This window comes from Dipodomys merriami, unplaced genomic scaffold, assembly GCF_024711535.1.
Source record: "Dipodomys merriami isolate MVZ:Mamm:240054 unplaced genomic scaffold, mDipMer1.0.p SCAF_10, whole genome shotgun sequence".
NCBI classification, from domain to species: domain Eukaryota; kingdom Metazoa; phylum Chordata; class Mammalia; order Rodentia; family Heteromyidae; genus Dipodomys; species Dipodomys merriami.
The window spans coordinates 11,876,816-11,987,946 of NW_027202271.1; the positions used below are offsets into that span (position 1 = coordinate 11,876,816).

General features: G+C 46.1%; 3 protein-coding genes across 6 annotated transcripts; all 3 read right to left on the bottom strand.

Annotated features, from left to right (window-relative positions):
- Window positions 1-9,861: 9,861 nt before the first annotated feature.
- On the bottom strand, window positions 9,862-39,053 carry Rpap3 (RNA polymerase II associated protein 3). Of its 2 annotated transcripts, XM_070039610.1 has the most exons (17): window positions 38,973-39,053; window positions 34,149-34,324; window positions 32,730-32,870; window positions 30,249-30,371; window positions 29,432-29,559; window positions 25,138-25,259; window positions 23,795-23,865; window positions 22,348-22,473; window positions 21,085-21,212; window positions 18,081-18,202; window positions 16,449-16,519; window positions 16,258-16,359; window positions 15,285-15,517; window positions 13,636-13,822; window positions 12,015-12,112; window positions 11,141-11,241; window positions 9,862-10,048 (listed from the first exon to the last, which is right to left on the bottom strand). In XM_070039610.1, exons 2-17 carry the CDS (start codon window positions 34,296-34,298, stop codon window positions 9,963-9,965), a joined length of 1,989 nt encoding a protein of 662 aa, XP_069895711.1. In that variant the 5' UTR covers window positions 34,299-34,324; window positions 38,973-39,053; the 3' UTR covers window positions 9,862-9,962. The 2 variants fall into 2 exon arrangements, with proteins under 2 accessions (XP_069895711.1, XP_069895721.1); XM_070039620.1 differs by lacking the exon at window positions 34,149-34,324 and having other exon boundaries at window positions 38,973-39,035.
- A 6,142-nt stretch (window positions 39,054-45,195) lies between these two features.
- Endou (endonuclease, poly(U) specific) lies at window positions 45,196-69,010 on the bottom strand. Of its 3 annotated transcripts, XM_070039757.1 has the most exons (12): window positions 66,630-69,010; window positions 65,633-65,797; window positions 63,318-63,460; window positions 58,669-58,791; window positions 56,809-56,868; window positions 56,276-56,413; window positions 55,667-55,838; window positions 54,911-55,110; window positions 49,597-49,710; window positions 48,817-48,923; window positions 47,798-47,940; window positions 45,196-46,348 (listed from the first exon to the last, which is right to left on the bottom strand). In XM_070039757.1, exons 1-12 carry the CDS (start codon window positions 66,728-66,730, stop codon window positions 46,228-46,230), a joined length of 1,587 nt encoding a protein of 528 aa, XP_069895858.1. In that variant the 5' UTR covers window positions 66,731-69,010; the 3' UTR covers window positions 45,196-46,227. The 3 variants fall into 3 exon arrangements, with proteins under 3 accessions (XP_069895858.1, XP_069895878.1, XP_069895868.1); XM_070039777.1 differs by lacking the exon at window positions 66,630-69,010 and adding an exon at window positions 61,053-61,196 and having other exon boundaries at window positions 63,318-65,725; XM_070039767.1 differs by lacking the exon at window positions 66,630-69,010 and adding an exon at window positions 59,674-61,196 and having other exon boundaries at window positions 63,318-65,725.
- An 83-nt stretch (window positions 69,011-69,093) lies between these two features.
- Window positions 69,094-97,994, bottom strand: Rapgef3 (Rap guanine nucleotide exchange factor 3). Its single transcript, XM_070039744.1, has 28 exons — window positions 97,677-97,994; window positions 96,977-97,189; window positions 89,473-89,526; window positions 89,281-89,387; window positions 87,762-87,883; window positions 87,425-87,593; window positions 86,872-86,956; window positions 86,300-86,360; window positions 86,126-86,202; window positions 85,821-85,967; window positions 84,957-85,069; window positions 84,541-84,629; window positions 84,178-84,256; window positions 83,824-83,983; window positions 83,648-83,730; window positions 82,137-82,176; window positions 79,230-79,311; window positions 78,812-78,958; window positions 76,813-76,910; window positions 76,253-76,378; window positions 75,986-76,167; window positions 75,681-75,771; window positions 75,513-75,563; window positions 73,337-73,424; window positions 72,686-72,750; window positions 71,803-71,857; window positions 71,606-71,677; window positions 69,094-69,501 (listed from the first exon to the last, which is right to left on the bottom strand). Exons 1-28 carry the CDS (start codon window positions 97,680-97,682, stop codon window positions 69,383-69,385), a joined length of 2,781 nt encoding a protein of 926 aa, XP_069895845.1. The 5' UTR covers window positions 97,683-97,994; the 3' UTR covers window positions 69,094-69,382.
- Window positions 97,995-111,131: the final 13,137 nt, after the last annotated feature.

A 111,131-nucleotide genomic window follows, 5' to 3' on the forward strand; every position in this document is an offset into this window, starting at 1 on the left:
GCTCCACACCACTATAGGTCAGGCCTTCGGATGGAAGTGCATTCCTCAGTTCCTCATGGGAAGCAAGACCATGCTAAAGAGTGTTACCAGCTGATCTAGAAGGTGCTTCTATCCCTCTAGGTGTTACGCAGAGAGCCCTTCCAGGAGGTCAAAGAGGTGACATTTTGTCCTCAAGGTACAAAGCATGACTTGGGGTAATTGTTCACCCCTTGTCCCCACTCTTCTCCGTTCACTTCCTACCTCCCATACCTCTGTGAGACATAGGTGTGGGGGCAGACAGATGGCATAGCTTCAAAAGCAGACCTGTTTCTTTGTGTGTGTGTGTGTGTGTGTGTGTGTGTGTGTGTGTGTGCGCACGCGCGCACGTGTGTGCGTGTGTGTGTGTGTGTGTGTGCTGGTACTGGGACTTGAACTCAGGGACCTGAACTTTCATTTGACTTTTTCTTTCGCTCAAGGCTGGTGCTCTACCACTTGAGTCACACCTCCACTTCTGGCTTTTTGCTGATTCAGTGGCAATAAGAATCTCTCTGATGTGGGGCTGGGAAGGTGGCTCAGTGGTAGAGCGCTTGCCTTGCATGCCTGAGGCCCTGGGTTCGATTCCTCAGCACCACATAAGCAAAAAGAAAAAAGCCGGAAGTGGCGCTGTGGCTCAAGTGGTAGAGCACTAGCTTTGAGCTGAAGAGCTGAGGGACAGCGTCCAAGCCCAGAGTTCAGGCCCCACAACTGGACCAAAAAAAAAAAAGAATCTCTCTGATGTGCCTGCCCAGGCTGGCTTGGAATCACAATTCTCAGATCTCGGCCTCCTGAGTAGCCAGGATTATAGACAAGAACCACTAGCGCCTAGCCCTGACCTGCTTTTGAATTTTAGGGTGACCCCAGTGGGGCTACTCAACCTCTACGGGCCTCAGTGAGTCAGACTCGCGCTGAGAAATGACAATGTATGAAGCCCCAGACCTTCCTCCTTCTATAGTTGGCATGTACTGGGCACCATTTCTCCTTCCCAGACTACTACTCCACCAGCACAAGCCCATGCCCTTGCCTTTCTGAGGGTGCTGGCCAGCACAGGAGACAGACACAGAGTAGGATGATGCTAACACCCAATAAGCACAATTTCATGTCTTTGGATGACATGGGTGTTGCACCAAGCAAGCCCCAGAGTGAAGAGTTCTTCATTCAAGGATGATCTCATGCCCTATTAGCATCCAAATACAGGAAGTACAAATGGGCTGAGCACAAGGCCACCATGCTGCCTTCCCTGTTTCTTGTCCTTATTGCTCATTCTAATGGAGAGGCTAAGCTAGGCTCCAGTAGCTCATGCCTGTAATCCTAGCTACTCAAGAGGCTGAGATCTGAGTATCGTGATTCAAAGCCAGCTCAGGCAGGAAAGTCTGTGAGACTCTTAGTTCCAATTAACCACTACAAAACTGGAAGCGGTGCTGTGGCTCAAGTGGTAGAGCACCCAGCCTTGAGCAAAAATGCTAAGGAAGAGTACCTGGGCCCTGTGTTCAAGCCTCAGTATTGACACGCACACATACAAGAAGGAAGGAGGAGGAGGAAGAAGAGGAGGAGGAGGAGGGGGAAGAGGCTAAGTAGGGAAAAACACATCAAGGCTGGAAGTGAGTGTATTAGCCACAGTGAACTTTAACTGACTCATGGAGACAAATCAGAGATTCATTTGCTCAGAAAATGAAGTCTATTCTGACGGTTCTGTGGCCCGAGCACCATCACACTGCTGTTAATAAATGCACGGAGGCAGGCTTCTCTCCAACCGGCTGCAACCCGAGTGTGTACGCACACGCTGCTCTGCTCTCGCCTTTGCTCTCCTCTCTGCAAAGCTCTTATCACCGCTTCTGCACCTGGAAACAGTCTATTCATCTTTGAAGGCCAAGCTCCAAAGTCATCAGTGTTAAAGCTTTCCAAAATCTTCATCCAGCTGTCCAGCCATCCAGCCACATCACAGTCAACCACGGCTGGTGCGTTCCGTTTTCGGAAGGAGGCTGGGCACAGTTTATCCACAGATTGCCTGACAGTTTCCACTACTGCCACAGGAAGTCATCAGCAGGAAGACAAGAGCCCTGCCTTAGTTATATTTGCGTGTGTGCATGCACACACGCATGTGCATGCACGCTGCTCCTGGGGCTTGAACTCAGGGCCTAAGCACTGTCCCTGGGCTTTTTTTGCTCAAGGCTAGCAATCTACCACTTGAGTCATAGCTCCACATCCAGCTTTTTTTTTTTTTAGTGGTTAATTGGAGATCAGAGTATCTCAGACTTTTTTCCTCCAGCTTGTTTCAAACCATGATCTTCAGATCAGCCCGAGTAGCTAGGATTACAGGTGAGAGCCACCAGCACCCAGACTACATTTATATTCTTATTTTTCTTTTTGGTAGTACTGGAGTTAGGACTCAGGGTATTGTGTTTGCTAGGATAGCACTCTACCACTTGAGCTATGTCTCCAGCCCTGCTTTGTGTTGGTCATTTTGGAGATCAAGTCTCATCAACTTTTCTGCCCAGGATGGCTTTGAACCCTGATCCTCTAGATCTCAGCCTTCTGAGTAGCTAGGATTACAGGTGTGAACCACACTCACATTGCCTACTCTTGGGGCCATGCACTGAATCTGGTGTACATGTATTCTCAGCAGTGATGGTGGAGTTGAATTCACCAACTTCTTGGAAGAACCACTGTTTTCCCCTTTATAAAAAAAAAAAGTGTCAGAGAGCAGGGCACTGTGGCTCACGCCTGTAATCCTAGCTACTCAGGAGGCTGAGATCTGAGGATCACGGGTTGAAGCCAGCCTGGGCAGGAAAGTCTGTGAGACTCTTATTTCCGACTAATCACCAGATAATCAGACGTGGCTCTGTGGCTCAAAGTGGTAGAGCACTAGCCTTGAGTGAAAAAGCTCAGGGACAGTGTCTAGGCCTTGAGTTCAAGCCCCATGATTGACCAAAAAAAAAGTGTCAAGGACATCCACAGAGAAAATCCATGTTCAGATTCAATGATACATCACATGTAAAATGTTATCTTATACACAATGTGTAACTAAATCACTAGTTGTGGATTAAACTCACCTATTTAGTAAATCAAAATCTTTCTCAGTGCAACAAAACAGGCAGTGATCTTGATCTATGAAGTTTCTGTCTCAGGGGGAGACTAGAGCTAAGAGCTAATAAACAAGCAATTATTCCAGAAAATAGTAGAGATGAAGAGTGAAGAAAATCAAAGTACTAAAGAAGGTTACTTAAGTAAGCGGAGTGGTGAGCAGGCTTCTCAGAGCAGGCATTGTGTACACAAATATTCAACCCACAGGACTGGCACTAACCTTGCAAAGATCTGAGCAAACAACATTCAAGCCTCCATAATATCAAGCGCAAAGGCCCTGACGCAGATATAAGATTGAAGTAATCAAGAGGGGAAAAAAATGAGGTTTGTGTGATGGAAGGGTTTTGACTTAAAGGAAGAGTGGAAGAGATGTGGTGACAAAGATAGAGTAGACATCATAAGGAGACCTAATAGGCTATGGGAAAGAACCCACATTTTATTCAAAGTGCAAAGAGTTCAAAGCTAGCCTAGGCAGAAAAGTCTATTAGTCAGAACAAAGCTTGGAGAGAAATGTGGCTCAAAGGGTAGAGTGCAACTAAACAAGTTAACTGAACATGAGTTCCTGAGTTCAAGGCCCAGTATTGCCAAAGTGGGAAGAAAAACAAGAGCCATGCGTCTAATCTTGGCTGCTCAGGAAGCTGAGCTCTGGGGCCTACAGGAGAGCTGGGATGAGAAGACCAAGCTAGGCAGACACTGTATCGTTGCTGGCCCAGACAAGCCCCTCCCCTCTCATGGAGTCAGTGGCATCTTAGTGGGCGCTTTGACCTCTAGCCCTCCCAGCAGTAAAAAACGCCTATTCCACTCCCAAACAGGTGGAATCAGAGGAGCACTAATGGAGAATCAAGACTCAGATCACTGCTCAGCAAGAATGAGATCACCCTTGCTACAGTGTCAGTGAGCAAAGAAAACCTCCCATCTCCACCCATCAGGGATGAGCAGCCTCCAGCCCTCTCCCTCTCCTCTTTGGATGTAGGGGTGGTGGACTTCTATCTCCTTCTGGCAAAAAGCAGGGAGAATGTCTGCTATATGCTGATCGTTTGATTGATTTAAAACAAAATAAGTTGATGAAGTTCAATTTATATGATGCCACGATGGTAATTCAGGTTCAGTTCTCACTGATTTGTTAATGTAGCAGGCCAATGAACACATCCCATCATGAAATCTCCTTTCCATACACTTGTGGAACAGTAAAAAATAGAAACAAAAAGCACAAGGCCCTCTCCTGGATCAAAGCTTATGATACATGTCTTTAAGACTATGGTTCCACAATAAGACCAGCTCTATGAAGAGCAATTGCAGCATGACAATGTGACTGTATGCTTTCCTCTTACACATGCTAAAGGCAATGTAATTAAAACTGATGTCGATCATTGTAGTGATAGATCATGAATTCAGCCCACCTGTGGCTGGGTAACCTGATCCGTTGTAATAGGATCTTCCAGACTTGGTCCAACATTCTTTGGCAGTTAACGTTGCCATGTGGGTATTAGTGAAAACATTGTTGTGTTTTGCTCTGGAAAATGTAGTGACAAATCAGGTGATTAAAAACAATATTATGTTGAGTGTCTGTTGCTCACAGCTGTAATCCTAGCTACTTAGGAAGCTGACATCTGAGGATCAAGGTTCAAAGCCAGCCTGGGTAGGAAAGTCTGTGAGACTATCTCCAATGAACCACCAAAAAGCTGAAAGTGTTAGATCAGTAGCCTTGAGTGGAAAAGCTAAGTAAGAGCTCAAGGTCCTGAGTTCAAGCCCCAGTACCAGCACACACATGTGCATGCCTGTGCTCTCTCTCTCCCTCTCTCTCTCTCTCTCTCTCTCTCTCACACACACACACACACACACACAGAGCAGATCTGCTATGCTAGTAACAGTCCTCTGAGTCAGTTTGACTCCTGGGTCCCTCTCTGAGTTTGGTATCTGCCTTTCCAGGCTTCAGCCTTGCTATTGGTGTTGGAGGGTAGCTGGAGGCAGAAGGGGGCTGTTTACAGCATCCTGTCTAGTTATTGTTGAACAACAACAGCCAGAGCTACAAATTGTGAGCACCTAAATTTGGCCTAACTCAGAAACCCCACCCTGGGAAGTCTGGAAGCTCAGCCTGATCTCCAGCAAAGCTCTAAGTCTGAGCGGGATGAGCAGGGCATGTATGTTTACCTTCTCTTCTCCATTTCCCTAGGTCAACCATCCTTTTCACGTCTAGATTTCTCTAAATCCCTCCTCAGCTATAGCTAAATAAGGCCTGTCTTTAGACCATAGAAGCCTTGTTTTGAAAGTATGGAGATGCTAAGGGCTTCATCAGATGATTTATCTCTGCTAACAACTAATAACAGTAAATTATAGAAGTGCACGTCCAATCTAAAAATGTTCGTGTAGGGGCTGGGGGTTTAACTCAGCGGAAGAGCGCCTGCCTGGTGAGCGCAAAGCCCTGAGTTCGGTCCTCAGCTCTGGAAAAAAAACAAAAAAAGCTATAAAAATGCTCGTGTCTCCAGGAGTCTAGGATGAGATTTGCAGGGATTCCAGCAAACAAGTAGGGAAATGTATTTGGCAAACAGGACCAGAGACGAGGATAGGATCCAGTCTATAATCACACGAAGCTTCCACCCTTGCCAGACTCTCTGGATAATAGTGTCCTGGATCTTGACTTGTAGGCCAAGGTTCAAATCAGGTCAGTGACAACTTTGGATGGAGAACAGTCTGCCACTTGTGATCTCTGCTTGTGGATGGACAGAATGGAGGATGAGCCCTTCCCTTTGGTTCTCAGTATGCGAATACCATTCAATGAGCAGTAAGGAACCACAAAGAATTGGAGGATGGTTAGCACATGATAAAGACTTGGTACAAAGAATAGAAAGGACAGGATTCGACATGCATTGCCTAAAATTGGGGAAATTGCCTAAAATTGGGGAAATCAAACTGATGAGCCCAAAATGATGACAATTTATTTGTACCGACTTGGTTTTCAGGCATGGCAAATGACTATTTTTTTTTGCCACAGTTCATGGTGTATTGAATTAATAATTATAGTTTTGCTCTGGTGTTAAAGAATTGTATGTTCAGCCAGGCGCTGGTGGCTCACGCCTGTAATCCTAGCTACTCAGGAGGCTGAGATCTGAGGATCGCAGTTCAAAGCCAGCCCGGGCAGGAGAGACCGTGAGACTCCTATCTCCAATAAACCACCAGAAAACCGGAAGTGGCGCTGTAGCTCAAGTGGTAGAGCGCTCGCCTTGAGCTGAAGAGCTGAGGGACAGCGCCCAGGCCCAGAGTTCAAGCCCCACGACCGACAAAAAAAAAAAAAAAAAAAAAGAATTGTATGTTCAATTATTGAGAATAAATTCCAACCTCTCTGTTTATCTGAAAGGGCCTCATGAAGTAAAAATCCAAACAAATTATAGATGTCGGAAGCTGAGAGGCAAGGCAGGTACCGTGAGCAGTCCACACTTAGGACAGGCCCAAGAATCCTGTGGAGACATTCTGCCATTGCCTTCTCACAGACCGGAAAGGAAGCAGGGCCCTTTGGCACATTGCTAACTTCACTTTTGTGACATCTCTTCTTCTTCCACTTATTTTTAAATCTAGGGCATACATACACAAGTCTTGGGGAGACAAGAAATGCTTCCCACACCATCTCCAATGCCCTAGAAAGACCTTGTGGCACTCCAGCCACCAGGCTGTCCTTCAGGTAGACTGACAGAAATCTTGGCCCAATCATGGCAAGGCACTGGCTTTGAAGTATGTTCCCCGACTAAACACTCAGCCACAATGGCTCGCCAATCTGACCACTGTGTGGTAGAATATAGAATTCCATGACTCCGGGCTGGGAAGTTGGCTCAGTGGTAGAGCGCTTGCCTTGCATGCATGAGGCCCTGGGTTCCATTCTTCAGCACCACATAAGCAAAAAGAAAAAAGCCGGAAGTGGCACTGTAGCTCAAGTGGTAGAGTGCTGGCCTTGAGCTGAAAGAGCTGAGGGACAGCGCCCAGGCCCAGAGTTCAGGCCCCATGACCGGACCCCCCCCCAAAAAAAAAGAATTCCATGACTCCTGTCAGAGCCCCCCCAAAACAGATACCTATATACTGACTACAGGATCCACGGTGGAGACCCCCGTGCCTGCCTGTTGCATGTTCCTGCAACAATTCTTCCTTTCTCTATGATCTCCTCTCACATTTCAATTCTGGACAACACAAAAATCAGACCTTCAAAAGATGGGTGCCCGTGGCATCACACCTATGATCCTATGCTCCTATACAGGAGGCTGAGATGTGAGGATCACAGTTCAAAGGCAGATGGGAAGTTAAGTCCATAAAATACATCTCCAATTAATGCCCCCTCAAAAAAAAAAAAAGCCCAAAGTAGAGCTGTGGCTTAAATGGTAGTTAACCTGAGCACACAAGTATCCAGGTCCCGAGTTCAAGCCCCAGAACCGCCCCCCCACACACAAATACACAATCAGTCCTTTACTTTTGCTGTATTTATTAGATGTGTTTAGGTAGGGAGCCAGTATCTTGCTAAAAAACTAAATTTCCCTTTCATTGTTAATCCTATCAGCATGCATGCTATTCTCTGAAGAACCAGAAGGTGGCAGTCATCCCAAGGAATTGCCAGTTGCCAGCCTGCCTTTTTCCAGCAGCTGTTAAGGTCGGTAAGGTCATGGAATAACCAATGTACCACAGAAGGAAGGGCACTAGTGTTTCAGTCAGACCAGCCTCTGCTTGGCCCCAGCTCCCAAGTTCCTATGTGTCTCTTTCTGAGTTCAAGCAAATCCACTGTTACAGTGTCTTCATATATAATAAGTTGCATAAAATGGGAGTTACTACTATAATTAGGTCTATGTTAGCTGCTAAAACCAATAGAGTTCTGCAAGAGAAACAGAAAAGTATAACCCTCTCCCTTTTCACACTTAATTGATGTTCAACCAACATTGGGGTGGGGAGAAGAGAGGAAGGAGCACTTTGGACACAATCCAGTGAAAGAGAATTAAAATATTATCTCTGTTGATGATGAAAAAGGTCTTTATTCTTCAGACAAGGGCTCTGAGCCAGATCTAAAAGGCTCTCCATCTGGATACTTCATTTTCATTCTATAGTGAATTCATCACTCTTTTATTTTGCAAATATTTAACTCCATTATCATGTGCTAATAAGCTCGGTGCTCTGGAAGTCATCTCTTTAAAACATATTTTCTAACCCCACTGATATGCAAACACATTCTAACTCTAGTTCCCACTTGCCTTATTCAGACTGCTCTCTCTCCCTTTCCTCCACCCCCCTTGTCCCCCCTTCTATTTATCTTATCTAAACAATGAACGTTTATCCTTCACAGTTCTTCACACTGAGAATGAAGACAAGATCAAGATGCAGGCAGATGTGTCAGGTGAGGATTCTCAGACTGGTTTATGGATAACTGTCTTTTCTTCAGGCAGAGAGCAAAAGGAGGGAAAGAGGAAGCTTTCTCTTCTCATAAGAGCACTAACTGCATCTTGAGGGCTTCATGCTCATGGCCTAGTGACCTCCCATTTCCAAATGTCATTCCCTTGGGCCTTTGGGTTTCAATGCACGGATTGGGAGAGGATACACACTCAAGTTCCTGCTTTCAGGAAACTGACCTCCTTGTCACTGCATAGAAAACCCTCCTACCACCACGCCTAACTCCCCACAGCCAACCTGCTACACACAGACCCCCAGCATGGCGTGGGCCCACACTCCTCCATTCCTGGCTGTGCTGTTCTCTCTGTCTAGACCATGCTTTGTCCTTGGTCACCTGGATTATTGTTTCTAATCCTTTGTGTCTGAGCTCTGACATCTCTTCCATCTTGGTGGTTTTAACTCTGCCTTCAGTTTAAGTCCCAGCAACTTCATTTGCATGTTATATATATACCCTTGCAGGAATACTTCCTTCTTTCTTGACCTGTTATTTTTGTAATCTGCTAAATGGGTACCTTTGCACTAAGGGTCATATAAGACAAAAGCATCTCCTTTAAATCCTGGCCACAGAGCTACTACTTCTTAGTTACTATTCCTGGTTCCAGGAACATTCCAAAGTAATTTTCATGTATCACCTTTTAATACTCACAACATGATGCTTTTAGAAAAGTAGACTTAGAGCCAAGTAATACTTTTAGAATCCTTAAACTTCTAACAACCAAGTAGTCTTGAACCTAGATGCTCCCAAGAAAAGGTGTGGTAAACATGCACAGGTCAGAGTCTTGTTCAAGCACCCTGACTCATCTACACTCAACATGATTTGCTTCCAAGGGATAGCTGGGTTGTAATGTGAAGTCCAATCAGCTCTAAGCATCATAAAACAGGACTTGGGCCATTAAAAAAGGCAGAGTCCTCCAAGGAACCTGGCTTGACCCCCAATTCTGAGTGAGGGAATTGTTTAAGCAAAAAGGAGAGGGGAAGGACCAGGAGAGGAGAAAGGAAAGGGAGAGAAGGCTAAGAATTTGACTCAGGTGGTAGAACACTTACTTCCAAAAAAAAGGGGGGGGGATAATCTCACTATCTACCTAATCCCCTCCACAGATAATTTTGTCCATACTGGAATGAAGCAGCTTTATTACAAAAATTCATGAAAATAGAAAATAATATTACATTTACAGGACACTGAAGACTTCCTAAATGTAACATTTAAAGTGATTTCTAAAACAAAATAGTGATCCTTATAAATATACTTAGTATTTTATTTTCAGAAAAATGTAGTTTACACCAAAACATTTCTCACTAGTTAGATCACAACTTTACACTCAATTAACTTATATCTAAATAGAGTTCTTTCCAACATGACTTAATTTTATTAAAGAGTAAAACACTTTATTTTCAGTAGAAAAAAATTTATATGTGAAAGTCAAAAAGTCTCAGAAAAAATGGAATCAACTGCCATATCTTTTCTTGAGTTCCTCAACAGAATTATCCTTCAATCCTGATTTGTCTATGTGATTGAATAATACATGTGCAACTGAAAAAGAAAAAAAATTCCATTTTAATTTCATATTTTAAAAAACTAAGCAAATGTAAAATAAAAGGAGCAATAAGAGCAATAATTACAATGATTTATAAATTATAATGTATATATTTGAAAGTCCAATCTAAAAAAAGGTGTATAACACCCAATGTTCTTCCCAGAATGCTTTTCTCTAGAAGCATAAATTTCCCTACGTCCTCAATGACATTAATAATGCAGACTAAACTAAACTCATTCTGTATTTTGCTAAAGATTATATCAAGCATACTTTCATTTACTTAATATTTTTATTTCAGTTAACTATTTTTTTTTTTTTGCCAGTCCTGGGGCTTGAACTCAGGGCCTGAGCACTCTATCTCTTGAGCCACAGTGCCACTTCTGGCCTTTTCTGTGTATGTGGTACTGAGGAATTGAACCCAGGACTTCATGCATGCCAGGCTAGCACTCTACCACTAAGCTACATTCCCAGTCCTTCAATTAACTAATTTTTAAACTTAGTTTTATTTTTAAACTTCATATTGCTACTGCCTCAGAATTTCTGGCACAGAGTATTCCCTGAATCTGAAATGCTCCTTCATCTAACTAATTTCCTGCACTTGGAGAATGCAGCTGAAATCAAACACACTCAAGAAAAGTGCCTCTCAGAATGGATGAGACATGTTCCTATACATGTGCACCTGTGAGAGGGACTCTCTTAACATGCTCCGGGACAAAGAACTCAATCACTACGCTACTTATTGCATTTCCAACATGCCATCCCAGGCCACAGAATTAGAATACGTGGGTTTAAGTCCTGCGTATGGCTTCCTAGCTATGTGACTGTGGTCAAATTCCTTCACTTCTTTGTGCCTCAACTTACTCCTCTGTAAAAGGAGAACCATAATAGTACCCACACTTGATAATTCTGCCAGAATTAAACACAACTTTAACTGTTCTCAATCTAACTATACTTCTTTGATTAAAATGTAGTTAATTTATATTTAATTGTATATTCTATGTATAGTAAATAATCAATAAATGTCTTTGGACATTCATTGACTAATAATATATAAGAAGAAATAGATTGGGAGATACTTTAAAACTTACTCTTTTTCTCAGGTTCTGACATAAACATCACTGCCATATCAAACCGTTTTAATTCAGAGAGCCTTTGTAAGATTTCAAAGATGAGTGATGGCTTTTCTTTCCTGGAATAAGGCAGATACAAAAACAAATTATGAGGTAAAAGTAGCTCATTTGGTTCTATTTACTAAGACAGCTATTCCTAAAGTCTTCACTTTTCCCCTGGATACTCTCTATATTCTTTTTGGGGCAGTTTTTTTTTTAAATTTTTTATTGTTATTATAAAGTTGATTTACAGAGGGGTTACAGTTACACAAGTCAGGTAACAAGTACATTTTGGGGGGACAATGTGCCCCCTTCCCTCATTCTCTCCTAGGCTTTCCCTCCTGTCCCCATCCACAAATTGTATAGTTTATTTTCAACATAGTGTCCAGTGAGTACCACTGCTGCATTTGTTCACCCTTTGTCTTTCCACTTATGTGTCCCCCTTATCCCTTTAACTAACTGGCATTTTGTGAGGGGCAGGACTTGTGCTTTCGAAGGCCCAACACAGCTGGACTCCATGGCCGAATGTCTATTCTAGATACTCAAATTAAGCAGTCCACCAAGTCAACTGGAGAGGTGAATAAGTCTTCCATGACAGCTTAGCAGTGCAACTAGTGCTGCCCTAACACTGGTCACCCACATCTTACTTTTCTCTACAGGAAAAAAAGAATAATCAAGAAGCTCCTTTTCTTCCTGCTTAAACTTTCCCCTTTTACTGTTTGTACTTGTCATCTCTTTAAAACTTCTACAACAGTAAAATTTACTAGAAAGCTAATTTTCTATGTATACCAGTATTAACATTTAAATCAAAAAACTCATTTTTCAAATACAAGAATAAAACAATTCAACTTACTCAATGTAAAAGTCATGTAGAATTTTAATGATTTGATTGAATACATCTGGATCTAGATTTTTCTGAAACAACTTGGGATACAAGGATGGTTCAATTTGCTTTGGAAAAAGACAGAAAATTAAGTTATGACACTATTCACATTTCACAAAACATAAGTACATTTTAGAAAAATATATTTCTTTCAATATAATGTTATAAAAGAATGTAACTTAAATGAATTGTAAGATCATCCCTCTGTTCTAGCTAGAAAGAAAACTCATGAACAGAAGAGACAGACACAGGAAACTTGAGAGAGCCCTCAATAACTGTTAACTAAAGATTTAAAAAAGTAGAATTACTTGAGATGATACATTTGAATTGTTTACAATTATAAGGGAGTGCTACTATCATTAAGCCTGAAAAGACTATTCTAAGTTTCATATGATTTGATTCTTTTTTTTTTTTTTTTGGGGGGGGGGGTCCGGTCGTGGGCCTGAACTCTGGGCCTGGGCGCTGTCCCTCAGCTCTTCAGCTCAAGGCGAGTGCTCTACCACTTGAGCCACAGCGCCACTTCTGGCTTTTTTTTTCTGCTTATGTGGTGCTGAGGAATCAAACCCAGGACCTCATGCATGCAAGGCAAGTGCTCTACCACTGAGCCACTTTCCCAGCCCTGATTTGTTTCTTTATCTTTTCTTTTCTTTTTTTTTTTATTAAAAATTTTTTTTGGTGTGAGAATACCATACAGAGGAGTTACAATTACATGGGCAAGATAACAAGTACATTTCTTTTTTTTTTTTTTTTTTGTCGGTCGTGAGGCTTGAACTCTGGGCCTGGGCGCTGTCCCTCAGCTCTTCAGCTCAAGGCGAGCGCTCTACCACTTGAGCTACAGCGCCACTTCCGGTTTTCTGGTGGTTTATTGGAGATAGGAGTCTCACAGTCTTTCCTGCCCGGGCTGGCTTTGAACCGCGATCCTCAGATCTCAGCCTCCTGAGTAGCTAGAATTACAGGCGTGAACCACCAGCGCCCGGCTAACAAGTACATTTCTTATCAAGCATTGTTGCCTCCTCTTTGTTTCCCCTTCTCATCCCTCCCCCACCAACCCCCCACCAAAGTTGTAAAGTTCGAATCGTTTAACTAGGGATACAGGTGGACCCATTGCAACAACGAGATATACAAGTCGTTATGTCGAAAAACAAACTTTACAACTTGTTTCTTCTTTTTTTGGGGGGAGGAGGGTCCAGTCATGGGGCCTGAACTCTGGGCCTGGGCGCTGTGTCAGCACTCTACCACTTGAGCCACAGCGCCACTTACAGCTTTTTTCTTTTTGCTTATGTGGTGCTGAGGAATCGAACACAGGGCCTCATGCATGCAAGGCAAGCGCTCTACCACTGAGCCACCTTCCCAGCAAGTAAAAGTTCATTCTCAAGAAAATAATTGCCTAAAGTATTGCAAGCATGTCTTGGCACACAGAAGATATCAATGTATTTTAGCTTCCTTTCCACATCTCAAAGCATGAAGGATTAAGCTTAAGCTACAATCAATCATATCATAAGAGCAAATACTAGTAAAACTATTATTATATAGTGGCCAAGAGAAACTGACATTTTATTTCCAAAAGAACTATTAGCTCCTTCTCTTTTACCTTTAAATACTGATACAACATTTCTGGGGAGCTTTTCAGTTGTCTGAAGTCAGATTCCAGCTGGAATGAGTTAGCAGGAACTGGAGGGAGAACAGCTGTAGGACACTGAGTGGGTGTTTGTTCCACCTTTATAGAAATCTTCTCATTGAAAGAATGACACACGTCCTGTTTCAAATTCACACGAGGCCTGAAATAGTTCAGAGACATCAACAAGTTAGAAACCACCATAAATGTCACAGTTCAATAAAGAAAACAGCAGGAAAGATTGTACATTCTAGCTTTACTAATAGTATGTGATCTATTTGATCTATTTGTATTCTAAAGCTAATAAGTTCTTTTTGACTAATATACACGTCGGGGCTGATTTTTACATTTTGGCTAAGGAATAACCATTGTCATTTGTTGCATGACTAGCATGGTCATGCTTTAGGCACATCAGCTCTACCTACTTCATGACAGAGTCACACTTGCAACTCAGCCTCTCAGAAACCTGAATTATCAGTTTCAAGATACATCAGGAAGGAAGAAATGCTTCCTCTTTACAAAACAACTTGCTTTTGAGCATTTTACCATAGTCCATATCATACCATCTTCAACAAAACTACTACTAGAGTACAAAGTTTTGTTTTCTTTGTCAATCCTGGGGCTTGAACTCAGGTGTCTGGGCAGTGTCCCTGAGCTCTTTAGCTCAAGGATAGCACTCTGCTGACTTTGAGCCACAGCACCACTTCTGGTTTTCTGGTGGTTAAATGGAGATAAGAGTCTCAGAGACTTTCCTGCCAGGGCTGGCTTTGAACCATGATCCTCCTCCTGAGTAAGTAGGATTACAGGTATAAGCCACCAGTGCATAGCTTAGAGCACAAAGTTTTAAACAAAAATTTTTTATAGGTTTGTTGAGTGGCACCTTAAGGCTATATATGATTACATATATCAATAACCAAAAACAAGCCTAATTAGTCTGTTTCTTCTATTTTTCATCACTAAGGAAACACACACAACTATTTTCTTTTTATTAAACACAATTTAAAGAGTGCTCAAGAGTCTTCAGTATTAGTGGACAGAATATAGAATGGATAGGGCTGGGAAGGTGGCTCAGTGGTAGAGCGCTTGCCTTGCATGCCTGAGGCCCTGGGTTCAATTCCTCAGCACCACATAAGCAAAAAGAAAAAAGCCGGAAAGTGGTGCTGTGGCTCATAGTGGTAGAGCGCTAGCCTTGAGCTGAAGAGCTGAGGGACAGCTCCCAGGCCCAGAGTTCAAGCCCCATGACTGACCAAAAAAATCAGAGTGGCTAAAACCAACAAGCTGAGCATCAGTGGCTCAAACCTATAACCCTAGCTACTCAAGAGGCTGAGATCTGAGGATCACAATTCAAAGCCAGCCTGGGCAGGAAATTCCATAAGACTCTTATCTGCAATTAACCAGCAAAAAGCCAGAACTAGAGCTGTGGCTCAAGTGGTAGAGCACTAGCCTTGAGCACAAAAGTTCAGGGACATCATTCAGGCCCTGAGTTCAAGCCCCAGGATAAGCATAAAAATAAACTAAGAAGACTATAAATGGTAAGTACAAATCAGAATTCTTCTCAGTAGTATAAATTTATAGTGGAATGTTGTCATTCTGGATAATGATGAACTAATAGTGCTTCTACTCACTGTGGGGCTGACATATCGCTGATTTCTTCTATCTTCAGTACTTTGGCCCTTGGGGTGTCACTGGTGGGCAAGCAGTCCTCAGGGCTTGAGCTCTTCTTACCCACGAAGCCTGAGGCTGCTCCTGCATTCGCTACATGGACAGGATGACTATCCATAGCTGTACTGCTCTCTTGTACATCAACAGTCTCGATCAAACTACCAGTTTCTTCAATAAGAACCTTCTTGAGTGGTCTCTAAAACAATTAAAATCAACAAATTAATGGTTTCCTATCTTAGGATCACAAGTTAAAAGACAGCCATATTCTTACAACTAATATCCCAATTGTAAGTAAATTCAATTTGGTGGCCAGATTAAGGAACAATACTGAGAATAGAAAGAACAAAAAGCTATGCACCTCTCCTAACCAGATCTAAGTGGAGTGAGAGGGATTTGCACACAGAAGTAACTACAAGGCACTACAAGCCAATAATAGTTTTAAGAGGTAAAAGCACAGAATATAATCCAGGTGCCAGGAGCTCACGTCTGTAGTCCTAGCTTGAGATCTGAGGATTGCCATTCAAAGCCAGCCCAAGCAGGATGTCTGTTAAGATTCTTATCTACACTTAACTACCAAAAAGGCCAGAAGTAGAGCTGTGGTTCAAGTGGTAGCTTTGAGCATGAAAATTCAGGGACAAGCACCCAGGCCCCGAATTCAAGTCCCAACATCAGCACACACACACATACACATACACACACACACACAAACACACACAAATACACAAACACACACACACACACACACACACACACACACACACACACACACACACAAAGAAAGAAGGAAAGAAGCACAGGAAAAATAAAAGAAAAAAGCAGCAGAGAATGTCCAGACTGCACAGGAAGGATGTGGCCTAGCCTGTGGGCAGGCAGCGGCCTGGCAGGGTAGGCACAGGGGGATGGTGGTACAGAGACAGCATGGAGGGCTTTACTTACAGTTGATCTAAGGTGAGGTGCTTTATCAATGGGTTTTATCACATTTTGCCTTTGTGTGGAATCGAGAAAGACATCATCCCAGTGTCCTTTTTCAATTAATTCCTTGAAAAAAAATTCTCAAGTTAATTATACAATCATTAATGTGTATATGTTTTGGAAACTAGGACATTTCAGAAAAAAAAATTCTTTACCTTTTTAAGTTTGGAAAGCTCAGTCACTGCTTGCTTATTTCCAGGTTCCAGAAGTAAAACCATTTCAAAATCTACCATGAGTTAAAAAAAATAGTAAGAAGAATAGTAAAACATTTCATGAAGTTCAAGACCTGAAACCCTTAACTACTAGGAATCCTATTTTTATTTCTAAATTTTTACTCAGGGAGGGCACTGGTGACTCATGCTTGCAATCCTAATTACTCAGGAGGCTGAGATCTGATATCACTGTTTGAAGCCAGCCCGAGTAAGGGAACTCTGTGAGACTCTTATCTCCAATAAATTTCCAAAAAAGCTGTAGCTTTTACACACACACACACACACACACACACACACACACACACACACACACACACACACACACACACACACACACACACACACACACACACACACACACACACACACACACACACACAGTTTACTCAGGACACTGAGATCCAGGTGAGCAGTACAGGAACAGAAGAGGCACAAAAATCTGATACATGTTACAACACAGATGGCCTAAAGGGCAAGTGGGTATTTAAAATAGTCAAATTCAAAGCCAAGTAGCGGGGAAGTGTCAAATGTGCAGAGTTTTAAAATAGGATGCTAACAATGCTTTGGAGATGGACAGTGATGATGATTGATTGTCCAACACTAAACTCTTCTAAACTCATACACTTATGCCTAAAATAGTACATATAACAACATATCTTTCCACAATTCAAAGTAAAACTACCACCAACAAACCCTCACTACGGCTAAAGTCAGGTTTAGAAAGAAAGATTCAAATGTGTATTTCACTAAAGAAGAAAGCCTAAAATCAATTGTACTAAATATTAGATTAAAAAGTCAGAAAAAAGGTGAGCATAATCCAAGTACATTATACAAATAGATGACAATATCATAATGAATCTTTCTACACCGTACAGTTAACATGTGCCAAAAAACACTATGGAGGGTTGGGGCTGGGACGGTGGCTCAGAGGTAGCTCGCTTGACTTGCATGCCATGAGGCCCTGGGTTTGATTCCTCAGCACCACATAAGCAAAAAGAAAAAAGCCGGAAGTGGTGCTGTGACTCAAGTGGTAGAGCGCTAGCCTTGAGCTGAAGAGCTGAGGGACAGCGCCCAGGCCCAGAGTTCAGTCCCCATGACCAGACCCCCCCCAAAAAAAACTATGGGGGGCATGGGGAAGGGACAGAATTAAAACGGAACGTAGAAAAATAAAGGGCAGAAGTAAATGAAACAGAAATCAAACAGTCCAGAACCTTACCAGTTCTCTGAAACAACTAGTGAAATGAAGCCCTCGGAGACAAGACAATAGAAAGTACAGAGACATCACTACAGCCCCCACGGTCCCCTGCTTCCTAGCTGCCAATTACCTCCCTTTGCCTTTCATTCTTGCCTTCTTGCTTTTCCTTCTCATCTGCAATTCAGATTTTCCACTAATTTCTACTGGCAATGAGCCAAAGTTCAAAATGATCAGGTATATCATGGGAGTGCAGTCCTTCCAACCCATCCATGTTAGTCTTTGGAAAGAAAGTTCTGTATCCCTGAACTGTGGGAGAGCTGCATACATGCATCTCTGCTTCCACATCTGGGCCACCAGAAGACACTATGACAAAGGGTTACCTTGTTTGGCCTCATTTATCTTTCCCAAAAATGTTCTCGCAGTTCCTCTTCTGGCGAAAGCTTTAGAATACGAGCCATCTAACGTAATAGCTTGTGTGCAGTCTCTTTCAGCTTCTTCATATCTATGGAACACGGCAAAATTACTGACTGAAAAAAAAACATAGCTGACAGAAAAACTCCATGCAAACTGAGCTGCTAATTTAAAACACATGTACATAACTCCAATTACAAACTCCCAAATCAGCAGTTCAGAGTGAAGAGTATTTTTTAACTTTTTCTTTCTCACTAAATCTTTAGACCATCTGCAGAGGAGGAAGATGATGAGGTAAAGCCAGGCAAAGGTCTGCTGGAGGATGGGATTCATGATGGTAAAACGTGAGGAGAGCAGATGAGAGGACCTCACTCACAGCAGCGCACGTCCCTGACCCTCCACGCGCAGCAGTCTACTGTCACTTCCTAGCAAAACTTCACTAACACTCAGTGTATACCCCATTTAAAGAAACATTACCCCCACAAAATTAAGAACTCCTTATGATCTGATGGTCTATCAACTGATAGACTGATGGCATAAATACTACTCAGCCGTGCATAGAGCAATGAATTAAGACTGAATGAGTGCTGTTCTATGATAACAAAGAGCTAAGAACAGCCAAGCATACACTCAAGGGTTTTGATACAGTCCTTGCCTTGTATGCATAGACTCTGGGTTTGATTACCAGCACTGCTGAATGAATCTATGACTAAGTAACAAGAACAACATAAAACCTTTAGAGTCTTCCATTAATTATACAACACTGGCGAGCCATGTACATTGGATCATGCCTTATCCTTTCCACTTAGAGAGATAAGATTATGGTTTAAGGCCAACTTGAGCACTGCTCACCCTCCCCCCCCAAAGTCAAGCCCTATCTGAAATAACATGAAGCAAGGCTTTGTAGTCTATACTTATGCTGTCATCTACACAAGAGGCATAAGTAGGAGGATGGATGGTCCACGGCTTAGGCAAAAAAATGTGAGACAGAGTAACTGAAGTAAAAAGGGATAGAGGTGTGGCTCAAGTGCTAGAGAGCTTTCCCAATAAGCATAAGGCCTTGAGTTCAAACCCCACTCAGTACTGCCCCCCAAAAAAGAACATTAATAAATTATTAATTTATTATGAGTGATAGTGATTTGACAGTTATGAGATATCCTTTACTTTAGGGATGAAATAACTTTGATTTGCTTTATTATACCAGCTCAGGGAGAGGAAAGACAAGTAAAATTAGATGAAGGATATCTAGATCTAGTGTACTACATTCATCAAAGTTTGAAAACTTACATAAGAATATTTAAAAGGGAAAAAAAAGGAATCTCCTGTGGTTACATTCTTTCTGATGCCTTAATGAATGGCATCCTACCCACAAGAGAGACTTCATATGAACAAAATCAGAATTTCTAAGAACTTAAATACCTCTGATTTCTTTAATTCACTTGCAGTAGGAGAGAAGACTGTTCTACCAACACATTTTCCATGTGCCCCACTCTCCTTCCTCGCTTTTCAGGATAGGCACTCCTTTGCAGAGCATGGAGTCAGAGGCTTGCCTGACTCTGGCTGTCTCTGTGCCCTGGGGAGCAGTCCTATGGACCCCAGCTTTCTACTCCCACCCATGTTTCTAGATCTACACTACCACACTTAACCCCATTTCTCACCTCACTACTATTTCTCTTCAGAGGACAATTCAGTCTCAGCTTTTTAAATCACTTATCCATGAACATACTGCCCCAGCTTGGCTCAGACTCTCTATAGTTCTGTATGCCCATATTCCATGTCCCTCGTAGCATTATCTTGAGTATTTTAAAGAGTGTTGGTCTCCTTTTCTGTGTCTTCCTCCAAACTCAAACTTCTTAAAAATAACTGCATGCTGATAAGAAATGTGTTTCTGTATTTTTCCAGTTCTGGGGCTTGAACTCAGGGCCTCTTGGTACTCAAGGCTAGTGCTCTACCACTTGAGCCACAGCACTACTTCCAGCTTTTTTTGAACAGTTTATTGGAAACAAGTCTCATGAACTTTTGTGCCCAGGCTGGTTTTGAACCTTAGTCCTCAGATCCAGCCTAAGTAGCTAGGATTACAGGTGTAAGCCACTAGCACCCAGCTATAAGAAATGTTTTTGTCTATAGTATGGACTTTGTATGGGGATTATTTAAGGTAAGGCAATTTTCAGAGGACCCCACTGTTTCCTGCAGAACAGCACTTGGGTGTTGACTGACCATCTGTGACCTGTGACTTCCCAGATGATAAGGGAAGACACAATTAGTTGCTGATTTTAAATTGCATTTTCTAATCTTGCTGTTATTGCTGTATTCACTCAAAATGTATCAACTTAACTATTCGATTATTTTTCTTGGGGAGTAGAGGCAGGAAGACATTGTTCAACAAGAAATGTGCTCATTACCTGACTTATAGAATTGAAACCCCTCTGTACATCACCTTTATAATCACAATTAAGAGGGGAAAAAAATAAAAATGGGAAAATGACAAAAGGGGCAGTATCAAGATGCATTGTATTTATAAACTGATGTGAATGGTACTCCATTGTACAACTATCTAAAATAATAAATGATAATTAAAAAATAACTGTATGCTGAGTGCTAGTGGCTCACACTTATAATGCTAGCTACTCATGTGGCTGGTAACTGAGAATCACAGTTCAAAGCTAGCCTGAGCAAAAATGTCCATGAGATTATTATCTCCAATTAACTCCCCAAAAGTCAGAAATGAAGTTGTGTGGCTCATGTAGTAGAGCACTAGCCTTGAGTATAAAAGCTCAGGAACAGCACCCAGGCCCTAGGACACGCACACACATGTGTGCACCCACACACACACACAAATAATTATCTTAAATCAATGATTCATTTAACTTTAATGTTCAAGAATAAATCAATTAAATTTTATTTTCTGGTTAATATGTCAATTTATAGTAAATTTTCATTTGCGAAGCATTAAAAAAAATAACCAATACTTACTTCTGAATCTTCAAATAGGCCATTGCTCTGTTAGCAGGAAGGAGAGCATTAGCGCCATCTGCTGCTATCCCTCGGGTGTAGCATTCAATGGCTCTCTCATATTTCCCCTCCTTGAAAAATGCATTTCCCTAGCATTGTGAAGACAAGTATGAAGAGTTAAAACATATACATTCAAATCTTAAGAAACAGATCAAAGACAAATATATCAGTAATTACAGTATAAACAGATGTTCATCTATGAGAGAGAAAAAGAGAGAGATGTTTGTATTATATGTTTGTTATTGAGTGGGTTTTCTGGTGTTCTTGAAACTAGATCTTGCTATGTAGACCAGGCTAATCTTACTAGACCCTCCTGCATTTACCTCCCAAGTGCTGAGAGTCTACAAGCATGCTCTACTACCACATACAGCCCACAGTATATTTTAATTGTTAAAAATCGAGTTAATAACATGGACTTTAGAATCTATAAGTTAGTTATTAAAGATATTCTTTTTCATTACTGGAAAGGTTTAAAATACATACTGTTATATTACTCTGCAACAATCATCATCATTCCATTATTTAAATATGCAAAGTTTAAATTTCAAAGCATATTTTTTTAGATGCCCAATGTTATGCTGTCTTTATGTTCATTAATAACTCATCAAAAGTGGACTGAGGTGTGGTTTGGGGGTAGAACACTCAATTTTTGTGAAAGAATAAAGTCCTCGAATAGTACAGCTCACTCTTCAGTAACATTAATATGCCTAAATATACAACAAATTATACTGTACGGAAATGTTATATTTATTTATTCATAATCATTCACATAATATATCCCAAGTCCCTCCTTAAGATTTAATAGGAGTCCTTTATGGGTCCATGAAATTAAATCTCACCTCATGATTTATAAAGGAACTTTAACCAAAATTGGTTTCATATGAATTAATAAGTATATCATGAGAATGAATTATATTTCTATTGGTTATAACTATTTTAAATACTGCTATACTACTTTAAATCTACATAGTTTCCCCAAATTTGAATGCTTCTATTACTGTATATAATTATAATTATTTTAAATAATTAATATATATTAAGTCATTAATTACTCAATGTTTGAATCAGTAGACAACACAGGGTTTAATGTATTCAATTTCTAGTTCCCACTCAAAAATTTCATTATAACATCAGAGGAGACAAAAACTCAACTAATATACCAGAAACTAAGAGTAAGGACTCTGCAAACCATGTTTATTTCAAGTCAGAATCCTTTTGGATTACCAGGTCTTTCTCTGAAATGGCCTGCTGCTTATTCTGCTGTTCTTCAATTTGTTTTTTCTCTCCTTCAGTTGATTTGATCAGTGTAGTATCTTCCTTTGGATGTGAGTTTTCTTTGGCTGTTAAAGCCTAGGACATAAAATATTCAGCTAAAATAAAACAAGCAATGCAAGATACATACATATTTTTCTTCAAAATGTATATTACTCAAACATATTAGAATTTCTGCCACATTCAAAGAACTGGAATAGTCTGTCTACTGATTGAAGTAAAATGCTATATATGTAGGTGAATGATGTGCTTCTGGTTTCAATTAAAATAAGAAACATCCAGTACAGGCAGTTGTTCATTAATGTATTTAATAAATACTTGCTGAATTTCTGTACAGGCCAGGCATTATTCTAGAAGCCTTGAATAGTTTAATTAAGATCATATCACAAATCTCTCAATTTAATATTCAGTCATTAACATAGGACAATATAATTACCATGAAGATAATTACCAATAGTTTTTAGGTGTGGTAAGTAATGGGAATTGTTAAAAGCAGATTAGCCAGGTGCCAATGGCTCACGCCTGCACTCCTAGCTATTCAGGAGGCTGAGATCTGAGAAGATCATAGTTCAAATCCAGCCAGGGCACAAAAGCCGGTGAGACTTTTATCTCCAATTAACTACAAAAAAAAAAAAAAAATCAGCTAGGCCAGGAACTGGTGGCTCACACCTAGCTACTCGGGAGGCTGAGAACTGAGAATCACAGTTCTGGAAGTGGCGGTGTGGCTCAAATGGTAGAGTGCTAGCCTTGAGCTGAAGAACTGAGGGACAGCGCCCAGGCCCAGAGTTCAGGCCTCACAACCAACAAAAAAAATTACATTACATTAAATTAAAAAATCGGCTAGTATTGAGCACAAAAGCTCAGGGACAGCACTCAGGCCAGTCCTATGACTAGCACCAAAAAAAGGGAAGATTTTCTCCCAATCATGGTCCCTTTTTTTTTTTCTCAATGTCTTAAAGATGGCAAAACAATTACAGCTTATAAAAAGTGAAAGGAATATACAAATGCTCAACATCATTGGGCAACTAATTTTATATTACAGAATAGTATTATTCCTAGTAAGAAACAGATTACAAAGTAGGAGCAATTTTAACAGTACAGAATTAAAATATACGCAAATAGCACAAAAAAACAAAAAAGTCAAATAAATAATGAAAAAGTCATCCTTTATTTGAGAAACGTGAAGAAGCAATAATTCTAAAGATCTCTGTCAACTCCTAAGTGATGATCATTTAAGTATTACTGCATTCCACTAGCTTTCAAATCATTTGGTAAAACTGTCTTGTACAAAGAAAATTAAAAAGATTCTACATCAAGAAACCTATAATTCAGAATCTATACAAAAGCTTTAATTTCATCAAATTTAGTCATATATGTACTTAAAGTAGCTGTAGTTTACCTGATTGATTTTCCTGAGTTCATTTGTAGCTTCAAAGTTATTTGGCTCCAACTCTAACACTTTTTCATAATCTAAGTATAAGAAAAGATAAAGAATTTTTTTAAAGGCTAGCATTTTTAAAACCTGCAAAAAAGTAATAATATGCAACATATAATCAACTATTCTAAAATGAAATGAAGGAATACCTAAGAAATATTAACATTAGAAACTGTACGTTATTCATTCTCACCCGGGACAGTCAAAATCCTACCAAAATTCTGTAATAAATGTCTTCCATCAACTCTAAGGGTATGTGCTATTATAGATGTTTATACCATTAAACCAAATCTATTTGAAGTTAGCTTTCTCCATATTTTGTCATTTGTACTACATAAATCCACAGCTCTTTTTCCTGCTTTTCAGTGGTCAATTGGAGATAAGTTTCATAGACTTTCTTGTCCAGTCTGACTTTGAACCATGTGCTCAGATCTTAGCTTCTTGAATAGCTCAGAGTACAGGCATGGGCCATTGGCCATAAATCCATTGTTATGTAGTAACAGAAGGCTTGTAATTTACAATAAATGAAAACATGCTAAGAACAGTACATAATTAGGCATGGTGGCATATGCTTGTATGTAATCCCAACTACTGGGAGGTAACAGTAGAATAACTATTACCTGAGACCAGCCATTGGTAAAAACCATGAGACCCTGTATGAAAAATAATTAAAGCAAAAGCAAAACAAAAAGGCTAACATGGCTCAAGTGTCAGAGCAACCACCAATGCAAGTGTAAGGCAGGAGTCCATACCTCAATATGATCAAGTGAAAAGCTTCACATGTACATCTACCTTATTTTTTTAAATTTTTTCTGAACTTCAAAAGGTTTTACAATGGGGTTACCATCTAACATGTCCACCAAAATGTCCAGTGCTTCCTGATCAGTCACCTCGCCCATCATTCTCTCCCATCCAGTCTGCTCCTTCCCGAGTCTCATTTCACATTTCCCACTTTATCACCTATGTACATGGAGTATTCTTGCCCCACCTTTTGCTTCACAACACCCAAAAAGGTGGCTGATGAAGCCATCTCTATATTACAGATGAGAGACTTAAAACTAGAGAATATGCCATCACAAGGTGTGATGGTATAGAATGGAATGAAAAGTCAAATCAAAGTCTGACTCACAGCAAATAATGCATTCTTCCCTAAAATAACATCTAAAGCTGCAAAAAAATGAGCCTTGTTCAAATACTTTATAGGAAGCTCTCTGAAAATAGTTTGTTGTATTTATTTAGTATTCTTTGTATACTATTAAACTACTAAAGAAATTTTTAGATACCAATGACCTGAAAAGTATTAATACCTTTTTTGGCATCTTCTAATTTTTGCAAAGCAAATCGAGCAGCACCTCGTCTGGCATAAGCTTTCGTATAACTTCTATTTAAAGCGATGGCCAAATTACAATCCGATTCTGCAACAGCAAATCTGCAATTAAAATGAATAAAAATCAATCAAAACTATAAAATGTGTTTCTAAAATTTCTAAAAGTGGCATTTGATTCCAAATGAACAGCATGTTTATGACTTCCCTTTGTTTAAATGAGCCTACTAAACTCAGTCTCTCACTGGCTGCCAGTGGTTCAGACCTGTAATCCTAGCTAGTCAGGAGGCTGAGATCTGAGGATCACAGTTTGAAGCCAGCCTGGACAGGAAAGTTGCGAGACTCTTATCTCCAATTAACTACCAAAAAAGCCAGAAGTGGAGCTATGGTTCAAGTGGTAGAGTGTTAACCTAAAGCAAAAAGCTCAGAGACAGGGCCAATGCCCTGAGTTCAAGCCTCAGGACTAGCACAAAAAACAATAATAATAAAATAAAATAAAAGCAGTCTTCCGGGAACATTCCCTTTAATGCAACAAGAAGGCCCAGAACCATTGCCTTCTCTGAGAGTCATACTAGAGGTCCTCCTTAGTGCACTGCCAAAAGACAGAAATATAAGGTTAAAAAAAAGTAGAAGCAAAATTGACATTATTTTCAGATCATATGATGAGATCATTATAGAAAACTCAAAACAATATACCAACAGTGCTAAAAAATAATGAATGTTTATCAAGGTGATTTCTTTCTTACAAACCAGCAAAATCAGCATTGATGATATGACAGTCACATAAGACAGCAACTCAGAAAATTGTAAGACTATCTACAAAGAACTTAAAGGACTTAAGTGAAGATAATTTCACATTCATTATCTCCAAACTTATCTATAAATCTAATGTGATTCTAATCAAAATCCCAATAGGATATTTCAAGAAATTTGAAGAGAAAGCGCTACAATGTATAATACTGAGCAAAAGTCCAAAAATACATTGGCCAGTCCTAAAGAATGAGGTAGAACGTGCCCTATAGGATTATCTAGGCTTGCAACTCTAATACCACAGTAAGCAGGAATCGTATGGACTGGATGGGAAGTGTAAGGAACAGAAATGATCCATGTACACTCAACATACAACAACTGCAATGTGACAGGGTCCTGGGGAACACAAGACTATCCCATCACCAGGGATGTAAAAGTCTGAATATGCATGTTGAACAACACGAAACTGGAACCCTACCTCCACTTATATAAAAAGGTTCCAATGTGAAAAGTGAAACTTGACTTTTTTTTTTTTTTTTTTGTCATTCATGGCGCCTGAATTCAGAGCCTGAGCTCTATCCCTGAGCTTTTTCACTCAGGGTTAATGCTCTACCACTTTGAGCCACAGCACCACTTCCAGTTTTCTGGTGGTTAATTGGAGATAACAGTCTCACGGACTTTCCTGCCTGGGCTGGCTTTGAACCATGATCCTCAGATCTCAGTCTCCTGAGTAGCTAGGATTATAGGCCTGAGCCATCGGCACCCGGCAAGAATGATTTTTTTTAAACAAACCAGGTTTAACTTTTAAGGGCTCATCTTCTAAAACTAACTAAATAAATAAACACACACACACACACACACACACACACACACACACACACACGCACACATTTTTGGGGGAGAGAGTCGGTCATGGGCCTGAACTCTGGACCTGGGCACTGTCCCTCAGCTCTTCAGCTCAAAGCTAGCGTTCTACCACTTGAGCCACAGCACCACTTCCGGCTTTTTCTGCTTATGTGGTGCTGAGATATTGAGAATTTTTGTTCAGGAACATTTATTCTGGTTTTTTTTTTTTTTTTTTTTTTTTTTGTTCCGGTCGTGGGCCTGAACTCTGGGCCTGGGCACTGTCCCTGAGGAACTCTTCAGCTCAAGGCTAGTGCTCTACCACTTGAGCCACAGCGCCACTTCTGGCTTTTTTTTCTGCTTATGTGGTGCTGAAGAATTGAACCCAGGGCCTCATGCATGCAAGGCAAGCACTCTACCACTGAGCCACCTTCCCAGCCCCATTTATTCTGTTTTATGGAAAGAAGTGTTACCTGATTCTAGAATTGAAAACAGAGCCAATACAAAAAAAAAAAAAAACAAAAAACTGCAAAACAAAAAACAACCAAGTCTCTGTTCTTTATAGAACTTCAAGATAAAAGAAAAGAGAAGATACAAATTGGCAGTAGGTAGTTTTCAGAGCTGTGTCAAAGTATCACTATTCAGAATAAAAGACTTTGTGTTTTATTGTTCTGAAGGCAGAAAGGGTTTGCTTTTTTGGTTTTTGGTTTTTGAAACAAAGTCTCATTATCAAGGCTGCCCTTGAACTCTTAATCCTCCTGCCTCAGCCTCCCAAGTGCTGTCCAGATCAGAATAAAAATCAAGGGAAAACCAGTCTAACAGAAAAGTAGACAAAATGCAAATTAGGCTTTTCACAGGAAAAAAAAGCGTTGAATAAACATATAAAAGGATGCTTAATCTCATCGAGTTGAAAAAAATATGAAGACACAATGAACTACCATTTTACATCCATTAGATCAAAAACAATTACAAAGCCAAATTAAACCTGTGTTAAGGTTACTAAAATAGGCCTTCTTAAACTATACAAAGTATACAACTACTTTTGTAACAATAAGTCATCTTTCTATAAAGCTGAACATGCTTTACCATCCAACAGTAAGAAAATGTGTGTGAAATGTTCATAGCATCAATGTTTACAATAAAAACCAAGGTGGGCACCAGCGGTTCATATCTACAATCCTAGCTACTCAGAAGGCTGATATCTGAGGACTATGATCAAAGCCTTTTGTAGTTTCTCTTTCTGTTCATCATGGAATCTCCAAGCCCATGCTTTTGCATGTGCTAATCAAACCTTCTTTGAGCCACCCTCCAACCTACTATGACACACTTAAAACACTCAAAATTATTGAGGGATACACACAAATTAAATCTTTTTTATCAAGAGAAAAGAAAAACGCAAATTCAAGATAGTAGTTAACAGAGTCAAATAGCAGTAATAACAAAATAATAGTAATACTCTAACTCTGAAGTTGGGAAGTGAATTTATTTCAAATTAATCTCTATAACTTACATATAAGGCACATATAACACAGATATCAAGGATTATATATGTAAATAATTCCCTAATTTTCAGTATATCATTTTGTTTCAGAGACCTCAAATGTTATTTAAATAAGACAAAATTCAGCAAGACAATTCATGGCTCCAAATCATTAAAACAATTATCTTCTTTCTTAATGTTTACTTTTAAAACATATGATAGGCCAGGTACTTGCATATGTTAAACATGTTAAAGAGTCAATATTGCCAGACGCTAGTGGCTCATGCCTGTAATCCTAGTTACTCAGGAGACTGAGCTCTGAGGATAATGGTTTGAAGCCAGCTCAGGAAGGAAAGTCTCAGAGGCTCTTATGGCCAATTAGCTACCAGAAAACCAGAAGTGGCACTGTGGATCAAAGTGGTAAAGGAAAGAGCTTAGTGGGACAGCACCCAGGTCATGAGTTTTAGTCCCACAACCAGGAAAAAAAGCAAAAATCAAAAAAAAGTCAATATGACTTCAAAATAGATACTGGACCTTATCTTAAATTCATCAGAATGAAAGAAGACAAGTGGTTTTTCAAGAAACATAGGGAAATTTGTTTCTAAAACCATACCAAATAATATTTTTTCTTCTATGGATTGACTAAAGACCTTCACTACCTGATTTTAAAGAAGACAGGCTAGGGCAACATGGTTTAAGCAAGAAGATATATTCAATAAGTTAAATAAAATTACTAAATAAAAGGGAGTAAGATATAGAATTTATAGAGCTGGGTACTAGTGGCTCACATCTATAATCTAGCTAGTCAGGAGGCTGAGATCTAAGGGTCACGTGATAAAGCCAGTCCAGGCACACTCTCTCCATTTAAACACACACACACACACACACACACACACACACACACACACACACACACACACACACACACACACACACACACACACACACACACACACACACACACACACACACACACACACAGCCAAAAGTGAAGCTGTGGCTAGCCTTGTGTGCTACCCTTGAGCACAAAAAGCTCAGGGACAGTTCTTAGGTCCTAAATTCAAGCTCCAGAGCCAGCTCCAATTTTTTTTTTAAAGAATACAATACATTTTACGTCTCTTCCACACTTTTTACAAAAGAATTTTTGAAAACTGGTGTCCACATACACACAAGGCCATTCTCACACATTATAGAAAGTCCTTACTTTTTCAGCCTGAAGTATGCCGATGCTCTGTTTGTTGGCAGCATAGGATTATACGGGTCAGCATCCATGCCTTTGGTGTAACATTCAATTGCTTCATCATATTTCCCTTGTTTGAAGTACTTATTTCCCTGAAAGAAAACAGATGAAGTAAAGTGGTCTTTTTTGTTTTGTTTTGTTTTTGTTGTTGTTGTTTTTAAGTGCTACATAGTTACCATATAGGTACAACCCAAAAGCCCTGGCAGAAAAATAAATAAAATACCTAGTATTAGACTTTTATTGGCATACCAACTCATAGAAATGTAACAAAAGAAAGGCAACTAGATGAATTCAATCTGGAGAGTTCCACCTTTTTGCAAAGCAAAGTAACTTTTCTATAGAAATGAGCTTATCATCCAGAGAAATGCTGGGTACTCTAAAAGTAATCAAAGATGGTCTATGATAAATACATTTGCTGAGAATCACCCAGTAATTCAAGTTGCTTCAATCTACTACTAAAGCAACAGAAAAACTCCAGGGATAGCCCAGACACTTGACATGACTAACAACTCATGCCACCAGTGAGAACCCTCTTACTGTTAATCTCATTTTATACCTGAGAAAACTGAAGCACAGGTAGCTAAAGAACTTTTCAGAGTTGAATGAGGTAGTTAATCTGGATCTAGAGTCCAGATTCCTAGTCACTGTGCTCTAACAAGAAAACAGCCAGTAACAGTTTCAAGTTTGAGTATCCTCTATTATGTAAGAAAAGTTTTAAAATTCACGCAATTTTCTATGTATTCTGCTTACCTTAAAGAAACTAAGTTAACCTAAAGATTACCTTTTCTTTCAGAGCAAGGGCCTTCTGTGAATCGACACGAATCCCATCTTCTTCTGATTCTGATTCCTGAGACATGGAATCATGAGTACTGTCTTCTTTATCCAGCTCATCAAGAATACTGTCCTAAAATATAAGCAAAAGAAATCTGCTCATAGCTGCATAACCAGTAAGAAAAAAATACTAGACTCAATAGAATTTATAGTGTTCAAGTCTGAGGACCAAAGGTCTGTAAAAGCAATCCAAATAACCTCTTAATGTTAAGATTAATACACAGAGAAAAAAAGTGTTGTTATTTAGAAAACCAAGATGTAAAGCTCTTAAAAACTGACATTGAACTCATAAAGTCAACAGATTTTAAAGATCACCACTAAGTCACAAACTAACAGTAATAAAAGTATTACCGTTTGACATGAAACATAACACTCTGCTAGCAGAGAAAGGGTTTTTGGAAGAAAACATACAAAAAATATTTTTCTTCTTTATTTTAAAGTAGAAACAACTCTAGAGCACAATTAACTTCTGATTCCAACAACCCATGACGTAAGCAAGGATATTTTTATTCACTTGAAACTGGAACACTAGTTAGTTAACTTACTCAAAGTCATTCAGCAAGTAACTATAACTCAGCTGAGTCTCCCAAAGAAAAAGTTAATACATATTTACTTCATGATAACAGTTTCACAGACCCTATCAGGATTATTCAAAAGTATATTTTATCATCTATGATCAATGACTTCTAGTAAAATACTTATAATTTTTAACTTTCAATTGATAGAAGCACATAATTATTGGGTAAAATGATATCTCAAAATATATAACAATATGTAATGATCAAATCATGGCAACTGGCATGTTACCCTAGACATTAAAATTCACTAAAGCTAATATAGACACAAACGTTAATCATTATATAAATAAAATCCTATTTGCACCTAGTATTACCTAATAAAAAAAACACATCTTTAATAAATTAAAAAACAAGCTAGGTGCTGGTGCCTTATGCTTATAATCCTAGCTACTCAAGAGGTTGAGATCTGAGGATCATGGTTCAAACTCAGCCCAGGCAGAAAAGTCTCATGGAGACTTTATCTCCAATTAAGTACCAGAAACCTGGAAGTGGAGCTGTGGCTCAAAGTAGAAGAGCACTAGCCTTGAATGAGAGAGCTCAGGGACAGTGCCCAGGCCTTGAGTTCAAGCCCCATGACCAACCAGAAAAAATAAAAAAGAAAAGAAAAAGAGAGAGAAAAGAAAAGAAAGCTAGAATAAGATGGGACAATTGGTTCCCTTTCACATGTTGATGAGACAAGTTTTTCCTTTATCAACAATTTATTCTTTTCTCTGGAAGAATGGTTCAAGTGGTAGAGTGCCAGCCTTGAGTAAAAAGTCAAGCAAGAAAGCCCAAGGCTCTGAGTTCAAGCCCTAGTTCCAGTACAAAAAATAAATTTCCTAGATAAACAACAAAATAGTACATTGTTAGATGAAAACAGGATCTTGTTTATATAATGATTAAACTCTAGGTCTAAATGAGCTTTATGGCTTAGTGACTTAAGATATCATAGTATTATTTGGAGTGGTAGATGAGCCACTTACTGGAAAGATTACAGGAGGAAAAAAAACCTTGTATAGTTAAATATAAAGCCTGTGGGGCTGGGAAGGTGGCTCAGTGGTAGAGTGCTTGCCTCCCATACAGGAGACCCTGGGTTCGATTCCTCAGCACCACGAAAGCAAAAAAAGCCAGAAGTGGCGCTGTGGCTCAAGTTGTAGAGAGCTAGCCTCGAGCTGAAGAGCTGAGGGACAGCGCCCAGGCCGAGTTCAGGCCCCATGACAGACAAAAAAAAAAAAAAAAAGAGCCTTGTAATTAAATGTTTATTACACATTTACACATTTACACACACACACACACACACACACACACACACACACACACACACACACACACACACACACACAGAGTCTGTAAGAGAAGATACAGAGCCAGGAGTGGGAGCACACATCTATAATTCCAGGGCTCATGAGGTAGAGATAGGAGGACTATGTGCTCAAACCCAGCTCGTGCTATGTCTTAAAAACAAAACAAAACAGGGCTGGGAAGGTGGCTCAGTGGTAGAGTGCTTGCCTTGCATGCATGAGGCCCTGGGTTCAATTCCTCAGCACCACATAAGCAAAAAGAAAAAAAGCCAGAAGTGGCGCTGTGGCTCAAATGGTAGAGCGCTAGCCTTGAGCTGAAGAGCTGAGGGACAGTGCCCAGGCCCAGAGTTCAGGCCCCACGACCGGACCCAAAAAAAAAAAAACAAAAAAAACAACAAAACAAAACAAAACACAAACACAAAGCTCTGAGTTGAAACTCAAGGCAAAGAAAAGGAAAAAAGAGAGACAAGACACAGGATTAAGAACCCTAGTATTTTTCTTTAATCCATGACTATTAGCTAAATCCAAGAATTTCATTCCAGTATTAAGAAGCACATGACACTATTAGCTTACCACATCAAGTTTTGCCCATGCCTCATAGTCGTAAGATTTTATCCTGTTTTTTGTGTTTTCTTGTTTGGTTTTCTTGGAAGACTCTTTAGCTTTACTTTTCTTCTTTTTCCTAAAATTCCCATTTCGAATAGGAGGTAAATTCTAGGCAGAGAGAAAAAAAAGATTGAATACTGTGTTGTTGTTGTTTTTAAATAATTAACAATGTTAAGAACTGTTTCCAATTGAATTTGAAAGTGACTCAAAGAATCAATTTATCAGCTTCACCAGCAATGGGTGCTGGTGTCTCATGCCTGTGATCCTAGTTACTAAGAAGGCTGAGATTTGAAGATCTTGGCTCAAAGCCAGCTCAGGCAGAAAAGTCTGTGGAACTCTTATCTCTTATTAGTCAGCAAAAAGCAAAAGTGGAGCTGTGGCTCAAGTGGTTGAGTGCCAGCCTTGAGTTAAAAGGCTAAGGGACAGCCCCCCAGCCCTCAAGTTCAGACCCAAGACCAACACCAAAAAAAAAAAAAAAAAAAAGTAATTATGCTTGATAAGTTTCATTCTTTTATTTAGGTTGGATACTATCCATGCACAAAAAAAAAATATCACCTGGAAATCTGAATTATCCTTTTAATTTACAATCCTAAATTCAAACTTCAAAAGCAACTTAAATCTTTAGTTAGAACAATGAACAAGCAGTATTTCAAAGGCAAACTGAAGTGTTCCCACATCACTACATATAATACTAAAAAAAAGTTAATGAAAGTGAACTATGCAATTCATGAGTGGAGATGGGAGGGAGGGAGGGAATGGGAGAGAATGGGGGAACAGATGATACTATACCTGATGTATGTAAAGCTAACTCCACTATATATCACCTCTAAAACAACAAACTTAAAAGAACAAAAAAACCCAAAAAATTTAGCCATATTTAAATATACTGACTTATGAAAAACATTTATGCCAATACTGTTATGTTATATATCCTTAAATACATAACACATATATGTATACACACATCCTTTGATATTTTATAATGCTAAGACTTAAAATGTTTTACTATTCTGAATGGAGTTACTACAAATTCTGCATATTTAAAAGATGTACAATTTCTAAAACTGTTAACAGTGAAGTAAATCATTTCAATTTTAGTATTTTCACAAAACATTTTAAAAAGCTATGCTCTGGGCACAGCTATAATCCTAGCTACTCATGAGGGTGAAATCTGAGGATCAATGCCAGCAAAGCACCAAAAAAAAAAAAAAAAAGTTGAAAGTGGAGCTATGAGTCATTTGGTAGAGAAAAACAGCTCTGAGATAGTGGTGGGGCCCTAAATTCAATCCCCAGGACTGGCCTAAACAAATAAAAAATAAATAAAGTCATGCTTTGTTGTAAAATAGGAAAGTTTTGCTGTATCTAAATTAGGATTTCTCAATTTACCTCTTCAGGAACACCACTCTGCCTTCTTAATTCCATGTCCTTTTGTTTAATGTCTTTTTCCCAGTGTTCTAAATCCCTCATAAAGTCTTGTAATTCTTCTGCATTTTGTTTCACTTGTAGTTGTAACTCAATTGCTTTATTTGAAGTCATTATTGCCTTCAAAGTTTTGGTCAATCCTTGATAAGAAATAAATGAGATAACAGTTGTTCCTCAACTTACAATGGTGTGGCAGCCCCCTCAACCCCTTGCAAATTGAAGACAGTTAAATAAAAAATGAACTTTATGGGCTAGAATTATGGCTCATGGAGTGGAGTATCTGCGTGGCAAGCACAAGACCCTTTGCTCATATCTTAGTACAAGACCCTATGTTCACATCTTAGTACTATCAAACAAACAAACAAACAAAAAACCAAAACACTTCTGCAGGCATGGTGGCAGCAGAAGTAGGATCGCCACTGAAGATCAGTCTGGAATACACAGTAGACCCTGTCTCAAAAACAAGCATTTAATACACCTGCCAATCACAGCCTAAAAAGACACTACATAGAATATAAATTGTTTCCTCTTGTGATACATGGTAGAAAAGACTTGCTGCTCATGGTCACTGCCCAGCATTGAGACTTTTATACCACATAATACCCACCCAGAAAATGACCAAAATTCAAAGGAGTTTCCATTGAATGCATATTTCTTTCTCACCACCAGAAAGGAGATCATTAAGTCAGGGACGGACTGTCTACATTTGGTTTATTTTTCTGAAACTTACTTAACAACTTGTATCACTTTATAAAGGGCCAAAATATATGGACAGGAGACTATGTTGATGCTAAACAAAGTATCAATGTAATATTTTTTTTTTTTTTTGGGTCTGGTCGTGGGGCCTGAACTCTGGGCCTGGGCACTGTCCCTCAGCTCTTCAGCTCAAAGCTAGTGCTCTACCACTTGAGCCACAGTGCCACTTCTGGCTTTTTTCTTTTTGCTTATGTGGTGCTGAGGAATCGAACCCAGGGCCTCAGGCATGCAAGGCAAGCACTCTACCACTGAGCCACCTTCCCAGCCCCTCAATGTAATATTTTTAAATGAGTAATTTGCTAACAAATCTGATCTCCTCAAAAGCCAGTATGAAAGGCAAGGTGTGGGGGGATTACAGAAATTAGGTAGTAATGGCAGACTGGCTGCTTGTTTTCTAGTTTGTAAGTATATTCCAACTTCTTTTTTTCTTTCTTTTTTCTTTTTCTTTTTTGTTGCTGATATTGGGGCTTGAACAAAGAGCCTGTCTCTTGGCTTTTTTTTTGCCCAAGACTGGCACTCTACCATTTGAGCCACAGCTCCATTTTCACCTCTTATGTGGTTACCTGGAGATAAGTCTCACAAACTTTCCTGCCTGACCTTCAAACTGCAATATTCAGATCTCAGCCTCCTAAGAGGCTAAGATGACAGGTGTGAGCCACTAGTACTCAGTCCAATTCCTTTCTTTACTCCTCTTTTTCTACCACATATTGAACTTGTACTTGACAGACACCATGGCAAAAATTTTATAGAGGCAAAAACAAAAAAGACAAGACCTCCTGTCTACTGTGATGAAAACAAGATTAAGTACTTAGTGATAGAGAACTATGTCAAATCAGATTTCTCAACCTTGGGACTATGGACATTTGAGCTGGAAGATTCCTCATGTTAGCAACAGCCTTATTATCTTCTATAGGCTAATGGCTAGTACCATCCCTTTGCACTAGATGTTGTGATAAACCAAACTGTTCACAGTGCCAGATGGCCCATGAAAGGCAAAGTAGCCACATTGAGCCCTATAGATACTGACCACAAAGGACAGGTATAAATCAGGTGGTAGGTGTCAGGGTTAAGGAAGGAGCTCCCTGAAGTACTGAAATTTCAGCCAGGTTTTAACAAGGGCCAGTCAAACTGGGTGTTAGTGGCTCATGCCTGGAATCCTAGCTAGTCAGGAGGCTGAGATCTGAGAATCACAAAGTTCAAAGCCAGTCTCAGCAGGAAACTTTGCTCAGCAGGAGACTCTCATCTCCATGTAACCACCAGAAAACAGGAAGTGGTACTGTGGTTCAAAGTGGTAGAGCATTATCCTTGAGCAAAAATTCAGGGACAGCACCCCACATCCAATTTCCAAAAAAAAAGAGGCCTAACAAATGACTTACAGAAGCAGAATGGGAAACTATGAGGGAGAAAAAAGAGGGAAGGTAGATATGGGACCAACTTTGAAATGTCAGGCCCTGAGTTCTGATCTATATTCTAATGTGAAGATCTTGAAAATGGTAAAATAAAAAAGATGTGATGCTTGACCAGATTGAAAATTCTAGGTGTAAAGAAAATTCTAGGTGTAGCCAGGCTCCGGTGGCTCACTCCTGTAATCCTAGCAACTCAGGAGGCTGAGATCTGAGGATCGAGGTTCAAAGCCAGCCTGGGCAGGAAAGTCTGTGAAATTCTTTCTTTTTTTGTCCGGTAGTGGGGCCTGAACTCTGGGCCTGGGCATTATCCCTCAGCTCTTCAGCTCAAGGCTAGCACTCTACCACTTCAGCCACAGCGCCACTTCTGGCTTTTTTCTTTTTGCTTATGTGGTGTTGAGGAATCGAACCCAGGGCCTCATGCATGCAAGGCAAGCGCTCTACCACTGAGCCACCTTCCCAGCCCTCTGTGAAACTCTTATCTTCAATAAACCACCAGAAAACCGGAACTGGCGCTGTAGCTCAAGTGGTAGAGAGCTAGCTTTGAGCTGAAGAGCTGAGGGACAGCACCCAGGCCCAGAGTTCGAGTCCCACGACTGACAAATAAAGAAAAAAGAAAAAGAAAGACTCAAGTGATGTCCTAGATTTCTGTCTTGGGAGCCTGGTAAGATTGGTAATACTGGGCTGGGAAGGTGGCTCAGTGGTAGAGTGCTTGCCTTGTAGGCATGAGGCCCTGGGTTCCTTTCCTCAGCACCACATAACCAGAAAAAAGCCAGAAGTGGCACTGTGGCTCAAGTGGTAGAGCTCTAACCTTGAGCTGAAGAGCTGAGGGGCAGTGCCCAGGTTCAGAGTTCAAGGCCTACAACCGACAAAAAAAAAAAGGGGCTGGGAAGGTGGCTCAGTGGTAGAGCGCTTGCCTTGCATGCATGAGGCCCTGAGTTTGATTCCTCAGCACCACATAAGCAAAAAGAAAAAAGCTGGAAGTGGTTCTGTGGCTCAAGTGGTAGAGGGCTAGCCTTGAGCTGAAGAGTTGAGGGACAGGGACCAGGCCCAGAGTTCAGGCCCCAGGACCGGACCAAAAAAAAAAAAAAAAAAAGATTGGTAATATCATTTTGATTCAGAAGATGCAACTTATAAAGGAAAAGAGGTTTCAGTTAGAGGGGTGGCAAATAGAAAGCAGGATTAATTCAGTTGGCAGAATCTGAGTACTTAAGGAACACACCAGGAGGAGATACCTAGAAGGTAGTTCTAAAGGACTAAGGATAACTGAGTGTCACCAGCATAAAGACAGAAGCTAGAGTCATGATTTGAACATGTTTAGCCTCAATGATGACTGGGGGTTTGGAAGAGCCTGAAAAACATTCATATTTAAGGAACAGGAAAACAGGCCACCATCAGAAAACCTAGGCAGCAGCACATACTAGAGCTGGGAGGAAACTAAAGAGCATGTTCAAGGAAGGCCAGAGGCAATATGTTTTTATCAAAATGGGACAGATTAGCAGTGCCAACATGGGTGGGTAAAGAAAATACATTGTAGCCAAGCTCTGGCAGGGCCTGTAATCCTAGTTACTCAGGAGGCTGAGATCTGAGGATTGTTTGAAGCCAGCCCAGGGGGGAATGTCTGTGAGACTCTTATCTCTCTCCAATTAACCATTAAAAAGCCAGAAGTAGGGCTGGCTCAAGTGGTATGGTACTAGGTTTGGGCGGCGGGGAGCTTGAGATAGCACTCAGGTCCTGAATTCAAACCCCAGGCCTGGCATAATTTTTTTTTTTTTTTTTTGTAAAGCACACCGCATTTAGCTGTATAAAGATGATTCAAACCTGGTGCCAGCGGCATTCGCCTGTAATCAATCCCAGCTCCTCGAGGAGCTGAGAACTGAGGATCTGGGTCCCAAGCCAGCCCGGGGAAGACCAATCCGACCCTCGTATCTCCAGTTAACCAAGATTATTCACTGCTGCCTGGCCGCTGGTGGCTCAGACCTAACATCTTAGGTTACTCAGGAGGCTCAGATCCGGAGGGTCGGGGTTCAAAGCGAACCTGGTCGGCATTCAGCTCGATTTCATTACCCCCCACCCCCCAACCAGGAGAAAAATCAGCAGAGAGTTAGGATGGACTCGTGTGCCTCGATCCGTGGTCGGACTAGCTCATCAAGAGGAGTGGAGGTTCCAACCCGGGGTCTCCCCCACCACCACCACCGGCTACCAGACACACGGGGTGCTCGGGGGGGGGGCAACATCGGGGTCACATCCGGAGACCTAGGAGAACTTGGGGCCCGCGGAGGCGCAGAGGGGGGCGGGCCCCTCGCGGTGCTCGGGGGGGGGGGGGACGGAGGCTCCGCCGTCACGACCCCCTCCTCAGGGGTGGGGGGACGCCCCCACTTCCCCCCCCCCCACATCCCCACCTCAGGCCAGGCCCAAGGTCTCGGCCCGGGGGCGCGCGCCGACTCCTCCCCAGGGATGCGCTCCAGGGACGCCGCTACCCAGGACACCGAGCCTGCGCAGTCCGCCCCAGTCCTCTCCGCCTCACCCTGACCCTCGGTGCGACCCCCCCCCCTCTTCCCGCTAGGAGACCCCCCCCCCCACCCCCAATAGATCCCTGCAGCGGGTGACAACGGCAGCGTCCACCCACCTGCCCCGGGCCGGCGCTGTCTTCCCCCCTCAGCGCCTCAGAGCCGCGGCGACTCACGCCGGCCCTTCCCACAAGGCCCTGCGCGCCGCGCGCCCCGCCCCCGGGAGCCTGATCGGAGCATGCGCAGAAGGTCAGGCTGAAGGAGGCCTGCTGCTCTGGTTGGCCACAGCTGGAGGGGGCGGGGCTGAGAGTGTCAAAAGCGAAATCGGAGGCTGCGTCGGCTTCAGTGTCGCTCAGCCGAACACCCCCCAAACTGAAGTCACCCCGAGTTAGTATGAGCCGCCAGGCAATAAAGCCTGGGGGTATTTGCTTGAATTCTCAGCACTTTTGTCCTTACTACTTGTATTGCTTTTGTCTTGATAAATGATCATTGTATCAGAAAGACGCTGTTTCTCTATGATCTGGACCATGTTGTGGCTGTCTTTTTTCCCCCTCTGTAAATACTTGTCTGTCTGCCTTCCCTGCAGTGTATGTATCTCTGAATCTAATGTGTGTCAGTATTAAGATCTGATGTGTGTGTGTATACCTGGGCTCGAACTCAGGGCTGTTCGCTCTCATTTGTTGTCCCCCCCCCCCCAACTGGCTGTCTTTTTACCACTTGAGCCATACTTCTACACTTCCAGTCCAGCATTTTGCTAGTTAATTCGATATAAGAACCTCAAAGACATTTCTACCCAGGCTAGCTTCGAACCCCATCGTTCAGATTCCAGCCTCCTGAGTAGCTAAAATTATAGGCATGGACCACCAGTGGCTAGCTCCAAGGACTTATTTTGGCTTATCTAAAAGAAAAAATGAATATGAAGCTTTTAACACTTTAGGCTTCCACTTTCTTTGTGAGCAACACTTTCATTACCCTAACAACTGTAAAATAAATCGAATATAACTTTACAGTCCACAAACATAAATAGCCAAATTTCAAATTAGATCAATTTTATAATCTCAAATATTATCCCCAACACTGAGATCAATGATTCCCAAGCTTGAATGAAGTTTGGGGTCAGGGAGGGTGATAGATGTAAGTATGTACATAATTACAAACAAGCCGATTTGTGAATCCTGTCTGAGACGTTCTGATTTAATTAGTCTGGAGTGCAGCCTCAGTATCAATTTTTTAATTTTTATTTTTTAGTATTTATTTTTTAATGATAGGCTGGAAACCACCAACCCAGGAGCTGGTCCATGAAAAGTCACTTCAAGAGTGCTCTGTCACAAAGTCATGTCATTACTTCCTCTACCCCAAATGAATTTTAAGGTCCTAGTAATCAAATCCTTAAGTGCATCACCAAAATATTTATTAATGAAATATTTTTGTTAGTGTTATGGGGAAATCAAACTGCTTTTAAGAGATCCTAATGTAGTTTAAAATTAATAATAGATGAGTTTAAAACAATATTGATTTATTGATGGTCCTATAATTGTCTATAATTGATGGCATATAATTGGTGGTCTATAATTGTTTTTATTAATATTAGCAGAGCTGACTGATATGAGCTAAAGCAGGGTCAATTGTTCATAGACCTAGAGAGAGTAAAATCTCCCCACTCTCTTTCCTCTATTTTTCTCCCCTCCCCCATATATTATCAGAAGATAACAGTGAATATAGGACCAAAGAGCAAAAAAGAGTTAAATAAATGTCCTAACAGCCACTTCTATCTAATCCGGGGGCTCTGATTTTCCCTGCTAAGACAGTCTTCTTCCTTGTGAGCTGAAATGCAACCATCTTCTCTGCTAGAGACCTCTACACATCTATGGGCAATTGTCATAAAATAGGCTTCAATAAAGTGAGTACATCATGCCTTTCTTAGATGTCTGTTTTATTCACTTCTTAATTTTTACCAAAAATAAACTCCAATTCTCTCCTTTGAACTCATTGTTAATATCTGTATAGTGATTTTCAAGGACACAATCTTTTTGTGGTTTATATGCTGACATTGTAATCATTAGAGGGAACAAATATGAGTATCTGTTGCAAGAGTAAATTGATACAATGAATCATTGTGAAAGCTGTTGATTTCATGTCTAAACAACCATGGAGTTCTTTCCCTGCAGTTAAGTATCAAATGTTCTGGCAGTTAATAGGAATCTCAGCAAAGTTAGTAAGTATCTTTAGGATGAAAATTTACTTCCTTTTATACAGATACTGTGTTCTAGTACAGATACTGTAACAGAGATATGTGACAGAAAGCTCGAGGTAAAAGCTTAAACATGAAAAAGTATTTCTATCTTGTGTATGTCTAAACATAAACAATACAGAACAATCCTAATATGAGGCCCTGGGGCCTACTACTGTTTGACCATCTCCAGCAATGATTTCATTCATGGTACAATATAGACACTCAAGCTCCAGCAGCAATTGTGTCTGAAATTAAGTCAGCAAGGAAGAGAAAGAGAGGAAACAATGGTACTTCAGGCCCCTTTAGAATGCTTTATTTTGAGGTTAGAGAATGCTAGCCAATGATTGAAAGCATTAGGTACCAAATTCAAGTCCTGGTCTCAGACCAAAAAAAATATTTTTCCATCTTATTTACCATTGGCTTGGATTTAGGCACATGATCATTCATCATGACAAAGGAAGTTGGGGCTTTTTATTCTTGGCAGTCATGTACCTATCTAAAAACAGAAGACAATGAATTAAGGAAGGAAATGAGGAGAGTAAATATTGAGGAGCAACAGCAGCCTCTGTCGTAGACCTTAAATACTCTCGAGTTCTAAAGGGATGGTTAGTTTGATTGATTGATTGGGACAAGTCTCATTATGTAGCCCACACTGGCCTCAAACTCTCAATCCTCCTCCTTCCACCACAAGAGTGTGGGAATTGCAGGCCTATGACACCATGCCCAGTGTAAGCATTAAGTATTCTTTTAAAACAAACTGAAAGCCCAGTATATTGGCAAAGCCTAAAATTCCAGCACTCCTGAGGCTGAGGATTATAAGTTTGAAACCAGCTGGGGATACATAGCAAGGCCCTGCCCCCCACCAAAAAAAAAAACCACATAATAACCCAGATGCTGGTGGCTCACACCTGTAATCATAGCTATTCAAGGAGGCTGAGACCTGAGGATCTCAGTTCAAAGCAAGCTCAGGCAGACAAATCTGAAAAATTCTTATCTCCAGTTAATCAGCAAAAAGCCAAAAGTGGAACTGTGGCTCACATAGTAGAGCCCCAGTTTGATTTTTTTTGGGGGGTCTGGTTATGGGGCCTGAACTCTGGGCCTGCGTGCTGTCCCTTAGCTCTTCAGCTCAAGGCTAGCACTCTACCACTTGAGCCACAGCGCCACTTCCGGCTTTTTTCTTTTTTGCTTATGTGGTGCTGAGGAATCGAACCCAGGGCCTCATGCGTGCAAGACAAGGGCTCTACCACTGAGCCACCTTCCCAGCCCTGATTTTTTTTTAAAGTGAGTTCTGGGAGCCCTTGGTTCATTGTAATCCTAGTTAATTAGGAGGATCTGAGGATTATGGTTCGAAGCCAGTATTGGCAGAAAGTCTGTGAGACTCTTATTTCCAATTAGTGACAGAAATAGCTGGAAGTGGAGCTTTGTCTCATGGTAGAATACCAGCCTTAAGGAAAAGGAGCTCACGGAGAGCACTCAGGCCCTGAGTTCAAGCCTCAAGTCCAGCAAAAATAAATAAATAAATAAATAAGACAATCAAGAATATGAAGTCCTGAGTTCTAGCTCTAGTACCAACACACAGATACAGACACACACAGACACAGACACACACACCACACAACCCTCCCTCCCCCCCCCCCCCCCCCGGCACAATGCATGAATAGCTAGATATCAAAATCCAAGCTCAGGGCTGGGAAGGTGGCTCAGTGGTAGAGTGCTTGCCTTGCATGCATGAGGCCCTGGGTTCTATTCCTCAGCACCACATAAGCAAAAAAAAAAAAAAAAAAGAAGCCAGAAGTGGCGCTGTGGCTCAAGTGGTAGAGCACTAGTCTTGAGCTGAAGAACTGAGGGACAGGGCTCAGGCCCTGAGTTCAGGCCCCACGACAGGACCAAAAAGAAAGAAAGAAAGAAAGAAAGAAAGAAAGAAAGAAAGAAAGAAAGAAAGAAAGAAAGAAAGAAAGAAAGAAAGAAAGAAAGAAAGAAAGAAAGAAAGAAAGAAAGAAAGAAAGAAAGAGAAAGAAAGAAAGAAAGAAAGGAAAGAAAGAAATCCAAGCTCATTACAGCAAGCAAGAAAAGGGTAGAATTTTGTAAATCTGATTTTATTACTTACTAAGAACATAACTTGATCTGAGTGAGTCTCAGATATCTAAATCAAATTTAAATAAAGGTAATCATACCAACTACATGAGAAATGGTAAGAATATATCAAATATCCTGCAAGCTGAAGCCATAGTGACTCTCCTCTCCTATATCTAGCTCTATCTTCCACTTGTCCACTGGAAGGCTTCAGAAGAGTTCTGTCAGAAGCACAAGTCCTGGGCATCATTAGATAATGGTTAAGTCTGCTCACAGGGAAAGTGAATTGCCTCCTTCTACAAAATGAAATCTAGAAGCTAGTGGCTCAGGCCTGTAATCCTGGCTACTCAAGAGGCTGAGATATAAGGGTCACATTTTGAAGCCAACCTGGGGAAGAAAAGTCCATAAGACTCTTACCTCCAATGAACCACCAAAAATGGAAATGGAAGTGTAGCTCTGTAGTAGAATGCTAGCCTTGAGCAAATAAGCTAAGGGACAGCACCCAGTCCCTGAGTTCAAACCCCAGTATCAGAGAAATAAAAACAAATAAATCTACATAGTATGTGAGACAAATAAAAATGATGAAAGCAGCTATCATAGCATCTACATTGATTATCCCACAGTGGTATTGTTGTCCCCATCTTCCTGATGAGGATGCTGATCTGAATCAGTAATTTTCCCTATCAGTCAGCCACCCTTGCTAGACCCTTGGGGAATCTGACCTCAGAGTCTGAACCTTGATCCTTATATCCAAGTGATACTCTGTGGTTTTGTTGTTTTTGGTGCCAGTCCAAGGGCTTGAACTCAGGGCCTAGGCACCATCCCTGAGCTTTTGTGCTCAAAGCTAGCACTCTACCACTTGGGTTATAGCTCTACTTCCAGATTTGGGGTGGTTAATTGGAGATAAGAGTTTTGTGGACTTTCCTGCCTGGGCTGAATTCAAACTGTGATCCTCAGATCTCAGCCTCCTGAGTAGCTAGGATTACAGGCATTGAACCCCTTGTGTCCAGCAGACCTCCTATCTATCCTACTCGATTGGGAACACCTCTGAGAAAGAGCAGGACAAGGCCCTACTTCACTCCTCTGAACTCTTTTTTTTCTAATTAAATATTTTAATTTTTATTATAAAGGTGATATTCTGAGAGGTTACAGTTACATAAGTCAGGACAATTCCACCCCTTCCTTTACTCTCTTCCAGTTTTCCCTCCCATCCCTGTTCACAGGTTGTATAGTTCATTTTTTTTCAGGTCCTGGGGCTTGAATTCAGGGCCTAGGCACTGTCCTTGAGCTTCTCTTGCTCAAAGCTAGGGCTCTACCCCTTGAGCCACAGTGCCGCTTCCAGCTTTTTCTGTTTATGTGTTACTGAGGAATTGAACCCAGGGCTTCATGCATGCTAGGCAAGCACTCTACCACTAAGCCACATGCCCAGCCTGTATAGTTCATTTTCAATGTAGTGCCTAGTGAGTACCATTGCTGCATTTGTGCACCCTTTGTCCCTTCATTTTTCCTCCCAAAGACAGATCAACAAAAGAGAAAACCAAACAAAAATAACCCTCTTATTCCTATTTCCTGGAGTTCATCTTGATAAATATTATACTATATGACCAGAGGTACCCTCCTCTGTACTCTGCAACTTGCCCATTCTCACCTTGCGCTTGGCAGCTTGCGAGCATGGTGGCCCAAATGGTCTATGCACAGGTGAGAAGTCAGTTTCCTTTCACCATCGTCTCCTCCCTCTGTTTGGTCAACCTGTGCTAGGCACGATAGCTGCACCCAGGGGCTCTTTCTGCTCTTCATGGGTGTGTCTAACAGGATGGGGGCCACCCAATCTCTATTTGTTTCCCCATAAATCTCCACTGCTCTTTCCAGGCCTCATGGTGACAGGCATACACAGAATTCTCTCCCTGTCTCTGTAGAGAAATTTGGTGACTCATTTGGGGACCTCACCCAGATACTACAAAATCTCCAAGCCATTCTGAAAACACTTCCAACCCTACTCCAGGGCCAAGGCAGAAAGAAGAGACACATTTGCAGGGTTTTCAGGTAACTTTAATTGGAAATATGACCTCCATGATGCAAGCCTGGCTCTGTGGGGGAGCCCCTGGCCTCCGAATGCAGCACGGAGGGTGAGTTAGGGATCTCTGACCTCCCTAGCATTATTCAAACTATGAATCTGAATAAGCCTTCATATAAGTGTGGATGACATCAAACTAGAAATTCCTTTCTCCTCAATACCAAATCTTCCTCATATAAGATTTTTTTTCTCCAAACACAAACAAAACTATTTGGAATCAAAACACAAATTTGTAACTGCACCAAACATCTCTCTCTCTCTCTCTCTCTCTCTCTCTCTCTCTCTCTCTCTCTCTATATATATATATATATATATATATATATATATACACATATATATATATATTATATATATATATAATACACACACACACACACACACACACACACACACACACACACACACACACACACACACACACACACACACACACACACTCAAGCTTGGAGGAAGCCATAGGCCCCAGCCCATTCAGTATTCAAGCCTTTACCCTGCTCGGCCCATGTCAGATTTTCCCAGCCTCTATTCTGAGAAGATTTAAATTCTAGAAAAGACCAGCCCAACAGAGGGCTGAATTGCATGCCCCTTCTACCTGAGCTGTATCCAATCACAGCCATTATAGTCATCTGGAATTTTGATCAGTCGTTCTTCACCTTCACAGTAATATTATCATCAGGTTTACCCTCTCACCCATCCCAAAAAGAGAAAAGGAGGCAACCCCTTCCCTTCCAATCAAAGACGAGGCCAGCGGTGCACGTGTGGCACCACCTTCTCCCTCCAGCAGTCCGTTTCTTAGGCTATCTTCCTTAAAATAAAAAGTTGACCACTTCTCTACATTTTCCTAATTGGTATCTTTCCGTTCTGCACTGGGGGGGGGTCCCTTTTTGTAGATTTAGAATGTGGGGCTCTTGGGGTCCTCTCTCCCCTCTTGGGTCCAAGGCAGGCAGCACTTCAGTTCCGAACGAGCCCTCTTGTCCTCTTCCGGTTTGAAGCTCTATCGGGTAGAAGACACCACATAGGCTGTGGCGATGTACTTCCTGCCATTCCCGTAGGTGGTCTTGTCCCAGGTGTAGGTCTGGATGGCCAAGGGGTATCCAGCTAGGCTTAACTGGCACCTGTGGAGGAAGATCCTAAGTCAGAGGCTCCCACCGCGTTGCCCCTCCTCTGTCTGCACCAAGGGAAGGCTCCAGGCAGACCCTGAGAAGGTCCAGCCTCCAAGATGAAAGCTCCCGCAGAATCAGAGGTAGCCTTCGCCATCCACACCTGATTCACCATCTCCTTAAAGAACAGAACTTCTCACATAGGGAAGTGGCGCTGTAGCTCAAGTGGTAGAGCACTAGCCTTGAGCTGAAGAGCTGAGGGACAGCACTCGGGTCCAGAGTTCAAGCCTCACAACCGACAAAAAAAAAAAAAAAAAAAAAAAAAAAGAACTTCTCACACAGGAGGCTGAGATGGGAGGATCACAGTTAGAAGCCGGCCCAGGCAGGAAAAGTCCATGAAACTCTAATCTCCAATTAAACGTTAGCCAGCCTAAAGTAGAACTGTGGCTCGAGTGGTAGAGTGCCAGCCTTGAGCGGGAAAAAGCTAAGCAAAGCACACAGATCCTGAGGTCAAACCCCAGGACTGGCACCAAAAATTCAAAAAATTAAACAAGAACAGAATTGCTCATCTTTTCCACAGTAATAATCCAAACTCCTAGATCCTAGAGCAGAAGTCCTCAGGAAGTCTATGTTTGCTTCCTGTTTCAAAAGTCAAAGGGTCAAAAGTTCCCAAGTGATGGAGAGCAGAAGAACCAGTTGTTACCTCCTGCTCTCTCTGAGGCTCTAGGTTTTGTCCCACCACACACAGAGCCAAATTGAGAGGATGAGAGCCCCAGGACAACTCCATCTTTAACATCCTTATATATTAAGTTACTGCATAAAACTTCAGTTAGAGTGGGTGCTGGTGGCTCATGCCTGGAATCCTAGCTACTCAGGAAGCCAAGCTCTGAGAAGCACAATTCAAGGCCACGTTGGAAACTCTGAGAGACTCTTATCTCCAATTAGCCAGAAAAAAGTAGGAAGTAGAGTGTAGAGTGCAAGCCTTAAAAAAAGAAGGCAGTTGGGGCTGGGAAGGTGGCTCAGTGGTAGAGCGCTTGCCTTGCATGCATGAGGCCCTGGGTTTGATTCCTGAGCACCACAGAAGCAAAAAGAAAAACCCGGAAGTGGCGCTGTGGTTCAAGTGGTAGAGTGCTAGCCTTGAGCTGAAGAGCTGAGGGACAGAGCCCAGGCCCAGAGTTCAGGCCCCATGACCGGACCCCCCCAAGAAAACAAAAAAACAAACTTCAGTTGGGGGCTAAGACAATGGAAGATGATTCTACTGCTAGGATGAATTTTGGTGATCACTAAATGAATCCTAATAACCTCATTATTTATCCAAGAGTTCAAACTGAGGCCCAAACCTAGTAAGATATCCAAGCCTTCTCAGCCATGGTGTGAAGACTCTAGTCCTCCCCATCTTACCCCAGCCAAAAATAGTGTGAAGCCCAGCCACTGCCCCAGTACCCTGGCTGGCTCAGTACTTACGTTTTGCCTGGTCTAGCGATGAAGCACAGGGAGTAGAGGGCAAACTCGAACTCGGGGCTGCTGCCGATGAAAGCTGAGCCCACTTCCTTGTAGTAGCCATCCCAATTGAACTGCATTGCCAACACGTCAGGATAGGAATCCCACTACAGAGGGAAGAGTGGCAGAGGGAGACTGCTCAGGCCACTGACAAACAGGCCGCAGTCAGGGGCCGTATGAGCTGCCCCAGAGTCATAGGGATGTGACCGTTTCCTGCGGCCTTTGCACATGGAAGAGAAAGTTTATTGTCCTCAAATAGTATCTCAATGCAGGGTGTCAGAGGTTCTTATAAAATAGAGAAAGCTAGGTACTGGTGGCTCACGCCTGTGTTCCTAGCTACTCAGAAGGCTGAGATCTGAGGGTCAACATCCGAAGCCAGCAGGACAGAAAAGTCAGTGAGACTCTTGTTGCCAATTAACCACTAGGAAACTGGAAGTGGTGCTATGATTCAAAGTAGAGCACTAGTCTTGAGCAAAAGAGCTCAAGGACAGTGCCCAGGGCCCGAGTTCAAATCCCAGAACCAAGACACACACACACTCTTATCTGGAGATAAGAGCCCTGTGGACTTTCCTGCCTCAACTGGCTCCAAAACACAAATCCTCAGATCTGAGCCTCTGCTAGGATTCCAGCTGGGTGTGAGGCACCAACACTCAGCTTCCTCCAGCTACATCCTAAGAGCCATGATGCAGAAGGTGCCTGCAGCTCTCTGGCTCTCCACTCTGAGACTCCTCTTCTGCCCTTGGCCTGCTGTCTGGGTATGAACCCTTTGTCTCCTGTCCCCTGCACTTTCTAAAGTTCACTGCTTGGAAGATATTCCATCTCCGGGCTGATTAAACCACCTCCAGCAAACGAGGTCACCAGATTCCCAGTTTCCATTGGGCTGCTGCTACACACCCGGGTGAGAAGCAAGGACAACCATTCAGAGTAGAGTGAGCGTAGGAAGTGAGACACCACAAGGCTTGCTTTCTAGCCCAGGGACTCACCGGCCCATCATAAATGTGGCTGTAGTAGTCAACCAAGCCCTCCTTCTCCTGCAGGTAGAAGCGGATCCAATTATGGAAGCCAGTGACTTTGCCCTTTTTGACTTCACCTATAATGAAAAAAAAAAGGAAAAAAAGAAAAGAGTGAGGTGATTGATACTTCCTTCCCTGCCCTGTCATCTTTCCACTACCCTAATCCCAGGAGCTCTCTCTGTCTCTCTCTGTCTCTTTGTCTCTGTCTCTGTCTCTGTCTCTCTCTCTCTCACTCGCTCTTGCTCTCTCTTACTTTCTCTCCTCAGTTTCTAGAATGTCCATGGGATTAGCCATGTGTCTACCTAGAACTCTTCATATTCTCAATCTTTCCTTTCAGCTCAGGTCCAAGGAACAATCCTTCCTCCTGGCTGATCCTAAGGACCTCACCACCATATTTTCTTCTCCATGATTTCTCCAGGAACAAGCTAGGATTGGTGGGAGCCTGTGGGACAGGTCTCTTTGAAAGGAACAGAAGAGGGCTCCGAGGCAGATCAATGATGCCCCAAACACTCACTCATCCTAGATGTAAGCCCCTGGGAAACTCCGTATCTGGTCTCTTTTCCCCCTCTGAGTTACTCTAAGAGAGGCCATAGTGATGGCTGGTCACATCCCACCCTTCTAGCGGGGATGGGGGAGGGGGTGGGGGGGGTGGATAAGACCTGTGGCTTGGTTCATGACTCATCAATGCTCAGAGCAAAGCCAAGCCTCGTCACCCCTCCCATTCTTTCTTTCCAAGCAGAATGATCCCACCTGAAAAGACATGTTCGAAGCCACTGGAGTCTCCCTCTTCACTGCCTCTGGAATACAGCCCAAACCACATGTGCTTCAAGTCTTCAACAAACTCTTGTTCAGAGCTGTAACGATCTGTGGAGAAGAGCATAAAGGATTCTGGGAAAGGATTCTGGGTCAGGGCCTGGAAAACAAGGAAGTGCTACCTGTACCAGTACAACTAGAGAAACAGGGGTCCAATCAACAAGTCTGATCAGCTGTCCACTCCACATTGGGTGCCAGGGCCAGGTTTGAAGGCTGCAGAGTGGGCAGGGAAAAATAAGGGCAGGATTTCTGTCTCTACAATTAGACTTCAGGAAAAGAGCCAATATAAACAGGGAACCACAAAATGAATAACATCACTTCATTTCATCTAAATGCGAAGAGCTGGATGCTTGTAACCTATGCCAGTCATCCTAGCTGCTCAGGAGGTTGAGATCTGAGGATCGTGGTTCAATACTAGTCCAGGTAGGAAAGTTCTTGAGACTCCTAACTCCAATTAAACATCAAAAAGCTTGAGGTAGAACTCTGGTTCAAGTGGTAGAGTGCCAGCCTTGAGAAAAAAAATCCAAGTGAAAATGCAAGGCCAAAGAGTTCACAAGAAAAAAATAAGTGGGAAGAAGACAATAGAACAAAGTTAAGTCATAATGACTGCAAATGGAGATCGAAGTTCAGTTAATATGTGTTTTTGTTTGTTTTGGTCAGTTGTGGGGCTTGAACTCGGAACCTGGCCTCTTTGTCTTCAAGGTGAGTATGCTACCACTTGAGCCATAGCATCACTTCCATTTTATGAGTGAAATTAAAGAGAAGAGTCTCTCTGGGACTTTTCTGCCCAGGCTGGCTTTGAACCTCAATCCTCAGATCTTAGCCCTCTGGAGTAGCTAGAATTACAGATGTGAGCTGCCAGCACCCAGCCTGAGTTGCTATGTTTTGAATGTGTCTCCCCACTACCAAAGCTTAGTTGAGTTAGTAACTTAATACACTACATATCAGAACTAAAAGATGGACCCTTTAAGAGGTAGTTAGGCTATAAGACTCTGCTGCCATGAATAAATGAATGAATGAAGGCTATTTTGTGAGTATGGGTCCCTTATCAAGAGGGTGATCTCCATTTAAGGGATGTGTTCAGCACCCTTTCACCTTTCTCTCCCTCTGCACTTCTGCCTTCCAGTGTGGAATGACAGGGCATGAAGGCTCTCACCAGATGCTCTCATTTTTTTTTCTTTTTTCTTTTCTTTAGTCCTAGGGCTTGTACTCAGGACCTCATGATCATACTTGGCCTTTTCTGCTCAAGGCTGGCATTCTACCACTGGAGTCGCACCTCTACTTCCAGCTTTTGGTAGTTAATTTTAGTAGAGGTCTCAAGGATTTTCCTTCCCAGGCTAGTTTTGAACTGGAACCCTCAGATCTCAGCCCCCTGAGGAGCTAGGATTACAGGCATGAGTCATCAGTGCCCAGCCAGACATTAACTCTCAATCTTAAACTTCCCATTCTCTAGAACTGCAAACCAATATGTTTGTGTATGTGATAAATTGTTCCCTTTACTTTCTGTTATAGCAGCATAGAACAAACTAAGACACGCACTCTTCCCAAAAGGAAGATCAGAAAGGAATGTTCCAAAGGATAGCACTAATCACAGATTTCAAGGATAATGAGCTCTCTTCAAGAGATCTAGGGAGTGGATGCTTCTATGTCTGAGGCATAGAGAGTGTGGGAAAGTGCTTGGTAGGATATCTGAAGGTAGTGGGCTGCAGGTCCTGCATGCATGGCGAGAAGGTCAGAGCTCAGCCCAATATTTTAGATGTATGGGGTGCTTCCTGCATGCCCAGCCTTGTTCCAAGTGCTACTATGTAAGGACACCGACAGTTCATGACTGGTTGTCCAAGTAATAGGTAAAGAATCTGAGACAGACAATGATGATAAAACCCTGCCTGTAATCCTAGCCACTCAGGAGGCTGAGGTATAAAGATCACAGTTCAAAGCCAGCCCGGGCAGGAAAGTCCATGAGAATTTTATCTCCAATTAACCACCAGAAAACCAGAAGTTGTGCTATGGCTCAAGTGGTAGAGCACTCACTTTGAACTGAAGAACTCAGGGACAGCACCCAGGCCCAGAGTTCAGGCCCTATGACTGACTTAAATAAATAAATAAATAAGATGATAAAACCCATGTAAGCCAGGTGCTAGAGTGGGCCCAGCCTGCAGCTTCTTGGTGGTCATCAGACACAAAGGTTTTAAGCAAGGAAATCATGTGACAGGAGCTTTGTTTCTAAAGGATTACTCTGGCTTTGGATGTAAAATAATTAAATGTAGATGGGGCCATATGTGTGAAAGCAGAGAGGCCAGTTTAGGACTAATGTTTTTCCCAGTCAGTGGTAGTTTGTGGCGGCATATGCTTACAACCCTGATATTTGGGAAACTGAGGCAGGAGAACTGAGAATCAAGACCATTCTGTGCTTTCTAGTGAGACTTTGTGTCAAAATGTAAAAGAAGGGCTGGGAATTTGGCTTAGTGGAAGAGTGCTTGCCTAGCATGCATGGGGTCGGTCCTGGGTTCAATTCCTCAGTACCACATAAGCAAAAAAAAAAAATAGTAATAAAATTGTTTTAATGTAAAAGAACAAAGAAAAAAGGAGGAGGAGGGATATGAAGAGAAGATACAGGAGGAGCAAAGAAAATGAAGAAAGGAGGGGAAGGGAGAAAAGGAGTTAAAAAAAGGAGGAGGAAAAAGAAGAAGGGATGGAGGCGAGAAGGGGGAAGAGGAAGAAGAGGTGGAGGAGAAGGTTAAGGAGCAGGAGGAAGGGTGAGAAAGAGGGAAAAGGAGAGGGAAAAGGATGAGGAAGAAGAGACAGAAGAGAAGAAGATGAAAGGGAGAAGGAAGGAGGAGAAAGAAAAAGAAAGAGGAGAATGAAAAGGAAGAAGAGAAAAAGAAGAGGAGGAGAAAGAGAAGAAGGAGGAGGAGGGATAGTGGAGGAGAGAAGGAGGAAAAGCAGGAGGAGGAGAATGAGAAGGCAGAAGAGGAAGAGATGGAAGAGAAGAAGATGAGAAGGAGGAGAAAGAGAAAAAGGAGAATGAGAAGGAAGAGGACGAGGGGTGAAGAAAACAGAGGAGGAGGGAGAAGGAGAAGGAGGAAGAGGAGGAGAAGGAGGAACAAGAGGAAATTATTTGGCAGCTTGGTAGCTGAGGAAGATCCAGGATATATTTTCAAGGTGGGAGGGGCTAACTGGTGGAGGAGATGGTGTAGAGAACATGAAGTCACATCTGACTCTGGCTTTTGGCCTGAGAAATGGAATGGGTTGCGGTGATGTGTATGAGATGGGAAGACACAGGGAGGAGCAGGGCTGGGGGAAGACGTGGGAACTGGGTGTTCTCTTTATACTAAGTTTTATGTAGGTACAGATTAGAGAGATACGTGATGTTCAAAAGGCCTTTGGAGCTCACGGGAAGGGTCAGGGCCGAGGCTTTCAATCATGAAGCCGTCCAATTCCGACCGTTCACTTCCCAGAACTGTGTGGGGAGGATCCAAAAGAGATACCAGGAATACTCTTTTCCTTTCAAGGATTAAAACACAGTTGGAAAACAAGATGGAATCAACATGCGATAACAGAATGGGCTCTCAAGGTAAATAGTTACCCTAACTAGCATTTAAATAGCTGCCAGGATTTCTACTGTGTCCTTTACAAATATTAATTCTGCCCCCTGTCCCAGTTTATTTCACAGATAAGAATCAAAGGAGTAAAACAACTTGATCAGGGTTTTAGTGCAATTTCTGTAATATAACAAAACACCTGAGACCAAGTCATTTATAAAGAATAGAAGTTAGTCAGGCTCATAATACTAGAGTTTGGGAAATTGAGGTGCAGGTATGTGGTGAGGGTCTTCTAATGGTGACATGGTATCTCCCAGCAAGACAGAGCAAGCATGTCAGAGAGAGCTTGTTTTTATAACCAAGCTACTCCTTCGACCATCCATTCATCTAGGAATGGATTCATCTCTCAAGAGAGCTCACCTCCAAATCTCAATCTCACATTCAATGTTAGGGATCAAATTTCCAGCACATTAAATGTGGGTAAATCCATCCAAGCCACACCACCATGATTGCACCATGAGTAAATTACAGAACTGTGAATCAAATCAAGTCTCGTTGACCCGTGGTTAATTTGGGCCATACCACAATCTCTCAAGAGGTACCAAAGCCAACAGAAGCTGAGCCACTGAAACTTTTCTAAGTGTGAGAAGACATGAGCTAGAACTTTGGAGGACAAGTGGGATCTGGACAGGGAAGGAGGGAAGAAGGAGAGCAACCTGGCCTGGAGAGCCCCTTTGTGACCTAGTTCAAGTCTAGCCTGGCTGGGCTTCAGTTTCTCTCACTAAACGTGAATGAAGGGCTTCAGTTCCTTCCATTCATGTATTAGCATAGAGCAGACACCAGGGGGCGCTGCAGGATTGCATCACCACATAGGCTCCTCGGGCCACTGGTTTCACCTAAAACAATCAGTGTTACCATCTCAGCCTAGGTAGTTGATGAAAGGCATTATTAGTTCCACGGATCCCACCATCAGTTGATGGGAGACCTGGGCAGACCCACCCCTGAGACAAAGCCCAGCTGCCCCAGAGTTCAGGAAAGGAATCTGGAGGAAGGACAACTAACAACCAGAGCCCTGAGCCAAGAAATCTCAAAGCCAAGACCTTTTTTGGTCTGATTGGAATGGCTCTGTATCTTGAGACATTCCAGCCAGAGCTCTTCTGGGTAGAAGCATCTTCTGAACCTTTGTTGGGTTTTCTCATGCTATTGCTTTGCAAACACGTGCAAATGGCCACGCCCTTTCATTGCAGGAGAGAGAGAGAGAGAGAGAGAGAGAGAGAGAGAGAGAGAGAGAGAGAGAGAGAGAGAGAGAGAGAGAGAGAGAGAGAGAGAGAGAGAGAGAGAGAGAGAGAGGTGGCAGGGATCTGCTGAACTGTAGTAACTCTGGACAGAGGTGCCCTGGGGTGGGACAGGGGACAGATGCAAAAGATCCTGAGATGGACACAGATGGTAGAGGACCCACAGATGGCTAACAACCAAAAGATGAAATTATTTCCAAGCCAGTAGACAGAAAACCCTCAGATCCTGATGGGGTTCCTGATTTCTCTGTGCCTTGTCTGTGATCCTTCTCAGATGTCTCTGCGTGGTTCCTACCACCCCCTCACCTACTCTTCCAGTCACCCTACTAGGGAAATCTCAGCAGGGCCTGACTCTCCCATAGTCCATGCACTATGTCCCCATGGCCTCCCAGGGCCTGGGGTCAGCTTACTCACTCTGGTGATGGAGGAAGCCGTAAAGTTCTTTCATGACGGCCGTCTTCATGACCTCTCTGAGGAAGACAGCCTGCTCCTCCAGCTGCTGGGCGCTGAAGTGTTCCCCATGGCCAGTGGCTCTCTGGTAGTTGTTGAGCAAGTTGATGAATGCCGCATAGGTGGGCTTGGAGAACAGCTGCTCATTGACATAGGTGAAGAGCCTGGGGCAGGTGGATGGAGACTCACTGAGAATCCTCCACAAGTAGTAGAAAGCCCTTCCAGAAACGTCTGTACAGGTTAGGTGCTTCCCAAGAGGGGTGGATTCAGAAGCAGAGAGGCCTCTGAGTGCTTTTTTTTTTTTTCTTTTGGTTCTAGAAGTGGGGCTTGAACTCCGGTCCGTGAGTGCTTGCTCAAGGCTGATACTCTACCACTTGAGTTACATCTCCACTTTCAGCCTTTTGCTAGTTCATTGGCCATAAGACTCTTGGGGATTTTTTTTCTGCCCAAGATGGCTTTGAACTTTGATCCTCAGATCTCAATCTCATGAATAACTAGGATTACAGGTATGAGCCACCACACCCAGTTGCTCCTAAAAGTCACACATGAGGTCCCTCTTGGAAGATCAGTATTATCTCTGCCACAGAAACCCCTCCCAACTAAGGTCACCAACAGCCCTTCGAGGTGTCTTCATCTCTGGCCACCCCTTTATCCTGCCTGGCCTGAGATGCAAATAGCTGAGGTATCAAAGGAAGCAAGGAGGCACAAAGGAGAACTCACGGCTCTGGGCAGTGATCCACTTGGTCTCCTGTCTCGGCTGGGGTGATGCGGTTTTGGCTATTAAGGATGATGTCTTCCTTCCGGGCCTTGTTGGTGTCTACCTTGTAGATCTTCTCAGAGATGCTCCGAAGCTCTTCTTTGGTAATGGTGTCACTACTGTGGGAGAAACCCTCTGGGACAAATTGGGGGGTGGGGGAAAGGTGGTCAGAGCCAGAAGGAATGCGGTGGGATGGGCAATCACGTCTACCCCCTGGTGAGCTCTTTCTGGAAGCCAGATCAGAAAGAGGGACTTGGTAGTTGAAGGACAGGGGCTTAATGGACGCTGAACATCAGCACAGGTAATTCCATGATGGCCACAGAAAGTCCACCCTCATCCCTTCCCTCGAAGGAGTGCAGTCTAGGTTTCAGAATGCCCTGGAGGGCACGTTCAGACAGAGTGGCAAGCCGCTCCAAGCTTCTCAACCGTGTGGGGTAGAGGCCCTGGCTGCCATCTTTTACAGAGTCTCAGCCCAGGCTGCGGCTGCTGACCAGCAAGGCACCACATCTGGAGAACCACTTCTCTAGAGAATCCCTCACATCTCTGGGCATCTCCATAGGGGATGGACTGACCGTGGTCACCACACAAGCTCTCAAAGTCTTCGCAGCAGTTCCCAAATTCCTGGCAGCGGTCATTGCAGTGACAAGGGTGGTGTTTGTCAAAGGCTTCTCGGCAGCGGCCCTGGCAGGAGTTGGGTGCTGAGTACAGGTCTGCCAAGAACAAAGGGGAGGTGTGAGGCCAGGTCCCTGTGATCACCAGGGGGCGCGCCAGACTCCCACAGGCCCTGCTTGCATCCCTGGGCCCAGCTCCCTGCCCTTCCTACTGGAGGTCTCCAGGGAAGGGAAACAAACAAACTCCATTCCTGCACACCCTGCAGTCAGGAAGTTCCTTCTGAGGTCTGACTTTACTTTCTGGTCTGTTGTTTTCATAATCTTCCCACTCTAAAAATAAAGTTCTTCCACTTCCCTCCCCAGGCCTCAGGCTCTCTTTCCTGTTCACTGGCCTCCCCTTAGCTGCTTGAGCCCCAGTCTCTAGCCTGGGCCTGCTGCTGAAGATAAAGTGACCCTCCCATTGTCCCCCACCCCCATCTGGGGAGCAGGCTCACAGCTGGCAGGGGCTTCTTCCAACTCCAGGTGTGTATCGGGTTCTGTGGGGTCCTCTTCAGCTGTAAGTAGAGAAACAAAGTCACCAATCATCTCCAAGACTTCTCTTCCCATTTTCTCCTAGTCCTCTGTTCCCCAACTTCAGGAACAAGAAATTAACAGATACAGGGTACAGAGGACAAGTTCCAGATGCCAAAGAATAAAAACTGGACATGTAAGCTATTTCTGATGGATTTCAAATTACTGAGATTATATTTTTCAAAATATGAAAATAATTCTCCCCCCCCCACCCCCGCAGTGGACCATTTGGATACCCGGTATAAAAATGGAAGGGGAGGGCTGGGAAGGTGGCTCAGTGGTAGAGTGCTTGCCTTGCATGCATGAGGCCCTGGGTTCGATTCCTCAGCACCACATAAGCAAAAAGAAAAAAGCCGGAAATGGCGCTGTGGCTCAAGCGGTAGAGCGCTAGCCTTGAGCTGAAGAGCTGAGGGACAGCGCCCAGGCCCAGAGTTCAGGCCCCACTACCGGACCAAAAAAAAAAAAAAAAAATGGAAGGGGAAGCTGGGCATGGTGGCTTACATCCCTAACCCTAATTGTTCAGGAGGCTTAGGTGGGAAGGATTGTAGCTGGAGGCCAGCTCAGGAAAAAAGCTTGCAAGACCCCATCTCAATCAATAAAAAGCTGAATGTGGTGGCGTGCATCCAATCACATGGAAAGTATAAATAGGAGGATTGTAGTCCAGGCCTACCCAAACCAAAACAAAGGCCCTATTCAAAAAATAACTGAAACCCAAGAGCCAGAAGTATGGCTCAGGTGTCAGAGAAGCTACTCAGTAAGCACAAGACCCCTGAGTTTTGACCCCAGTACTGCCACAAAAAGGGGTAATGGTGATGCTTTCTGAAAGCTCTGGTTGGCTATGACAATAGTCTTGATGTTCTCCAAACAACAAAGCCCTGACCTAAGATCATCTATTATAACTCCTGTAACTTCTCAGTCAGGGGGAAATTCCTAGGCCTATAAGAACTGTATCCTGGCTGGGTGCCAGTAGCTCATACCTAATCCTAGCTACTCAAGAAGCTGTGATCTTGAGGATACTAGTTTGAAGCCAGCCAAGGCAGGAAAGTCCATGAGACACTTACCTTCAATTGACCACCAAAAACCCTGGAAGTGGAGATGTGGGTCAAATGGTAGAGCACTAACTTTGAGCAAAAAAGCTCAAGGACAGTGCTCTGGTCCTGAGTTCAAGCCCCCCTCCCCAAAAAAAAAGGATCGGCACAAAAAAGAAAGAGGAAGGAAGGAAGGATAAAAGAAAAAGAATTTGTAATGTTATTCATGTTAACCTATTGCGTATTCATGTTAACCTGTGGTGTACTGTGGAATTAAGTACTTAAAATTTTGAGGTATTGCTCATCTTGATCATTTAACATAAATCTTGCAACTGAGGGATATTGATCACATTTAAATTGGGGACCTCTAGCCAGATGCTGGTGGCTCACAGTTGTCATCCTAGCTACTCAGGAGGCTGAGATCTGAGGATCTAGGTTTGAAGCCAGGCAGGAAAATCTCCAATTGGCAACCAAAAAGCCAGAAGGAGAGCTGTTCCATTCAAGGACAATGTACAGGCCCTGAGTTTAATTAAGTTCAATATCAACACAAAAACTGGTGACTTCCTAGAAAGTTTGAGACGAGTGGTAGCCAGATCCTGAACCACTGCCTCTGTCTTTGAAGACTCTTCTGTCCAGAAGGTCTGCACTGAGTCCCCAAGCCCCCTCTGGACTGCAAGACACATCTTGGGTAGCCTTGACTCATAGGTGGCCAGGCCTGCTTGGCCTCCAGACCCTCCACCCTCCAAGAAGCCTCACCAGTACACAGATGTTCATAGTCCTCACAGCAGTCCCCGTGGCGGGGACAGCGGCGGTCACACTGGCAGGCAGCATCCCGGTCAAACTTCTCATGACAGCGAGAGGCGCAGGACTCCATGTTTCCTAGAAGTTGGGGAAAGTCCAAAACTGAGCTCTCTGGTGATTCTGGACACTCCTCACAGTGCCCCCTACAGGAAGGTTTATAGATGGGCAGGTAAGGCCATAGGGTCCAATTTGGCCTCCATTACCACCACTACCTCTACCCTCACTATTCCCAAACTCACAGCCCTGACCAAGGTCTCAGATTCAATTGCCTGCTGGACGAAGTCAGAGACATGAACAAGCAAAGCAGCAGGATGAGACAGGAAGAGAAGCCAAGAGCTGATGGCTCACACCTGTCTGAGAGCTGAGCAGCTTGCTTCATAAGCCAGCCTAGGCATAAAAGTCTGTGAGACTCTTATCTCCCAATAATCAGAAGCAAAAAGTCTAGAAGTGGAGCTGTGGCTCAAGTGGTAGAGCACCAGCCTTAAGCAACAAAACTCAGGGTCAGCACCTAGGACCCGAAGCCGTAGGACTAGCGTGCATATGTATGTGAGCCTACACCACCTACACAAACTTCAGGTCAGCCAAAGAAAGATGTGTGGGCTGGGTGTGGGTCACTGGTGGCCACACCACAGATCTGTGGCTGTTCTTCCAATGATTCCACCTGCCCTCTCTTCTACCCCTAACCCCGCCCCACCTCCTTCATGGTCACAGCTTTCTCTCCCTTCCTGATCTCTGGAAAGCATTCAGATGAGTTTACACTTGCTGGGATGAGGTGGGGATGGATAAGAATTGGGCTTAAGGATGAGATCCTGTTATGTAACCACAGACCACATCCCTCGATCCAGACACATGATGTGCAGAAGCAAGCTTGGGGTCACAAGGAACATAAAACAATCAAGTTTAAAAGGCACAGTGCAAACCCACTACTATTGTGGAAGAAAATAAACAAACAGGCCTCACCAAGAGCTCCCACAGCAAAGGCAGCCTGGGGCAGGAGCCAAGAGGCTGTTTCCTCCCACTCTGGCCTTGAGGGGTAATAACAGAGCTTTTGTTTCCATTTGAGGTTCCTGAGGTTTCCTTATGGAGAATGCAGGATTTGGGGATCTGGCAGAGGTTTGCACAGAATGTCAAGGTCAGAATCAAGGGCATTGTGAGCATCTGCATCAGACCAAGAAGGAAACAGACACCCAAAATGCACCAGGTGTGGAGGATGGCTTTAGACTAAGAGCTACAGCAAAGGACTTGGGCTAGGAGTAAACTGGTTGATGAAATGACAATTTTGCATGAGTATTTGAGTAGGTCTAAGGTTAGGTGGAAGATGGCAGAAGAAGAGAGGTAATGTTAGTTTTGTCTTTGGCTAACTATGGAATTTGGCTCTGGTTGTGCGGGACACAGGTCTGTATGTCCACTTAGGCCTAGCCAGAGTTGAAGGCAAATTTTAGGGAGGAGGGGTTACTAACTGGCTTGGATTTGGGGGCTTGGAGTTATACCAGGTCTTGCTAGGGATGGCAGAGCACTGAGGAAAACCCAAGACCCTGGCACAGAATATTTGGGGCTGGAAGTCTAGTTCTACTGTTTTCTATCTATGTGGTTGTGAACTCTCACTTTCTTTTGTTTGCTCTGCTTGTTTGTGCAGCTTTCTTACTCAGCTGGCACTCTACCACTTGATCCACATCCCCAGCCTAGCTTTTGGCTGGTTATTTTCAGAGACAGCATCTCTTAAGCTCTTCTTCCTGGACTTGGCTTCAAACCTGGATCTTCCACCTCTCCGCCTCCTGAATAGCTAGAATGACAGGTGGGAGCCACGAGCAGCCAGATTTGAATCAATTTTCCTTGAGTAAGAGAGATATCAGGTCAAGGTTAACTTGGGTCCTGAGGCAACTTCACATGATCTACGTCAACTCCAAGAGGAAAGGGCGATGGTCCAGTGGACTGTCCCCACAGGCTACCATGCCAGAGGCCACGGTGCCCTTCAAGCTCACAGGAACTCCTTGTGAATCTTAAACTACCTCCCTTGGCACCTGAATACAAAGGTCTGAAGGGAAACCATCCGGCCAGAGAGGGAGCCTGGTCAGCTGCCCATTCTGCCTGCCTGGCAGCACACCGTATCCACAGGGAGAGAATGTGGGCGAGTCGGCACCCTGCTCTTAACGGGCCAGACCAGAAGGAATTCACCCTCCTCCAGCACTGGCACCCACTAAGTAGGACAACAAGTAAATAGTTGGCTGCAAAGCCCAGGAGGGCACCCCCCCCACTGGACCAAGTAGACTGGACACGCTTTGTCATCCCTGCTCCAGAGCTTTGTCCCCCAGTGAGCACCCCATGCCCAGGATCCTCACATTTCTCAGTGGCCTTGAGGCATGAGGGTGGTAGGCAGGAGTGGGAAGGCGTTTTTCCTCACAGGCGCCTTGCTGTGTTTTGCTGGGGACACTCAGATGACCAGTCATCCTGGCTACTCACTCCCGTGCCCCACCTCACACTTCCTGTGAACAGAGAGGCTTTGTTGAAGTCCTGCTTAGGAGCCAGGGCCTAGATCACTGCTCCCTCCAGCAATTTTCTGTCCCTTGTCACACTGTCTCATCTCTTGGACATGCTTTCTGCTGTCCCTTCCTTCCTTTCTTCCTCCCTCCCTCTCCCCCCCCCATCTCTGTTTCCATGGAGACCTCATCAGCCAAGAAGCTTCATTCCCCAGGACCAGCTTTCAGCCTCTGTCGACTTGAAACAGCCTAGGCAGCAGCCAGCTCATACAAGAGGACCAGGGAGTAGCCATGACACTCCTCTGTCAGTTTCACATTCTATCCGCTGGGCTAGGACAGACACTATAAGAATCATTCCTCTTGCCTTCCATGGCCTCACCTCTCCACTCTCTCTACCTTTCAGGCTCACAGCCAGGTCTGATGCCTGCCTGCACCCCTAGTACCCTGAGGGATGTCCCCAGGAATCAGATGTCTCCTCTCCAAAGGAGATGGGGAGAGTTGAATCCCACCAGCCTCCCCCCTCCACAACCACCTACTCCACTTCCAACAACCAACAGTCCTGAGTCTTAGGTCTCACACCCTCCCTGTCTCTCTATTGCTTCCTTTCCATTCTCAGGGCACCAGAGAGGTGCTGGGCAGGGGTACAGGGAAGATCTAGGAACAAGGTTTTCCTACAAGGATTTTCCATTTAGGAATTCCATTAGGGATCTCCTTATCAACAGCCTGATTGGAAATGATCCCCAAGAGATCCCACTCCCACCCCCAAATACTGATGATCACAATCCTAACTGAAATCCCAATGTCCTGAGATCTCACTCCTCTACTCTTTTCCTGTGTGATTTTTTTCTGGTTCTGTGGCTTGAACTCAGGGCCTGGGCACTGTCCCTGAGCTTTTTTTCTCAAGGCTAGCACTCTAACACTTAAGCCACAGTTCCACTTCCAGCTTTTTGTTGGCTAACTGTACATCAGAGTCTCATGGACTTTTCTGTCCTGGCTGGCTTCAAATTACTATTCTCAGATCTCAGTCTTCTGAGTAGCTAAGATTACAGGTGTGAGCAACAGCACCCAGCTTTCCCCAGTGATTTTGTTTAATCTTTGCAACAGTCTCAGGCAGGACCAGCCTAGCAGGGTAAAATAACATCAAACTCTGGAGGCAGAGGAAGACTCGGCCCACACCCTTCAGCTTGGGCCCTCTCCCTTGGCACTCCTCCCTTCCCACCCACTAACTACCGATCAGCACTTCAGCATCAGCGTTTTGTACAGTTACAAAACAGGAAGGTATTCCTTTCCTCTGCCCCGGCTATCCCTTACATTCCTGAAATTGTAGGCCAAGCCCTTTCCCCCCCCCCCCACCATTTTGTACCAGTACTGGGGGTTGAACTCAAGGCCTGGCCACTGTCCCTTAGCATCTAAACTCCAGGCTGGAGCTCTACCACTTGAGCCACAGTTCCATTTCTGCCTTTTTTTTTAGTTAAAAGAGTCTCAAGAACTTTCCTGCCTAAGTTGACTTCAAACTGCAATCCTCAAGTCTCAGCCTCTGAGTAGCTAGGATTCTAGGCGTGAGCTATGGGTACCTGTCTACTCTTTAGTACCCTTAACATTGGGATAAAGACCCATTCCTTTGGCTGCTCTTACAGCCCCAGATGAGACATGGCCCATGGCTCTTTCCCTCCTGTGTTTGCCTATCTCTCAAGATTTCATGTAGACCCAGGTCACACACCCCAGACAACCTCATCTATCTTCAGCAGCAGAGAGGAGAGTGGCCAAGAATAACTGGACCAGTCCATCCCAGAAGGCCCCAGACCCACTTCACACACACAATGGCCCAAGAAAACAATACCTTGTGGGGTTAAGAAGTTGGGACCAGTGGTATTTGGAGTTAACCCTCCAAGATGGAAAGGGCTTCCATGAAATTAGTCCATCATCCCTACAACTCCTCCACCCCACACAGCCTACTTCTACAGGGACAGCACCTGTAGCCCAGGCCTAAAGCTTCCCATTACTAGAGGACAGAGTTCATGTTCCCTCATCTCTCTGCCTTCATCCTCTGCCAAATGGCCTAGTCCTCTGTTCTTTAGGCAAGACCTCTCCCCACCTTACTCCTATGCCAACCAGAGAGAAACTCACCAGCCCATGCCAGGCCGCAGAGCATGATCAGTGTGAAGGGCACTCCAACCTTCATGGTGGCCAGTTGGAGGATATTGACTTTCCGACTTTCACTAGAGTCAAGTATCTCAGCTCTCAACCGTGTTTTATTCCAGCGGCTGATCCTTTTAAAGACATCAGGACTTGTGGATCTGGTGTATCCAGATCCTTTCAGGAAGAAGAAAGGGGAGGGAGGGACCCCAGATGGATAGGAGGTAGAATGGAGGCGGGCCCCAACAGCTGTTTGAAGCTTGAGAGCAGGTGACTAAGCAGGTAGGTCATGCCAGATGTGCAGAACCGGTAATGCTAGTCATTTATAGCTAAGAAAAAAAATAGGCCATGCCAGCAGATGTAGCAAGATGAACCTAGCCTGGCAGGTTCCTGCTTATCTTTTTTTTTTTTTTTTTTTTTGTCAGTCCTGGAGCTTGAACTCAGGCCCTGAGCACTGTCCTTGAGCTTCTTTGGCTCAAGGCTAGCACTCTACCACTTGAGCCACGGTGCCACTTCCAGCTTTTGTCTGTTTATGTGGTACAGAGGAATCCAACTCAGGGCTTCATGTATGCTAGGCAAGTGCTCAACCCATAAGCCACATTCCCAGCCCAGCATCTGCTTATCTTTGAGTGATCTTCTCCAACCAGCCACCTACCTGTTGTCACAGATCTAACCTGACAAGCAACATAAAGTCTACGTTTAGAGTCACTGGGATTAAATGAAGAGTGGCCAAATTAGCTCACTCCTCACCTGATGGGAAAACCCTGTACACATCTCCAGTGGCTTTCCCTGCCTTCACTGTAAGCCTGTGGGACTGAAGAAGAGCAGCTCATCTCCCCTTCACAGGGCTCATTTTCAACCCATAGGAGGTTCCACCCACAGACATGCAGATGTAGGCAAAAATGGATGATAAGACAACAGGAGAAAAATCCATGAGGCTAGTGGGGCATCTGTGGCCCATGGCTATAATTCTAGCAACTCAGGACACTGAGATCTGAGGATCCAAGTTTGCAGCCAACCTGGGCAGACACACCTGTGACTCTTATTTCCAATTAACCACCAAAAAGCTGGAAATAGAGTTGTAGCTCAGGTGATAGAGCACAAACCTTGAACAAAAATGTTAAAAGACAGTGCCCAGGCCTTGAGTTCAAGCCTTAGTACTGGCACAAAAGAAACATCCGTGAGGCTAACAAGTGAATATATAATTATATATCCAGGCAAAGATGCTTCCTGGGTAAACTTAGAGGGCCATATATTCGTATGTGTATGGAGATAAAGCAGCATATGGGCCTGAAGCCCATATGCTCTGCATCGTTGCCTGGACAGACAAACATCATGCTCCTCCATTTATTCTCCTCTACCTAGGGCTCTGGAGCCTTGTCAGCTGTTTCCAGGGAGCCCAAGTGGGGACCAATCAGTAAGTGGAAGCCCCAGAAAGCTAAGTCATTAGAGACCTGGCATGGGGAAAGGCTGGAGAAATTCTTCTTGGGACTGGTTGAGTTTGGGGTGTTGATAAAGGGGAGCTAAGTCCAGCAGCATTATGGCTGTTGAAAAGTAGGCCTCACTTGTAGCTGGGCTATGAGTGGTGGTCGGGGCTATCAGGAGCAGGAGGCTGAGGGAGAAGCTGGCCCAGGGGATGACTAAGGGGAACACGTGCCCAGCCCAGCCCAACCCACCACTCTCATGGGATGAAAACAAGGCCGAGTCTTTGCAGCAAAGGATCCCTCATCTCCTGACACCTGAAGAGGCTGGATCTCTAGTGTCTGTCCCAGTGTGACTTGGGAGGGGTATCGCTGAACCCTAGGGCCAGTACAACCCATGTGTGTTAGAAATGGCCCTTGGTGTGACTTCTTTCCCCCTATTAGTATGAACGCTGCATTCTACATTTGTGTTTCCAGGCAGTGTGTGTGTGTGTGTGTGTGTGTGTGTGTGTGTGTGTGTGTGTGTGTGTGTGTGTGTGTGTGTCTCACGGGCCTTCTTGTCCAGGCTGGCTTCAAACCATGATCCTCACATCTCAGCCTCCTGAGTAGCTAGAGCTTCAGGTGTGAACTGCCCATGTCTGGCTCTAGATTTTTTTTTTTTTCTTTTAAAGCTTGTAGGCAGCTATGACATTCAGCATCACCCTCTCTGCCCAGCCTGCCTGGATGCATTCATCAGACCCGCCAGCTGGGCCTGCTCACCAGATCTGGTTGTGCTGACCATGCCATGCTGTTTCCTTCTCTTCCTCCCTCCCTCCTTCCCCGCTCACTCACGGCCTGTCAGTTGCCTGTCTCTGGAGTTCAGTTTTCTCTCTTTTATTTATTTACTCGTTTATCTTGCTGGTCCTGGGGCTTGAACTCAGAGCCTTTGTTCTCTCGGCCTCTTCACTCAAGCTTCTCACCCCAGGTGTGTTTGCATAGCCAGGCTGTCTTGGACTCACAAAGCTGATGATAGGACACATGAGTGAGCGGCAGGAGCAGTTCCTGACCCACCTGTGAAAATCGACACTCTGTCTAAATTATCATAATTATTCTTTCTCACTCACTCATTCATTCGTTCCATTACTTGACAAATGGAAGCCAGATACTGTCTAGCCATGATGACCACAGGGGTGAGTAGCTCACAGCTGAAGGGAATGGGAGACAAGGAATGAAGAAAAGTCCATTTAAAGTTCTGATGGGGAACCAGAGAACATAATGCTGGCTCTGAAGTCAGACTGCTGGTCCCACGCCAACTCTGCCATGCACCAGACACTCAACTCTGACAAGTCACCTGACCCACCATGCTTCAGTTTCCCCTATTGATGTAATAGTACTGAGCAAGGCTGTCATGTCCGGTGCTGGTGGCTCACACCTGTAATCTTAGCTACTCAGGAGGCTGAAAGTCTCTTATCTCCAATTAGCCAGCACAAAGTTGGAAACAGAAGTGTGGCTCAAGTGGTAGAGCTCCAGTCTTAAGCAGAAAAAGCTAAAAGATAATGCCCAGGCCCTGAGTGTAAGGACAAAATAAATTAAGGCTATTGTGAGGACAGAGTAATCCTCATAAAGCTATTATCTAATGGGTAGGTGACTAATACTTTCGTGAGAAAGCAGACCCTGAGCACTCTCCCAAGGACCAAGAGCAGGGCTGGCATTACAGCAAGGCCCTTTTGGTGTTCAGATCCCCAAACCAGGGTCCACCCTGGCTGGTCTCCACATACATCAACAATTGTAACCCTCCCACACCTCCCAGAGCACAGAGCTCAGCCTGCTTCCTGCTTGGGAACACCCCCACCCCCAACACACACACACACACACACACACACACACACACACACACACACACCATGAAGGCCACCAGCTCCAGGAAGGCCCCCAGGCATGGGAGAGGATGCTCAGGAGTTGTTGAGTCAGACTTGGCTTCTGAGCACATCCAAGCTTCATCATGAGTGGGAGGAATGGCAGCTGCGCATCCCAGTCACTTCACCCTCAGGGCTTTGGCAGAACCACAGCTCAGGCCTCGAAGAATCCAAGATCTAAGGGAAGGATGCTTGAACAGGCTGTAGCAACTGGAGGGGTCTGTGACTCACTTCGTGCCCATGGTCCTGGCACACACACGACACACTTTGTGAATGGTGTTACTATTTTGTAGCAGTAATAAGGTGATAACCTCTCAGAAACTCCTTCCAGGACAAAGATTAAGCTAATGGTTAAGTAGGCCATACCTTCAACTTGAAACTGTTTTCTCTGTTTCCTCTACCCCGTTGGTGGTGGGTCTTGAACTTGGGGCTTGGGTTCTGTCTCTGTGTTCTTTTTCTCAAGGCTAGCACTCTACCACTTTGAGCCACAACTCTGCTTCTGGTTTTCTGGTGATTAATTGGAGATAAGAGTCCTAACTGGGCTGGCTTTGAACTGTGATCCTCAGATCTCAGCCTCCTGTGTAGCTAGGATAACAGGCGTGAGCCACTAACTCCTGGCTTGCGACTGTTTGAACTATGCATATCTTCCTCACCTTTTCCCCTAATGCTCCCCAATTAACAAGAAGCCACTGTATATCCCTCCAAAGATGGCTGAGATGTGCTGAATTGCTGTCTTCCCATGGCCGCCATGTAATAACTCTCCTCTCTCTGCCCTTCACTGTGTCTATTTGGCGAATGAGGGTAAGTGACTGGCCCTAACTTGGGACTGCTAGACTGTAAGCTTGGTAGGGGAGTCTAAAAATCCAGTTTTACCATGTGATCAGGTGGTCTTTCTTGGGAGTCTGAGACAATAGCAAAGGCTGCAGCAGTCTGGTTAGTGTGGTCTTGACCAAAACACCAACAAACAATAAATAGCCTTGGGAGAGACACAAGCTCCCGTGACTCCGTGACTCATCCCCACTGGTGGCCTTGTCACCATGGCTCAGCTTTGGATGCTTCTGTGCCCTTGAGCCTCCATCCCTGCCCAAAAGCAAGAGAACTGAGTTCAGCACCCCAGTCACTGACTCACCTTGACCTTCACCCCAGGTGACAGTCTCCTTTGCCAGAGGCAGGTACTGCAGTTTTACTTGCTTGTCAGTAATAAGTAGTGGCAAGCTGGGTGGGCCAAGCCTGAGCTGTGAGTCCAAAAGGCGCTAGTGGCTCATACCTATCATCCTAGCTACTCAGGAAGCTGAGACCAGAGGATCACGGTTCAAAGCCAGCCCAGGCAGGAAAGACCAGGAGACTCTGATCTCCAATAAACCATTAAAAAAAAGCCAGAAGTGGAGCTGTGGATCAAAGTGTTAGAGCACTAGCCTTGAGCAAAAAAAAAGCTCAGGGACAGCAGCCTAGGCCCTGAGTTCAACAGGTCCAACACACACACACACACACACACACACACACACACACACACACACACACACACCACGCAAACTGAGCCCTAACTGCTGAGCCTGTATAGCAAGTATGGACAGCTGCCAATTTCTTCCATATGCCAAGGGGCCCACTGCTTCAGAGCCCACTTAGGGCCATCTTGGAGGCTATGATGTCTTTCCCTCTCTAGCTCAAGTGTTGCCAGGCTTCCGGGTAAGAAAATCAAAGAAGGCAGGGCCCTGCATGGGCCCACAGTCAGGTTCCTAAGGGGTAAATACTGACCCAGGCAGGGAAGAGGCCTGAACACCCCCTCCCCGCCGCACAGCATGCTGGGAAATCCTGGAAGGTAGTTAGGCCTTTGCAGCAATCAGCTATCCTTGACAGCCTCCCCCTGGGCTCTTCCCTAGCCTTCCTCCAGGGGTCTCCATTCAGTGCAAACTCTACCCAATAGGATCAAAGGGTGCAGATCAGATACTGGGGTGAGCAGGAAGCAGATAGAAGGTACTATATTTGCATCTGTATTATGGATGATTCTTCAGTGGCCCCCTCCTCTCCCTCCCCACCCCTGCAGAGAGAGAGGCACCTGGCTGATCAGCAGACATCTCAGATTTCTGCCTGGCTGGGTCCCCCAACTTCAGTGGTTGGGGCCCGCTCTGGCAGCAACTTGCTCCTCTCCACCCCCAGGCCAGAGTGCAGGGTCTTGGCCTTGTCTGTCACCCCCCACCCCCACATGCAGTGAATTTATGGAAACAGGACAGCTCCTCAGGGACCACCACTCCCTGCCAAACAACCCTGTCCATGCCCAACTGCTTATCTCAGAGGTGTGGGAAAAAGATCAGGGCTCCCCATCTCCCCCATCACACACAGCCCATGCCGTGGCACACATGCCACACATAGGCCAGTTCTTTCAGTAGCACAAGGCACCTGGCCACCGCCGGAGAGCAAAGCCACAAGGAACAGAAGCTGGAGAAAAGCCGGTATGGAGAGTTATCTATTGAACACTTTCTCCCAGCCTGCTCCGCTCTCCCACCAGAGTCAGGGCCTCGCTGCCCCCTATTCCTTGGCTTTAGGTCCCTGCTCGATTCCACTCCTCAGCCACCAGATCATCACAGGGGACGGCTATCTCCACGCTGCCCGCTCCAGGGCCTTGTCTTGTCTCTGCGGAGAGCCCTGCCCAGCTGTGGCTGGTCTCTGGGCCTCTTGGCCCCCACCCACAGCCTGCCCTGGCTTTCCGGGTGGGAAGTGCCTGCTGTCGGCTCCACCCCCTTCATGGCTCCAGCTCCCGAGACAGGCGCGAGAGTTCCCGCTGGTTGTCGATGACCTTCAACTGCTGGACATAAGCCCAGGTACTGGCTGGACTCCGGATGCTCAGGGACTGCTCCGAGCCTGGAGGGGAGAGGAGGAGACAGTTAGGGAGGTCCCCAGGCTACTTCATGCAAGAGCTGAACCTCACCCTTCCCACTCCAAGCTCTCCTGTCATACCACCCACCCTGTACTTCTAGTCCCAGTCCAACAACTCATAGATTACAGAAACAGAAGAGTACTATGGCTAAGAGCAGAGTCTGGGGACAAATATGACACCAAGATTTAGTTTTCAAACTTCATTAAACTAAAAAACACACTACCTAATATAAGCCAGGCACCAAGGGCTCATACTTATAATCTTGGCTACTCAGGAGGCTGAGATCTGGAGGATCATGAGTTGAGGCCAGCGTGGGCAGTAAAGTCTATGAGACTCCTATCTCCACAATGACCAACAAGAAGACACAGAGGTGGCTCAAGTAATAAAATGCCTGTCTAGCAAGTATGCCAAGTGAATGTGAGGCCTTGAGTTCAAGCCCCAGTAGCAAAACAACAACAACAACAAATATCAACAACATACTAAAACCTAAGCCAGGTGTGGTGAAAACTGCCTGTAATCTCTCCAGAGACTGAGGCAGAAATATACCTAGTTCAAGGCCTGGGTTATTTATATTTCTCTAACACTGAAAAATAATTTGTAGCAATACATACATATATATATGTATACACATATGTGTATATATGTATATACATATATGTATCTGTATATGTACACATATGTATATATGTATGTATATATTTATACACATATATTTTATGAAGGTTTTCAAAGGGAAAGGATGGGTGTAAGTCTCTTTTCTGAGGGGTACCATTCCTGGGGCATGACCTTAGGGCCTGGGAGCTGTCCCTGAGTTTTTCTGCTCAAGTCTAACTCTCTACCACTTGAGCCACAGCTCCACTTCTGGCTCTTTTGGTGTTTTATTGGAGTCTCTTAGACTTTCCTGTCAGGCTGGCTTTGTGCCATGATCCTCAGATCTCAGCCTTCCAAGTAGCTAGGATTACAGGTGTGAGCCACCAGAGGCTGTTGTGCTGAGTCTATTTTTAAAAACAAATTGCCAGGCATGATGGTACAGAACTGTAATCCCAGCAGTCAGAAGACTAAGGCAGGAGGATTGTGAGTTTGAGGCCAGCCTGGGTGATAGAGTAGAATAAATGGATAAAATAAAAATACAAAATAGAAAGTGAATAACTATGAATTCAGGTTAGTGGTTTCTGGGGACAGTGGGGATGGGGAGAGGCAAGGGACAGCGGGAGACACATCATTGCAATGTTCTCTTGCTTACACTGAATCTGGAGGTGTTCCTTATAGTACCTGAATACAGACCAAGGGCCAGTGATGGAACTGTGATAAGAACCATGGACTGTGAGTTTCACAAAACTAAGGCCCAATCAAAGCAACAAAAATAGTCAGACAACCATGGCTCATGCCTGTAATCCTAGCTACTCAGGAAGCTGAGGTCTGAGGATTGCAGCCTGAAGCCAGTTGGAAAGTCCGTGATGACACTCTTACCTCCAATTAACCACCAACAAGCCAGAAGTACAGCTGTGGCTCAAGTAGAGTGTCACCCTTGAGCAAAAAAGTTCAGCAACAGAGCCTAGGCCCTAGGTTCAAACTCCAGGACCAGGCCCTGCCCCCAAAAAGAATAAGCTAGGTGCCAATGCCTCAAGCCTGTAATCCTAGCTACTCAGGAATTTGAGACTTGAGGATCATGGTTCAAAGCCTGCTCAAGCAGGAAAGTCTGGGAGATTCCATTTCTAATATAACCAACAAAATGCCAAGCTGGAGGTGCGATTCAAGTATAGAGTACCAACTGAGCAAGTCAACCAAGACAATTCAAACTCTAGTACTGGAGGGGAAAAAAAAATGCTACTCAGTTTCCAGCTCTACTACTAAGTAATCGTGTGGCTTTTTGCAAGTAGCTTCAAGGCTACAGGCCTTTCCTCCTCTTTAAGTTGAGTTGACAGCATCTCCTGCCTGGCAGAGGTGCAGAAAGAGAGCCAACTCATGCACATAGGGCCTGGCTTCACCCCAGCACCTGGCCAGCGCCTGGAAATGCTGACCATGTACCTAGTGATTGACAGCTGTGATTGACAGTTGCCACAGATCCCACCCCTGCCAACCACTCACACGTGGAAATCCTGGATGCTTGGCTGTCCTCATGGAGGTGGGAAACTCGGCTTCTGAGTGGTGAGAGAGGCACTGGGTGGGGGGAAAAGAGGAAGAGTCAGGGAGGCAGGGCCATGCCTGGGGCTCCCAAGGGGACACAGGTTGGGGGCACAGGGATTGGGGGAGGTGGGGGGGAGGCAGGACCAGCCTTCTCTCACCAGTGTTGTGGCTTCGGCAATGGTGCAGCATCCGTACAGCTCTGGCCATCATACGCTGTGGACAACACAGAACATGAGGCCTAGCCTGGGGACAGAAGCCTGGCCTGCCTGTGGGGTGGCTACAGGTCCAAGTTTCCTTTGATCCCCATGCTACTAGAAACTAGGGGGCTGTAGCACACCCAGAGGTCCATCAGGAACCAGGCAGTGGATGAAGACAAAGGTCAGGAAGGGCTGCAAGAGGTTGGTGCTTGCTGAATGGAGAAACATTTGAGACTCACCCCAATAGGAGTCACTCCAATAGCTCCCATAGAGAACTTCCAATGGGGGGTGGAGAGGGGTACTGCAGAGGCTACCTAAAAGTTCCTATTAATAATTCTATTACTCTTCGTATGTGTGTGTGCGCGCCCGCACATGCATGTGCATGCCCACACACATCAGTCCTGGGGCTTGAACTCTGGGCATGGGCACAGTCCCTAAGCTTTTGTGCTCAAGGCTAGTGCTCTACTATTTTAGCCATAGCTCCACTTCCACTTGTTTAATTGGAGATAAGAGTCTCTTGGGCTTTCCTGAAGGAGCTGGTTTCAAACTGTGATCTGTAGTGCTCAGCCTCCCCAGTAGCTAAGATTACAGGCCTAAGCCACTGGCACCCAGCTCTGTTGTTGTTGTTGTTTTTTAATATATTTTAAATTATCTTGAAGTAGTTGTACAGAAGAATTTCACTTGAACCTGTCAGTTTGTGAGCACAATGCATCTTGATCATCACCCCTTTCATGATTCTCACCCATCTATTCTTCTATTACTTGTAACAGCCTAGGCCACCCCCGCCCCAGCCCTCTCCTGCCTGACCCACACTGTCAGGGGAACCCCCAATCCCTCACCTTACCATTTTTTCAAAGTTGATGAGGTTCTCCACTAGTGTGTGGTTTCCCTCGTGGATGAAGGTCATATCTGCCAAGAGGTGACTGGGTTTAGGGATCCCCCAACTCCTTCCCCTCCCGCAGCCCAGCCGAGGCAAAAGAAAAATCCAACAACAGAATACCAAGACCTGTCCCAGCCTGCCACAGTCTCTGACACCCCAGCCCTTGTGGCCTGTAGCCGTTCCCTGGTATCTCTTCAGCCTCAGAGCGCAGGCCCCCAGTCTTCATGTGCCAACCTCTCTTCTAGGCCACAAACCTTTTTATAATTTTTTCTATGTTAGTACTGGGGCTTCAAAGCAGGGTCTTGCACTCTTTCTTGGCTTTTTTGCTCACAGTTGGCACTCAACCACTAGAGCCATCCATCCACTTTCTGCTTTTTGCTAGTTGATTGGAAATATAAATCTCATGGATTTGTCTACTGGGGCTTCAAACCATGATCCTTAGATCTCAGCCTCCTGAGTAGCTATGATCACAGGCATGAGCCACCAGTGCCCAGCCCACCTACAACCTTCTAACTGAACTGTGCTTCCAGGGTCAGAGTGCTTGTGGTAAAATCATTAGATGGCCAGTGGGAGGCAGGGGTGCGGGGGGGGGGGGGGGGGGGCGTGTCCTCCTACCTTTGAGAAGGAGGGGCATGAAGGGGATGACAGGAGGGGAGAGCTTGGTGAGGGCCAATCGGTACACTCGGTGGTTCCAAGAGGGGTCCTGAGGAGAAAGAAGCCACACTGAGAAGGAGCCAAACAGCAAGAGGCTCTGAGCCCAACCTCTTCCAAGCCTCAGATCTCACCAGAGGAGGCTCTAAGCTGGTGGCTTCCTGAGTAACCACAGCCCTCAAGAAAGCCTGGTGCTGGTGGCTCAGACCTGTAATCCTAACTACCCAGGAGGCTTTGGAGAACTAAGGATTATGGTTCAAAGCTAGCCTGGGCAAGAAAGTCTGTGAGGCTCTAATCTCCAGTTAACTAGCAAAAAGCAACAACAACAAAAAAATAAAAACAGAGGTAGAGCTGTGAATCAAGTGGGAGAATGCTAGCCTTGAACAAAAAGGCTCAGGGACAGAATGTGGGGTGGGCAGACAGAGAAGGAAGGAAGGAAGGAAGGACAGAAAGAAAGAAAGAAAGAAAGAAAGAAAGAAAGAAAGAAAGAAAGAAAGAAAGAAAGAAAGAAAGAAAGAAAGAAAGAAAGAAAGAAAGAAAAGAAAGAAAGAAAGAGAAAAAGAAAGAAAGGGGGCTGGGAAGGTGGCTCAGTGGTAGAGCGCTTGCCTCATATGCATGAGGCCCTGGGTTCCATTCCTCAGCACCACATAAGGGGAAAAGAAAGAAAGTAAGGGAGGAAGAAAGGAAGGAAAGCAGGCAGGCAGGCTTCATGAGTATTAATCCTAGGGCTCTGAGGCTTCTGGAAACCTCTGTCTCTTCTTTCTCTCTGGTGGGGAAATTTCTCTGAACCTCTTGAGTTTCACAAAGCAAACTGTTTTCTCAAGAGCACTCAGGACTGTGCTGATTGCAATACCTCTGCTCCATTCTCTCCCAAACACTTTAAAACCCTCAAACATTCCTGGGGGTGGAGATGTCAGCCCATCCCTCGTCCTTCTTTCTGTTCTTGTTTGTTTGTTTGTTTGAAGCTGGTGCTAGGGATTGAACTCAGGACCTGGGTGCTCATCCTTAGCTCCTTGTGCTCAAGGCTAGCACTCTACCACTCAAGCCACAGCTCCATTTTTGGCTTTTTTTTGAAGGTTCATTGGAGAAGGCTTTTCTGCCCAGGGTTGGCTTTGATCTTCAGACCTCAGCCTCCTGAATGGCTAGGATTACAGGCATGAGCCAGCTCCTAGCTTCTTGCCTCATCTTTGCTCTAGTCCTGTTCACAAGCCTGTGGAAGGTTCTGGAGGGAGCTACTGAACACTTTTGGCATGCTATGAGTGCTTTGTGCCAGGCAGCTAGCCCAGTCACAGGATGGCTGGAGTCTAGAGTCCATCACACCCAGGGACAGCTTTATACTCAGTCTTCCCAAAGACTCTGCTATCCAGAACAAAGTGTCCTACCACCATCCCGCATCCCTTATCCCTCAGCCAGCTCCCAGTCACAGGATGGCTGGAGTCTAGAGTCCATCACACCCAGGGACAGCTTTATACTCAGTCTTCCCAAAGACTCTGCTATCCAGAACAAAGTGTCCTACCACCATCCCGCATCCCTTATCCCTCAGCCAGCTCCCCAAACTCACAGGCCTTCCAGAAAGCCAAGAGTCAGGTTGCTTTTCATTTTGTTTCTGGTTATTGTTTTCTGTTGTGTTTTTGTATCAGGGGGCTTGAACTCAAGGCCTCACACTCTCACTCAGCTTTTTCTTTTTTTCTTTTCTTTTTTTTTGGGGGGGGGGTCTGGTCATGGGGCCTGAACTCTGGGCATGGGTGCTGTCCCTCAGCTCTTCAGCTCAAGGCTAGTGCTCTACCACTTGAGCCACAGTGCCACTTCCGGCTTTTTTCTTTTTGCTTATGTGGTGCTGAGGAATCGAACCGAGGGCCTCATGCATGCAAGGCAAGCACTCTACCACTAAGCCACCTTCCTAGCTCTCACTCGGCTTTTTCACTCAAGGCAGGTGCTCTACCACTTGAGCCATACCTCCACTGCCAGCTTTTTGCTGGCTAACCAGAGATAAGTCTCATGGATTTCTCTGCCCGGGCTGGCTTTGGACAGTGATCCTCAGATCTCAGCCTTCTGAGTAGTTAGGATTACAGGCATGAGCCACCAGCTCCCAACAAGAGCAGGCTTCTAGAAGGAAGCATGGATGGCCAGGCACACTCACCAGCAGCCTCTCCAGGGCCGAGTACAGCTTCCGGACTTTGTGGGGCAGCCGCTGTGAACACGAGGAGAAGGGGGTGAGCTGCCCCCCGTGGGGACAGGAACCTCACCCAAGCCCTCACCCAGACGCAGGAGGCCTGACCTCAGAACTGGATCCTCCAGCAATACCCACCTCCCAGGTATGGGCTAGACGGCTGATGGCCGAGTTGCTAAGGCCAAACATGACAGCAAAGAAGGAGTTGAGGTTCTTCTGTTCCTTGAGGCTATGTGAAAACCCAGAGAACAAACCTTCAGGGGAAGTGGCTGTGTACCCAGCACCCACCGGCCCCTGCTGCCTCTGTAAGGTGAGCTGGGGGGGGGGCGTGGAGGAAGGGACCCAAGCACAAAAGGAGATGGGGGATCTGGCAATGCAGAGTTGAGACCAGACAGCCTGGGGCCTGTGCTGCACGCTCCACCCCCATCTCCACAGGCACTCACTGGGCTGCCAGCTTGATGAACTTCCGGAGCAGCTGGGCCCGTGGACCGGGCACGGGGCAGAGACACAGCTCCGTGGCTACCCAGTACTGCAACTCATTGAAGCGACGCATGAAGCGCTCCAGGTTGGCCGTAGTGACGTCTCTCAGGTGCTGGGGGCCTAGCACGTAGTGGATCAGCTCTACCTGGACAGAGGGCAGAGGGCAGAACAGGTGTGCCCAGGAGGCCTGGCATCACCTGCGGGCCTACCCGCAGCTCTGCTGTCCATACCTGGTGGATGCTATTAAACAAGTTCCAGTCGTGGTCGGTCAGCTGGCCCGCCAGGTCCTTGGCGCTCATCACTTCCAGCACTTCTGCAGAGCCCACCGTGGGCCCCAGCTGTTCAGGGAGTGGGGTCTGCAGGTGGGAGAATGCTCAGGAGGGGTTGGGGTGCCTGAGAAACCAGGGGGATAGGAACAGGGAAGGGAGAACAGGAGGGGTGCTATGGCAGGTGTGTGTCTGTGTGTCCGTGTGTCCGTGTGTCCATGGAGTACAGATGCCCCTAAGGGCTGGAACAAAGAGGCTCCCCAAAGGGGCATTTCTCCACTCCCTCTTTGTAGGACTGCTGATGGGGAAGGGGGGGTCCTGTCTGATAGACAGCCCTAACTAGGGTAGGTCCTCTTTCTCCTGGGGGAGCATCCCATCCTCAGCAGGCCCATCCCCCACTCCTCCCTCTTCCTGGCAGGACCAGCAACAGCCACAGCCAGATTCCTCCTTCTGCTCTCCATGGCCTCCCCCAGAAGCCACCCCGGCCGCCCAGAGCTCATCCTGGCACTCCGCCTGGCCCCTACCAGCTCATGTATATCCTGTGGGTTTACAACAAAGAGCCGCTCGTTGAGCCCCAGGGATGTGGCCACACCGCGTGCCTCTGGCTTCAGGCCAATGGCATCTGCAAAGAGAGAAGAGGCTGTGCTGGGTGGGAGCAGGGAGGGAGGCCAGCTGGAGTCCAGGGCGGAGGACTGGTCTGGGAGGCTCCCTCCACTCACAGCTGGAACAGCCGTGCGGTGGTTCTAAGTGCACAGGTGCAAGTGGCCACAACTCCATACTGCCCCGGAGGGGAGATAAAAGGGATTCTTAATGAGACAGGCTGACCTTGGGTGACCTTCAACTTCCCTGAGCCTCAGTTTCCTTCTTCCTAAAATGGAGACAACAGGACTTGCCTGATTACTCCACAAGTCAAGTGAGCTCACTTAAGGCCATGTGGCTGTAAGTATGTGATGCTTCTACAATAATAAAAAATATTAATGATAATGATACAATTGTTTAAAACCTTTGAAGCTTGGTGCAGATGGTTCATGCCTATAAACCTACCTACTCAGGAAGCTAAGATCTGAGGATTGTGGTTGGAAGTCAGCCTGAAAAGGGAAGTCCATGAGACTCTTATCTCCAATTAACCAGCAAAAACCCAGAAGTGGAGCCTGTGGCTCAAGTGGTAGAGTGCCAGCCCTGAGCAGAAAAACTCAGGTACAGCATCCAGGCCCTGAGTTCAAAACAAAACAAAACAAAAAAACTTGTCCAAATCTTGGTAATGATTTTTAGTCATGTTTGAGTGCACAATCTCTAGACCAATGGCTTTCAAAATAAAGTATTCATGACCATCCATGTATCCAGAAAAATAAAAGAAATTAGCACTACTACTTATAGTTGATGTTCTCAAATATTTTGCCTTTTCATTTTGTTAGCTTTATAATAATATGTTATTAGGAGGGTAATAAATGTATAATTTGTAGGCAAAATACACACTCATGAGGGAATCTATAGTAAAACACAATACTGGCATGGTTGTCTGTCAGTGGTCTAGAAATGAGGGATGTAAAAAAAAAATAAGGCTGGTCATGTAGTCAGGTCTCAAGAACAATGAACTTGGGACTGCTGCAATCTACCAGGTGGCCACCAGTGGGCAGTGTTTCCCAGAGCAGAGCACACCAGGGACTCATTGGCCTTTGCTCCCTTTCCTGAAGGGAAAAGGCTTTCCACATCTGTACCCCTTGTCCGCTTTCCCTAACTTTCTCCAATTCCTGAATGCCTTGGGCTGCAACTTTTACAGACAACAGTGGGTTGTGATGTCATAAGCACTCTGAAAGAGGTCTTGATAATAATCCTTTTGCAACTGTATTTCAGGTTCTGGCTTAAGACCTCTGTTCTGTGCTTGGTGCACATTAATCTAATAAGCATGGTGGTCCTTCCTGATAAGTACAATGCTCACAATCATATATAGGATGAGGACAGGGAGACCCAGAGGGGCTAAGTAACTCACCCAGGATTACACAGCAAAGTCATGGTTGGGCTGGGAGTGTGTGTGTGTGTGTGTGTGTGTGTGTGTGTGTGCGCGCACGCCAGTACTGGGGCTTGAACTCAGGGCCTCATGCTCTTACTTGGCTTTTTCGCTCAAGGCTGCCTCTACTTCTGGCTTTTTGCTGGTTAATTGAAGATACGAGTCTCACAGACTTTTCTGCTCAGGCTGGTTTTGAACCATGATCATCAGATCTCAGCCTCTTGAGTAAATAGGATTACAGGTGTGAGCCACCAGTGCCTGGCTCTTACCCCTATTTTCCAAGAGTGAAATGGAGTACACAGAGGGATTAAGTGTCCTGCCCAGGAACACACAGCAAGTGAACTAGAAGGCTGGTGTCAAATGCAGGCTGCAGACCCTGGCGTTCAGGAGTCTAAACACCACGTGGACAGCAGTATGCATAGACATAATAAACCTCACACCAGTGCTGGTAATAGAGGAAATTAGGACCTTGGTTCAGGATCTGGGCCTGAAGTCCATCCAGAGACACAACGTACCGCCTGCAGAATTGACCTTCACCAGCACCTGGCCTTTGGTCCAACCATCCTCCCGGGCCAGGGCGGCCATCACCTCCCTCACCGAGGCTGTCACAGGCAGCTGCAGGGTCAGCACGGAGTGGTCAGGCCGGCAGATCTCATAGGGCACTACAGAGGAAATGGGACTCAGCTGTGCCCCCTTTCCTACACCCCAGAGGTATGGAAGCATGGGGGTGTCCGGGCCGAGGAAGGCCCTGAGCCTCGGCAAGGCACTCAGGTAATAGGCCTGCCTGATGGCCTGGAGCAGAGACTTCACAGAGAACAGTATACCCCCCTCATCGCAGGCCCCCTGAGGTCAAAGTCACCATGGCAGGGTGAGCGAGGCAGAGACAGAGAGGAACCGAGGCCAAGCCATGCCTGGCTGGCCCTGGCCATTCACCTTTGTCCCCAGCTCGGATGGCACCGTGGTTGCTGGGGAGGGAATCATCCTGGCTGGGAAGCCACGCAGATGGGGACCGGGCCTGGAAGGGAGAGAGTATGAGACACCAGGAAGCCCTGGTAGGGCAGGCCAGACAGGGAGGGGACACTGCCATGTCACCTGCTTAATCGAAGGCAGGTAAGTCACTGGGCCAAGGAGCTGGAGAGGAGCTAGGAAGGATGGGCGCCAGTGGCTCATGCTTCTAATCCTAGCTACTTAGGAGGCTGAGATCTGAGGATTGCAGTTCAAGGCCGGCCTGAACAGGAAAGGCTACCCAAAAAGCCAGAAGTGGAGCTGTGGCTCAAGTGGTAGAGCACTAAGTAGCCTTGAGCAAACGAAGCTCAGGGACAGCACCTAGGCCCTGAGTTCAAGCCTTAGGACTTGCACTGAAAAGAAAAGAAATGAGGAGAGGGATAGGCAAGTCTATACCCTCCCTCTGTGGGCTCATCGCTCTGTACCTACAAGGTGCTTAGCTGTTCTAAGATGAAAACACCTTCTCCTCCATGCCCTCCTCAGCTACTCGTGCTATAAACCAGACGTTGTTCTAAGTATCTAAAATATGGAAGTGTCATTATTATTCTCCTTTAGTGGGTGAGACAAATGTGGATTCCCAAGGTCACCCAGGAGCTGTGTGGCAGGACTTCTTTCTGTCCACCAACATGACTGTGTCAGCTGGGCCTGCATCTGGCATACAGTGGGCTCCATGCAGGACAGAACTTCTGCTCCTGGCCTGTCCGAACACGGTCCTGTTCCCACCCAAATTCCTTGCTCGCTCTAGTACTGACTTCCCCTGCTCCAGCTCTGGGTGTGGTAGATCTCCAGGCCCAGCCCGCACTCTCCTGCGCCCCCTAGATTCCCAGGGAGAGGTGCATCAGAGTCCTCCACAGGCCTTGTGGCCCACCTGTGTAGAGTATGCTTCAAATGCTACCCGGAGCTGATGGCTCACATCTGTCATCCTAGCTACTCAGAAGGCTGAGATCTGAGGATCAGAGTCCAAAGTCGGCCCTGGCAGGAAAGCCCAGGAGACTCTTAGCTCTAAGCAATCACCAAAAAGCCAGAAGTGGAGCCATGGCTCAAGTGGTAGAGCACAAAAGCTCAGGAATAGACAGTCCCCAGGCCCTGAGTTCAAGACCCAAGACCAGCACACACACACACACACACACACACACACACTGTTACCACTGTTAGGTATAGTGACACATGCCTGTGATCTCAGCCCTTGGGAGGTCAAGACAGGAGGATCAACAGAGAAAGGCCAGCCTGGGCTATACAGAGAGGACTTATTTCAAACAAATGTTAACTTTCTGGACTCTCCCTGGCTTGATGTGCCTCTCCTTACCCCAGACTATTTCTCTCTGCCTGTTACCTTGGGTGGGGGCCCCCTGGGGACCCCTCCTGCCCCTGGCCAGTGGCATCGCTCCTCACTGAGATAGCCAGCACTTTCCCCAACCTCTCACTTAGGTATGGCCACCTCTCCTTCTCCAGTGTTCAAAGCAGAGTCAAAGGAGCTGGGGGATAAAGCGGGGCTCTTCAGCTGGCCTATCTGAATCTCAAATCTGAGCCTGTCAACACTTTGGTCAAACCCTTCCACAGGTTGTGCTGATCTTAGGACAGAGGCCATATTCTTCTCCATGGGCTGGCCTCCTTGGCCTCTCTAATACCCCCTTTTGCCCTTCCTTCTCCAGGGTTGTCTTCCGGGTGCTTTTTATCCTCAACCCTCAGATTCTGCAAGTCTCAGCTCTAAGACATTCTTCCCTAAATCCACATGCCCAGTAAACATTTCCCTTCTCTCTTTCAGACCTGGTCTGACCTTAAACACTGTGGAAGGGCTGGGTGCCCAGTGGCTCATGCCTTGTAATCCTAACTACTCAGGAGGCTGAGATCTGAGGATCATGATTTGAAGCCAGCCTAGGCAAGAAACTCTATGAGATTTTTTTTTTTTTGTCAATCATGGGGCTTGAACTCTGGGCCTGGGGGCTGTCCCTCAGCAATTCAGCTCAAGGCTAGCGCTCTACCACTTGAGCCACAGTGCCACTTCTGGCTTTTTGGTGGTTAGTTAGCAATAAGAGTTTCATGGACTTCACTGCCCGGGCTGGCTTTGAATCATGATCCTCAGATCTCAGCCTCCTGAGTAGCTAGGAAATCAGGCATGAGCCACCAGTGCCCAGCTTCTATGAGATTCTTATCTCCAATTAACCACCAAAAAAAAAAATCTGGAAGTAGGAATACAATATTTTGGGTTTGGAATGAGAAGGATCAAATCAACGATCCTAAGAAAGCAAGGTCTATGCATTAGAATAAGTACAAAGGCCCTGAGGTCAGGCCAAAAGAAGCAGCTCATGGAAGCCTCCAGCAAACAGGAGGGTGAGATGAGACAGGCTTCTGGACAGGTATTTGGGTCTTATTCTCAACACGCACCACCATCAGCCAAATCTACCTTGCTTTCCAGTCCTTTCTCTCTTAGTTCTTCAACCGAATTTCAGCTCTAGGTACCTTTTGTCCTCCCTACCTTCACTCAGCTCCAGCCAGGAAGGGTGCTGGCCACATGGACTTCCTAGGGAGGGGGTTGATCTTCCTCTGGGCTACCCTTGAATTGGTCACCAGGAAGCTTCAGGCCTCAGGATGACCCCAGACAGGGGACCTCATCTCCCAGTTCTAACGGTGTGTTACCTCCCAAAGGAATGAAAGGCCCTTGGGCAAGGGGGTAAGGATGCTGGGTTAGGCCTCAGTGGCCGAAACCATCCATCACAGCCCCTTGGATATTCGGTGCCTTGCTTTATAAGGCTTCTCCTGTGGGCTTGGGCTGGAGGGGCAGAGGGAAGAAGGCAAGCCTGGAGGCACAGGGAGTTCACAGGGCAGGGCAGCCACCTTGATCTGAGGAGATGCATTCCCGCAGCCATTTTCCAACCTGCAAGCGAGAAGAGAGGTTGGTGAGAGGGCCACCGGGCACCCGGCAGGCAAGCAGCCAGGCAGAGGGAACAGCAGCCCCAGCCTGGCCCCAGCCCATCCTCCCCAGCCACTCCAAGGGACGCAGGAGCCAGTGGCTCACGCCTGCAATCCTTACTACTACTCAGGAGGCTGAGATCTGAGGATCGTGGTTCAAGGCCACAGCTAACAGGAAAGTCCACAAGACTCATTTACAATTAACCAGCAAAAAGGCAAAAGTGAGCCAGGTGCTGGTGGCTTACACCTGTAATCCTAGCTACTCAGGAGGCTAAGGTCTGAGGATCATGGTTCAAAGCCAGTCTGGGCAGGAAAGTCTGTGAGACTCTTATCTCCAATTAACTACCAGAAAACTGGAAGTGGCGCTGTGACTCAAGTGGTAGAGCGCTGGCCTTGAGCTAAAGAGCACAGGGACAGTGCCCAGGCCCAGAGTTCGAGACCCATGACAGCCCCCCACCACCAAAAAAAAAAAAAAAGGCAAAAGTGTAGCTGTAGCTAAAGTGTAGCTGGCTCAATACCAGCCTGGAGTGAAAAAGCTACGTTTAGGACATTGCCCAGGCCTTGAATTCAAGCCTTAGTACCAGCACGCATGCACACACACACACACACACACACACACACACACACACACACACACACACACACACACACACACACACACACACACACACACACAGAAGCAGGATTTGGGGAGAGGATGAGATGAGGACCTGGGCCCTGTACGTGATTTCTCAACCATGGGGGAGATGAACCCAATGGTCTGGATGACCTCTTGACCCCTGACCCCCAGTTTCTCCATAGGACGTCTGGGAAGGCAAGACAAAGTCCAGGCAATGCACAAGACCTGGCACTGAAGGCAGTGGTGATTTACATGGGACGAGCAAATGGACTAATGTGGGGCACAGGAGGTCAGAATGCACACTCAGGATCCTGACAGGGACAGCCAATTGTAATAAGTGCTGTCACTTAGATTTCTTTCCTCCCTCCCTTCCTCCCTCCCTCCCTCCCTCACTCCCTTCCTTCCTTCCTTCCTTCCTCCCTCTCTCCCTCCCTCCCTCCCTCCCTCCCTCCCTCCCTTCCTTCCTTCCTTCCTTCTTTTGCTCCAATACTGGGGCTTCAGCTCAGATTCTGGGCACTGTCCCCTTCGCTTCACCCCCTCACCCCGCCCCCTCAAGGTTAGCTCTCCACCACTTAAACCACACCTCCATGTCTGGCTCTTTGTTTTGGTGCTTAACTGAGGCTAAGAGTCTCACAGACTTTCCTGTCCAGCTGGTTTGGAACCGCAATCCTCCTAGCTCAGCCTCCGAGTAGCTAGGATTGTAGACGTGAGCCACCAGCTCTCGCCTCTCAAAGTTCTAATGCCAGGTACTTGACCAGAGCGCATACTCACTCGGCCCTACCAGGTGTGAAGAGGACTTCCCCCAAAGCATTGTCACCTGTGGTGTCGACGTCTCTCTGGCCACTGCTCCTTCAGTAGGTTGCTAAGTCGGGGATCCATCTTTACCAGGTCTGAGAGTTTCTGGAAACAGCAAAGAACCCCTAAGACTCTTTACTGTGTGTTCTTGCATCCTCTCTGGGCAGCCCCTCGCAGCTTTGCCCCCAGCCCCACTACCTGAAGGAAGCTGGCGACCACAGGGTCCTTGTGGAGCATGGGGCTGTACAACGCCACCCACTGGCTGACCAGGCGCAGGATCTGCTGCCTCTTGTTACAGATGTAGGTGCTGCGCTCCTGCTCACTGCCCCCGGCAGGCTCTGCGGGCTCCGCGTGGAAGGTGGGCACTGACTGGTCAAGGGAGCCATGACGTACAACCAGGGCCCCACCCAGCCATCGCACCTGGGCAGAGAAGGATCAGGGGACACAGGGCCCACCCACCGGCCGGGACTGACACCAGAGAAGGCTCATGACAGTCATACTAACATGTCATCCCTGACCCCCATGCACAGGGCCCTGGGGCTGGAAGGATATTGGTGCAGCAGGGCAGCGCACAGCTGGGCACTAGGCATGAAGACGCTATGGGTCAGGAGGAAGTCACTGAGGAATGTTTCTGTTGTGCAAAGTGGGGGATGTGAGAGGGCTTCAGAATATAGAGCAGACATGTGTGTCCAGCTGGAGTGTCCCGTCCTCATGTCTACCATAGGAAAGGCACCGGCAGCATCCAGCACCTGAGACAGTGCTCCTCACCCAAGCCCAAAGTGCAGGTAAGAACACTCGCTGTCAGCTGCCTACCTGTACCCACCCAGCACCCAATGAGGTCAGCACATCTGGCCTCTCCCAAGGCACTGACCACCCAATGAGTCAGAGAACAGGCAGGGTGTCTCTTGCTCCTACCTGTTGGGTCATGAGCATTGGAATCTGCCCGCATAGCCTCCAATAGGAGTTCTAGGATCTTCTCTGGGGTGCCAGACATCACTGTGTACCTAGCAGAAATGGCAAATCCATTGCATGTAGACTGATCTTCCTCCCCACCTTGGGGACACATCAATAATCAATCATATCACTTCCTGATTTTCTCCTCCTTGTTCCCATTCCCACACCAGGACAGACATCAATAATCCATTATATCACTTCCCAATTTGTCAACCTCATTCCATCTTGGTGTGGCCAGGTGGGGAGCTGACCCAAGAAGTGCATCCTATTTCTTTGATGCCTCCTACCCTTTGGAGACCAGAGGCTAGGGGCCACGACATAGAAAAGGGCCAAAGATTGTGAAGACCAAGTAGAGGTGTGGAAAGGAAGCATGTTACCGGTTCTTCCCTGGGGTTGGAGGGCGAGAAGAGCCAGTCCCTTGAGAGGCTCTCTCCAGCACCAGCACCACTTTGCCATGTTCTTCGAGCCTCATGGTCTTTGCTTCTACATCCTGGGGAGTAAGTAGCATGGAGTCTTGATACGACCAGAACTCTCACTTAGACTGTATCTCCCACCTACTCCTCCCTTCTAGACTCAGAGCACATGATCTTCCCAAGAACATTTGACCCTTGTTCTGCTACATATGCCCTAGCCAGAGTCTCATTTTTTTTTTTTGGGTGGGGGGAGACTTTTTGTGGGCCTGAACTCAGGACCTGGGTGCTGTCCCTGTACATCTTTGCTTCAAGTTAGCACTCTACCACTTGAGCCATAGCTCTACTCTGGCCTCTCTCTCTCTCTCTCTCTCTCTCTCTCTCTCTCTCTCTCTCTCTCTCTCTCTCTCTCTCTCTCTCTCTCTCTCTCTCTCTGTTTACTTGGCAATAAAAGTCTCACAGACTTTCCTGCCCAGACTGGCAGTGAACTGTGACCCTGAGATCTCAGCCTCCTAAGTAGCTAGGATTATAGGTGTGAGCCACCAGCACCCAGCTCAAGCCTCCTTTTGCACCCTAACCTCTCACCTCTGAACCCCCACCAGTCCCCATGGGAGCCCACACCAGGCCTGAGGTCTCATGGAACCCTCAGCATGCTACAGGACCTCATCTCTTTACACACCACTAGGCCTGCAGTCCCTGCTCCTACACATCTCAGTTTCTCCTCTTAGGCTCTCTCTGGTGCTTGCTCTTGGTCCCCACCCCACCCCACTTCTCAGGGCCAAATCCCATGCCCTCCCTTTCCCCCCACACCCCCCCTCCCAACAATGGCACCTTGATGATGCGGTTAAAATCCTGCTTGTCCACACGCAGGAAATGACAGTTATCTTCTCGAAGGATGATGGTGGCTGCCCGGGGAGCATCATTCACCAGAGCCAACTGTCCAAAGTCATCTCCCTCATGCAGTGTGGTCACCAACCCCTGCAGCCAAAACTGTCATGGCCCTGTCCCCACTACCCCCCTCCTCCCAGCCCTTTCCAGGAGAGCCCAGACAGAATCAGCAGCCAGGAACTGGCTAAGGCACTGCCCACGGGGACATAGACCTGGTGGGGAGGAGGGGATAGGCTGGAAGGACTCACCTTACCATGGGTCACCACATTGACAGACCCCTTCCAGATAATGTACCATGAGGTGCCCTTGTCCCCCTGGCTAAACACTGCAAGAAGCACAGATCAGACAAGGTCCTTACTGTCATCCACCTCACCTCCATGGGTCCCTGCCCGGTCCAGGACACTCTGCCCAGCCTGACTTACACACGGTGCCTGCTTTGCTGTGCGGTTCAAAAAGCAGAACAGCTGCTAATTCCCGCTTCACCTGTGGATGAGAAGGGATGGGTGTCAGTGGCAGCAAGCTCTAGTCAAGAAGGTCCAGGTTGGGCAGATTCAAAGAGCACTAGGGAACAGAGATGTGGCTGATCCAGGCATGTCTGGGATATGGCAGAGACAATGCTAGAGAAGGAAATGAGTTGGGAGCCGATGGCCCACACCTGCAATCCCAGCTTCTGAGAAGGCTGAAATCTGAGGATCACAGCTCAGAGTGAACTCAGGCAGGAAAAGTCCACAAGACTCTTATCCAATTAGTCAGCAAGAAGCTGGAAGTAGAGCTGTGTCTCGAGTGGTAGAGTGCCAGTCTTGAGCAAAAAAACAAAAACAAAAAACAAAAGAAAACAAAAGAAAAACAGCGACAGGGCTTAGGCCCTGAGTTCAAATTCAAGCCTCAGATGAGGGGAAGACAGCCCGGCAAGGAGTCCCTAGGATAGAACTGGAAGAGGAGGTCCTGGGGAACAGGCCAGGCCTGGCTAACAGAGTGGGCAAAGCGCACTGACCGAGTTGGAGAGGTGAGCCACGGCCTTGATGTGTAACAGTTCCTCAAAGATAAGGTCCAGCTCCTCATCGGTGCGTTGACCTGGGCTGCAGGCACAGTGACACATGGGCTGTGGTGTGGGGCCAGGCAGAGCAGCCAGCGCCATCCACCCATCCACCCACCCGCCTCGGGCCTGGGGCCAGATGGTGCCCATGAATGCTGTCGATCCTTATCAATACTGGGCTAACCTTTGTGGCGTGAGCCCTGATACCTTTCACGCATGGTTTCCCTCTGCCCTCACACCAGTCTTATGACGTGAGCACTATTATTCTGGCTAGAAGGGGAAGCTGCCATGGAAAGGCCCAAGGTCACTCAATGAGTAGCTAGCTGCTCAGGCTGGAATTTGAACCCCAATCTGCCTGCCTTTTCCACAGCCCAACTGCACGGACCCATCACAAGGCCAGACAACCACACCAGAACTCAGAGCTTCTGTTTCCTGGTGTCTTCCTTCCTCTTAGAGATGGGATCTGAACTTCACAAGGGACCTGGGTTCAGGGATGCAGTAAATGACTCACGGCTTTCGAAGTGCCACCGTGAGCAGGGCATCGGGTCCCCGCTGGGACAGTAGGGCCATTGCCTCTACCAACTCCTCCTCCAGTTCATGGGCTCCTGCAGGCTCTGGCTCTGGCCCAGGAAACCGATAAAACTGGGCCTCTCGGTCCTGGAAGGTCCAGTCGTGTTTCACTGGGGGGATGGAGGCCCAGGTGTGATGGAAGAGAGGAAATTGAAGCCATGTAGGTAATATGGTCCTCGTTGTGATGCTTACTCCCTCCCCAGCCCATCCCCAGACCCTGTGAGGCCCACTTCCCTGGTCTGCCCTGGCCCTTGTATCCCACTGGGGCTCAGGCTCACCATGGCATAAGGCACCTTCATCCAGCAGCACCTGGCAGATGCCCACAGCTTGGCTCCGTGAATGGACACCAAGCCCCAGTGCCAAGATCCCGTCCACTAGCTCCCGGCCAGAACAGCACTGCCTGTGGGGAGTGGGAAGAGGAGAGAGGGGAGTAGGATAAACACCATCAGAAAGGCAAAAGTCAGGGCAGGGAAGGTGGCTCAGTGGTAGAGTGCTTGCCTTGCATGCATGAGGCCCTGGGTTCGATTCCTCAGCACCACATAAGCAAAAAGAAAAAAAGCCAGAAGTGGTGCTGTGGCTCAAGTGGTAGAGCACTAGCCTTGAGTTGAAGAGCTGAGGGACAGCGCCCAGGCCCAAAGTTCACACCCCACGACCGGACCCCCCCCAAAAAAAAATAAAAATAAAAAAGAAAGGCAAAGGTCAGGGAAATGGATGGACCTAGAGCAAATCAAGTCATGTGAGGTAAGCCAAACTCAGAGAGACAAACAGCACCATGTTTTCTCTCATATGCAGAAGCCAGATCTAAAATATACCGGGCACAATGAATTATACAGGACTCTAGGCATTCATACACAGTGAGACCAAAGGAAGATACTCTTAGGAGAGGAACACAAAGGCACAATGCCTATTTGCCTCTGGTCATATAAAATAATATTTATCAAAATGAACTCCAGGAAATGGAAACAAGAAGCTTTTTCTTTGTTGCTGTTTTGGTTTTATTTTCTTTTTGTCTTGTTTGTTTGTTTCTCTGTCTTGGAGTATAAGGGGAGCACAGAAATGGAGGGACAAAGTGAACAAATGCAGCAGTGGAACTCACTGGACACTATGCGGGAAATGATCTGTACAACTTGTGGGTAGGGATGGGAGGGAAAACCTGGGAGAGAGTAAAGCAAGGGGTGACAGTGTCCAAAAAGAAGTGTACCTTTTATCTGACTTATGTAACTGTAAGCCCTCAGTACATCACCTTTATAATGATAGAAAATTTGAAAAGAAAGAAGGAAGGAAGGGGGAAGGAAGGAAGGAAGGAGGGAGGGAGGGAGGGAGGGAGGGAGGAAGGAAGGAAGGATGGAAGGAAGGAAGGAAGGAAGGAAGGAAGGAAGGAAGGAAGGAAGGAAGTTAGGAAGGAAGTGTCAGATCCAAGCCCAGATCAGGTCTAGGTACAGATGCTTAAAATGGCAAAGAGAAAACCATGGGGGCAGGCCAGGTGGCTCACTCCTGTAATCCTAGTTACTCCCAGAGACTGAGATCTGAGGATTACAGTTCAGAGCCAGCACACATAGGAAAGTCCACGAGACTCCGATTAACCAGCACAAAGCTGGAAATGTGGCTCAAGTGGTAGAGTACTAGTCTTGAGCAAAATTTTAAAAATCCAAGCAAGCATACAAGGTTCTGAGTTCAAGTCCCAATATCAGCAAGCAAGCATGGAAGCACACATGCACACACTCACAAATACACACACACACACACACAAATTAATAATGGGGGTGAACAGAGGCAGGAAGGTCCCCTTCCACTCACCGATAGAGCCGCAGGTGGTACTTCCGGTCACGGATGAGTGTTGGAAAGGTGACTAGCAGATGCCGGTACAGGTGTTTCCCAGCCCTGAGCACCCTCTCTGTGGAGGCCTTAAAAGGAGGTTGGGCATGGCTGGCTCAGACCCTGAAACCTTCATCCTGCCGCCCCCTTCCCCGCTCCACCCCTGTTCTGTACCTGCTCCAGGCTCACACTGAAGTCCAGGGACTCCTCACTGCTAGTGAGTGGTGTCTAGGCAGCAGAAAGTGCACAGGTCAGTGCCAGTCCTTCAAATACAGCTGTGGAAACCCTCCCTGTCCCACTCACCCTCAGCTTTGCTTACTCCATTCCTGGCCCCACACACATCTGACAAATAGAGACTTGCTATCTACACTGTGTGGCAGGCACCCCCTCTTCTCTACCCCTCTTCAGCAGGTCCTGTTCTTCCTTCCATGCCCACCCACGCTATCCCTACAGGTGACAGCCCAGGGGTGCCCTGACAGCCAGGGAAAAGCCCCATGTCAGGGAAGGAATGACAACATAGGAAGGAGGATGAGGATGAAGGATAAGAAGACCCAGCTAGGTTCTGGAGGCTCAGGCCTGTAATCCTAGATACTGCGGTGACTGAGATCTGGTGATCACAGTTCAAAGCCAGCCTCAGAACCTGAGAGACTCTTATCTCCAATTAGCCACCAAAACAAACAAACAAAAACAAAGTAGAGCTGTGGCTTAAGTGTTAGACACCAGCCTTGAGTGACAAAGCTAAAGGATAGTGGTCAGGCCCTGAGTTCAAGCTCCAGTGCTGCACACACACACACACACACACACACACACACACACACACACACACACACACACACACGAAGACCAAGGGGCTGGGACACCCACTCCTAGGCTAAGACCACAGGCCAAGGCCCCAGGCCTAGCTTCTCTACCATACCATAGAACTATGTGGGTCTTGTGCCCCCTATTGGGCCTTTGTTCAACCTGGTAGTTAATAGCACAAATTCCAGAGTCAGATTCCTATATTCAGATCTTTCCTCCTCTGTTTCCTAGTGGCCTGACCCTAACAAGTGATTTAGCCTGTCCCAATGTCAGTTTCCTCATGTAGAAGACCTGTAAAGCTCTAACAATGCTTCTGGAAGGGACATGTGAATCAATACGTACTGAATATTTAAACCATTGCCTGGCATATGGCTGTGTATACACGCCACTATTATTATTCATCAGGGAAGCACAGGGTGGGGCTACTTGCTGAAAACTTCTTTCTTCTGCAAGATGCTGCAAGTCCATAAACTTGGAAGCATGAGTAAGGCCTTGATAGCCTACAGGACAGACTCAGGAAGACAGAGTTTATTATAGCAACAACTCAGTTGCGCGGGGGGGGGGGGGGGGGGCGGGCATCCAGCAACCAGGGATCCATGAAAGCCCGCACTGCCTTCCTTTTTAACAGCCACCTGAGAATAATGGAATTTTTTGACAGTTCCTGAGAATGGCCACTCCTCAACAAGCCCTAGTTTTACATTGATCAAGAAACATTGCACTCATAATTTGACTTATAGAATTGTAACTCACGTGTACAACCACTTAATAATAATATTTAAGCTGGGGGAGGGGTTGGGTTAGGAGAGATGGGGGAAAATGGTAAAGGGAGACAGATATCAGTCAAGATGCCTTGTATTCATAAAGTGCTCTATTGAATGGCAACTCCTTTGTACAACTACTTAAAGATAATAAAGACATAATCAAAACAATCAAATGTGGGAGCTGGTGGCTTACACTTGTCAACCTGGCTACTCAAGTGGCTGAGATCTGAGGATCTCAGTTCCAAGCTAGCCCCCAGGCAGACAAACCCATGAGATGCATATCTCCAATTGACCAACAAAAGCCAGAAGTGGAGCTGTGGCTCAAGTGGTAGAGCACCAGTCTCGAGTGGAAAAGCCAAGCAAGAATATGAAGCCTTGAGTTCCAGCCCCAGTACCAGCACATGCACAAGCACATGTGCACACACACACACACACACACACACACACACACACACACACACAGAGTCAGGTGTGAAATAAGCCAAGCAGGTGTCATCTGGTCTCTGTGACACAGGGAGAAACTAGAGTCTTGAGATGAAGGGTCCTGGGTAAGTCAGCCCTTGGGAATGCCAGCCAGCGATCAGTAACCTCAAATTCCTTCCCACAGTTGTGGCATTCTCAGCTTTACTCCACCGTACCTGCCTGTTTCTTCTAGCTTCCCTTCCTCTCTCCTTTCCTGATTTCCTCCATGCACTCAGAACCTTGCGAAGGGACTTGGTTGCAGAGCTTGAACCTGAGTCTCCTCCCCTGGCAGGCCCCTAATGATAGGCATCACGCCACCATGCCAAAGCAGAAATTTGAGGTCTGGTGTGCATGGGCTCCCGGCCCAGGGCTGGGCGGAAGTCAGTAGGTGTCCCAAGGGTATCCCTGCCCGGGTCATGGGGCCCAATCCAGTGCCAGATACAGAGCCCTGGGGACTTGAGGACAGGAAATGAGAAGGAGGAGTCAGGAAGGGAGGAAGGGCAGGAATGCTACCCAGCCAGCACCCCTGTGTCGGAACAAACAGTGCCTGAGTGCTAATGAGTTCTTGTTGCTCATGTCAAAATGCCCAGGTCACCCCAGTCCCTGCCCTGAGCTCTCCGCTGGTGCTCACAACCCCAAGCCTCCAGCTCCAGCTCCCTTCCTGGTATTATTGTGACCTAGGAGGGGAGGTCATGTGGCCAAGACTGGGCATTTCCTGTCCCATCCCAAGGGATGGGCATGAGAGGGTCAGAGAAGGGGGCTTGTGGATGCTACCTAAAGTCATCCTATTTTTCCAAGGAAAGCAGAAGCCCGTAGAGCTGAAGTAACTGGCCAGAGTCCCAGGACGACTTAGAAATGGAAGATTCTTCTTCCTGACTGCTACCCATGCTGAGCCTGGGTAAGTGTTTGTATCTTATTTCACAGCTAGAAAGAAAGGAGGTTATGTAACTGCCATGACCACTGGTAAACAGCATTCACACTCATGCCTGTCTGGCTCCAAAGCTCACAATCTTGGCTACCCAAAATGCCCATGGCATCTACCCTCAAGGATCCTCCCCGGCCCCCACACAGAGTGTCCTACATAGGAAGACAACACAAGTGTTCTGCCTTCAGGAATGATCCATGAGTGAAGTCAGCTGTACTACCAGAGGCTAATAGAATTAGACAGGCTTGGTCCATCTGGGCCCCAACAATGTTTGCATCCATTCGGACCTCTGGGGATGGGCTAGAGGAAGAGTAGTGTTTAGCCTCAATGGGCTCCAAAGGCCTGAGTTTGAATTTTGATTCTCCTATTACAACCTGGTTGTGCAACGTTAAGAGGATGATTTAAGCTTCAGTTCCCTCATCTGTAAAAGGGAGGTAAAGGAAAATACTAGTGCCTAGCCCACAGGGTTATTGTAAGGATCAGATGGGTTAATAAAGCTGGGTGCTTTTAGCTCACACCTGTTATCCTAGTTACTCAGGAGGCTGAGATCTGAGGATCATGGTTTGAAACCAGCCCAGACAGACAAATCTGGAAGACCCTTGCCTCCAACTAACTAGCAAAAAGCTGGCAGTAGAAGTGGGAGAGCACTAGCCTTGGGCAAAAGAGCTAAAGGATAGCACCCTGGCCCTGAGTTCAAGCCTCAGAACTACTGTGTGCACATGTGCATGCACACACACACACACACACACACACACACACACACACACACACACACACACACACACACCACCCCTACTGGTGGCTCATACCTATAAATTTCGCTACACAGGAGGCTGAGATCTGATGATCATGGTGCAAAGCCAGCCTGGGCAGGAAAGTCTGTGAGATTCTTATCTCCATTTAACCACCAGAAAAACCCAGTAGTGCAGTTATGGCTCACAGGAGTAAAGCATTAGCCTTAAGCATAAAGCAACTCAGGGACAGTGCCCAAACCCTGAGCTCAAGTCCCACAACTGACAAAAAAAAAGAGTTAATAATAGAAAGCATATACCTCAGTGTCTATGTTGTAGTATGTGATTCCTAAATGTTAAATAACTACAAATTTTATTATTTTATGATGGGTACTAACCACCCCCAACACATGCAAATATATGTTGTTGCATAGCTCATCTAATAACCCTGAGGTCATTTGGAGGTTCTCAGCTGGTATGGGCCAAGGTGGCTTATTTCCAGACAAGGAAGATTCCGGGTGGAAGAGGAGGTGCTATAGGTGGCCAGCCCCACCTTGCCAACCTGTCAGCGAGTGTCATAGCCAGGCTAGAGGGACAGGCATAGAGCCAGATGGTATGGGGACCTGTCAGACCAGTTCCTTTGGTCATGGCTAAAGTGCCAGGCTAGGCTGTATGTGGTGGACAGGGAAAGATGCATGGGGTTTCACAGGCTTGCCCTGGGGGTCAGCAACAGAGGACACAGTGAAGCCACGTACCCGTGGCTCACACTGGTAATCCTAGCTACTCAGGGGGGCTGAAATGTGAGGATGACAGTTCAAAGCTAGCCCAGGCAGAAAAGTTGGTAGATGCTTATCTGCAATGACCCACCAAAAAGCAAGACATGGAGCTGTAGCTCAAAGTGATAGAGCACTAGCTTTGAGCACAAAAACTCAGAGACAGCTCTCAGGCCTTGATTTCAAGCCCCAGGATCGGTACAAACAAACGAAGAAACCTCACAAAAACTTGAACTTCACAGCCAGATTATCTTCCTGGGATGGGGCAAAGCCTAGCTTTGTCACTTCGCAGCTCTGCAACCCTCCCTGAACCTCCATTTTCACAGCTATAACATGGAGAAGAAGACATTAGGGCCTATTCCATCCCACTGGTGAGAGCTATTATTCTATAGGCTAGAGGAAGCTCTCATAATAAACAGTATGTGGGATTAGGTAGTCTTTCGGTCTTAGCTACTGCCATTATTTCGACAGACTGGATGAACTCGTGTCTTTGGTTTTAGAGAACAGGCCACCCAAAATGGTCACCTGATGAATAGCGTGCTAGGCTCCTGAGCATGTGGAGCCCACCAAAGATCACTTTGATCCTTCCTCTGCCCCTAAACAACCATCAAACAAGATCTCCTCTCTCTCTCATAGTTTCTACAGATGCCTTTATCCCATTCTAAGGCTACATTGGCCCCAATTGTATCTGCATCCAACCTCAAGCCTTCATCTTGTACTGTTTTCATTTTTCTCTTGTCTTTGTTTGATTTTCATTTCTCTTATCCTGGTCTAGGAGAGAATGCTTCAGGTGTGGGAGTCTAGAAGATTGATAGAATACTATTGAGTTTTCTAAGAGGTAGGTGTGGAGTAAAAACAAAACAAAAAACACCCCAGCTCTGTCCTCCTGGACTCTGAGTTCACCCCTTTTAGGGTGCACATTCCCTCTTGAGAGCACTTTATGGACAAAAAGGCATCAAATGGTCAAAAACGAGCCAGGAACTAGTGGCTCATGCCTGTCATCCTAGCTACTCAAGAGGCTGAGATCTGAAGACTGCAGTTCAAAGCCAGCCCAGGCAAGAAAGTCTGTGAGACTCTTCTCTCCAGTTAACCAATAGAAAACCAGAAGGCTAGAGTGCTAGCCTTGAGCTGAAGTAAGTTCTGGGACAGTGCCCAGGCCCTGAGTTCAAGCCCCACAAGTGACAAAAAAACAAAAAAAGAGGTAAAAGGTGAAGGTTCACAGACATTCATAATCCATCCTTAAAACATAAGAGAGATGGATTGAAATAACCCCACTCCTGTGCCCCAGCTTGCCTCTAGCCCTCCACCCTCAAAACACACACACACACACACACACACACACACACACACACACACACACACACACACACACACACACACACCCCACAATCCTTTGCTTCCCCAACACCTGGAAGGGGAGGAGACTTCCTTCTATGCCTTTGACCCCCTTCACTCTCCAGCAACTCTTACCCCCACCCTTCCGGCCTCCTACTCCAAACTGGCCCTTCAATTCTGAGCTCAGGGGAGTCGGGAGACAGCCAGGCGGCCTCCTCCACCTCCCCACTCCAGACTTTGGGTCCCTGGAGATCCTCCAGTGACCTCATTGTCCTGGTACCTGACCTTCTCCCTCCCTCCAGCTACCTTGCCTCCCCAAGCTGGGAAGAGGACAGGAAATGCACAAGTAATTATAGCCTGAGAGGGAAGATGGGAGGGAGGGTTCCACCCCATTGGCTCCCAGCAGTGGCAACAGCCGTGACCCTTGCTCCCCTGTTGGGGAGCAAGATCAGGCCCCAGAGGCTCTGGTCAGGATGACTGTAGGGAAGAGGAGGACTGCAGAGACGTGTGATACACATCTAGAATCCTCACTGAGTTCCTACCACAAATGTCTTCCTCTTGAGGGCCTCTGTTTCCACCACCCAACCTCCTATTTCAGTATATTGAAAAGGCGATTGGACCAGATGAGGAAGAGGAAGGAGATGGCGGTGGTTTTCCTATTCAAAGTGACTTGCCCCGATAGGTGCTGTTGTAGCTCATGTCTATAATCCCAACTACTCAAGGAAGCGGAGCTCTAAGGATCATGGTTCAAAGCCAACCTGGCAGGAAAGTCTATGAGACCAGCAAAAAGCCAGACATAGAGTTGTGGCTCAAGTGGTAAAGCTCTAGCCTTGAGTTCAAGCCTCAGTACTGGTATGTGTGCATATGTGCACGCGTGCGCGCACGCACACACACACAGTGACTTGCTCCTTGAACGTTGAATTCTCAAGTTTGTCACCTGCTTGCTCCTGCCTCCACTTCTGTGCCCTCATCCCCCCCGCCCCAATGCACACAGGGGGGCACAGAGCACACCTCACTGACTCTCAGGGAAAGCAGCTCTTAAGCCTGCTGAGTGGGATGTAAGAGGCTCCCTGGTGACTGGGATAAAAGTCCCCTTCCTTCCCTGGCCCCCCATTCTTGCTGCCCCCATCTCCATTCATCAGCTCCAAACTTATCAGAATCCTCCCAAGTCCCCCACCCTACAAGTCAGAAGACAAGCCGTGTCCAAGATTCACAAGCAGATTCGGCCCTGTTCAATTGTTCACTAAAAGCAAATGTTGCCACGGTGACGTGTCAAGATCAGTAACTAAGCTTTACTTCCCTCTCCACTTGACCTGACCCCCCCCCATCTTCTACCCCAACCCAGAGAGAACACACAATGCCTTACCTCAATGCCTAGCACACAGAGGCAATGAGCCAGCAGTCCCTGGTGGCTCACCCCTGTAATCCTAGCCTACTCAGGAAGCCGAGATCTGAGGACCAGGGTTCAAAGCCAGCCTGGCTTTGAGATTCTTGAGAGAATCTTATCTCCAATTAACCATCAAAAAGCCAAAAGTGGAGCTGTGGCTCAAAGTGGTAGAGCATTAGCGCCCATGTCCTGAGTTCAAGTCCCCGGGATGGACGCAATAACCCTTCCTTCTTTCCCCAATACTGGAATAGGAGCACTATACACACACACACACACACACACACACACACACACACACACACACACACACACACACACACACACACACACACACAGCTACTATGTGAAACACCCACATGTATCTGAGGCCAGGTTTTCACACCCTCTACCCACCCCAGCAATACCCCTCACTGTTCCCAGAGCAAGTTGGCCCACCAGCATCACAGACTCCCTTTCCAGCCCTATACCTGGCCTAGCATGGGGATGGGGGTGTGGGTACTCACCCAGCGAAGGCCCTGGATACGGCTGGGACGCCGGTGCTGGAGCAATAGCTGATAGGAACAGCTCCTGGGCCGGTGCATTCTTTTCAGCACCATTTCCAGCAGTGACCCCTCCGGCACAATGTCAGGGAGACTCCCCACCTGCAGTGCACCCAGTGCTGGACTGTCCTCCACAGCCAGGCCCACCTGCCAGCGACTTTCACCTGGCCAGCCCACCTGTGATATGGAGAGGAGGAAGGTGGACAGCCATAGGGATTGGGCAAGAGCAGGATCTCAATGCAGCTGTCCTGGGCAGATAGACTTCCTTAGACTCCTTGGGGCTGGTCAGGCGGAGGTGCTACAAACCCTTCCAGCAGCCCGGGGAGGAGGGACAGGAAGACCTTTGCTGGAGTGGAGCCCACAGGCCTGGTACAATTAGGAGGGTAGGGGGGGTCTCCAGCTGGCTTCCAGAGAAGAAGACCAGGCCTCTTCCTCAGACTTCTCTAGAATTCTGCCTCTCTCCATTGTTCAAAGTCCCTGGCAAGGATTTGCACCCCCCTCCCATCAACATGAAACTGTGGGCTCACTGGATGCCCCAGAAACTCAGCTTTGGCTCCAACCTCCCTCCCCTCCTCCCTCTCCTACACCCACCCAAACTCCCCACCGGGTCAGCTTCCTCTCTCTGGCTTGCTCCTCCCTGACCAACCCTCCCAACCATACCCACCTTCATGGTTCTTCGTGTAAGCTTCACCACCGTTGGAGCCTGGAGGGGTGTCGCCTAAATCCGGGGGGGGGGGGGGGCGGGCAGTGAACAGAACCAGTTCTGAATTCCAGAAAGCAAGATGCAGGGGCTGAGTGGAGAGGCCACCCCGTGTTGAATGAGTCGAGGGCTGGGGGGTGTGGGGGATACCCCCCCACACACTCCCCAGTGACTAGGAGCCCCCCGAGCCTCCGCCTTCGGGCCGGGACGAAAGAGCCAGCTGGCACCGGGCGCCCAAGCGAGGCTGCAGCTGGCACTGGGCCGGGCGGGAGCTATCACACCCCCTGGCCCAGCCCGCCCCGCGCCCCTCCCCGGACCAGCCGAAGGGGCGGGGAGGAAGCGCCCGGAATTACCGAAGGGGAGGGTGGAAGGGAAGGGCTGGCACGGGCCGAGGAGCCCGGAGCCCGAGAAACCCTAGTGCGTGGGAGCGGCCCTAGGGGTGCGCGTAGCAGCTGGGGTGCCAGGGGTTTGGGGCGAAGAGGGGCTACGCTGGCCGCCACGTGGCCGGTAGGAGAAATGCAAACAAGGAAATCAGAGGAAAGGGGGGAAGGGGTGAGTCATTGTGGGGGCCGCACCCGGGAGGGAAATCCGGGCTGGGGCCACTTCCCGGCCAGGGGACGTCCAGCCTCCTGTTTGAGTTCAGGGTCTCTCCGGCAGCCCGAGGGAGGGACTGGGCAGCTTTCCCGCGGGGAATCCCGCTGCCGAGCTTCCCCACTGTTGCCTTCCCAGATGCACGCACTGGGCACCTGAGGGGAAATTGAGGCAGGAGTGGAGGAACTGACGGACTGAGAGGTAAAGGGATAGGATGGATGGGTGGGTGGATCAATGGATGGAATGGATGGACAAACAGAATCATGGAGGGGGGTTGGGGATTTAGCCCAGTGGAAGAGCACTTGCTTGGGAAGTTTAAGGCCCTGAGTTTGGTCCTTTAGCTCTGAAGAAAAAAAAAAGGATGGATGGATGGATGGATGGATGGATGGATGGATGGATGGATGGATGGATGGATGGATGGATGGTGAAACAGGTGGGTAAATGGATGAATGGATAGATAGATGCACAGATGGGTTTGGTGGATGGGTAGATGGATGGATGAGTGAAGGGATGGACAAGTGGGTGAATGGATGGATGGATGGATGGATGGATGGATGAAGGCCCTTGTTGTGGCCCTTGGGGAACAGACAGCCCTGGTCCTTACCACCAAGAACTAGTGAAGCAGATGCCTGGACTCCAGCATCCTGCTCTCAGGCCCAGTACCTAGGGGGTCCCACCACTCTCTGGGCCTCAGACTCCATCACAGTTGGCTCAATGCAGCCCTTTTCTCCCCATTTATCCTTCGAAGAGTTCAGAGACTGTGACCCATGGACAGCGACTTTCATGGTATCCCATAATTGCTCAGAATGATAATGAGGGTTTAAAATAGAAGGCACGAGGCTTTTCCAGTGTCCTAGTACTTGATTATATTTTTCTCGCCTTCTCTTCTATTTTCCTACTGTCATTTGAGCCTGCCTGGTCAGGGAAGCAAATATCTCACTAATGAGCATTGTCTCTCAGATTTTTTTACTCAAGGCTGGTGATTCATTGGAGATAAGAGCCTTAGGAACTGTCCTCCCTGGGATAGCCTTAAACCTCAATCCTCATTTCTTAGCCTCTTGAGTAGCTAAGTCTACAGGCATGAACCACCAGTGCCTGGCAAGAATCTGTACTTTGAATGAACATCCAGCTCATCTACTGGGTCCACATTTGGGGTAACACTAGTGGAATATTTAGTGGCACTCCAGAGAAGGAGGGGAGCCTGACAATGAATCTAGCCCAAGTTCCTAAAATTTAGAAGAATATCTAGGCTACTGACAGGGGGGAAAAAATAAAGATAAGCTGGGAGTCTCAGGTATGCTTGCCGAAAAGCTGAAGGGTGGGTAGGATGGAGTAGTAAAGTTTTCAGTTTGCAGGGGACAGTGACCTGACCTAGAAAGTCTCTTGGGAGAATTTCCTGGGAAGGGCTGTGGGATGGGAAGTGTCCCTTACTTCCTATTTCTGTTGCCTTTTCTTGGAGAAAAACAGGTGGGAAAAACACTGGCAGAGTGACAAAGGGTATTTCCTTACCTGGGGACCTTTTAGGAGAACCACAAAGGCTAACCCTGTGTCTAGCAATTTTGCTACGTGCTTTCCATGTTTCCATCCTCACCATAATCCTATGAAATAGGCACTCATTGCACAGGAGGAAACTGAGGCTCAGAAATGTTGAAGTAAGTGATAAGAGTTTGGGCTGCTTGACTCCAGGTTGTCTGGCTCTACTTAACCTCAGGCTGCACTGCAGTTGCTTTTAGGGAGAGGAGACCCCATTGCCTACCTCCTAAAAAAGGACACTAAGACAAGGAAAGCAGGATACCAGTGGTTCACACCAGTGATCCTAGACACTCAGGAGGCTGGTATCTGAGGATTGCAGTTTGAAGTCATCTTGGGCAGCAAAGTCCATGAGATTTTTTTTATCTCCAATAACCAGCCCCCCAAAAAGCTACAAGTGAACTATAGTTCAAGTGGTAGAGCACCAGTCTTGAGCAGAAAAAGCTAAAGGAACTCAGTACCCAGGCCCTGAGTTCAAGCCCCAGTACTGGCACAAAAAGGAAGGGAGGGAGAACACTTGCCTAAGGTGTGTAAGGCCTCAGTGCCACCAAAAAGAAAAGAGAAAGAAAGAAAGAAATGTGAACCTTGTCTTATGAGGGAAAAAAAAGGAAGAAAGGAAGGGAGGCCGAGAGGCAGTGAACCTGTATAGTAGGTCCCTCCTTCCCTCACATCCAATCAGGCACCAAGTCTAGTTGGTTCAGCCAATGGCATATCTCTTGTGTCCTTCTATTCATCTCTGCCCCCACTACAAGTACTATAGCCCAGGGGTGATCTCCAGCACTTGCTGTGCTCAGCATGATTATGTTGGTATTGCTCATTCATCCTTGAAGTCTTTGTTGTTGTTCTTTGTTTGTTTGTTTGTGTCAGTACTGGGGGCCTGGACACTATCCCTTAGCTTTTCCCCTCAAGGCTAGCACTCTATCACTTAAGCTACAGCTCCACTTCTGGCTTTTTGCTGGCTCATTAGAGATAAGAGCCTCATGGACTTTGCTGCCAGGCTGGCTTTGAACCTGGAGTTCTCAGCCTTCTGAATAGCTGGGGATTATAGGCATGAACCAACAGTGGCTTATAGTTATCCATTATCCTTCCAAGGACTGTTATTTGCAAGTGAGGAAACTGATGCACAGAGAGGTGAAGTCAAGTAGCTGCCAGAGCTCACCAGGCTAGCATAGTGGTAAGATTTAAGCTCAGGCAGAGCACATAGGCCTAAGCACTGCCTTATATAACAACTTGCTCTCCTTCACTCTTATCCCCATGGCTGCTCTTAGCATGGCCTTCTTCCATCCTTCCCACTGGCATCTTTAAAGACTCTCAGCTTCATCTCAAGCTATTAACTGTAGGTGGCAGGCACTCTGCTGGAAATCTTGGGCAGTCGACACTGTCCCCAAACTGCAGGAACACAGAGCCTATTGGAATTTTCTCTCTAACACACTAATTATCTCCCTAACACACTAATCTGCCTGGGTCTCCCTACCCAACCCAGAGAATGACATAAAGCAGATGCTTGGGTGGAGATGATATACAGGAGAAATATAGAAATGAGCTGGGCCTGCTATGAGCCTACTTCCTGCAGGGAGCAGGAAAGCGTGGGAGTGAAAAGGGCTGATTTTCCAGGTCTTTTCTTTATTGTACTGGGGCTTGAACTCAGAGTCTCGAGCTCTACGTTGGCTTTTTCACTCAACGCTGGTGCTCTATCATTTGAGCCACACCTCTACTTCCAGCTTTCTGCTAGCTAATTGAAGATAAGAGTCTCACAGACATTTCTGCTCAGGCTGGCTTTGAACTATTATCATCCTATCTCAGTCTCCTGAGTAGCTAGGATTATAGGCATGAAACACCAGTGCCCAGTGCGTTTTTTGTTTGTTTTGTTTGTTTTTGGTTGTACAAGGGTTTGAACTCAAGAGCTGAACTTGCTAGGAATACACTCTGCCACTTATTTAAGTCTAGCCCGCAGCTCCTTTTAGCTTTTATTTACATGTGTACTTGTTATTTACTTATATTGGATAAGGTCTCACATTTTGAATATACTTTTATTGTTATTAAGGTGTTGTTTAGAGGGGTTATCATTTCATAAGCCAGGTAATGTGTACATTATTTTTTTTTTGGACAATGTCACTTCATGGTTCACTTTTCCCTAGCTTCCCCTTCCCATCCCTGTCCACAAATTAAAGAGTTCGTTTTCCACATAGTGTATACTGAATAGTATGATTGCATTTGTTCACCTTTCCTCCCTCCCTTTCTGTGTCTCCCTTCCCCCCTAAAAAATCACCCCAAAACAAAAATAAAAAGCATGTTAAGGTCTCACATTTTACCTTCCACTCAGATCCTTTCATGTGTATAACACCTCTCCCCACCCCACCCCCTTTTTTTTGGAGACAATCTCTATTTGTAGCCCAGCCTAGCCTCAAACTTGAGACCCTCCTGCCTTAGGCCCCTCTCCCCCAAGTGCTAGGATTACGGGTGTATACCAGTTCATTTACAAGGTGTTCCTCTCAAAACACAGCCATGTCATTTGACGTTGGAGGAAGTTTGTAACTAATAGGCCTCTCACAGGACAGCAGAAAAGAGCCTGCATGGAGACAGACCCTGAAATAAGGCAGTAAGACTTCACACCTTGGGCATGGCTGATCTAGAATGAGGCAAGATTGCAATGAGAACCCAGCTCCCCTCATCTGCATTTTACCTCCTGGATCTATGAAGTCAGAGTCTCTCTGCCTTGCCCTTCCATGGCCCTTCTCCCAATGGCAGTTCCAGTTCAGTTCCCTGTCTCCTCCCCTGCCCATTCCTGGGGTGGGGGCAGAAGCAGGGAGCTGGAATGTTGCTAGGCACCAAGCCAAGCCTTCCTAGCACTAACAGGTCCCATCTAGTCACTCATGAGCCATTTATGACTTTGATGGGGGGGGGGGGGGTAGAGGCAAGCTAGGCTCTTGCTTTCTCCACATAGGGGCAGTCTGGGCTTAATAGGGCTGAAGATCAGCAAGGAGCTTGCTTGGACAAGAGTTAGAAACATTAGCTGGGCGCTGGTGACTCATACCTGTAATCCTAGCTCTAGCTACTTAGGAGGCTGAGATCTGAGACTCGTGGTTCAAAGTCAGCCCTGGCAAGAAAATCCACGAGACTCTATTTCCAACTAACCAGCAAGTGGAGCTGTGGCTCAAGTGGTAGAGCATTAGCCTTGAACAATCAAGTTCAGAGACAGTGCCCAGGCCCTGAGTTCAAGCCTCAGTACTAACACCAAAATAAAAGAAAAAAGAAAAGAGTAGGGACTTTCCTGAGGGCACATTCTTTTGGCAGGTGCTCGAGGTTCTCATGCATGACAGGGGCAAGGAGTTAATCACTGAACAGATCTGTTGTGGTGAGGGTGGTGTTCAGAGTATAGGGAGAGGGCAGGAGAAGACAGGGCAGCAGAAGAGACAGGGCCAGATGTGGGGGTGCCCAAGAGGGAGAGAGCATGTCTCCCATTTAGCAAAATTAGGGTCACATGAACGTGTAGAAATTAGTCACTGTCTTCTCCAAAACCTCCCCCGACAGCTTCTCCTTCTCAAGGAGAGTGTGTCTGTCTGAATGTCTCTCTGTCTCTCTGACTGTTTGTACCAAATACCCAGAAGATTCTGCCTCTGACCTTAAATGCTCAGTGCTCTGAAATGGCCACTCTGTTCCAGTTATGACCACTTTCCTCAGACTTTCCCTTCAGTCCTATACCTCATACCTTTACTCAACTTACACACCCTTCCTCCTCCTCGTCCTTCCTTGCTTGTTCCCAATCCCAAACACTAGACTCATGTCCATGGCTGTGTGTGTGTGCGTGTGCGTGTATACACACGCACACACACACACACACACACACACACACACACACATACCAGTACTGGAGATTGAACTAAAAGACCTGGGTGTTGTCTCTTAGTTTTTTCACTCAAGTCTGTTGCTCTATCATTTGAACCTCAGCTCCACGTTGGGCTTCTTGGAGATAAGAGTCTCATGGACTTTCCTCCCCAGGGCAGACTTTTAAGCTCAATCCTCAGATCTCAGCTTCCTAAGTAGCTAAGATTACAGGTGTGAGCCACAGGCACCATGCTTTTGTTGGAACCTCAAACCTTGTGACCTCCCAGATATCTGACTGTTTGACATTTGTCAAGTGTGGCCGCTGGAGCCTCAGGGAAAGGTCCTGGCAGAGTCCTGGCTCCCAGCTCATGAGACTCCTTGCATGCTCAGTGGGTTGCTCAAGTTGTATCTAGAGCACTGGCTGGGATGAGATTTGGGGACATGTGGGTAACCAGGTAATCAAGCCAGGAAGAAGAGCCTTCCCAGCATCAGAGCAGACCCCAACCCCGCCCCTAAATGCCACTCCGGAAGTGCTGGGGCCAGAGAGGAAGCTGCACAGTCCAAAGACTTCCTGGCACCAAATGCACTGCCCATTTCCTCTTTTGGAAAGAACCTGATCCAAGAAAAGGATACAAAGACTGGGAACCAGGAATAAAACGAAAGGGGGTGGGCTGGTCCAGAGAAGAAAGGAAAGATAGGAAATGAATTCTGGAATGTCTACTAGGAAAGACCAGTACATTCTTGCCTCTCATCTTTACCTGGGTTGGACAGGCAAGGCGAGCTACTCAGACATCCCACCCCAGGGACACAGGAAGTCCTTCCTACTCCTCAGTCTCAAGCTCTTCCCCAAGGCCCTTCGGCTCCATTAGAAGTGAAGAATCTAGGCCCCACGTTCTACATAGAAACTTCAAGGATAAGCCAGGTGCTGGTGGCTTACACCTGCAATCCTGGCTACTCCAGAGGCTGAGATCTGAGGATGGCGATTCAAAGCCAGCCGAAGCAAATAAATCCATGACACTCTTATCTCCAACTAATCAGCAAAGAAAAAAAAAAGCTAAAGGTAAAGCTCTAGCTCAAGTAGTAGAGCACTAGCTTTGAGTGGAAAAGCTAAGGGACAGTGCAAAGGCCCTGAGATCAAGCCCCAGTACCCACACATAAACAAAACAAGCAACAACAACAACAAATGCAAGGTCACCCAGAAGCCCAATCGGATCATCTCTGACTGCTGTGGTTTTGCCTCAGCCTGGCTTCCTCAGGCCTTTGTGGAGGGGGCCTGCTGGGCATGGGAGCCAGGCAGAACAGCAGCAGCAGCAGCAGCAGCAGCAGCAGCAGCTACTATCTGGCTCCTCTTTCTGCAGATGACCTAGCTTACTCCTAGCTGGACCCTCCTTCCCTGTTTCATGCCGGGCATTCACACACTGAGATTTCTGCTCACAGATTACTCCGTGAAGCCTCCTTGGGGCAGGAGGTGAGAGGCCAGCAGGCTCTGCTTGGCCCAAGACTGTACATCTTACATGGCTAATGCCTTCTACAGAATTAACAGGATCAGTAAATGCTCCCTCTCCTGCCATAGATTCTTTCTTGCCTCCCCCCTGCTCCCTTCATCCCGAGGTGTGTGTGTGTGTGTGTGTGTGTGTGTGTGTGTGTGTGTGTGTGTGTGTGTGTGTGTGTGTGTGTGTGTGTGTGTGTGTGTGCGTGCGTGCCAGTACTGAGAATTGAACTCAGGGCCTTTCTCACTTTCTTGGCTTTTTTGCTCAAAGCTGGCACTCTATTACTTGAGTCATACCTCCACTTCCTCCCGTAACTTATGCCATTCCAGTCAACTGATGCCTGGCTCTACCTTTTACCCACTGTCTCAGCCCATGGCAGGTTCTATTCCTTCCTCTTCTGTGAAGAACCACCAGATGTGGTCACTCTGACCTTCCTTGGGTGCCATTTTTGGGTCCCTGCTCTGGGATCCTGTTCTAGAAAAAAAACACAAATGGACGGCTTATTTTCCTTCTTTACCCAGTGTTCTGGCTACTGGATTCCAGCAGGATCTACGTGCATTGAAGAAGTCTCAAGTGACTTATTTATTCAATCAACTCCATCTCCAAATTCCTATATAACCCTTCAGCCGGCTCTGCCCTCTGGGAAATCAATGCCCTCCCACCTTCTCTCCCCCAACATAGCTATAGCCTGCCTTTTTCCCCCCTCCCTTGATGCCTCCAAGGACTCACCCAAGTGAATCAGGCCCCATTTGGCCCTATGCTGAGGTGAGCTGTGAATGCCCCTTGCATTCCTGATCTATCAACAACTCCCCACCCTCCATTACCCCCAAAATTGGCAAGAGCTAGATGCTGGCGGCTTACACCTATAATCCTTGCTACTCAGAAACCTGAAATCTGAGAACTGTGGTTCGAAGCCAGCCCTGGCAGGAAAGTTCATGAGACTTTTATCTCCAAGAATTGCCAAGAAGTTGGAAGTGGAGCTCAAGTGGTAGAGTGCTAACCTTGAGCAAAAGAAGCTCAGGAACAGCACTCAGGCCCTGAGTGTAAGCCCCAGGACCTGCACCAAAAGAAAAAGGAAAGAAATACTTGCAATTGGAAGCTCAATCCAGGAGGTGGTCTCCAAAGAACAATCAGGCCTGTGCTGTCCTTCTAGGTAGGCATAGAGGCCTAGGAGACAGCATCCCCTCCCTCTGATGCTTCTTAGCCTTTATCCAAAGGTCTGTGGCTTGCACTCAGCATCTTCTCACTAGCCATCTTGTCCTATGAGGGGAGCAGGATGGGGGTTTCCTCTTGGCTTTCAAGGGCTAGGCGGAGGAAATGGGGCTCAGCAAGAAGGCAATCTGCAAGCAGTTCCACTTTAGCTCTGGGAAGTGACCAGATCTCCTTCTATGTGTAGAAGGCAGCCCCAACCCTAAGGAACAGCATTTTGAGGCTATGCTACCTCTACAGAGTCCTGATGCTCCCACCTAGGCCAGCCCTGAATGCTTTGGGGTCTTACAGGCTTGGCTTCAAGAGGAAGATGGAACTGTAGGAAGGGAAGGAGAAACGGGAAACAAAGAAGAATGAGCCTCCATCTCAGGCACAGCCTTAAGCTGCCATATTCAGAGTCACCCAGCTTTGAATTGTACACAATCTGAGGTAGATTTGGGCAACTAGGTAAGAAAGGTCTAGAAAAAGAGTCTTATAGAACTCATCATCCAAATTTAGGCACTAAGATGAGCACAGCTGAGGCCAAAGGCACAAAGTTGGGGAAGGCTGCCCCCTAGTGCCAAGATCAGAGAATTCTTTTTTTTTTTCTTCCTCCCTTCCTCCTTTCCTCCCTTCCTCCCTTCCTTCCTTCCTTCCATTTGTTTCTTGACCCCAGGGCTTGACCTCAGGCTCTGGGCTCTGTCCCCAGGCTTTTGTGCTCATGGCAAGCACTCTACCACTTGAGCCACAGCTCCACTTCTAACTTTTTTTTTTTTTAATAAAGGTTGATCGTAGATGAGTCTCTTTTATCTGTATGCCCAGACTGGCTTTGAACCACAATCTTCATATCTCAGCCTCCTGAGTAGCTAGGATTATAGGCATGAGCCACAAACGTTCAGCAGTCAGAGACTTCTTTATTGACATCTAGACATTCTTTATTGTAGTTCTTCCTAGACACCTGACATCTCAGGCCTAGGAAGACAGAAGTAAAGAAGGCAGGTAGCAGGGGGACTAGCCACTATGGTCTTCTCTAGAGTAGAGGGAGGTGTGACAGGATATACCAGACAAGTCAGGACAAAAGATAACACCCCTGCCCTCCTGGAAGCTTCATTCTGATTAGAACAACGAGGGTATGTCAAGAAGGTAGGTGTTCGATTATTTGGACTTTACCAGAAAACCACGCAAACATCCAGGTACAGAGAACAAAGAAAGGTTTATTGACAGGAAAGTGGCCGGCAAGACCCCTTCTCACAAGGGAGAAGTGAGAAGAAACACCAGCTGTTTTCTGAGGTAACCTATATAACCTAGGAGGTTTAGGAGGGGCTAGACGGGGCTAGAAGGCAGAGACCCTGGTGTGGACCTGAGGTCCACATGGCGGAGTAGGATTTATGGCTGCTGTCCAAATAGTAGATAAGGGTCCTGCAGCTGCCCAGAGCTGAAGGTCACTCTAAAGGGCTCTTGTTGCCTTATATGGTGGTAGCTGCCCCAGATAAGTATCATCCCAAGGTTAAGGGGGTTGGAGGTGGATTATTTACTGCCTTTACTAAATGGGCCTAGTGTTGCTTAAGAAAGGAGCATACTAAGCTGTGGAGAGGGGAAGAAGTGGACTAAACTATGGGAAGGGAGCTCATTTTGATAACAGTAGGTTTGTGACTCAATCTCAGCATGGTAACAGTTATGTAGGAATCCTACTTTTTATTCATTTGTTTGTTTTGTGTTAACAATAGGGCTTGAACTCAGGGCTTGGGCACTGATGCTTAGCTTAATGCTCAAGGCTGGCACTCTACCACTTAAACCATATCTCCAATTTGGGTTTTTTGGTGGTTAACTGGAGAAAGCCTCACCGAATTTCCTGGCCAGATTGACTTCAAATGGCTATCCTCAGATCTCAACCTTCTGAGTAGCTATGATTACAGGCGTGAGCCACTGATACCTGATAGGATCCTACTAAGAGACTAAGGACAAAGATTGCCTCTTCAAGGAAGTAAGATCTGAGCTGAGATGTGAATGATAAGGGACCCAATCTTAGGGGATTCCAAGAGCTTTCCAGACACAGACTGCAAAGACTCAAGGCCAGGAACAAACATGGCACCTAAAGATGCCAGAGGGCCCAAAGCAAAGTGGGCAAGATAAGACTGGTTACAGTTGGCGAGAAAGACCATCAGTTTACCTGAAAAGCTATAGACAATTCTGTAGGGATTGAATAGGGGTACACCATGTTCTGGGGGTACCCAGACCAAGCTAGACACTGGTGATTCACACTTGTAATTCTAGCTACTCAGGAGGCTGCGATCTAAGGATCAAGCCAGCCCACGCAGAAAAGTCTTTAAGACTAATTATTTTATTAGTATTTAAGACTAATTATCTTTAAGACTAATGCTAATTAACCAGCAAAAATAAATAAATCAAACAAAAAACCCAAAAAACATAGCTGGAAGTGAGCTGTGGCTCAAATGTTATACTACCATCCTTGAGCAGAAGAGTTAGGGGACAATGCCCAGGCCCTGAGTTCTGCCCTAGTATCAGCATTCAAAAATAAAAAGATCAGGCTAGCCAGGTACACTGGCTCAAGACTGTAATCCTAATTACATGGGAGGCTGATGTTGGGAGATCATGGTTCAAAGCCAGCCTGAGTACAATCCATAGCTGAACATGGTGATGCAAGCCATAGGGGAAGCACAATGGCTGAATGAAATGGTGACTGCCTGTCAACCCTGTTTTCACAGAGAATTGTCACAAGAAGGAGAATCAAAGCCAGACCAACCTGGGCATAAAACAATACCCTACCACAAATATAACCAACACAGAAAGGAACTGGAGCTGTGGCTCAAGTAGTACAGCACTTGCCTAGCAGAAATGAGGCCCAGGCCAGCTCCCAGATGGTGAAGGGACCAGAGAGGAAGGAATGAGCAGAGGAAGACCACTTAGGAGTTGAGTAAGTGGTGATGATGGGGATTGGTCAAGTATGGTACTAGGAATGGGGAAAGGGGACAGGGCAGGTCCAATTCGATTTGGAAAAGAACTATGTGAGTGGGGAAGAGGTAAAGAAAAGGGAAGACTTGGGAATAACAAACTCCTCCTAGGTTTGGATTGGGAATCACAATAAAGGAAGACATGGCACATTCGAAGTCTTTCTGGTTAGGAGTAAGGCGAGAAGTCTTGATATGCCCAACATCTCGGCTGGAAGACAGCTCAGGGGGTGGAGCTTTGACCTAGAACCACAGGAGGAAAAGGAAGCCCAGAATGTGCCTTTTGGGGGAGTGAGGAAGGAATTTCTTAGGAGCCTGGACATCTGCAGGCAGGAGTTCTGACCTGGTAGCACCTAATTCAAAAATGACTTTAGCCAGGTGCCAGTGACTGGTGCTTGCATCCCTAGTCACTCAGGAGCCTGAGATCTGAGGATCATGTTCAAAACCAGCCCAGGCCGAAAGTGGAGATGTGGCTCAAGAGACAGAGCAGTAGCCTTGAGCAGAAAATCTCAGGGATAGTGTCCAGGCCCTTAGTTCAGCGCTCTCCAGTCTCAACACAAACAAAGAAAAAGACGTCTTAGGACTAATTTCCCCCCTACAAGTTTCTTTTCCCATCACATCTAACCTGAATCCTACAATCAATTAATCTTCCTAAGACACAGCTTATCTTGTGCTACCCCTGCTCAGTTATGACAATGAACAGTTTTGACAGCCACATTAATAATTTGTGAAATTACTCTGCGGAGTGTTTTCTCCAAGTGTCTCTCAATCATTATGACGAGCTGATGAGGGATTGTTCCCTGTAGACCAGAGAGTTTCAAGCTGTGTTGGCTAATATGATAGCCACTGAGTCACATGCAGCTCTTTAAATTAAAATTACATAAAGTTAAATATATATACATTAAAATGCAGCTTCATGCTCAGGGCATAGCAAAGATCCAATAGTCACATGGAATAATGGCTAGCACTGTGACAAGCATAAATATAACAACTTCCCTTGTGGTATCAAGTTCTATTGGGTAGCTCAGAGTTAGGCATCCTGCTCAGGGTTGGTCACCAAATAAATAGTGAAGTTGGCATTTGATCCCAGTAAGGAGCCATTCCGTAGCCCTTTACTGTTTCTGTAATTATTTTAAAACAAAACAAAACATTAACTGGGCATTGGTGGCTCATGCATGTAATCCTATCTACTCAGGAGGCTGAGATCTGAGCATAGTAGTTCGAAGTCAGCCAGAGCAGGAAAGTTCTTGAGACTCTTCAATTAACCACCAAAAAGCCAGAAGTGAAGCTGTGGCTACATTGGTAGAGTGCTAGCCTTGAATGGAAAAAGCTCAGAGATAGTGTCCAGGTCCTGAGTTCAAGCCCTAGGAATCACACACATACACACACACACACACACATACACACACACACACACACACACACACACACACACACACACACAGTAAAACAGGCTCTAATGGTGTGGTGGGTATCAATGAGATGGAGAAGGGGGAATGGAGAGAATGAAGAAGGGTGAATAGGAGCCAGGTACTTTTTTAAAATTTATTTTTGTGCCAGTGAACTCAGGACCTTGCACTCTTGGCTTTTTCCACTTGAGGCTGGCCTTCTACACTAGAATCATAGCTCTGCTTTTGACTTTTTGCTAGTTAGCTGGAGATAAGAGTCTCTCAGATTTGTCTGCCTGGGCTGGCTTCAAATCTCGATTGCCAGGTCTCAGTTTCCTGAGTAGCTAGCATTACAGGAGTGAACCACTACTTTATACAAACACATAAAACTAGAACAATGAAAGCTGTTGAAATTGTTTTAAGAAAGCAAAAGAGGAT

What these genes read in the sequence shown, in the direction of transcription:
- Endou (XM_070039757.1), bottom strand. Translation starts at nt 66,730, where the DNA reads ATGATGAAGCTTGGATGTGCTCAGAAGCCAAGTCTGACTCAACAACTC. An exon ending in AGGACCAGCAAGATAAACGA is followed by an intron (nt 63,461 to 65,632) that starts GTAAATAAATAA and finishes TGTCTTTAAAAG; the next exon opens with GATCAGCCGCTGGAATAAAA. An exon ending in CTTCGAACATGTCTTTTCAG is followed by an intron (nt 48,924 to 49,596) that starts GTGGGATCATTC and finishes TTTTCATTATAG; the next exon opens with GTGAAGTCAAAAAGGGCAAA.
- Rpap3 (XM_070039610.1), bottom strand. Translation starts at nt 34,298, where the DNA reads ATGACTTCAAATAAAGCAATTGAGTTACAACTACAAGTGAAACAAAAT. An exon ending in AGCTTTCCAAACTTAAAAAG is followed by an intron (nt 16,360 to 16,448) that starts GTAAAGAATTTT and finishes TTTTTTTTCAAG; the next exon opens with GAATTAATTGAAAAAGGACA. An exon ending in CACCTCACCTTAGATCAACT is followed by an intron (nt 15,518 to 16,257) that starts GTAAGTAAAGCC and finishes TAATTGTTTTAG; the next exon opens with AGACCACTCAAGAAGGTTCT.
- Rapgef3 (XM_070039744.1), bottom strand. An exon ending in TGGTCGCCAGCTTCCTTCAG is followed by an intron (nt 83,731 to 83,823) that starts GTAGTGGGGCTG and finishes TGCTGTTTCCAG; the next exon opens with AAACTCTCAGACCTGGTAAA. An exon ending in GAAGGTCAATTCTGCAGGCG is followed by an intron (nt 76,911 to 78,811) that starts GTACGTTGTGTC and finishes CTCTCTTTGCAG; the next exon opens with ATGCCATTGGCCTGAAGCCA.